Source organism: Danio rerio, chromosome 12 (genome assembly GCF_049306965.1).
Source record: "Danio rerio strain Tuebingen ecotype United States chromosome 12, GRCz12tu, whole genome shotgun sequence".
NCBI classification, from domain to species: Eukaryota; Metazoa; Chordata; class Actinopteri; order Cypriniformes; family Danionidae; genus Danio; species Danio rerio.
Genome location: NC_133187.1, coordinates 21,633,712 through 21,777,890, shown reverse-complemented (window position 1 = coordinate 21,777,890; position 144,179 = coordinate 21,633,712). Strand labels below are relative to the sequence as shown.

General features: G+C 35.4%; 3 protein-coding genes and 1 long non-coding RNA gene across 12 annotated transcripts; 1 reads left to right on the top strand and 3 right to left on the bottom strand.

The window, feature by feature from the left end:
• Nucleotides 1-14,305: 14,305 nt before the first annotated feature.
• LOC103911911 (uncharacterized) lies at nt 14,306-49,907 on the top strand. Of its 2 annotated transcripts, XM_068224761.2 has the most exons (8): nt 14,306-14,420; nt 17,774-17,980; nt 23,699-23,846; nt 29,871-30,002; nt 31,060-31,143; nt 31,257-31,322; nt 32,909-33,050; nt 44,389-49,907. In XM_068224761.2, exons 3-8 carry the CDS (start codon nt 23,711-23,713, stop codon nt 44,495-44,497), a joined length of 669 nt encoding a protein of 222 aa, XP_068080862.2. In that variant the 5' UTR covers nt 14,306-14,420; nt 17,774-17,980; nt 23,699-23,710; the 3' UTR covers nt 44,498-49,907. The 2 variants fall into 2 exon arrangements, with proteins under 2 accessions (XP_068080862.2, XP_068080863.2); XM_068224762.2 differs by lacking the exon at nt 31,257-31,322.
• LOC141376793 (uncharacterized) lies at nt 14,391-24,136 on the bottom strand. Its single transcript, XR_012387973.1, has 3 exons — nt 23,065-24,136; nt 14,796-14,909; nt 14,391-14,503 (listed from the first exon to the last, which is right to left on the bottom strand). It is a non-coding gene; the product is annotated as an uncharacterized lncRNA (long non-coding RNA).
• Nucleotides 49,908-60,590: 10,683 nt separating the features above from the next.
• Nucleotides 60,591-127,614, bottom strand: mrtfba (myocardin related transcription factor Ba). 6 transcript variants are annotated; one of them, XM_009306703.5, is made up of 16 exons: nt 127,472-127,614; nt 108,481-108,695; nt 93,428-93,493; nt 87,200-87,255; nt 86,881-86,956; nt 83,812-83,973; nt 83,547-83,716; nt 77,880-78,017; nt 77,543-77,793; nt 76,922-77,090; nt 73,305-74,093; nt 73,091-73,210; nt 68,763-68,930; nt 67,444-67,560; nt 64,940-65,000; nt 60,591-62,313 (listed from the first exon to the last, which is right to left on the bottom strand). In XM_009306703.5, exons 2-16 carry the CDS (start codon nt 108,614-108,616, stop codon nt 61,832-61,834), a joined length of 2,961 nt encoding a protein of 986 aa, XP_009304978.2. In that variant the 5' UTR covers nt 108,617-108,695; nt 127,472-127,614; the 3' UTR covers nt 60,591-61,831. The 6 variants fall into 6 exon arrangements, with proteins under 6 accessions (XP_009304978.2, XP_009304979.2, XP_073774515.1 ...); XM_009306704.5 differs by having other exon boundaries at nt 77,543-77,790; XM_073918414.1 differs by lacking the exons at nt 108,481-108,695; nt 127,472-127,614 and adding an exon at nt 99,474-99,664.
• A 1,952-nt stretch (nt 127,615-129,566) lies between these two features.
• On the bottom strand, nt 129,567-143,754 carry ercc4 (excision repair cross-complementation group 4). 3 transcript variants are annotated; one of them, XM_068224525.2, is made up of 13 exons: nt 143,619-143,754; nt 143,479-143,521; nt 143,021-143,212; nt 140,246-140,426; nt 139,966-140,161; nt 137,809-138,016; nt 136,711-136,891; nt 136,507-136,626; nt 136,302-136,409; nt 133,379-133,931; nt 132,612-132,704; nt 132,404-132,516; nt 129,567-130,641 (listed from the first exon to the last, which is right to left on the bottom strand). In XM_068224525.2, the coding sequence occupies exons 3-13, from the start codon at nt 143,195-143,197 to the stop codon at nt 129,911-129,913; spliced, it is 2,661 nt and encodes an 886-aa protein (XP_068080626.2). In that variant the 5' UTR covers nt 143,198-143,212; nt 143,479-143,521; nt 143,619-143,754; the 3' UTR covers nt 129,567-129,910.
• Nucleotides 143,755-144,179: the final 425 nt, after the last annotated feature.

Sequence of the window (144,179 nt, the reverse complement as noted above, 5' to 3'; positions counted from 1 at the left end):
TCATCACACACCAGCCATTGGTGGAGTGGAGAGACAGTGATAGAGCCAATTCGGTCAATAAGAATTATTAAGAAGCCATGTAAGGGCGATGAGGGGTGTTTGGCCAAGACACCAGGGTTACACCCCTATTCTTTACGAGCATTGCCATGGGATTTTTTATGACCACAGAGTCAGGACCTTGGTTTAACTTATCATCCGAAAGTTGATTGATAGTATAGTGCAGAGGTGTGGACTCGAGTCATGTGACTTGGACTCGAGTCAGACTCGAGTCATGAATTTGATGACTTTAGACTCGACTTGACAAAATATAAAAAGACTTGCAACTCGACTTGGACTTGAACATAAATGACTTGGACTTTGACTAGGACTTGCCCCTATTGACTTGTAAAGACTTGCTGCTTCCCATGAAAAGCCCAACGATAAAAAAGTATGTTGACATGGACCGCTCTCTCTCTCTCTCCCCGTTTATGTGTGCGTGTGTGTGACAGCATGCGCGCGCGTGTGTGTGAGCATGCGCGCTTTCGGCATGACGTCCAATCGAAGCACGGTAGATTGTTTTGATTCGACACTATCCAACGTGACTACTATGAGGCGCCGGAGTGGACAAAAGTCAAGCGAACGCAGAGAGAATTTGAATTTGAACTTGAGATCGAGCCAATACTCGCTCTCTCTCTCTCTCTCTCTCTCTCACATACAACATACACCTCTCTCTCTCTCTCTCTCTCTCTCTCTCTCTCTCTCTCTCTCTCTCGTGCATTCAGTCTCTTTGCGTTCGCTTGACTTTTGTTTACGATGGCGTCTCATACCTTTAGTGCTTTTGCTCTCACGGGATCCTCCTGTTAAACTGACCCTTCGCTAAGCCACGCCCAAAAACCGCCACCCACCAATCGCGGCTTACCAATCGTAGCTACGGGCAGAGGCTCTGTCAAGCTTTCGAGCGAGGGAAACAAGCCAAATCGTTGCACAATTGGATTGTGAAAATCTGACACCCGCTATCCTAAAAGTTTGGACTGGGTGGTGGGATTTTTTCCCTTTTCAAAACCAAAGCCCAAGAGGAGAAATGCCAGCGTGGATCAAGCTGTGTGAGGGGCGGTAAAGGAGTTAAGCTAAGTTGGTTTTGTTTTTGATATTCACATTCAATGATAGGTGGCAATAACTCACACTCCTCTTATCCTGAACAGATCTAAACTGTGTTTCTTTAAAAAAAAAAAAAAAAAAAAAAACAAAGCAGGTTATGCTTCCCAGCGGTCTTTTTCTTTTTTCCACTCGATATTATGAGCCAGGGTTCGACAATAAGGACTGCCCGATGGCCCGGGGCCAGCATGCGAGACACTCGGGCCAGTGTACAAAATGTTAATGGCTCGATCGGGCCAGCTGCTGCCTTTTTGCCTGCCAGATCGAGCCAGAGCTGCGTGCTGCGACTGTCTGTCAATTGTGTGCAAATACAATCTTACGGTACTTTCACACATAGACGTTTGTTTCGGAATCTGTCTCGTTTCACCCGTTAGCGCGTTTTTTTTAGCATATATCCAGCAGTTGCGCTCGCTTCCGCGCCAAATCAATCAGTCCAAGATCGCCTGAATAAGACGCGGTCTCTGTCCTATTGAGCGTATCGATTGTAGCGAGAAAACAAAACAATGCAACGAACTAACGACATAGGCTATATCACAGTGTATCATGATCGTGTAATAGCCATATATACGGCTATATGAAGAGGGAATGATGAGCAGGGCGAGATGTCATTCTTACCGGTAAATGCGAAAATGAAAGCATGCTGAAATATTACCGAGAGCTGTTTGTCCAGCCTGATCTCGGTTTATCCGTCAGGAAAATTGACCGAAATTACTATCTGTTAATTTTTCCATATTTTATATTTTATATATTTTATCTTATAATAGGCCTATGTTGTATTAGGCCTGTTGTTTTGTTCATTTCCGCACTGACAGCTCGAAAGAAAGATTTACATTGATCTGATGCAGTCTCGGTTCATCTGCTATGTCTCTCTATAATTTAAGCCTAAAATACAGAATTATAGTCAACGTTTCTTTAATAGATTGATTAATTAAATTGATCGATTTCTACAAAACCTGACAATTGCAATGAGGCTTTGTATATATGAGAAAGTCTGACCTCGATTTGTATTTGGTGACGATGTCTGTGGGTTGTTAAAATTAAAGTGCACATTTTCACTTATAAAATATTCTATACACAATGCACAAAAGTTTGGGGTCAGTGTGATGAAATATGTTAAAACAAGCTTCTTCTGCTCACCAGGGCTGCAATTATTTCATCATAAATACAAATTGTGAAATGTTGCACTATAAAATAACTGTTCAAAAGTAGTTTATCATTTAATTTATTCATTTATTCCAGTGATTTTAAAGATGAGATTTCAGCTTCATTACTCCAGTCACATGATCCTTCAGAAATCACTAATATTAATAATTATTATATTTATTAATGGTAATAGTTATAAAATCAATAATGTCTGGAGTAATTATTTTATTTGAAACTAAATACAATAACAAAGCAGTTATTTAAAATTTTAATAAATATTTAACAATTACACCTTTTTTACATTTATAAATATAGCCTTGATGAACTGAATAGTTTTCCTTAAACATTTTAAAAATTACCGTAAATATATATACAGATTTATTAGCCCCCTTTTGTTTTTTGTTTTTTCTTTTTAAAATATTTCCTAAATGATGTTTAACAAAGCAAAGAAATGTTGATATTTTGTCTGATAATATTTTTTCCTCTGAACAAAATCTTATTTGTTTTATTTTGGCTAGAATAAAAACATTTTTTTAACCATTTTAAGGTAAAATTTATTAGCCTCTTAAGCTAATTGTTTTTCAGACTGTCTACAGAACAAACCATCATTATACAATAACTAGCCTAATTACCCTAACCTGCCTAGTTAACCTAATTACCCTAGTTAAGCCTTTAAATGTCACTTTAAGCTGTATAGAAGTGTCTTGAAGAATATCTAGTAAAATATTATTTACAGTCATCATGACAAAGATAAAATAAATCAGTTATTAGAGATGAGTTATTAAAACTATTATGTTTAGAAATGTGCTGAGAAAATCTGTTCTCTGTTAAATAGAAATTGGGGAAAAAAATAAACAGGGGTGCTAATAATTTAGGGGGACTAATAATTCTGAAATCAACTGTGTGTGTGTGTGTGTGTGTGTGTGTATATACACACACACACACACACACGCACATTCAAATAGCGATTAACTTCTTTTTTTTTTTTGGTGGGGCCAGTGAAAATTTGGGCTGGGCAAGTAAAAATCAGAACCACTGGCCCTATCGGGCCAGTAGAAAAAATCCTTAGCGTTGAACCCTGTGAGCACTGCTTAGTTTAAACCCTCGCTATTGTAACGCATATAAATACATACACTAATATTTGCTGGTAGGAAAAATCTATTTGTTCACTTCTGTTATTTATACTTTAATGTGCATTTCAATTTTTTTCTTCCACTTAACTGCAAATTTTAATAAAAACTGGATAAAGAGCACACAAACATGCTGACAGTAATAGGTACTGTACACTGTTATGGGTCAATGATGCTAATATTCGGCACAAATCCATCAGTTTCTTAGGTTATTAGATTATTTTATAATTTCACCTCTCCTGCTGTGCATGAACTATGCTGTTGAATGTTCAGCGTATGAGGTGGCTAGGCTAACCTTGCTTCAATTTTGATAAAATTATTTTCTAATCAGTTGCTATTATGTTGTGAATATACCCCTGTAATGTATACTGCAGTCCTCTTTTGTCTGGCTTTCTCAGATATCTCACCTGTTTGCCAAAAATGACTAATTAAATCCTTGGGAATGTCTGACACCAGCGCATACACACTGTAATAGATGTGCCAGGCATGAAAGCTTGACAGGCGTAGCAACAGTAACTAAGGAGGGCGAGGCTTAGCGAAGGGTTATTCCAAGAATGTTGATATGGTTTCTTTCTTGCTTTACTATTTATTAACAATACACAAAAAACTAAAAGGTTAAGGTAAATTCTTTAATAAATTCTAGTGTTTTTGAGTATTATACTTGTTGTATACTTGTATTATACTTATGTTTTAGGCTAGTATTATTTACGACTTGTTAATGAATGCTTCATAATACAGTAGTATTAACAATAGTGAACAGATAAAATAAAATACAAAGTGTAGTTTTACTACAGTAAAGTGTAGTGATTTGTAGTATAAAATACCCTATATTGTAAAATAATACAGCACTGGGTAATTTGTTTATATTACACTTGTGTTACCATAGCAACTATAGTATTACCACAACTGATCAATTGAAGTTCTTTACTGTAGTAGGCTACTGTTCAAAACACAGTACAGTACATGCCAATATACGTGTTCAGGGGCCCTGTGGCACAGCTTTCCTCAAAATGAAGAGGATGACATGGAAAATGTCCTCCACAATCTCATCAGCAAAGTGGAAGCCAGCAGACACTAGTTTACTTTATTTTAGCTGCCATGATAAAATGAGATTGATAGTGAGATTTATTTAAAGAGTGAATAGTACAGTAGGCTATAATACCTTATCAAGTGTTTCCTTATTTTTATCACAGTTACATTTCCGCTTGCATTAGTTTTTGTTTAAATGCTTTTAAAATAAAATGTATTCTTTACATCCAACATCTATTCCAGAGGTGCCTTATAGTGGTGTAAACCCCTTTACAAGGGGTGTTACCCCTGTGTAAACTCTAGCCACCCCTGTGGCCAACCCGATATGATTTTGCTGTTGACATTATTTATTTAAATCTACTTACATAAATGAAATACAATGAAATATTTCAATAAATACATAGCAGCCACTAAATTATTGTGGATTTATTGTGACGTAGCTGGCCTCTTCTGGCCCCCCTTAAGCAAATTTTCAGGGGGCACCACTGGTCTATTCTCTGTATTTAAGTGTTTGAAACTGAAAATATCTCATCATATAAAACAACCAAAAATGTTATGGTTTATTAGATTAAACATTTAATATGTAAGTCTATTTTAGTATTTTGGTTATTGTTATTAAACAGTGCAGCAATATGAATCATATCAAAAAGCAAGAAAGGAAGAGGGAACACGACACAAATTGTGAGTTTGCATATAATCTCTGAGAGCGTTCAAGAAAATTTGTGTGTGAGCAGTGCATATTTGAGAGCGAGAGAAAATTTGAGAACTCGCAATCAGTTTTGTCCACAAACAGGAAATCCGTGCACGAGCATCACACAAGGTAGAGAGCAAAGGTCTTCAACGTTATGTGAAGAAAACAACTTTATTGTTTGTATGAAGTAGCCTACTTCATTAACAATATGTGCTACCATTTTACATTGCTGCAAGACAGATTTGCAACTCCATCTCTTTAGCACACACAAGATTCAATTGACAAAATTCCAATTTCACTCAATTTAACTTTGCAGCATATACAGGAGTTGGTCTACTGCTACCACATTGAGGTTATGTAATTTTGGTTAATCACAAGTTGATCACCGAAGACATAACATAGCACAACTAAACTTAATGAATTAGACAGCAGTAGACCTGCAATTTCTGTGTGATGTGAGGCAAAATGGAGTCTTTTTTTGGTGGAACTCGTTCTTGTGCATTATGCTGTGGAGACGAGACGCAGCACTGTTCAGTACTTTTTCAGAAAATTGCATTTGTATTTATATATATATATGAGCAATGTTCTTTAATAAAAAAAGGTTTGTTTAATCAATACAGATCTTACAACCATACCTTATCTGTATATATTTTATTTTTCTGTTAAAAAGACTCGAAAAGACTCGAAAATCAAACTGCAGGACTTTGGACTTGACTTGAGACTTGTTGCCTTTGACTCGGGACTTGACTCGGGACTTGCCTGTCTTGACTCGGGACTTGACTCGGGACTTGAGGGCAATGAATTGAGACTTACTTGTGACTTGCCAAACAATGACTTGGTCCCACCTCTGGTATAGTGTCTCCTTCATTTTACTGGGGCATTAGGACTCACAGGTTGAGGACCTCCTTCTGGTCTCAATAACACTACTTCTAACAGCAAACTAGTTTTCCCATGTGGTCTTCCATCCAGGTACTGACCAGACTCAACCCTGCTCAGCTTCAGTGAGTAACTGATCTTGGGCTGCAGGATGATAGGGCTGTAAATATTTAAACACTCAAGTGATTCCAATTCTTTCTTAATAGCACAAATGAAGATGTTTTGAAGAATGTTGGAAGCCAGTATGATAATTCAAGTGTGATAACCAGTAATGAACATTGTTAATTTGTCATCCAAATACTGAGATAGCCTATATACCAAGTAAAACTCAATTTATCATGAACAACTGACTTGATTTATTTGCCATATCTTTGCCCGGTCTTTTTTTAGAGTGTCTGCAGTGTCAGTTGCTAAGCATCTAGCCATAACATTCAAACACCTACATCATTTCACACTGTAAACATTTATCAAACAGGATTAAAAGACATAGTTCTGTCTAAAATAAAAATATATTCACTATCAGTGATGGGGGTAACACATTACAAGTAATGTGAGTTACGTAATAATGTTACTTTTTAGGAATGCTCCGATCTATTGGCCAGAGATTGGTATCGGCCGATAATCACTTTTCATGACACGATCGCTATTGCTAATCTGGCCGATCTTATGAATCAATCACAATTGTTTGTTTACGAATTTACGAGGATAAACAAATACTTGATGTCAATGGTTACCACTTTCTAGAATTTTTCAAAATATCGTCTTGTTTGCTCAATAGAAAAAAAAATTGTGAAATGTGAAGAGTCCCTAAATGAAGAAAGGATTTTCAGTTTTGGGTAAATTATCACTTTAACACTGCAAAAGTGCAAGAGTTTCATAACCCTGGGTACACAAGATGTTTTTTTTTTTAAATCCTGGGTTAAAAACAGTGGTGTAAAATAACAAATACTCAAATTACTGTATTTGAGTAGTTTTTCTCAGGAATTGTAATTTACTAAGTAGTTTTAATTGTAAAATTTAAAAAAGTTGTAAATTGTGTATGTTTACTTTCCCTTGAGTATATTTTTAGTGCTGTATCTCTACTTTTACTCCACTACTTTCCTTCTGCTTGCAGTCACTACTTTATTCATTCCTTTCTATGGGAAATGAAAAAAACAGTCCTGCGATTCCTGTCCAATCAAATCACACATAGAAGGTAAACTGCATCATACTGAACTACCTTAAGACATGCAGCAAACTGTTAGGAAGTATTAAAAGTGCCCAAGAAGATACTTTACTCGCAATGACCCAGAGACTGTTTACACCAGGGGTACCCAAACTTTTTTTTTTATGAAGGGCCAATTTCCAAACTTGATTGAGGTTGGCAGGCCAAAGGTAAATATACTAAACTGAGTTACATTAAAGTTTCTATAGTAAATTCATAATTTATTATTATTTAAAATTAAATAAACTTCTTGCAATAAAAACATTTTTCAAAATCCCATTTAGAACACAATGCCTGTGCTTTGTCAGCTTCAGTCAGCTTTTTTTGTAGCTCAACAATTAAACAAACAAAAAGTAATGTTAAATTAGTATTGACGATCTCTGTTTTGCCCCAACCATCCCAATCATTCTATGTCTCTTGTCAGATGTGGTGGCAAGCTTAATCAAAGGTTACCATGGGCCAACTTTGCTGGTTTAGACTGATGATGAGAAGATGATGGGTGTTTACTTTATAATGACCAAAATGGCTTAAACAATAACTAAATGCACTACAGAATGTTATGTTTACACACACACACACACACACACACAAACAAATTACACGTAAACGCATCAACCTATATTTTACAGTGTTATACTCACTCACTACGCATGAGTACTTTCAAAAGGGCTACTTTTTAACTAATATTTTTTGTAATATTTACAACTTTTGCTTTACTTGTACTATTTTTTTGGGCAAGTAATAGTACTTTTACTCCAGCATGTTTACCATCACTGGTTAAAAATGGTGTTTAGATTTAAGATGAAGCAAGGATCAAACAGCACTTGAATCAGCCTGTCTTGGCCTTTGAAATGGGTTCCTGCTCTCCTCTCTGTTATTTGGCACAGCTCATCGTTCAGGGCACAATGTTCTGCATGGCGGGAGAGAAGGACAGCGCAGATGTCGTCCTGCTAAGTGCGAACACTGTGCTGCAATCGGAACAAGTTTTTTTTTGCAGGCAGGTTTGGGTGAGGAAGAATGAATGAGAACAGGTTTGATATCAGATGAGTCACGCTGGCGCTCCAGGAGCCTGTCAGGAGATGCCTGCAACAGCTTGAGCTGAAGACTGACAATTGTGAGTCAGCAGGATATGATGAGCCAGAGATCTGATCAATGCGATAACACAAATACCATACACCCATTCAGCTCTGAAACGGGATTCCTTCAGGGGTCTTTGCTCTAGGCGGCCACTTCTGGGTAGGCAAGTTACTTTTAAAATGTGAGACACTGACAATTTTTAATTTGGAAATGTAGTTTCATTTTACAACTCACCTGAAGATACAGTTGAGTTTTTACCATTTGAGACTCCATTCAGCTTTAGCTTAGTGTAAATCATTGAATCGGATTAGACCATTAGCACTCATTCATTGTCTTTTCGGCTTAGTCCCTTTATTACTTTGGGGTCACCACAGCAGAATGAACCACCAACTTATCCAGCATATGTTTTATGCAGCGGATGCCATTCCAGCTGCAACCCATCACTGGGAAAACCATTAGCACTTTAGACTTTAAACAGGAAAATTATCAAAAAATGTTTTGTACATTTTTTTGAGTGAGATGCTAATGGTCTAATCTGATTCAATGAATTATGCTAAGCTAAGCTTACCTATTAAGTGCTCCTGGTAGACCCGGAGATCCGCTAAATGGATTCTAAAATGGTAAAACTCAACTGAACCAGTGGAGTGTTCCTTTAAGATTTTTATTTTTTTTTCTGGCTTTTTGACCTCATGAAATTATTTTCCAATCTTATGTTAAGAAAACATTTAAAATGCACTTTTAAATGGTTCTTTTAAAGCATTTGATTAAATTCTTTATATAAATCTTAATTACAATGCATATTTTTAAAGGCTGTATTCCTATATTGGTTCGCTCCCTGTCTTTGCACTTCCCTAAAATGACAAACATTAAAACATCATTACTTTATTCATATCTATATTCTGAATATTCTAGCAGAGTAACATGCTACCTGTCTTCATACAAATTTCAGATTTTTGTGTATTTGGTGCAAAGGAGCACATACATATTGAAATAAATGGCCTAATTTAATAATTAAATGTAAGCTTTTGTATTGTTTTTATTTATGTATTTATTGTTGTTGCATGTTAATGTAATTATTCAAGTGTGGTGATTTTAATATGTTATTTCATTATATCAACATTTTCACCAGCAGTGTCTATAGCAAACTGTGACAGTACTGTTACACTACAAGAATATGATATTACGATGATGACTGACTGGTGGCCAAAAAAAAAAAAAAATAGGAACACTCAAAAGGCTGCAGACAGAAGGAATTCATTGAAATATATTCTATATTCAGCCTTCCCCATTACATTTCACCAGTATAATATATTTTTTTACATTATAAAGTTATTATACACTTATAAATATAAAATTCAAAGAGTAATTTGACTGCAAAGTGTGACTCTGCTCGTTCCCGTAGTCCCAATCACCGCTCTCAATCCCCATCCACCACACACCCCATCTGTGAACCCTCACCTGATTACTAATCACCCACACCTGCAATCACCAGCACACTATATATACTCGCCTCACTCACTCACTAACCGGCTGGAATCAAAGACGGATGGTTATCCTTGCCTAATCTCCTGTATTTTCCATTGCTTTTCCGTGGATGTTCTCCCTCTCCTGTGAATGAATATACACCAGTTTCAGGGAAGTGACTATTCTTTTAATTTATTGTTTACCAAAGAACTGAACTTACCAGCTGAACTGTTTGTGTGTGAGATTGCTTACCCTCTGCAACACCATTCACATGCTTTACCTTCCTACTGTTTTTGCATCGCTTTAAAAAAATACCCTTGGTGTTTATTCTTCTTTGTCTTCCCTGTGTGACCGTGACACAAATTTTAAGCAGCTTTTTTTTTCCGGATGATCCTTCAGGCATCCAATCATGCTGATTAGGTTTTCAAGAAATTTCACTTATTGTTAATGATTAAAAAAGACTTGCTGCTTTGTATTTTTAAAACATCAAAAATGTATATTTGAAATTCATTTAGTTGCAGTTTAAATCCACAATCACACTTTGTTTAGAAAAAATATTTCAAAACATTTATGATTTCCATGCAGCTTTTGGAGAATATACTTTCAAGTACTTTTTTATTATTAGTCAATTTTAACACAACTCCTTCTGTATGCTGTCCAAATTAAACAATATTATCAGTTGACCGTGGTGTAAAGTAATTACAAATACTCCAATTACTGTTATTGCGTAGGTTTTCTCAGGAATTGTAATTTACTAAGTAGTTTTATAAATGTGTACTTTTACTTTCCCTGGAGTACATTTTTGTGCTGTATTGGTACTTTTACTCCACCACTTTCATTCAACGTGCAGTCACTAATTTATTATTTCTTGTCTATGGTGATTGGCTAAAGTAGAAAAATCAGTCCTGCGACCATGTCCAATCAAATTACACAAAGTAAATTGCATCGTAATGAACTATCTCAAGACATATGCACTTTATAAATGCAGCAAAACTTTTGGAAGCATTAAAATGAATGAAGGGAGGAACAAAGGAATGACGGAATGAAGGAACAAACGAACTAACAAACAAAAATACGAATGAACAAATAAGGAACAATAATACGAATGAACGAGCGAATGAGCAAGCAAACGAATGTAGGGAGGAACAAAGGAAAGAACAAATGAATGAAGGTTTCAAGAAAAGACTGAAGAAACTAGGGAAGGAAGGACTAAACAAACTAAAGAAAGTAGAAATGAACAAAAAACATGAATAAAGGAACAAACGAAGGTCGGAACAAAAATATGAATGAACAAATGAATGATGGAAGGAACAAAAATATGAACGAACGAGCAAGTGAACGAATGAAAGGACGAACAAATTAATGTATATTCAAGAAAGGACTGAACAAACCAGGGAAGATAGGAATAAACAAAAATATGAATAAAGGAACAAACTAAGGTTGGAACAAAAATACATATGAACAAATAAATGACGGAAGAAACAACCATAAAAATGAATGAGCGAATGAGCAAGCAAACAAATGAACGAAGGAACGAAGCAAGGAACAAATGAATTAATGAAGGAAGGTTTCAAGAAAGGACTGAACAAACTAAGGGAGGAGGGACTGAACAAACTAAAGTAGAAATGAACAAAAATATGAATAAACAAACGAAGGTTGGCACAAAATATGATTGAACGAACGAATGAACGAACAAACAAAGGCAAGAATGAATGAATGAATGAATAAAGGACCAAATGAACAAATGAATAAATGAATCAAGGAACAAATGAATAAATGAATAAATGAAGGAAGGTAGGAAGGAAGGAACAAACAAACAATGGATGGAAGCTTGGAAGGAAGGAATGAACAAATTTAGCAAGATCACTAAATGCACTACAGAATGTTACGTTTACACATTCCTGCATAAACTGCATGTAATGCATCAACTTTTCACAGTGTAATACTCACTGAGTACTTTTAAAGAGCTACTTTTTACTTAAATTTTGAGTAATATTTACAACAGACACTTTTACTCTACTTGCACTACATTTTTGGGCAAGTACTAGTACTTTACTTGAGTATGATTTTTCAGAATACTCTTACCACTGTCTGTTGATATTTTAACAACAATAATACTGGATGTCACAGCAACACAAACATTAATGCCCAAAAGCTAAAGTCAGTAAAAACTAAGCTATATAATGGTAAATCCAAAAGATTTACCACCTTCCTGCAAATAAACAATGAAAAGGAACACAAAAAGAGATTTATCAGACAGAAAGCAACAACAACAGAAGTATCTGCCTCATCAACATTATGTAAAACAGATTAAAAAGCTAGTGTCACTTTACAGTACTGTTATCCGAAAAAACTTCCATTTCATTCCAGGAATAAACTATTTGGTTTGGTACACATTATTACATTGTCTAAGTGTATGAAAATGATTGCGTTTTTCTTTATTCAAAAAAATCAAATTAAGCTGGACTAAATGTAATTCTGTGTATTCTAATGTATGAGGGAAAACAAAAGCTTTATTACGCATTAATTGCTGTAATAAAAACTCATATTTGACTCTTTCACATATATTTGTAACAATATAAAATATATTTGTTTCCAAAATTGTTCAATTCATACAAAGTCATGCACACTACTGTTTCAATTATAGCAGAACCTCTCATGTTCTTCAAGACACCCTTAAAGTAAAAATAAAGTAAAAGTAGTGAAGTAAAAACACCAGTATTGTTCAATACAATATACAGTACAGTTAAAAGCAGCTATTTCAATATATTTGAAAACAGTGTGTTCCTGTGATGACAAATTTGACTCTTTTTTTCATTGTTCCATTGTTTGTGCTTCAGGAACACAGTTATCGTGTGTGTGTATGTGTGTGTGTATATGTGTGTGTACATGCATGTGTGTTTCTCTCAGTGTGTGTAGATGTAGAGTAATGACTGCAAGTACAAGCAGGTATCTTTAATTGTGTCTGCGCTCAGTAGATGTGATTTGTCTGTTTTCGTCCTCGACTTTATGAGAGTCTGCAGCACCTCTCTTGTTCTCCAAAGATATACCAATCAACGTTTATTATATGGATACGTAAAAGATGCACCAAATTAAATTATAGTGTAATGGATTGCATTATATGATAATACATGGGCTGTTACTTTCCATATATATTTCATTCATTAATTTTCCTTTCCGCTTAGTTCAGGGTTCCGGTAGTTCGAAAGACCCACCCCTCAGTGACAAAGTCCAGAATTTGCATATACAAGCTCATTTGTCCTATGTTGACTGCTATGCCATCACACAATGTGAATATAACTAATCAAAGAAGGCTTTAAGACTAAGTGTAACCTGACATAAGTGAAGTCATCTTTCACTACTGACCTAATGTATTGTTGTTAAATAGAAAAATACAGTTTACAAGTAAATTTTTTTTTATAAATCTTGGACCTTATTCTTTTTTTTCACCTTTAATATGATAGGACAGTAGATATTTCAGACAGGAAAGTACTATAGGAGGAGAGAGGGGGAAATAATCGGCAAAGGACCTCGAGCGAGGAATCGAATTCGGGTCACCGCAAGCACGTCACTGCTATATGTCCATGCACATTACCAGGCGCTGACTTGGACCTTATTCTTGAATGAAAAAATGACAGATAAAATAAGTGAAGCACTAAAATATAAATCTAAAACATATTAAAGTTAATTTTTAATACTAATTAGACTATTGTTGTTATCTATGAATTTTGTTTAAAAAATTTTATTATTCAAATGACCAAATTTACACAGAGGAAAGTTGAATGTGCAAGTGAGTTTGCTATTTGCCTAACAAAAAAAAACAATAGACTACAGTTTTTAATTTAAAACTTTAACAGATAATTTTTTTTAATGTTATGATGTGATAAATTAGTATTTTAAAAATAATAAGTATAGTTAAGTATTTTTTAAACCTATTTCTTTTTTCTAAATAATTAAGAAATGCTTTTGGTACAATACAAATTGTGGTTATAACCAGTCGACAAGCTAATCCTGATAAAACAGAGCTTAAAATGTCACTAAAATGCAGTATTGAAACCTCAAATGAAAATAAAAATTATATATATATATATATATATATATATATATATATATATATATATATATATATATATATATATATATATATATATACATACATACACACACATTTTTTCAGCTCCTTTCACCATGCTGGCTACGGACAAAAAGCAATTACACACTAATGTAGTGCAGTCTTTATCTTCATAGCTGTATGTATATTTTGATATGCATCTGTTCCATGCAGTATATTAAAATAAGCTCTAATTTCCCATTTGGACAATGAAAACATATATATTGCGTTAGATTTTCCATTAAATGTTCTTTAAAAAATAAATCTACAATATCAACACCAACAAGAGAGCAGCACAATGGCTTAATATTCATCTACGTTACTTCCCCAGAGCGATGAAAGACTGCGGCAGCTTCTGCATAATCTTGTTTCCGTTGCTCAGAGTTTAGTCCCATGTGCCACGCCCACTCTATAGTAAGCCCCGCCCCAGATTACATCATCAACCCAGGACACGTTTGGCACATGTGCCTGCAGCAGAGACTGGACGTCCCGTCTGTGACACACTGATGGGTCTATAGATAGAACTGCAATGATGGAGCTGGAGAAACAGAGGAGGAGCAGGTCTGAATGCTCAAGTGGAGGAGCGGGTTCTTGAGGGTTTGCAGCAGAAACGTTGATTAGGGTTGTTGCTAGAAGGGATAGAGCTGCGGGCGGAAGTTTACAATAATTATTTATGCTGTTTATCATTTATATTGTCTATTAAATTAACCATTTTTAACTTCTACCCTCACATTAGTGTAAAAACAGTAATTACATCGATTATTATTCATATTATACTCTGACTCAGTTGTATTTTATTACGCCCACCACCCCCAGCCCTCGTAATGTAAAAACAGTAATTGTTGTACTGTTTGTGGCACAAAAATTATGCTATATTGATCCACAGCTGTATGCTATCTAAACCTTAACGCTTATTATCTATGGCTTATTACTCACCCACTCAGTCCAGCTGCTTCCTCTCAGACATGATTTGGGTCACACAGACACTGTCAATGGACACACGCACACACTTTACAGAAACACGTCGACTGCCTCCCACAGGCTCCAACACTGCGGGAATATGTGTATGTAGATTATGATCATTCAACAGCCATCCATTCAATCATTTTCTTTTCGTCTTAGTCCCTTTATTCATCAGGGGTCGCCACAGCGAAATGAATCGCCAACTTATCTAGCATATGTTTTACACAGCAAATGCCCTTCCAGCTGGAACCCAGTACTGTGAAACATTCATACACACTCATTAACACACATACAATACAATTATTCAATTCACCTATGGCGCATTTCTTTGAACCGTGGGAGAAACCCCACGCAAACACTTATTATTATTATTATTATTATTATTATTAAATTTTACATTAAAAAGGAAATTACAATATAATGCTAAACTTTTTTTTCTTTCATAAATTGGCATCTGCATAAGGGGTTATATTATAATATATCATATTATATTAAATATATTATAGTCATGTTTTTATTACAAAACATCTGGCTGTGTACATGAGGGAACTTTGAAGGGGAACTTATTATATCATTCATTTTCACTGCATTAAAGTAAGTTATATGGTTATAAGTTATATGTGGCATATGATTATAAAACAGTTGTATCTTTTTATTATATTACCTTAATACGCTATAAGAGTATTGCAGTACACCATAGGCGGCATTTCAATATGCACATTTTTGCATTTCAGTCTGCAAAAAAAAAAAAAGACAAATTTAAGACAGTAAAAGACAATAAGGTATATTTGGTATGATTAATAAATTAAAATAAATAATAATAAAATTAACATATACATACACAGAATTGTCAAACAAATTTAATAAATAATAAAACAAAGCAATAAATTTAACAAAAATAATTACACTTACCCACATACAAAAATTATGAGATATTGCTAAAAACCCAGATATGCATATAACCATGGTTTGTTCTGTAGGCTATTAAAAAAATATATAACTTAAAGGGGCTAATAATTTTGAAAATAAAATCCTGTTTAAAAATTAAAAACTGCTTTTATTCTTACTGAAGAAAAACAAATAAGACTTTCTCCAGAAGTAAAAATATCATCAGACATACCATAAAAATTTTCTTGCTCTGTTAAACATCATTTGGGAAATATTTTTAAAAGAAAAACAATTAAAAGTGGAGCTAAAATTATGACTGCAATTGTATATATAATGTAAAATATATATTTATTTTTATATATAAATCTATATATATACAATTTAGAATTTATATGAATATAATATATGGTGAAATATCAATATCAAGGATAGTAAAAACAATAAAGTAAGAGGAGGTTACATTTTATTTTAGGGTGTTTTGTGCTATTCATTTAGTAAATAATATTAATTAACTACATTCATGATTAGGGTTATGAATTTTAGTTAGGTTGCATGCAATTATGTATAATTAATTATAATCACTATACATGGATTATGTGTAACAAAGACACTTTAAAATAACATGTTACTAAAAATGATACTTAAACACTGATTTAGACACTTCTCTCCATGCTTTGGTATTCTACATCTGTCAAAAAACAATCCCTTAAGCAGATTTAGTTTGTGCATTTCCATTATAATAATTCTTAAAGTTTAAATTGAAAGCCAAACTTGCAAGTTCAAATTTGTTAAATCAGCGTCATCAGTGTCCAGACGAATGACTGTATAAAATGGTCCAGACAAACTCTGTCCACTGTGAAAGTCTGACCTCTAGGGGTGACCAACAGAAAAAAACAAATTTCAATACGGTATATTCACAGTTTAAGACAAAATCCTTAGACCTCCTTTAAAACTTAATTTTTTTTCAAATGTTTCGCAAGTGCTTTAATTTTTTTTAAAACACATTATTATACAATATTTTTATAATAATTTCCAATAACTCATTTCTTTTGTCATTTCCATGATGACATATTTACAACATACTAATATTCAGCTTAAAGTGCAATTTAAAGGCTTTACTAGGTAAATTAGGTTAACTAATCTTGTCACTGGACAACTGTGGTACTGTGGCGAAAAAATGCTTCCTAAAGGAGCTAATAATATTGACATTAGCAATTAAAAATAATAATTCCAGCCAAACTTTTAGAAAAAAAAAAACTTAAAATATAAAAAGAATTACAATGTGACAAAATTACATATACAAATATTTTTAGGTTAACAGATACATTTTAGTTTGAGTCTCTTTTTAAAATTTTCATATTTTCTGAATGTTATAATCATTAAGTTCATTAGATTTGAGTGTTTCTTTTTTTGTTGTCTTTTCCCCTCTATTTGTTATTCCTGTTACATATTATTATCAGTCTGCTATTCTCAAGCCTTTTATGGCTTTGTTTTTCTTGTTCTCCTGCGTTTATTGCAAAGCGCCCTTGAACACTGGAAGGGCACTACATAAAACAAGCTTTTTATTATTATTTTATTCTTTACATATATACTTATTTTTGTGCATTTATGAAGTGATGCCATGTACATCTTCTCAAAACAAACAAACAAACCAAAAAAAACTTAAATAATATCTTTAAAATAAAAGGTTACAACCTAAAATTGATATCACGATGCTCATGATTAAAATTTTCCTTGTTCCTCATCAATTAAAAACACAATATTATGTTAAGAAAGTATTATTTATTGCTGAACATCTTCATATTCTAATTGGAAACCAGCAGTATGCATTTACCACAAGCACGCACACACACACACACTCACCAGTTTACAGTCATCCCCTATTGCAAATTTGATTATGAAAATGCATTCAAACCAAGATGGAAATTTTATCTTGCCTTGTTTAGCTCACAAAAACACAAACGGTGAACGAGGTGAATATCATCGGAAGGATTTGCTGTGAATTTTTTCAGCATTTTTAATGATTGTTCACACTGTTTTTTTTGTTTTTTGTTTTTTTTTAGCTTTTTCATGTTGTCTGATGTTATGATTAGATGAGGATGAAGGCATGAGAGATAATGGAGGTTTTACTGTGCAAAACCACAGCATAAGAAAAAGTGCTGAACGCAGACTGCAAGAGGAATAACATAATCTTCAATACCGCGATATATTTCCAGAACCGGAACCGAACTGTGACTCACTGAACAAACGCAGCACCCTTGTGCCTGCAGGTAATGTTGTGTCCTCAACATTTAATCAGAAATATTGTTGAACTTCTTAACAAATCATGTAAATGGGCTTCTTTTTGATAACAGCTGGAGCCTCAAACACTCAAAACTGAATTCAACTTGTGTAATATAAACAAACAAAACTACCAAACTACCAGAGATTTGATGATTCTTATCTAATGAGGATTTTCTGCTCTATTATGATCAATTATTATTGGTAAACAAGCATTACTAATGGTCCTTATTGTTAAAATTGTTGACAGTTTTGCATATTTTTGTAGAAACTCAAGATGCTTTTAACTTTTTTTTTATTCTTTGATGGATAGAAAGTTTTAAACCATTTTACATTTAATGTGTTTTCAATGTATTAATGCATTTTATAGAGGTAAAATTTTTGAAATTTTATTTTTAAAGGGTATTATGTCATGGTTCGACAAGAATAAGAAGCAGCACAACTCTTTTCATCCTTAACTATAGTAATCAATGTTTCTTGATCAATGTTTCAAGCTTATTAAAATAATTTCTGAAGGGTCATGTGACACTGAAGACTGGAGTAAAGATCCTGAGAATTCAGCTTTAAATTGCAGAAATATACTTAATCTTTACATATTTTCACTTAGAAAGCATCTATTTTAAATGTAAATAGACTGTAATGGTATTATATTGAATATATTTAAACATATGCACCAGTGGTGAGCAAAATAAATAAATAAAAAAAGTAATGTTTCAACACTTTTGACACATTCAAAAGCAAATCAGTTGATTCCCATTAAAATATCAAAATAGAATGTTGGTACCTTTTTATATATACTGCAATGTTTTACAATGCCTGATTTCTTTAGATCATGCATTTTCTGAATACATAAAAGAGGTGCTGTCAATTTCACTACAAACTTAATAACTTCTATATAACTTAGACCTTAATTTATTATATAACTGCATTGTAAAAAAAATATGATCAGTTAGTCCTGACAGCACGTTTTAGCTCATTGTAACTCATTAACCTAAGTTAATCATGTTCTAACTTAATTTTATAAGTTGTGCTGTTTCAAGTCAGTTTAACATAATATAAGTTCAATGGAAGGTTAATTTGATTCAGCCTAAAACTTTAATTAATTTACATTTAATTTATACAGTGTGGGAAGATTGTTTAAGATCGAGGGAGCATAGTTTGAAAATGGCAACAAAAGTTTTTATCTACTGTTAAAATCAGAATTATTAAACCCCTTTGAATTTTTTTCACAGAAATTTTCACAGTACGTCTGATATTATTTTTTCTTCTGGAGAAAGTCTTATTTGTTTTATTTTGGCTAGAAAAAAAGCAGTTGTTAATTTTTTAAAAACATGTTAAGGTCAAAATTATTAGCGCCTTTAAGCTATATATTTTTTCGATAGTCTACAGAACAAATCATCGCTATACAATAACTTGCCTAATTACCCTAACCTGCCCAACCTAGTTAAGCTTTTAAATGTCACTTTAAGCTGTATAGAAAGATAAAATAAATCAGTTATTAGAAATGAGTTATGAAAACTGTTATGTTTAGAAATGTGTTGAGAAAATCTTCTCTTCGTTAAACAGAAATTGAGGGAAAAAATAAAAAGGGGGGCTAATAATTCTGACTGCAACTGTATATCAGAATATTGGGTCATTTTCCAGCACTTAACGTGATAATTAACCCAAAAAAAAAAATGTTTTTTTTTCTCCTGTTGAACACAAAGAAGATATAATGAAGAATGTTGAAGAGCAGCAGCCATTTCTTTTTCTTATCCTATACAGAAATCTGATATATGGAAATTTAAGCAAATTTCCTATATGACATACAAGTTGGATTTCACAAGTATATAAGACAGGTCATATATGCAACATATATTTCAGAACGGTCGATAACATTTTCTTTTCTAATATTAATTACAAATACACAAAAATATGTAAAATAAGTTCAAATATATTAGTTATTATTTAAAATATATGTCCATATATTAACATACATATTATCACTTCTAATATATTTGCACAGATTTGTAATTTTAATTGTTCAAAAAAATGTAAACAGACTTTTTTGCAATATTTTGACATGCATGACATTTTATATACCTGAACTCCAAACATGAACTTGTATGTTTACATGTCATTTCAATATATTCCTATATCCTGGATCAGCTTCTATGGATGTCAATGGCTGCTTTTCACCCAACATTTTTCAGAATATGTTGTTTTGTGTTCAACAAAAGAAGAATTCATAAATGTTTAGAATCACTAAATGGTGAGGAAATGTTCATGTTTGAATCAACTGTCTCTTTATTGGTGTTTGTGTATTTGTTTATGTGGACAATGATTAGAAAGCCTGCTTTGGGTGTGTTCTTCAGAAATGAAACATTACCTAACTATCTGCAAAGAGGAGTTCTATGGAAATTGGCACGAAAATGTGCATAGCATATTTGTGTTGCAAAATCACTAAATCAAATTTACCTAAATCACATAATCAAATATAACAAGATCTTCAAAGCCTGGTTTGTTTAATGTGCTAAGTGTTAGTACACCTACAATTCCAGTTAGAGGTTGACACACCTTTTCATTCTATTATTATTGCTATAGTTTTCACATTTTGGAAACCTGTTAAGCAATGAAAACTATTACAAAACAATTATTTATTGTAGGGATGCACCAATATCGATACCAGTATCGTGTCGATATTTGGTTAAAATACTTATACTCGTACTTGTATTGTACATGAAATGCCAATACCACTCAACAGTATTTCACTATGTGGATGTGATTTGTTGTCCTACCAGACTTTAATGTCTTAATGTATTAATTGATGCATTGTATAATAATAGCTTAGTCCTTATAAACAATCTGTTTATAAAGTACATAATCAACCATAGGCTACTAAGGAATAAACCGAATAAGCAATCTGATCCTTGCATAATGATCACAGTGAAACAAGCTAGCGCTCATTTCATATACAAACTATGAATAAAGAAATTTTTAAGTAATGGAACATTATATGTAAAAAATCAAAACTATTATATAGCAGACTACAGGCTAAATAAACGCGTCTCGTCAGAGCTGAACATCGCTGCGGTCACCACCTGCGGTCTGTTTACAGCTTCTGTAAACATTCTATTGGTCCCCAATATGCAATATCAAGAGAGTGACTCCATAAGGTAACGTAAACTGCACACACTTGATTATGAAGACATGGATGCATGCCAACGCAAGGATAGCTAATTCTTTAAATGTCCATGCTTAATCGGTAATCGATAAGGTCTATTGATTTAAAGGGTTATCAACAATGTGTGTATATTTTGACTTGGAATAGCCTTTTGTTAAAGATTTTTGTGTTCATACTTGCTACAGGCAAAAAAAAAAGAAAGAAAAAAAACTCTTTTCAAATGAATTGAACTCAACGGAATCGGTACTCGATATCTGCAAGTACACAAACTAAAATACTCATACTCGTATCGGTTTGTAAAAATAAGTGGTATCGGCTCATCCCTAATTTAATGTATTACCTCAAAAATGTGAAAAACGCTGAACAGGTATAATAAAAAAAATGAGTTTAGCAAATTTTGGTTATTTTTAGTCAAAATTACTTTTTAAAAATGAACAAATGGATAAATTAATAGTTTTGTAAAGAAATGCATTTAAAGGCCCAATTTGTATTTTATGTATTAAAAACACTTAATCTATTAAATCTTTAGATCATAGAATCTGTGTTTCCAAATGTTTAACTGCTACTTTTTCACACAGTAACTAAATGAAGTCAGTATTAGATAGATAAAAAAAATGATGAGCAAAGTGTGGTTAGTGCTTTCACAGGATTTTGAATAACAATACAGAGATGAACAGAGCAGGAAAAGGCCACAGAAGCTTTGCTGAAGAGCTGGGTGTTCATAAACTACAGTGATTAAGAAGATAATGAAAAAAGCAGGATTAGGATTGAGTTTTAGACAAGATTATGTCTGGAGTTAAGCTACTGTAGCATTGCATTTGTGCTGTTAACTCAGCATTCCAGTGCTACGTTAAGTGCAGTGTAAGTTTATGTGTTGTTAGAACTTAAATTATGATAATTTTCCATGGATTTAATATATTCAAAGTATAGTGGCAATGTTTTTTAGTTTTATTTTTGGCAGATAAATTACCATTTGTACAAACACAGTTCTCAAGTCAAATAGAGAAATGTTTCGTTTTACTTCAAAACTATGTTTAAAATAAGCTTATACTGTGGTGAAGCTATTATTCATTTATAATTACAATTGTTTAACTACATAATCAATATAATGTAGGTTTTATGACAATAACTTTGTTTCCATCCAAAGATGCAAATTAAATGTATGCGCAAAGCAGGAATATTGCATAAAAAACATGCAAATAAAGCAGCATTTCCATCCAATCAGTCAAAGAGAACGAAATCACCACTTCCTCATTATCTGGCGCCAAATATCAACAGTAAAAACGCAATTTGCTGTGGTAGGAGAAGCTGCGTGAATCTTTTATTTATTTAATAAATTACTTGCACCTCAGAAGACAAATGTCGACATGCAATGAGCGCATGGTGGCGTTTGAAGTCGTGAGATGCACAGCACAGGTGCTCTTGATTCTGGAGGTCATTAATAACATAATAACACTAACACTGAAATGATTAAGGTGTTTTAGAATGACTAAAACAACATTTTAGATGTGCTCAGCCAGCTGGTTTGTCCATTCGCACACTTTTATCATCACATGATTTCTTATGACAACATCACATGACCTTTTTAATGCGCATACTAGAATTTGTTCATAAAAGTGTTTCCATTGTATTTTATACAAATCTTTTCTTATCGAAAAATAATTTATAGGATAGTTAATCTATACGTTTTTTATGCACATTTTTAAAACTAAAATGCGCATAAAAATAGTTGAATTGAAACAGCTGTAGACCCCAAACATAGACAAGAAAAATCTCAATTGCTTTTAGAAAAAGAAAATAAAGCTGCTAGAATGGCCCAACCAATCACCTGACTTGAATCCAATACAATATAAGATTGAAAGCTGAGACCTACAGAACCTTTAAGATTTGTAGAAGCTGTTGAAGTCATACCTGTGAAATGCATGTGAATCCATACAAGAGGCATCTTGAAGATGTCATTACCAAAAAAAAAAAAAAAAAAAAAAAAAAAAGTCCTGATTTCTGAAAAATAAAAAGATTGGTTTATTTGCATGTTTGAATTTTTTCCAATCCACATGTTCAATACTTATTTACCCGCTGTTTAAGGAGGTTAACTAAAGGTTTAGGAAAGTAGAATTTATCTTTCAGCTTTTAATACCAGGTATATGAACCATTCAATTTGGGAGTTGATTTACTGTTGACCACTGGTAAAGTATGGACAGTGTGGAGTGTGAAGTATCAAAAGTAGCTACATGAAAAGTTGGGTGGATCTAAATGATGTTAATTAATTTTAACGTGAAAAATAGAGTTTTTTTTTTTTTTTTTTTTTTACATAGATTGTGTTCATTTTTTACAGTGGCTTCAATCAAAATAAACCAACAATACAATTTTAGACCACATTTTGTTATGTTTGCAGATAACTGTAAATGGTTCACAAGCCTATTTTTGTTACAGTAAATCCACAGACAACTACACGTGTAGAACAGTAGGACTTTGGAGTCTTTCTCATTTGGTAAAATGTAAATATACAAATTAGATTGTAAAATCAATGTAATTTGACTTGTAGGGCAGCGGTACTATGAACCCAGAGCTGCCGGAGGCCTCTGAACAGGATGAAGACACCAAAAACCTGTGGAACGTCCTCTACAGGCGACAACAGCTCCAAAACCGCCTTCAGTTTCTACAGGAGATCCAAAAGAAGAACAGAATAGAGGGTAATGGAAAGAAAACTCATAAAATCCCAATGGTGAAGTACTGTCAAATCTGTATTATGATTTTCCAAATAAGTGCTATTTTTTGTTGCTACTCAATGTTAGGAGAAATCAAGGATTTTATAATGCAGGTAACACTAAGAATTTAATTTCTTAGATCGAACCAAAACACCTCAAGTAGAGGAAAAAGAACAAATGAATAGTTCAATGTTCAGTGTAAATGAAGCCCGGAGGAGACCGGTGGAACAGTTCCTGAGGTTGGCAGACTTGCAGCGTGGTGAGTGCCTGTGCTTAGTGGGTGGAGCGGCATTCGGCAGACCATGTAAACATTATCTTAGTGGAAGTGAGAGCTGTTAAAGAGTGCAGGAACCGAGTTGAAGTTCCGGACGAAACGCCTATAGAAGTTGGTGACCCCAAGAACCGCTGCAGAGCTTTTCTAGAGTTGGGTGTTGGCCACTCAGCCACGACCTTTACCTTAGTGGGATCAGCTTTGATCCCCTCCGTTGAGACTATCTTCCCAGGAACGAAACTGACTTGGTGTGGAACTTGGTATGTCCGCCTTGACATACAGCTGGTTCACCAGCAGTCACTGCAGCACCTGACGAACATGCTGAGTGTGTACCTGCTTAGACAGGTAAAAGATGAAGATATCATCCAGGTACACAAAGACAAATCTGTTTACCATGTCCCTTAGCACGTGTTGAATGCCGTCTTCCACTCATTCCCCTCACGTATCCGGACCAAATGGTAGGCATTGCGGAGGTCTAGTTTAGCAAAGACCTTGGCTCCCTGCAATAACTCAAAGGCAGAAGACATAAGCGGCAGAAAGTACCTTTTTTAACCGTGATGTCATTGAGGCCTCTGTAGTCAATACAAGGATGCAGAGAGCCATCTTTCTTTTTAACAAAGAAGAACCCTGCCCTGGCTGGAGAGGAAGAGGGGCAGATGAGATCAGCTTTAAATGATTCTTGAATGTACCTGTTCATGGCCTCTCTTTCAGGAAGAGAAAGGGAATACAATCGACCCCTGGACGGAGAAGAGCCTGGGAGAAGCTTGATGGCACAGTCATAGGGTCGGTGGGGAAGCAAGGATGTGGCCCGGGACTTACTGAAGACCCAACGCAGATCGTGGTTTTCCTACGAGACTCCAGAGAGATCCACTGCTTCAGCCTGTAAGACATGAGAGACAGGACCCAGACACGGAGCAGAACCCAAACACAAAGCAAGACAAGACGGATTCCAAGATAACACAGAAATACATAACCAATCGAGATAAGGATTATGTTTGGTTTACCAAGGGTGCCCCAAAGCTATGGGAGAACTTGGGGTGTCAAAAACATACAAACTGATAACCTCACGATGATTGCTCGAAATAACTAGACTTATGGGAGGAGTGGAATGGGTGATGGAGGTGTTGGTAAGACCATTTAGGGAACGAACATAGATGGGTGAGGAAAGGGGACTGGCAGGAATGCCCCAGGCTTTTTTTTTTTTTGTACTGCTGTCAATAAAGTTGCCTTCGGCTCCACAGTAGATGAGGGCAGAACATGAGTGCACGACATCTCCAAAGTGTGGCTGGCAGTGAGGTGCGATGCATGGGGGTGTCAGAACAGGGGAGTGTGCCCACCAGTATCCCCCTCTTTACTGGTAAGCGGGGGCTTTTAAAGGATGCCAGGCTGCCTGATGGCCTGGTCTCCCGCAGTACAGACACAGCCCCTTAGCCAGACGATGCCGCTTCTCCTGGGTGGTCGTTTGCAGGTGTCCTAGCTGCATAATCTCTTGATCTGAAGCCAGTAAAAGTGGATGGGACAAGCTTGAAACTGCCTCTTCCAGCCCCCAGGGAAAAGACGGGTCATGCGCCGATGTTGGCGGCGATGGAGACGCCGCTCCACTCAAAGAGCCAGATCGACCAGTGCATCAAAATTATGGGGAAGATCATGAGTGGCAATCTCATCCTGAATATCATCATTCAGGCCATTCTGAAACCTCGCTCGAAGAGCTGCCTCGTTCCACGCACAAGCAGCAGCCAGAGTCCTGAATTGGATCAAGTAGTCAGTTACGGAGCGTTCGTTTTGACTAAGCTGGGCCAAAAAGGAAGCCGCCTCATCCCCCTGAGCTGATCGATCGAACAGCTTAGTCATCTCCTATCGAAACTCATCGAAAGTGGCACAAAATGGAGCCCGAGCATCCCACACCCCCGTGGCCTAGTCGTGGGCCCTGCCCTTCAGAAGAGTTCTAATGAAAGCCACCCTGGACTCCTCTGTGGCTTAGCGACGTAGCTGGAGCACAAACACCAATGAACACTGTGATAAAAAGGACCGACAGCAACTGGGATCACCGTCGTAGGGAGGTGTATTGTTAGCATGTGGCTCATGTTCTGGGTGGAGGAAAACAGCTGCCTGTCTGCCGACTCCGACATTCAGCTGGAGCTCCTGGACTAACGTGTTCAGTTCGGGTACACATGCAGTCAGGAACTCAACCTCCTGTAAAGTAGCTGTTAACTGGGTGGCATGTTGCCCCAGAAGGATGCCTTGCTGTGTCACTGCGTTCCGAACTTGATCAGCACCCGCTGAATTCATATTTTGTTCAGGCTGATCACTTAGGAGAAATCACGGATTCAGTAATGCAGGTAACACTCAGAATTTATTTTTTTAGATCGATCCAAAAAACACTTTAAGTAGAGGAAAAAGAGCAAATAAAAAGTTCAATGTTTAGTGTAAATGAACCCCGGAGGAGACCAATGGAACAGTTCCTGAGGTTGGCCACACGGTGGCAGACTTGCAGCGTGGTGGGTGCCCCTGCTTAGTGGGCAGAGCTGCATGACGGCGTGTTCGGCAGACGATACGGCAGGAAGACGGAGGTGAGGAGATGCTAGTGGGCGGAAGATCGATATGGGTGGAATCTAAACACCACAAAGGATCGGTGGTTTGATCTGACACTAAAACGGTAGGTCTGAGAGGGCAGAGGAGAGATAAGTTGAAGGGGCAGAACCGAAACTAAAACTAAAGTACTAGGAGTCTAGAAGATTGACAGAACATGACAGGAAAATGATCAAACTATACAGATCTCGAGCAAGTTGCATAGACAACACACAAAGACGGTCTGACAAAAGGTGAAGAGACAAAAGGGATTAAATAGGAGATGAAATCAAGGAACCGCAGGTGACTACCCTGATCGCTAATGAAAATATAATAGGATAACAAGAAGGCGGGGAAGAAACACGCTAAGGATGGAGCACATTGCGAGTACTCATAACAAAAGTCACATGCTCCGGAAGAACATGCAGACAACACGCATGAACAACAAATCACAAGGAAGCAGGTCAGGACACACTCTTAACACTCAAATGTTTACATGCCTCCCATGCCCTTAGATAAGGTGCAATGTCAATTGGTGCGGTGACCCGGATGGGAATGATGTTTAGGCTGTGAGTGAAATGGAGCCAAACTAGTTAACGCTATGCAGGTAAACCTCAACTAGAAGAAGCAAAGTAGTGACTAAAAGGCTACTAAAGGCTGTATCTTTGTTAAAATGCACATGTTGCTGTCATGTTGTCACATGTAATGTTTTATTGATGCCATGACCCAGATGCCGTTTACCCTTGTTTAGGACACTTAACTCTTGCTTTAAGATGTAAAATGTTACATTGGTGCCATGACCCAGATGGAGTTGTTGCACCCTTGTTTAGGACACTTAAATAGATGGTTTATCGAAAAAGTATATTCTGTCATCATTTACTTGTCTCAAAGAAGTTTGAGTAACCAATTTAGTAATAGTTGTGCAGGTACAGTGGGTATGAAAAGTATTCATACCGCCTTAAATTTCTTACTCTTTGTTATATTGCAGCCATTTGCTTAAATCATTTAAGTTCATTTTATTCCTCAATAATAATAATACATACAGCACCCCATGTCGATAGAAAAATAAAGAATTGTTAACATTTTTGCAGATTTATTAAAAAAGAAAAACTGAAATTTCACATGGTCGTAATTGTTCATACCCTTTGTTGTAAAACTCATATATTTAACTCAGGTGCTAACCATTTCTTCTGATCTTCCTCTACACCTTCATTTGAGTCCAGCTTTGTTTGATTATACTGATTGGAGTTGATTAGGAAAGCCACACACCTGTCTATATAATAACTTACAGCTCACAATGCATGTCAGAGCAAATGAGAATCATGAGGTCAAAGGAACTGCCTGAAGAGCTCAGAGACAGAATTGTGGCTAGGCAGGGATCTGGCCATGGTTACAAAAAATAAATAAATAAATAAAAATCTGCTGCACTTATGGTTCCTAAGTGGACAGTGGCCTCCATAATACTTAAATGGGATGACCAAAACCCTTCCTAGAGCTGGCTGTCCGGCTAAACTAAGCTATCCGAAGAGAAGAGCCTTGGTGAGGTAAAGAAGAAACAAAAAGAAGGAACAAAAAGGCAGGATCATGCTGTGGGGGTGTTTTTCAACTGCAGGAACTGGACGACTGGTTGCAATCGAGGGGAAGATGAATGCAGCCAAGTACAGTAAAATTCTAGACAAAAACCTTCCCCAGAGTGTCTATGACCTCGAACTGGGCTGAAGGTTTGCCTTCCAACAAGACAATGACCCTAAGCACATAGCTAAAATAACTAAGTAATTTCTTCAAAACAACTCTGTGATTGTTTTTAAATGGCCCAGCCAGAGCCCTGACTTAAACCCAATTGGGCATCTCTGGAAAGACATAAAAATGGCTCTCCATCAACTTTTACCATCCAACTTGACAGAACTGAAGAGGATCTGCAACGAGTAATGGCAGAGGTTTCCTAAGGTAAGGTGTAACCCCCCCAAAAATCGTGGCTGTATAAGATCCAAAGGGTGCTTCTACTAAATACTGAGCAAAGGGTCTGAATACTTAGGACTATGTGATATTTCAGTTTTTCTTTTATTAACAAATCTTCAAAAATATCAACAATTCTGTGTTTTCTGTCAATATGGTGGCTGTGTGTACATTAATAAAGAAAAAATAACTTGATTAAATAATTAAATGATTAAAATTAAATGATTTTAGCCAATGGCTGCAATATGACAAAGAGTGAAAGTTTTAAGAGGGTCTGAATACATTCTGTACTCACTGTAAATCACAAGAAGTACACAAGTGACTAAAAGGCTGCACTTTTTTACATCCATGTTTGCATTAACATGTCTTTTGCTGACAGATATGAAGTGTAACATTGGTTATGTCACCCAGATGTAGTTTTAGTACCCTTGTTTAGTACACTTAACTCATGCTACATTTAAGATGTAAAATGTTACATTGGTGCCGTGACCCAGGTCTAGTTATAGCACCCTTATTTAGGAAACTTAACTTATGTGGTTAGATGTAAAGAGTTACATTGGTGGTGTGACTCAGATGCAGATTTACCACCCTCATTTGGGACACTTAACTCATGTGGTCAGATGTAAAGTGTCACATTGGTGGTGTGACTCAGATACAGATTTTGCATTCTTGTTGAAGACACAACTGCCGTCAGATAAGAAGCGATACATTGATAATGCGTCCCATATAAGATAAAGGTTTAGTGGGTAGAGAGCAATGGAAGCCAACTTATTAGAGCCTTTTTTAACTTGATTTTAAGAGGCATACAAGCAACTAATGCTAGAAAGTGTGGCCTGTAGAAACCTTATAAGCACTTTACCCTACCATGCCAATACTCTCGGCTGACATTGTGGAAAACTGCTATTTTTAAAGTGTATTGGTAGAGGCATGTTTTTCCAATGACCCAAAGTAATTTAAAACCCACTCAGTCACTATCAACTTCATACTAAGATCAACAACATTTGGTTATTTCACTGCACAATAAAACATGCAAACAATGGCGTGTCATTACTTGTTCTATCTTAATACCAAAGGAGCTGCGCCTGCTTTACCAGGAAATGAGCATTCAAATCGCAATGGCTCTACTCTGAAATCGTCTGCATGCTTACATTTGACTAGTTAGTACAAACAATAATTTGGTTGTTTTACATATTTACATCTCTTTTTGCTTCTAGAATGCCATGCAAATGAAGATGGACCTTCAGAACTGGACAGAATAGAAGAGGAGCTAAAGGAGCTGGAACAAAAGGAGAAGGACCTAATTCAGAAAAGAAGCCAATGCTTAACAACAGTATCCACAGACAAAGGCACGAGACTAGGCTATGCATTCTAAACAAACAAAACAGAAGATCAAAAACCAGTTTTTGCAATATGTTAAATATGATTCGATATTTTAAAAGATACAAATGACTGAAATATTATTGAAATTCTTTTTCTAGGTTGTGAATATTTACTGAATACTTACTGAATATTACAAAAATCTACATACTAGGGTTGGGTCGATAGACGATCCTCCACCCCGTTCCCGCAGCAACAACCTACTCGTGGAAAATACAAGCTTAGGCCCCGTTTCCACTAATACGTCTTAGTTTTAAAATGGCATTTTAGAACAAAAACGGTCCACGTCAACACTGGCATTTCTAGCGTTGACGTTCACCTAGCATTTCTGAAAAGCCCTCCTTCCACAGCGTATGTGCATGTCTAAGCTCAAGCAGTAAGCAGGTGCTTTGAGCACACAACCCCAGGAGCAGTGCATGTCAGACAGTTTATTAAGGATGTTCCACTGGATCATATTTATTTTTTTACCAATCAAGTTTGTTGACGCCATTATAACGACAAAGATCACTCTGCGTATTTATGCCAGAGTCCCTCAGAAATAGTGATTGGCAGGTGGTAATTTGTGTGTAACTTATCTTCATTTATTTATGGTTTGGTTATGGGTAAAAGAAAGACCATGCGGGTCAGGTAGTTAAAATGGTAGGCTACAAATAATTATTCATAAATAGTTAATTCACCGCCGCCTATGAAGACGATGGGATCGTCCATCACAATGTTTCACATTTGACTGCATACGATACCAAATTGGTCTACATCGCCCAACCCTACTACATCCTATGTATAATCTTTACATTTTTAGGAGGAAAAAATCATATGTTAGGCTTTGCAATTTAATTTAGACCACAGAAGCACGTGTATGAACTGTTAATCCATATTTAAGGATAATTATGACACATCATAAATGGCCAATACAAAATCATTATGTTTTGTGATATTGTGGCTTTTATGAAACTTTTTCAGTATCAGTTTTGCAAATGTAACATTATTTATTTTGTGTTAACTTATATAATATACTCTCTGTGACAGATCCAATTCAAGCTCCAATCCAAGGACTTTACGTTCTTCCCATTTCTCCTGCAGAACCTATTAATCCTGCCATCATTCTACCAGGTAATATAATGTACTTATTTTAAATTTGTAAAAGTAAATGTATGATATGTTCTCCATGTCGGATGAAAAAGCTCCAGTCCAAAGACAGTACATTCTCCACATTTCCCCAACAGAACCTATTCTGTTGAAAACTACTACAGAAACTACTCCTATAAATTCTCTGCAAGAGGAAAAAACAGGTAAAATATACATTAAGGTAGGCCAGCTAGTAGGAGCTTTGCAAGTAAATCTCACCTTAGCAACTGCCATCTTTAGCACCCTTGTTTTTGTGCCTGCTTCCTATGCTTTTAGATGAGTGTTACATTGGTGCTATGACCCAGATGGGAGAGAGATTTGGGGGGTGAGTGTAGGTGGTAAGAGCTGTGCTGGTAAACCTCACTCGCCAGGCCTTGAGAGGTACACTAGTAACTGATAATGCTGGCTGCTGTCTTGCAGTGTGTGTCCTTATTAGTGTGCCCCCTACTAATGCCATGAGATAAAGATCCAGCAGACACACAACATCATAAGACATTAATGATAGGTTAGATTTAGGTCGCCAATGTCTAAGGACAATGTTATTTTGATGTCCAATAATGACATAAAATTACGTTGATATTTGGTTGATTTTAGGTTGTGTTGGAAAGTGATCAAAATCCAACGTCAAGCCAACATCTTAAACCACGTTATATTAACATCAAACACTGACATTTATTCGTCAGTTATGGCCACCAAATTCCAATGTCTGATAGACGTCATAGTGGTAAAGTCCACACAATGTCAAGCTCTTACATCATAAGACGTGGATATTTTGTTGTTTTTAGGTTGCGTTAGAAAGTAACCAAATTCCAACGTCTGTCTGACACTGAACATTGTTGCACAAAATCCAATGTCCCACGTTGTTGGGGTACAACATTAATCTGACATCATGTTGATGTCCTGTGCCTGCTGAGGAGTGCTACACTGGTGACATGATCTTGATGAGGTTTTGGTGGGGGATTAATTGAGAACAGTTAGCTAGAGCTGTAAAGCTTAACCTCACTCTTTTGCCCTTATTGGTGCATTAGTGGCTGATGCTAGAAGCTGGGGGGCGACCTTGTTAGTATGTCTTCCTCCCATGCTATCATAGTGCCGTGACTTTAAGATGCCTTAAAAGCTTATTCAAATTCCATAGCAGAAACATTGTTCAAATCCCATGGAGAAGACGTTTGTTTGAATCCCATGGCAGAAATTCTTGTTTAAATCCTATGCCAAGTGTCTCTGTCAGATGCTTCGTTGATTGCCATGCTATTCTCTGTTCCAGATGCTTATTCAGATTCCATGCTAGTATCGCTCCCAGGTGCTTGTTTGAATCTCATTTCCGAGATGCTTGTTCTGATCCCATGCTAGTTAGTTTCAGGTGCTTGTTTAAATCCCATTTCAGAGATGCTTGTTTGGATCCCATGCTAGTATCTCTTCACGGTGCTTGTATGAATCCCATTTCAGAGATGCTTGTTCAGATCCCATGCCTGTATGTTTCAGGTGCTTTTTCGAATCCCATTTCAGAAATGTTTGTTCAGATCCCATGCTAATATGTTTCAGGTGCTTGTTTGAATCCCATGCCAAGGATCCATGTTCAGATTTAATGCCAGATGCTTGTTGAATCCTGGGTGCCCAAAAAGCTTGTTCATATCCTATGTCAGTGATGCTTGTCCGAATACAGTTGTAACTGGAAGGGTTACAGCTGTATTATATGGCACAATATTCGGAACTGACATAAAAATAACTCAAATATTTTTCACCTTTCCAGGTTCTACAGTACCCCTGGATGAAATCACCATGTCCCCTGCCAAAGTAAAATGCCCCTCTTGCCATAAGATTGTCACCACTGAGATTCAGTATAAACTGAGCAGCAATGCCTTCCTCTTTTGCTGTCTCCTGTCTGTGGTGGGGTGAGTAATCTACAAGGAATAATCAATAATCACACAGGCAAGATTGCTGTTGTTATGTACATAGCAAGTACTACTGATTAAAGCTAGAGTTGCTGATTATTCAGACCAACAGCACAGTTGTGAATGTGAAGCTGCTTTTCCAGTGCATGGTACGGTTCGGCTCGCTTCAGTTTTACATTTCCAGTACAGTTTAGTATCGGTTAAAGTGGGTGAGATTGTTGGAATTGTTTAACGTCTATACTGACATGACATCATCATAAACGCAACATAAACATGTGACACAAACCAATCCAAAACACAGAGGCAATAGCCCCTTTCACACATACACACCTTTCCGGAAAATTACCAGCAAGTTTCCGGAAAGATGTGTAAGTGTGAACAAGCTATTTTTGAAAATACCGGTAAATTCATTCTGGCTATTTTCCGGAAAGAGAAGTTGTAACATTACCGGTAATTTGCCGGAATGCTGCGCTGTGTGAACGCAGAAGGAAGATTGCCGGAATAAGTGCGTGCACGTCTAGAACGTGCTGGCGTAGGACATCTGCTTTAGCCAATCAGAACAGTCAGACGCATTCACGTCCGCGCGGTTTATGAGAATAAAAGCCTTTGAATATTTTTCCCAGACACATTTAGCTGCTAGAAATTAGTCAGATAACGTTTATATGTTCATCTTAATGCCAACTGTGTAATTAATTATCGATAAGATGTTTATGATAAGCCATTGTTTGTTTACCTTCAAGCTTTGCCTGTGCCCAAAAACAGTCTATGAGCGTCAGCACACACACATATCATGTACATCTCGACATGCGAAAGTGTTTATATGTTTTCATCGAAGTTGTTCACAATACTGATCCATCCACAGAGTTTGTGATGTAGTCAAATGTTTACAAATACAAGCGCAGCCGTTTAGAGCTCATTTCTGGTTAATGATGTCAGAATTACCGGTATTTTGGAATGGATGTGTGAACGATCTTTTCTGGAAAAATTCCGTAACGTCCTCGCCTGTGTGAACAGCGTTTTTTTTTTTTTTTTTTTTTTTGTCATGGAATTTTTATTCTTGCAAATAGCATTTTACATTTTATAACAATCCACAAAACAAAACAATCCCCAATTAAAACAATCAACATTTACAAATGAATAAATAAATAAAATAAACAAAATAATAATAAATAAAATACAAATACAGAAAAAAAATTATATAAAAAAAATTACAATTACAAACCATATACATACATACACATGTACCTTCACTCAATCCACATCTAAGGTTTTTAAGTGATTAAAGAATGCAATAAATTGTTGCCATTTTTCAAAAAAATGCTCTCCTCTACCTCTGATATTGTATTTAATTTTCTCAAGTTTTAAAAAGAAGACCAAATCTTTGAGCCATAATGAAATAGAGGGGGGTTGTGGGGAGGTCCAAGACAAAAGTATTGTGCGCCTAGCGAGAAGAGAGGCAAAAGCCAGAATGTCAGCATGTCTCCGGTTTAAAAGTTGACACTGAGAGGGAACACCAAAGATCGCGATTAAAGGGCAAACAGCTAACTTGACCCCCAGGATATCTGAAACAATTTTGAAGAAAGTAATCCAGTAATTTTGCAACTTGGGACAAAATACAAACATATGACTAAGGTTACAAGGTGATAGTTTACACTTATCGCACATATCAGAAACATTGGGATACATTTTAGAAAGTTTGGCCTTTGAGAGATGAGCTCTGTGTATCGTTTTAAATTGTATAAAACTAAGTCTAGCGCATGAAGTGGAGGTGCGCACATTGTCCAATACTGCACTCCAGTAGTCAACTTCAAACTCTAAGTCAAGTTCCTCTTCCCAGGCCCTGATAGCTTTAATATTATGAGAATTGTCCTTTGACAAAATAATTGCATATATTTTAGAAATAATCCCACTGGTATGAACATTCAGTTTAAATACCTCTTCCCATGGAGACTTCGTAGGCAGGGAGGGAAACTCAGAGAACAGAGAGGAAGCACAATGTCTAATCTGAAAATAACGAAATAAGTGGGAGGGGAGCAGGTTAAATATTGATGATAATTCCGAAAAATTTACAAACACATTGTTAATATAGAGATCTTCAAAGCATTTCAGACCTTTCTTTTCCCAGAAAGAAAATACAGAATCTAAGAAAGGAGGAAGAAAAAGATGATTATTATGTATAGGGGCCATAGTCGATGCAGAGGTAAATTTAAAGTGACGCCTAAATTGAAAGAATATTTTAAGAGAAGCACACACTATTAGATTATCTGTATAATGCGAAGGGGACACTGGTAGAGAAGAGAATACCATAGCAGGGAGAGATGTTGAAGAACAGGACTTTGCTTCTAAGTAGCACCATGATAAAGAAGAGGCCTGTACCCAAAACACCAGTTTCTGAATATTTGCCGCCCAATAATAATACATAAAGTTAGGCAAGGAGAGCCCTCCACTTATTCGACTTTTTTGTAGAGAACTTTTGGAAACTCTAGGAGATTTACCTGCCCATATAAAAGAAGAAATTAACTGATCTATATTCTTAAAGAAAGATTTTGGGAGAAACAAAGGAATAGCTTGAAAGAGGTAAAGAAACTTTGGAAGAATATTCATTTTTACAGCATTTATCCTGCCTAGTGGTGATAATGGGAGTGATGCCCATCTTGAAAAAGCTGATTTCATGTATGAAATTAAAGGTGTAAAATTTGCTGACTTTAAGGCAGAATAAGAAAGAGTAACATTAACACCAAGATACTTGAATTTAGTTCTCTCCAAATGGAAAGGAATGTCATTCTGTTTTAATTTTTGGCCAGATTGGTTTATAGGTAGACATTCACTCTTCTGTAAGTTCAATTTATACCCAGAAAACTTACCGAAATTATTTAATAAACAAATTATTTGGGGAATAGATGCAATTGGATCAGTGATATAGAGTAATAAGTCATCAGCATATAAGGCTAACTTATGTTCCATTCCTTTACGGATTATACCTTGAAATACAGGAAGTGTTCTAAGCATTATTGAGAGGGGTTCAATAGCTATTGCAAAAAGTAATGGAGATAGAGGGCACCCTTGACGTGTGCCCCGAAATAAGTTGAAATACTCAGAGTTAACATTGTTTGTATAAATTGAAGCTTGCGGGTCAGCATATAGTAAGCGAATCCATGATATCAATCCATTCCCAAAACCAAACTTTTCCAGTACTCTGAAAAGGTAAACCCACTCTATCCTATCAAATGCTTTTTCGGCATCTAATGAAATAATTACCTCTGAGGAGTCGCTGCTTTGTCTTGAGTATATAATATTAAACAGAGTGCGAATATTAGAAAATGAATATCGTCCTTTAATGAATCCAGTTTGTTCCTCTGAGATAATACTAGGAACTATTGGTTCTAATCGAGAGGCCAGAATTTTGGCTAAGATCTTAACATCAACATTGAGTAGGCTAATGGGTCTGTATGAATTACATAATGTTGGATCCTTCCCGTCTTTAGGCAATAGAGTTATAGTTGCTTGTCTCAATGTTGGGGGCAATTTACCTAGATCTAAAGATTCCTTAAAAACAGACAGAAGCAGCGGAGCCAATTTGAAATGAAATTTCTTATAAAATTCTGATGGTAGACCATCAGGGCCGGGGGATTTCTTAGACTGCAATGAGTTAATTGATTTGGTAATCTCCTCTAATGTAATTGGCCCATCAATTTCGGACACTAAAATAGAATCAACCTTAGGAAAGCTAATGCGGCCAAGAAATTGGTTTAATTCTTCTAGATTGTTAGAAGCTTCATTTGTATACAGAGAAGAGTAAAAGTTTTTAAATATGGAATTAATCTTAACTGGATCAGAAGTTAGTGTACCATCAGGTTGTGCAATTTGTGTAATAAATCGTGAAGCGGCTCTCTTACGAAGCTGATGGGCTAAAAGACGACTGGCCTTATCCCCGTATTCGTAATAACTGCCACGTGTCTGTAACAAAAGCCTCTCAGCCTCACCTGTGGATAACAAATTAAATTCTGCCTGCAAATTTAGCCTTTGTTTATTTAGCTCAGGAGTTGGGCTATGAGCATACTGGTCATCTAGTGCTTGAATATCTTCAGATAACTTTTTAATCTTATTCCTACGCTCCTTATTAATATAGGCAGAATAAGAAATTATCTTCCCTCTTAAAAAGGCCTTTAAAGTTTCCCACAGTAAGGAATAGGAGATTGAATCGGTCTGGTTAGTAAAGAGAAAGTCATCTATTGAATTAGAAATATATTCACAAAAAGCTGAATCGGATAGAAGTAAAGAGTTGAACCGCCAGGGTGATCGAGAAGTATGTGGTAAGAATAAATTAATATCGAGACTTAGAGGGGCATGATCTGAAATAACAATTGGTAAATATTCAGAGTCTACCACCTGAGTAATTAGAGAATTATTAATAAAAAAATAATCAATACGAGAGAAAGATTGATGGACATTTGAGAAAAATGAATATTTTCTTGCTGAGGGATTAAAGTGTCTCCATGGGTCAGTATAACCATTTTGAACCATAAACTCAGAAAAAACCTTTGACATACCAGAGGGAACTTTCTTAATAGTACTGGATTTATCCAATTCTGGGTCAATAACGCAGTTTAGGTCTCCCCCGAATATTAAATGATGTGTATTCAGAGCTGGGATCTTTGACAACAAATTTTGAGCAAAAAGAGTATTATCAAAGTTGGGGGCATATACATTTACCAAAACTACTGGTGTTTGTGAAATTTTCCCTTTCACAATTAGGTATCTACCGTTCACATCAGAAATAACATTGTCCATAGAAAAGTGAACAGTCTTATTTATCAATATGGCAACTCCTCTACATCTGGAATCAAAGTTGGAATGAAAAGTGTGTGATGTCCATCGAGTTTGGAGTCTGCCTTGATCCTTAAGTCGCAGATGTGTTTCCTGAAGGAATATAATGTCAGGTTTTTGTAGCTTCAAATGAGTCAAAACTTTGGATCTTTTAATAGGACCATTGAGTCCTTTAACATTCCAACTCAAGAATCTAACTAAATTTCTGGTTTTGTTCATCTAGTTGCTTTAATATACAAGTTGAGAGAAGGCCACAAGCATAGAAGCACAAAAAAAAAAAAAAAAAAAAAAAAAACAAGGAAAGGAAAAAAATAAATAAATAAATTAAAAAATAAAGATAAATAACACCGCCCACCATCCCTCCCCACCCATCTTTACCCGGAACATTACTCAACTTCTTCTCTCCATTCCCAAACAATGGAGGCAGAACTCCAAAACTTGTTAACCTCCGATGCACAAAAACACTATATATCGGCATCAAAATCACGTGAGGTCACTCCCGAACATATAAAGCAAAAGTCATTTCTGGCACCATGAAAAAAAGAAAAACGTTTGTCTGAACCAGCTTGGTTAACAGTCATCAGTTAACGGAGTACTGTACAGCTTTAAATACAATGATGTTTAATACGTATTCATCTCAGTGTGATGTCTAAGAAGTAGAATACCGTTCGTTGAACCACCGCTGGGCTTCTTTAGGGCAGTCGAATTGAAACTTTTCATCGCCAATGCTGATAATTAGGCGAGCCGGGAATCTAAGAGAAAATCTCACGTTCTTCTCACGCAAGCCATTTCTCACAACTGAAAATGCTGCTCTCCTTTTAGCCACACTAGAGTTGTAATCAGGGAAAACGAAGATCTTGTGGCTCTGATAGAAGAGCTGGTTCCAATTCCCTCGCCGGACAACCTTTTCTTTGTCAGTGAAGTAGTGAAACCGCACGATCATCACTCTAGCTCTTTGATTCTCCTTGTCGGCCAAAGATGCGGGGCCAATACGGTGCGCTCTATCCAGCAATGGAGGAGCTGGAAACATCTCCGATCCGAGCACGTCTTGGAAAAAGTGCGACATAAATGTGACTGGATCGCTCCCTTCTACTCCTTCTGGAAGGCCGATAACCCGGAGATTACAACGCCGAGAGCGCGATTCCAAGTCCTCCACTTTCTCGGTGAGTACTTTATTGGCTGAATTCAACTTTAGCACCGTCTGTTCCAGTGCTACAATGCGGTCGCTGTAATCGTTCATATGCTGATCAAGTTCGTCAATGCGTCGACCTTGTGACTCGATGCTTGATTTAAAACTCTCAAAAGATGCAACAACTGGAGCAAGAGCAGTGTCAATTGCTGCTTTCACCTGTTCTGCGATGGTAGAAGTTAGCTCGGTGATCAGCGTGGCGCGGAGATTCTCCAGATCCAGCGGCAGCCTGTCGCCATGACTCTCTGTCGCGGCCGCCGACGTTTTAAGTTTTTTCTGCCTTTCAGATGCCATAAGTCCTTCCAAACTGTAACCGTCTGATGCCCGATGCAAATAGGAAACCACCAAGCGTGTTTGAAGATTTAAGCAGCCAGCTAGATATATTGAAAGATGAAAATGCTCGGGAGCTAACCTCAAGTGCGTCTACCCACTCACATGCTTAACCGGAAGTCCCCCGAACAGCGTTTTTTTTAATTTACCGGTAAAGTCATTCCGGAAATTTTCCAGATATTTACTTGTATCACTGTGTGAAAGGGGCTAATGACTTCTACTGATGGAATGGTGTCCTTGAGCAGTGTCTACTAATGAAAATTTAAATATAGAGAGCTTACTATCTTTTCTCGCAAATCCATTGATGCTGGTAGTTATGATAAGCAGTGTGTATACATCATGTTGGTAATTGTATGGCTCATACCGAATCAAACAATGCCTGACTATGCAGTGTAAAAGCACCTTAATAGTGTTGTAATGCAATTTTAATGAATGTATGTTTTATTTTACAATATAGTCAGTTAATGAATTAATTTTTGTATGGCCACTAAAAACAATTAGACAAAAACCAAAGCAGAATGCATCATAGTGTTTGAACAAAGTAAGCAATTAATTCTACTACTCACTTGCTTTCAGATAGTTTACAAACCAACAAAAACTTACAGGGGTTGGACAATGAAACTGAAAGGCCTGGTTTTAAACCACAAAAATTCATTAGTATAGTGTAGGGCCTCCTTTTATTGTCAATACAGCATCAGTTTGTCTTGGTAATAACAGATACAGGTCCTGTACAGTAAACAGTGGGATTTTGAGCAATTTGTCTTTCAGAATACTGGCCAGGTCACTATGTGATGTTGGTGGAGGAAAATGTTTTCTAACTTCAAAAAATACCCCAAAGTGGCTCAATAATATTTAGATCTAGCATCTGTGCCGGTCATGGGAGATGTTCAACTTCATTTTCATGTTCATTAAACCACTCTGACCAGTCTTGCTATCTGTATTGTGCATTATCATTCTGATACATGTCACCAATTTCAAAATACAATGTTTGAACGATTGAGTGCACATGGTCCTTCAGAATGTTTTGGTACTCCTTGGCAGTGACACACACATCTAGCACAAGTATTGTGCCTACACGCTTATAACACACGGCCGCCATTTTAAAACACGAAAGCGATGTTGCTGTGGGAAGAAACCCGGAAGTATAGGATCAGCACTGTAAACATTGCAAGAACATGCTGTGGACTTCAAAGCTCCAGCTGTTGCCATGATTTAAAAATGTATATATGGTGTAAACGTCACTTTAATATCATTCAGTTAAGTTTAATTTGAACAATTAAAAGCATTAAACAAAACCACAATCTCTTAAAGAGTGTCCTCCTAGGCTTCAGTTCATGACACCAAGTTAACACTGTGGAGGCTTCCCTGCTATATAACCCAGTGAGCGATAAAACAATGCAGTCATCTGTAGCACACCCTCATGTTGTCTGTAAGAGTTGTCCCGGTACTGAAGTTTTAAAAACGTCCATTTCCTGCTAACATTTAAGCGCCGCTGAGCGAGTTCTTAAACATGCGGATTTGCCATAGTATTCACCAGTGTTCAACAGAAATGACTGTGATTGGGCGTGAAGGCCATCAGTTCACCGCTCTTCACCGAGAACAAACACAGATACATGGATAGTGGAGCGTTTAAAGCTGCAAAGATTTGACGATTGCTCGTTTGTGTTTGCACTCAGTAAACAACGGTGAAGTGCGGTGAACTGATGACCTTCACGGCCAATCACAGTCAATTCTGTTGATCAATGGTGAATACTTTGGCAAATTAGCGGTATTGTTTTCAACAGCGCTCAAATGTAAGTGGGGAAATTGCTGTTTTTTTTTATTTCAGTACCGAAATTCAGTATCATGGCAGGTCTAATACAGTGAAAGAAACGGTTCATCAACTTGACTTTGATAAATGCCATCTAAAACGTGTTTATGAAAGATAGTGTTTGCTAACTAGTGCCATTTCCCTTAACTAAGCTGAAAAGGAGGTCTAAAATGCCTATTTATTTTCAATTTTCATTCAGAACAGACCTTTGGTTCACTCAAAAGGCGGTGAAATTTTACATTTGTGTCACTTTCTCTTCAATGATAAGATAAATACCCAGGTATGCAACATTCATGTATGACTCAGGCAATACTTCCATGTTTTTTCCCACCTTAGCCTCAATATTACTTTTTAAATGGCGGCCGCGTGAAATCAGTCTATAGGGAATGCTATGACATTGCAGCCCAAACCATCACAGATCCACCCCCATTCTTCACTTTGGTCATACAATAGTCTGGGTGGGATGCTTCTTTGGCCCTTCTCCACACTGTAACACCATGATGTGGGAAAGACAGTGAAAGTGGACTCAGAGAACAATACATGTTTCACATTGTCCATAACCCAAGCTCCTGGCACCATTGAAATCGATGCTTGGCATTGGCACGAGTGACCAAACGTTTGGCTATAACAGTCCGATCATGTACATAGACCCTGTACAGCTCTCGCTGAACAGTTTTGATGGAAACTGGAGAGTTGAGTTGCACATTTAATTCTGCTGCGGTTTAATTTTTTTTTTGATACAATCCAGGTTAGCTCCTGGACATTCCTTTTGACAGCTTTCTCTTGCGTGCAGTTAGATGTGGTTTTCTTGGTGGTATGCTGATATTACCCTGGATACCGGGCCTCTTGATACATCACAAAGACTTGCTGTCTTGGTCACAATATAATGTTATGTGCCTTGCAATATTTTAAGCAAAACTGTACTATTACTCTGTTAGTTAAACTTTCACATTCTGCCCTTACTGGTGGAATGTGCATTTAATGATTGGCCAACAGGCTGGTCAAATTCAGCCATGAAACCTACAACACTAAAAACTGGCCAGTGTTTCAGTTTCATTAGCCCCTTTCACACATACAGACTAGCTGTGAACAGGCCCTTTTTGAAAATACCGGTAAATTCGTTCCAGCTATTTTCTGTAAAGAGAAGATGTAACATGATCGGTAATTTGTCTGAATGCTGCGCTGTGTGAACACAGAAGGAAAATTGCCAGAAAGAGCGCGTTCACATCTAGAAGACATCTACTTTAGCCAATCAGAACACTTAGATGCATTCGTATCCGCTCGGTTTATGAAAAACAAAGCATTTGAATATTTTTCCAGACACATTGAGCTGCTAGATGTTAGTCAAATAACGTTTCTATGTTCCTTGTTTATGCCAATTGTGTAAATAATTATTGATAAGATGCTTCTGAAAAGCTTTTGTTTGTTTATCTTCAAGCTCTGCATCCTTCAGTTGCTTGACCCATTGCGTGTGCCCTTGAAACACCCAGTGAGCGTCAGCACACACACATATTATGTACATCTCGACATTCAAAAGTGTTTCTTTATGTTTTCATCAAAGTTGTTCACAATACTGATGTATCCTCAGAGTTTGTAATGTAGTCAAATGTTTACAAATACAAGCGCAGCCATTTAGTGGTCATTTTTGGTTAATGATGTCAAAATTTACCGGTATGTTGGAATAGATGTGCGATTGGACTTTTCTGGAAAAGTTCCATAACGTCTTTGCCTGTGTGAACAGGGTTTTTTTTTTAAATTACCAGTGAAGTCTTTCTGGAAATTTTCCGAATATTTACCGGTATCACTGTGTGAAAGGGGCTACTGTCCAACCTCTGTAGTCTTCCAGGTAACTAAATCATTTTTGTGAGTATTGACTTTCATTATATTGGAAAAGAAATCAAATGATTCAATACAATATTCACTCAAATGGTGCACTTGTCGCCATCTACAGGTGTTTTAATTTAAAAGACAGTTTCAGAAAAATGACAATTCACTCACCATTCATTTGTTCAAAAACTATTTGAGTTTCCTCTGTTGAAAATAAAAAATATATTAAGAAACAGGCTGGTAGCTGGCACCCATTGACTGTCATATAATTTTTCACTTATGGAAGTCGATGGGTCCCAGCTGCTAGCATTCTTCAACATATCTTGTGTTCAACAGAGGGAAGAAAGAAAGAAACCCATAAAGGTGTAAAACCAGATGAGGGAGAGTAAATGAAGTAATTTTCATTATTTTTGTGTGTGAATCATCCCTTTAACCTGCAAAAGAGTCATGGAAAATCTCTACTATCACTTTGAAACACTAATCTGATTCAAAAAATTAGCAAAGGTGTTCAAACTTCATAAATGTTGATACATTTAGCTAATACAAGTTTTGTATTTTTAATTTTTATCCTTTGTGTATATGGAATCCAGTTTCTACCACATGGTAAAAAAAAAGTTTAATTATTTTGATTTCACACAAAATTATACATATTTTTTTTATCTGGAAAGTGTAAATATTAAAGCGATTGGTGACCCACATGCTATCATTTACCCACTCTTCAGTTCTAAACAGGATTGAGTTTCTTCTGTTGAACACAAAGGAAGAGGCAGTACATTGAATGCTGAAAACTGTGACCATTGACTTTCATCATGCTTGTTTTTCTTTGCAAGTGAATAGTTACAGGTTTTCAGCTTTCTTCAGAATATCTTCTGTTGTGTTGAACAGAATAAAGAATCTCCAAAATGTAGATGAGTGCGTTTTGATTTTTATTTAATTATTCTTCTGTTTCAATTACACAGAATAAATGTTTGCAAAACTGTTGCAAACATTTTATGTGGGCTGAATTTAAACAAATTAAGTGTAGACATGCTCAACTTAATTTGTTTGTTTAAATACAGCACATCTAAATTGTTTGCAACTTCTTACTTTAATAAATTAAGTAAATTGAGGAAATTAAGGATTTTTTTTCATCCTGTGGTGGAAATGGTTTTGCTTATATTTTCTTAAAAAGTGTATGTAAAAATTGTGATTGTATTTCTGCAACGTTGCAACCTAAATTACTTTCATTCAAAAACATTGATTTTTATTGAATCTGCCAAGCAGGCAATAAAACTACTTAACACTGATGTTTATTTTTATGGTTAATAGATGTATTAAAGAACATGTGCCATGTCATTCTCTTGTTTCTGGGACAGGTGTGTGGCCGGATGTTGCCTTGTCCCCTTCTGTTTGAATCGCTTCAAAGATGTCGCCCACAGTTGTCCGTCCTGCAACAAAGAAATCTGTGCAGTAAACAGGATTTAAAACAGAGTAAAATCTTGACCTGTGAAGTGACTTAAGACAAAATATCCCTGAAGATGTGTCTGGACTGTTGGGGATTTCTCTCTCTCTCTCTCTCTCGTTGTTCTCTTGACAGAATTTTGTAGTTAATACATAGACAGCCAAAAATACATGTACAAACAAATGCAACTATAATCAAGTTAAACAAATAATAACTGATTATTCACATTGCGAAAATTTGATGTGATTTTGTACCACTGGTTACCTGTCATTTGTATTAGCCACTTCTAATGGAATTGCTTTTAGGGTCATATAATCATAGACATCACAAATGGTGGAAGAAAGGTAACACTTTATTTTGATGGTCCATTTGAGTATTAGTAGACTGTCTGCTTAATATCTTTTATTACTGTTGCTAAACAGACATTTAACTGAGTGTGAGAAATTTGTTAGTACGTCAACTTACACTAAAGCCGAGTTCAGACTGCATGACTTTTAAAGTAATCGTGTCACAGATGTTTTCACACTGCATGACTATCTGGGCTAGCGTTTTGTCGCTGCTTTGGTAACACAGCAAGACGGATCAGCGACAGGGGCTTTCACATTGCATGACTTGACAATAGGAAGAGTCGCCGACAACTTCGTCCAAACTACGTCTCACAGCCAAAAACACATAGTATATCTTATGTTATTAAATACATAATGAGAGAGAAAGAAGCCTTTAATGGGGTAGAAAATGTACATATTTGCTCACCTGATTTTAAAGGGAATTAGCCATTTCTCCTCAACTTTCTTTTTTAACTTTCTGTATGAAACAGACACGTGTGCTCATATCAAACCTCCACTAGTTTTTCCTCCATTTCATGGGTTCAAACTGAAAATGAGCGCTTTTAACTTCTCCCTCAACCTTCCGCTGGCCTGCAGGTTCACACACCCACACACAAGTGAATGCTGCTCTCTTAGTGAAGTTTATTCATTAACTAATTTGGAGAGGATCACGTGCTTATGATTTATCACGGCCAGTCTCGCGTTTGCTAATCACTATCTTCCAATCATATGAGCCCTAAGCTACTATAAATAGCCACAGTTTTCAGTTCACTTTATGTTCGTTTGGAAGAAACCCCCCTCTTCCCCTATTCTCCTCCTTTACCTGTGATTGGGCGGCATGGCGGCCTCGTGGTTAGCACTGTGAGCCACACAGCAAGAACACTGCCGGCCCTGGTTCCACAGGACCGGTGGGTGTTTCTGTGAGGAGTTTGTATGTCCTCCCTGTGTCCGCGTGGGTTTTCCCCGGGTTCTCCGGTTTCCTCCCACCATCCAAAGACATTCAACATACATAACAATCAAGCTTGTCTAATCCCTTGCGTTCCCTTAGCTACAGCGGCAGGGGAGTTCTGAGATCCACCGAGCTCATGCTCCCCTCTTGCTCTGCCAACGGGAGGAAGCCCCGGGCTCGAGGAGCCCTTGAGCTCGGGGCTCTCTCCCGGGACAGCATGCCAAACAAGCTTTTGTAAATCATCAGCTAAGTGTGAACTCTTGAATTGGCTGTTGGCGATCGCCGATGTTATTTTCAGTCAGAACTCATTTTATACTGCATGATTTGAATCGCAGACAGCTCCAGATATTTAGCATGCCAAATATCTCACAGGCATCGGCGACTCATCTGTGATTCTCTCAGATTGCGTCTTTGATAGTTCATACTGTGTGATTGTCACTCACATGCATGAGCCCTTAGATTTGACTGTGATTTCAGGCATTTGTCGGCGATTCCTTAAAACCTGTCATTGAGTCAGAGTCAGGGATAAAATCATACAGTCTGAACTCGACATAACCCTAACCCCAATTTTAACTCCAATTTAACAGTCTACTTATAATCTAATGAGAATTAGTTGGCATTTAGATGGAATGTAACTTAAACTCAACAAATGGATCATCAAAATAAAATGTGACCGGAAGAAATTCACAAATCATTCACTTGATCAACTTGGGGGTTTAATAAGCCCCAAAGACTGAATTAACTGATTTCAATAAAACAATGCTTTTGCTATATAGTTACACTACATAGTCGCATACTTCAAGTACTGCTTTGCATATATTCTGAATATGCTGCAGTCATAACTATTGTAGACTGAGAGAGGAATTTGGATAACAATACAAGCCATCTAGACAAAAGATGTTTTGCATTGTGTTTTGTAACAATATTAACTGATATTCAAATGAACATGGTCATGTTTGAGTTGCATTGAGGATTCCTGGAGTTTAATGCTAGTTTGCATTCATGTAATAGTCAGGTAAATGAGCTTGAAGAACAGTTAGTTGAACAACACTATTGAATGTCTCTGAAAACAATGTTTCTTTCTTGTACATATTTCTTTTACATAATGGAAGAGGCTGAAGGGCTTTTCACAACTGAAATGATTAATCCTGGGTTGTTATAAACCTTGGGTAAACAGAATCCTGACTAGGGTTAACAATTAATCCAACGTTTCACACTGTAACCATAAATCATTGGCTTATGATCATTATACGCAGTGTCATTGTGCTCTGTGACCTGTTTACATAAAGGCTTTAAGTTCTGAAGTACATATTGTTGACTTGTACTGCGTCACTGCTGCAGATTAATTAACGCAACTGAAGTATGTTCATGCCTTGTCATAATTACCAATATCATAACATGTAAAAAGGATGTTTTTGTAGAACAAGTTACCATGAAAATCTGGAAACTTTGACCAGCTATATATTCATTAAGGAGCTATAAATGTACTCTTGTCATGTCATAATCATAAGATTTAGGGATGCTCAAAATATCGCCATTGGCAGAAAAACGTTTATTAGAGATTCAAGAATAGCGCCGAAACCCTTTTGTAATTGTTAGAAGAGAACCAAACGTTGCGCAGTCAAGACACTCTGTTGTCTGAATAGTAAAAGTTATCAAAAAAAAGTAGAAATTCCCATTTTGGTTCGACACAGGATGACCAAACGTTCAAAGTGTGCGGGGCCTCTTTTACAAAAACCTCCATAACTGTGGAAAAGAGTGAACTATCATACCCAAACTCATATGAATGAGCTTGATTTGAGGCCACTGTAAAAAAAGATGTAGCAAGGTCTTATCAAATAGTGGCGCTACAATGCAAAAATTAACATCAAAGCAGTTTTAACTGAGGGACCGCTAGTCTGACTGACTCACAATATTTGACCAAGGTGGCATTGGGTCCCCATGGGGTGATATTTTGCTACCTAATTGTATAAACGACTGTAGATAGCACAATGAGTACGTTTACATGGACACCAATAATCTGATTTTAATGTGATTAAGACAATACTCAGATTAAGAGTCTACCATGTAAACAGCGATTCGTTTAATCCGATTAAGTTCATAATAGAACTTAACAGAAATCGGATTAAGGTTTGTGGAGTATGTAGATTTTAGTCGCATTATTGAAGTAGAGACATGTAAACACCGCAATCAAGCTATTACCATCGTGTAGGATTTTGTGTCAGGATAGTCTATATACACACAGCTGTTTAAAACTATTCTCTGCACCTACCGAGTTAGTAAAGAATCATAAACACCTGCATCCTGTACACTTTACCAGCAGTTCATACTTGCATTTAATATCTTGTTTGTAACAGGTGGCATGCATGAAATGTTCCTGCATGAAAATGCCAAACTGCAGTTAAAGTCGACAAATTTAAAAATGAAACACCTGAAATTACATGAAACTCCAGAGGAAATGTAGATAGCAGTGATTCAATGATGTACGCCGTACTGATGTACGCCGATGTACGTCGTACTGATGTTCTTGTAAACGTAATCTAGAGAAATTCTAAACTTTGGTAATCTAAGAAGCACATAACACCGTTCTAAAGAAGCATGACAATGCTTCAACAAATTGGTTGTGCTACAACTGTTAAAAATCATTTCTTTAAATTATTAATTTTAATTATTTTTGTCGCACTTCGAATTAGAAAGCAATTTATTAAATTATAATTTATTACATTTTTACAAAAACACATCAGTTTTTCTTAATCACTTGAACCCCAAATACTGCTGCTTGCAGATAAATATTTTAATGTTATCGTTCTCGGAAAATTACCAGCCTGATAAACTAAAACCGATACAATTTCTTCTGAAAAATTAATTGGGGAAAAAATTGACTTGACACATCGTATATTTTACATGTTTTTGCTAGAGGGAAAACATGTTGCAGTTCACCTTAAAAAACAGTGTACTTCAGAATCGCAATTTATAAATGACATCTGGATGAGATCTAATAACTTTTATTTGCTATTTACATCCAAGCTTATAAATATTAATATCAAGATTTAAATTAATTGTCCTTAAATATAGGATATTGGGTCCAAATATAACGTTTTATCGTTATAAGTTAAAATTGTTTGCATGCTGGATAAAATTACTACATGTAAAAAGCATTCAAGGTGTTGTAATACTAGTAATTACATATTGTAAATGGAGACAATACTGAGAGTTATGATCAAGAGTCATCTACCATCTGACCATTGTACCACATGACTTCCACAGATTCATTTACGCCGTTTGTTTACCCACTAATAATGCATAATTCCAAACAGGAGGATGTAAACAACTCAAATTAGTACTTTTAAATATGTCAAAATTGCGATAATTATGACATGGCATTACCATGGCTATCCAGATATAGTATTGCCACAATATGCATCATTCGGAGAGTGCGACCAGGGGTGCGACGTAACTCCTGGCTTCATATTGATGTATCGTTTTGGGAGTGTTTCCCAAAAGCTGTTCTTTCTCTGTTGCAGACCCGTCATTTAAACAATGTTAGTTAACGTAAAACGCCCATAATTGTGCTCTAAACGGGGTAGTAACAACTTTTTTAGAGAAGAAACCCTTAATTTCTTTGGGCAAATTCTATTGTTTTACACGCACACACACATAAAAAAACAATATTAGTCTTGGTCAAAACATGTACTCCTTTTCCAAATAATTGAAATATATGTAAATGGCACATATTCAAACGTTAGAATGTTTTAAATGAATAGGACACAGGGGATAACTGGGAATAGAACACAGCCAGGAATTATGTTTCTAACTACAGCTCTAGTGATGTAGTAAAAAGTGCACAAGTTTACAACGCAGTTTGCGAATTTTTATTGGAACAACAGATTTGGGAAACGTCAAATCAATGAACTATGTTTGTAATGATGGAACTTGCGACCTTAGTTGGCTAACGATGGTTTTCGGAAACACACCCCTGGCCAGATGTGCGAAACATTCCTTTACTCCGGGTTAAATGTGGCATTTAGAGTTGAGAGCACTGTAAAATGCCCTTAATTGCTATTTGATTGCATTGCTTGCATTTGATGTACAATATCAAACATCTGTATATACTGTTTAAGCATTTCCATTGACACAAATAAACACCAATAGACAGTTTGTTTGCTCATGTCATTCCTCTGGTATATTTAAGAGACTCTAAAACATCCTCTACAACAGTATTTTTCACAATACATCAATTTTCATTGACACGTGTTGGCGTATATATACTCGTATCTTTAAAACTATTCACAAAATAGAGCTCATGGATGCGCCAAACATGTATAAAAATATGTATTACATCCATTAAAATATATACACAATGTGCAAAACATATGGCATACAAATGATGTTTGACTGATTGATTGATCTCCCGCTTTGGAGCATGTTCAAATATCACCCAGTGTCATCACCACTGACACCTAATATACATCAATATTTTTGATAAAGAATATGATATCTAGATGAGTCCAGCAGATGATGTTGAAAATGTGGAGCTAGGAATGCTAAACCCTACATGAAGCTGAATTTGACATCCTAAAAATGGCAAAAAAAAAGGTTTCTAGAGCTCAGCCACAACAGGCGCACATGCAAATACATGAAGTAAAACTGAAGTGCTGCTCTGATATCTGATCTACTGCATATACTGTATACAATACAGCACTGTATATAAAACACAAGTTATTGCTTTACTCTCCGACTGCACTAATAGCAAACAGCAAACGGGACTTTTCCTCTCTAACCTTTGTACAGTCAACTAAATTCAATACAGATGAATACTTTTCTCCAGCAGGGAAATCTTCAACCGCTTAAACTACCACGTAAACATTTGGGGTCAGGAAGATACGATACATTTTTTAAAGATTACTCTCAAAATTATTAAAAATCAGACTTTACTTGAAGTCTGTGTTCATATGACTGTCATAAAACCTTTATAATCATGACATGAGATTTTGTGCTGGCTTATGACAGCTGTCGCTCAGTTGTGTCATTAAATGCAAAATGACATTATTTGAGATGTCTTTTATGAAAATGTGACAACTACAGTACATCACAAGCTGTCTTTCATGACATAACTTGTCATAAATCTGTCATAAACATATTTGTCATTAAGCCATTATAATTGTGTCATGACTTTTATAACAGCCTCATTAACACATTTTTTTGGCCTCAACTGCACTAGTACAAATTGAATTAGACATTAAAATGTCATTAAATATTAGTGATGCCCTTATTATTATTATTTTTTTTATTGAGTATTGACACTTTAATGACAAATTCTATCCAATGTAAAAAAGTGAGCAGAAAAATGAAATGTCAAGATTATAAAGGGGTCATGACAGTCGTATGAACATCCCCTTCAAGTTAATTGTTAACAAATAAAGTAGGAAAAAAGAGGCGATATTGTATAACATTATTACAATAAAAACCCTTTCACTCCAGTCCTGAGTTCCATGATCTTTCATAAATTATTCTAATACGTCAACCAACATGACATGAAAAAAAAAAACACTCTAGTAGTCTATAGGCCAAGATGGTGGATCGTATGTGTCGCGGCTTAAGGAAAGGTAAAGGTAAGGAAACCCATGTGAGCACGGGGAGAATGTGTAAACTGCACAAAATTATTGGCTGGCTTGGTAAGGACTAGAACCATTGAAGTTCTTGCTGTGAGGCAACAGTGCTAACAGCTGGTCCACCATCCCACCCATCTAGAAAAGGAAGAGGAGTAGGGGTGGCATGGGAGATTCCTCATAACGAAGATGGCTGTTATATGTAACGTAGGGTATTTATAGTAGCTTAGGAATCGTCTGATTAGTGAATCATAAATTGAATAATGCGGGGCCGGCTGCAAGCAATCATAAGCACATAATCCTCTCGAAATTAGTTTATAAATGAAGTTCACAACCTGTAAGGGGTTGTTCTGCTACTACTAATATGTATTTTGGTATTTGAAACTTAAAATATGTCTCTTGTGATCATTTGTAATTTCTGACAAGCACGTGTGTGTCTTTCTAACTTTCATCAAGTATAACTGATGATATTGATAACTCATCAAGAGTTAATTAGCTGCCTCAGACTTTAATTTCAAATTCATATAATTTTTGTATCATATAGTCATTCATATTTGCTTCTGTTAGTGTATAAATTATTAAAGTGAGATATAGCTATTTTGTTTAGGCCTATGTGCTTTATTCATTTTATGCAATTTTTAAGGACATACTTTTTATGTTAAATCTAACTAAACTATATATATATATATATATATATATATATATATATATATATATATATATATATATATATATATATATATATATATATTTGTAAAGGTTAATAATTGGTTAACAAGTGCCAGTTTTGCATTCAATTTTCATTTCAAAATGAACAACCAAAGTTTTGTGCTAAAGTATTAGCCCTGTGTGCTATTCTACTACAGGGGCTCCCAAACTTTTCAGCCTGTGACCCCCAAAATATCAATGCCAGTGACTCATGTCCCCCAATATCCTTTGAGGTGGTTATGAATATATTAACCTTGCACACAACAGCGCACACATAGCAATAGGCCCAAATCTATTCATCGTTTAATTTTGGAGAACACTACTTGGAGACCATCTTCCATGTTCAGTTGTGGCCTGTATTTTTTTTTTATGTATTTGAGTGCCGTAAAGGTGTCAGAAAGTTTAACCTGATGCCATAAAATCAATGTGCTGCATCGTCTTTAATTTAACGTTATCACCCCAGGGGTCGCAAAAAACGAAAGATAGGTGCCTTTTTATTTGCATGTGGTTTTTAATGTTTATTATTAAGATGTTAACAATGTTACTATTGTATTGTTCTTCGATAGGTTATGGATAAAATATGGTCATTCTAGTTTAGTCTAGTTTAATAAAACAGATTTTTGGAAATTGACAAGTTATTTTTAACGTTTAACTGTTAAAATGAGGCACGATATGTGACACCAAGTTCAAGTGGGCTGGAGACCATATGCTATGCTTGTCGGATGTGAAAGACTGGTTGTCCCTGAACTTTCTGGATTTTAATGAAAGTAAGAGTGAAATGATTTTGTTCGGCCCGGCAAACTCTTCCAGAGCATCGACAGTTAATCTAGAATAATTAAGTTTTTCTATGAAGCCCTGGGTAAAAAATCTGGGTGTTATTTTGGATGATGACTTGAGCTTTGACAAACAGATAAATGCAGTGGTCAAATCCTGCTTCTTTCAGCTTCGACTTTAAAAACAGTCAAATCTATTTTATCCAGAAAAAAAAAAAAAAAAAATCCCTGCTTTTATTACCACTAGATTGGACTAATGTAACTCATTATACTTTGGGATTAGTCAGAAAACCTAATCCCGGTTACAATTAGTTCAAAATGCTTCTGCAAGGCTTTTAACAGGTAGCAAGAAACATGACTACATTACCCTAATTTTACGCTCACTGCACTGGCTGCCTGTTCACTATCGAGTTACTTTTAAAATGCTTCTCTTGGTTTTTAAATCTCTAAATGGCATGGCACCTTCTTATCTGTCAGAAATGCTAATTGAGCATCAGCCTGGTCGGTCTCTTCGGTTATCTAACTATGCATCCGTAAGTCGAGGCTGAAATGCAGAGGTGACCGTGCCTTCGCAGTAGCCAGTCCTAGGTTGTGGAATGCTCTGCCCCTCTGGATCAGATCTGTTTCATCCTAGACTGTTTTTAAATATAGGTTGAAATCTTACCTCTTTGATTTGGCATTGTATCAGTAAAAACGGTTTGTTTTAGCTATAATTTATACACAATGTGTATATGTATGTATATATATATATATCTATATATATATCTATATATCTATATATATATATATATATATATATATATATAAATATAAATATAATTTTGTTTTTATCTGTTTTGATTTGGACTGTGCAGCACATTGGTCGACCTCTGGTTGTGTTTAATGGTGCTATATAAATAAAATTAACATAGACATTAATGTCTTCAGGTCGTCCCAACAGAAATCGATTCCATGGAACCCAACATTTTTTTTTCAGTGTGCTGGGTTTCACACAATTCGTCTATGTTGTCACAACACAAATCGATTAGGTTATCCTAATCATTTTTACAAAATGAAGAGGATAGAACATGAAACAATTAGGTTGTCCCAAACAAACCTTAAGAATTGTGTTGTTTCAACTCATTTCAATACTTTAAATAAGAAGCAAAAGACATTTTTTGAGTGTGCCACCGGAATAAAGTAAATATGGTGACATTATAAATGTCACTTTTGATACGTTTAAAGCATTGTTTCTTCTTACTGACCCCAAACATTTGTGTTTATAGTATTTATAACTCTACATACATCGGCACAGTTCAACACTTGGCCTCTTTGGTCATGTGAACAAAGTTTTATGCCACACAGAAGCCCTAAAACACAAGATGTGTCAGTGTATCACATTCCTCCTCCACTTGTGTAAATAGTTTGATAGGTGTATATATAAAAAATTGCACCATGCTGCATTACAACAGCAGTCAATAATGCCAAAAACTGCTCTGAACAGTCAGACGCATGGATTATTCCTAATCGGACTCAATTTGTCCCCATAGCTACTTGTAGCAGTGTATATATACTAGCTGACACTAGTATTTGGCATGTTTTTCTTCCCTGGAGAGGCCACAATTCGGACAGTATGCAGAGCGAACAGTACAAAGCCTTAAAAGCAGACCCAAATGAGCCTTGTTAATCGTTTGAGAGGACACACATGTAACACTGAAGCAAAACAAGCTGATAAAACCTGTTTTTTTTTTTTTTTTATAAAAGCTTATCTGTAAAGGTGCTTTGACGCTGTGCGGTTGATTTAAGAGTGACGAGCAGTTCATCACTGCAGCAGAAAAGTGCTGTACATCTTGAATAGGAAACATGGAAACAGCTGAAGCGACGTCCCTTGGGATCAAACATAACTGGATTCACATAATCTTAGATCTGTGAGTGCAAAGCCAGTGGACGCGTATTGCCTTGCTGAATGGAAAGGTTTCATTTGAGAGCAGGATATCGATATTTAAAAATAAACAATTCTCCATGAGGTGACTGACGACAGTTGGGGGAAAAAAAAAAAAGATAAGCAACACGAGGACGTTTCTCAGAAAGATATCACATCAATTTCATTATTCACATGCTGCCGATATATTTGCAAATCTCTATATATACACAAATATAATGTTTATCTACACTTTTTTTTTTCTTCATTTGGATGGTCTTTTGCAACTTCAAACGGTAAAACTTCAACAAAAAGGCGGTGAAACAGACAGAGACACTCAAACGCACAAACATGCACACGCACAAACATACACACATTTTGTACAGACAACTTGACAAAACAGGCCTGGTAGAATTTTTTCTCCGACTCTCTCGACAAACGTATGAAAAGGGTCCTGTTATGCTTTTTACAATGTCTGTGAAGTTTCAGCTCAAAATACAATGTCATTCACTACATTGATTTTCAACATCCTTGGAAGCAAAAAACATTTCTGTGTCCCTTTAAATGCAAATGAGTTGTTGCTTCCCTTTAAGAAGAGGATGTGCAAAAACGAATAAAAAAATGTCTGTTATAATATACAGTTGAAGTCAGAATTACTAGCCCCCCTGAATTATTACAATACAAGAAACAGGTAAAAACTGCCAGGACGTTTTCTTTCATTTGACAGCCTTAATTCTGTCTATAATATTTCTTACACATTATCTTGTTTTAAACAACTAACATGTCAATAAAAGTCGCTTTGTTAAACCGCACAGTTGAATTTTCAACATCAAAAGTGGAAAGAGTACAGAGATGAATCTGGAATTTTGGAACCTTTTCATTTACATATTTGTTAGCAGCATGCGACCGATTTACAATGTCTACTGTATCCAGCCACCAGACGGGAATCAAAAAGTTTTTAGGGCCACTACTCCAAGTGTATCTGTCTGCGGACTGCAAGACAGAGGCGTAACAAGAAGGGGCATAATTTGTAGTAGGTTACAGACATACTGTAACTTGCAGGTATCGAGATCCCAATGAACCCAGAGAACATTTTTCTCCAAATTTATCCACAAACTAATCATTTTATATATTGCGAGATTCATTCATTTAGCAACTCCACCATGCAACTCCCCGACTTCATCCACTTTGTCATGACAGTTAGCTCACTTGGCATCGCTCCATATGGTTGCAAATAACAGTATGGTAAGCGCATAATGTATGAAAGCCTCCGCAACTCACGGCTGTGCGTTAATAGCTATGATAATTGGGTTTAGGACTGGGGAAGGTGTAGATATTAACTATGATGATTGGATTCAGGATTGAGGAGGGTGTAGATGTTAACTATGATGGTTGGATTCAGGATTGAGGAAGGTGTAGATGTTAACTATGATGATTGGACTCAGGATTGAGGAAGGTGTAGATGTTAACTATGATGATTGGATTCAGGATTGAGGAAGGTGTAGATGTTAACTATGATGATTGAACTCAGGATTGAGGAAGGTGTAGATGTTAACTTTGATGATTGGATTCAGGATTGAGGAGGGTGTAGATGTTAACTATGATGGTTGGATTCAGGATTGAGGAAGGTGTAGATGTTAACTATGATGATTGGACTCAGGATTGAGGAAGGTGTAGATGTTAACTATGATGATTGGATTCAGGATTGAGGAAGGTGTAGATGTTAACTTTGATGATTGGATTCAGGATTGAGGAGGGTGTAGATGTTAACTATGATGATTGGATTCAGGATTGAGGAAGGTGTAGATATTAACTATGATGATTGGACTCAGGATTGAGGAAGGTGTAGATGTTAACTATGATGATTGGATTCAGGATTGAGGAGGGTGTAGATGTTAACTATGATGATTGGACTCAGGATTGAGGAAGGTGTAGATGTTAACTATGATGATTGGACTCAGGATTGAGGAAGGTGTAGATGTTAACTATGATGATTGGACTCAGGATTGAGGAAGGTGTAGATGTTAACTATGATGATTGAACTCAGGATTGAGGAAGGTGTAGATGTTAACTATGATGATTGGATTCAGGATTGAGGAGGGTGTAGATGTTAACTATGATGATTGGACTCAGGATTGAGGAAGGTGTAGATGTTAACTATGATGATTGGACTCAGGATTGAGGAAGGTGTAGATGTTAACTATGATGATTGGACTCAGGATTGAGGAAGGTGTAGATGTTAACTATGATGATTGGACTCAGGATTGAGGAAGGTGTAGATGTTAACTATGATGATTGGACTCAGGATTGAGGAAGGTGTAGATGTTAACTATGATGATTGGATTCAGGATTGAGGAGGGTGTAGATGTTAACTATGATGATTGGACTCAGGATTGAGGAAGGTGTAGATATTAACTATGATGATTGGACTCAGGATTGAGGAAGGTGTAGATGTTAACTATGATGATTGGACTCAGGATTGAGGAAGGTGGAGATGTTAACTATGATGATTGGACTCAGGATTGAGGAAGGTGTAGATGTTAACTATGATGATTGGATTCAGGATTGAGGAAGGTGTAGATGTTAACTATGATGATTGGATTCAGGATTGAGGAAGGTGTAGATGTTAACTATGATGATTGGATTCAGGATTGAGGAAGGTGTAGATGTTAACTATGATGATTGGACACAGGATTGAGGAAGGTGTAGATGTTAACTTTGATGATTGGACACAGGATTGAGGAAGGTGTAGATGTTAACTTTGATGGTTGGGTTTAGGACTAGGGAATTGTAGACATTAACTATGATGGTTGGACTTAGAATTGGGGTAGGTACAGACGTTAATAACGATGGTTGGGTTTAGGACTAGAAAAGGTGTAGACGTTAACTATGATGGTTAGGTTTACAATTGGGGTAGATGTAGACGTAAATAACTGTGACGGATGGTTGATGTTAATAACTGATGGGTGCGGTGCCATCTTGTCGACAACAAAATTTTGACGTGGGTCTCTACAACTTCAAGATACGCCCGCCCCTTCATGTTACGGCCCTGTCTTGCAGTCCGCAGAAAGACCCTACTCCACTATTCAGGAAGAATGCATCACATCTGGTTTGATATGAACTCCTCATACACAGTTTAGCACAAACCGCACGTTTTCTTTTATGTTGACTCTCAGAAGAGATGTCAAAAAGTTCAAATAGTGTTGTTTATGCCCGTGAATGTAAAAATCACATGTGTATCATTATATTAGATCTGTGAAGTAGTAGTTGCGTTTAAATTGACTTTCAAAGTGCGCAAACTGAAATAGCAAAGTGAAAAGACAGAAAACGTAAAGATTATTTTCAGGTCACATGTCAAAATCACAAATCTGCCTACAAATTCCTGATCATTTTTGCTTTTAAATATAGAGATGCATTTATTTATAGAAAATGGCTCCTTTGGTCATGGTGCAGTGGAAGCAACATAAGGCATTGCCTTGCAAAAAAAAATCTAAAATCCTGAATCCACAGTTCCTCTTTGAAAGAGTGTTGTATAAGTAGATTTACTTGCTGTTAATGCTTTAGAAAAATGCCTACATCTTATTTGATTAGAAATAAATGGCTAGTGTGGTGCAATATTTCAAAACATCTGACAATTGTCATTATGAATTTTTTACATTCCAAATTTTCAAGATGTTTTTTGCATAAAAAAAATGGTTTAACTCAGACATGTCATGGGTTGAAATGATTTACATTTAAGATGTGTTGACCTGCACTTTCCTGTGAGAAAACTCAGGAAAAAATAAAGGAGTGTCAGTGAGTTCAGAAACAAAGCTTACAGATATAGGGAATAACTCCCTTAGGAATGACTTTGTGCTATTAAACTTCACAGATCTTTTTTCATGCTAAAACAGCAAACTTATGTGGTGAAGGAAGCGTGAAAAGCACAGCAGGAACCCTTTGAGCTGCCAGTGACATTTAACATGCAGTAAAGTCTTTAACTGCCTGGTCCACGTCTTCAATTTTGCATTTTTAAAACTCCACGTACTGAAAGATTAACAGTACAAAGATCCCCTGTGTTCACATATGACACGTAGTGCTGTTAGAGAGATCTAGTATTTATCGTCACTTGTCACTTCTGATGGCTTCGTTTACATAATCGCTTTCTAAAAGTAGAGTCTGTGACGGAGCTTTGCTCCATGGCAACAAAATTAAACAAATTAGCCAGAAATCATACAGAAACCACCGTGTGAACACAACTAAGGAAAAACTTAGGGGGAAAATAAAACGTCCTTACAGTACGGTGCACCAACAAATCAACAGTCAAACACACAACATTCCACTGACGTGATGGACAATCAAACACAGACACTGAATCACAATTCACAGACACACAAATAAAGGGTTGGACATCCAATAGGTCGTTTTATACAAAGATTTCCTCTCGCGGATTATTTACATCGAATTAGATTCATTTAAGAATGCTATAATAGGAGTGATCGCTTGTTAATCAAAATCTGCCTCTTATTGGATTGAATTTGGCCGGAATTTAGAGCTGATCCGAGACAAATCAACCACATTATCAGATCCCATTATCATGTCTAGAACTGAAAAGAATTCATTGATTCAGATCTAGCAAACTGCTCTAATAACTCATCCAGCATTGGCGGTTCATGCATGGAGAAAATCTGAAGTTCAAGCCACTTTATGAAATATAAAGCAATTCCTCTGATATGTTAAATAAATCTTCTCCATCAATCTACTATGCTGTTTAAAAGTTTAGGGAAGTTATCATATTTTTAAGGCTTCATTAATCTGATTAAAATACTGTAAACACTATTTTTTTTTTCATTAAAATGAAATTGACATTTTAAATTGTTATTATGATTAAACTGTGATGTATTCCTCTGATAATAAAGCTGTATTTGCACCATGATTACTCCAGACTTCAGTGTCGCACGATCTTTCAGAAATCATTATTTCTTATATTATTTCTTCGGATTAAAGTCAAATCGTGTTCTATTTTGTTTATATTTCTATGGTCATTTCTTTTTAAAACAGACATACTAGAGTGATATATATATATATTAGACATAAGAGAGTAAACGGGGTATAATGATTTAATAGATAAAAAATAGCTCAGGATTCTGAATAGATCACTTATCAAAAAACATGGAATTTAAGAGGATCTGGTGAAATGTCTATTTCCATATATACTTTGAATAATTTTTTTAATTTTTATAAATGGTTGAACAATTTTATCAACTCCCTCATATAGGCATTTTAAACAAATTTCCCAAATACATTTATTAAAAGTTTCTGTAATTCTGTAAAATAATAATAATTTTATGTTTTAAACACTATCTTTCTCTCTTTATTTTTTTGATTAAGGATTAAAGGCTGATTTATACTTCTGCGTCTTCTGCTCCGGTGCAGCCTTTTCGTGGTTGTATAGCCCTCGCCGTGGCAGATGCCAACGCTGATACACACCTCTCAAAAACGTTTTAACTACATGTCGCAATGACGCATTGCGCAAGCTCTGTGATTGTTCGGCTTGATAGCTGTGTCCAGTGTGGGTGGGACTGATTGGGACTGAACCCATTGGAGCGAGTATTTACTAGTGTCAATCCCGTGAAGCAGCTCTAGATAGAAACTGTTGTTTTGTGTTTGCCTAATGATTAGGGCCAGACAGAATCTGCTGACATTTTTTGCTATTTCTGCACATTTTTTTTTTTTTAAATCTGCGGATTTATGCAGAATCATTCTGGAAGTATCATATCTGAAAACTTAATATTTGGAATAAAAATTAATACGTTTTTAACTTGTATTTAATGTTTACAATGCATATCCAATTAGATCCACTTATTTGGTAAACAAAGCAAGTCTCTCATGTAATATCTCTACTAAAAAAAAGAAAATATTAATTTATTGTAAATAAATTATATGCACATTTTCATATTAGTCAATAATATAACTGAAATTAATGTACAAGCTGAATAAATATAAATGTGCACACTTTTACACAAGTAAATAAATAAACTCAATGATAGGCTAAAAATCTGCAGATTTCTGTGCACACAGATTCCATGTGGGCCTACTTATCAATAATGTTGTTGCACATCTGCCGGTTCCCTCCTCTGAATGAGCGAGTTTTAGCTACTTGTACATTAAGGTAGCATTCAGAAAACCTCACCCCAAAGAAATGCGATACAGAGGAACATAAAAACCCTCTGCCTGCTAGCATTTCGGAATGTTATTGAAGAGCAACACAAACAGTACGCAGAAGTATAAATGCGCTGTGGGTTGGCGATCACTCTGCATGGGTGTTTTAATAGAGTAATCTTTTAACAATAAATGATGCAGCTCTATTAAATGTTCATTATTGAATGATCACTAGGCTGATCTAAGAAGTAGTCTACAACTTTATAAATGTTCTTACTGTCATTTTGAATTACCAATTGAATATATCCTTTCTAAAAATACAGCATTAATATCTTTTTAAAAACCTTACTGCCCCCAAACTTTTGAACAGTATTGTATTGGCCACTAAGACCTGCAGTTACTTCAGTCAGCTCTGAAAACAGGACTTCTGAGAAATGCATCTTCCCAGTCTGACATTATTATCCTCCACACACACTCGTCATTACAGAGCGGAGCGCTAACGGTGCCATTGCTCAAGGCCATGTTCAATTTTGTGCAAACAAAGCAAACTCCACTGTGATGCTGGAAACTTCTGGAACCAACAGCGTTTCCCTTTTTCAAAATTAGCCGTGAGGATATTCATAGACCAACTGCAACCAATGGCACATAAATGGAACCCCCCCGAAATAGCGATACAGCACAAGTCAATCTGCCCAAAAGCAGCTCCCTCTCAGTATGGCACAGCAAAGAGAGAACATTCAGGGCCTAGCCAGCATTACCCACAATGCTCTTGTGTCAATTCAGATCAAACAAGAGCGTTAATGTGAAACGAGAAAGTGAATAGAACCAGCGTGAGAGACATTTACAACCGAATCTAGTCACGTAAAGCTGCCAGATGCGAACCGCCGCCACGCAGACGATCCCTACTTGTTGTGCGAGTGAAAGCGTATTTGTGTTTGAAGCGTCTCCTCCTCAGTCCCAGTGGAGCTGCAGGTCATGAGTGTCCAGGAATTCAGAGGCGATGCCCAGTGGGTTGAGTCCACCAATGGGCCCTGGCATAGTTAGGTCCAGCCACTCCATGTTGTCCAGGCCAGTGTCTTGCAGACTGAATGAGGACTGAGCGGGCGGGTCGCTAAAACCAAGCTCGGACGTGTCCATTGGGGAGTTTGGTTGGTCCAGCATCTGGTTTTGGAGCTCTTCTAGCAGGCACAACGTCCTCTGCTCTGGCTCTGTGTCCCCGACTAATGTGCCCTCCAGCAGAGCCTCTAATTGGTTGTCGGAGTCCAGGGAGGCCAGGCTGGGCAAGGGCTCCACCATGAGGGTTGGAGGGGGTGCCATCTGCACCTGTGCGGGCGGTCGGGACAGGGCTGTGCTAATAGGTAGAGTGGTGATGCTGGCCGTGACTGGCATCATCTTAGGCACAGATGGGTCCTGTTGACTAAAGGGTGTAATCTCTGCAGAAAACAAAACAGGGTAAAAACTGAACAGTTGGTATTTTAACATCACATAAGTACACATAGATACAGTGCCCAAACACTGCCCCCTCTCACCCACACACTGCACTTATTATTGTGCAGATTACACTACCTATTAGAGTATGTTTTACTTTTGAAATGGGGTATAAATTAGTCACATTTGTTGTTTTAAAATTCTTTTCAACATGATTAGGAGCTGCTTGTTAATTAGACAACGCTTCTATGTTTGATCTTACTGTACATTGTGTCATGATAAACCGCTGTTAGTTTAACTGCAGGCGCTGTGTGATGTGTGTGCACAAGAAGAGGAGTCAGATTTTTCCGGGAATCCGATTTTGATACTACTTTTCTTTACCTCCTCTTGGATGGGCCCACGCAGTTTATGCTGTGCCCTGGTCACTACTAACTGAATGGAGAAGGAGCAAACAGTTATGTTTTGTTAAATATGTTGCATTAAAAAAAATTTACGTTTCACAACCACCCATATTTTGTTAACCCACCTATGCCATTTTTTACCCGCACAATCAAATTCAAAACTACCCAAACTGGCAACACTGACAACAAGGGATAATAAAGTACAAAAATTTATAAAATTTTATAATAGTCTCATTAGTTACAGGATTAAAACTGACAGTAGGAAAAAGACTTTTTCTTTTTAACAGTTACCAAGTTAATATTCGTTTAACAATACAACAGAACTGTATTCGTTTTTCACTCAATTTAATAAAACAATTACAATTTTAACATGTTATTATGTTATTCACAAAAAAACTAACATCACCTAAGATTAATAAAAGCTTTCAAAATGTTTTCATTGTGAGTTAATTAAATTAACTTAAATTAAACCACTAGAGCATTATTGCATAGTGTTATAGTACAATAGCCCATCAGTCCTGTTTTTAAACTTTTAAATAAATTAACCAATTAAGTGAGGACTGTGAGGGAGGGGGTGGGTGAAGCAGATGAAAGTGAGGACCGGGGGGTTCGCTCACTATTCTGCTGCTCAAGGCTGCCACCTTAGTTGCCTTTATGGACGAGCCGGCTCTGAACACACGTCGGCCACAACAGAAAAAAAAAAAAAAAACTGTGTTGATTGCGTTATTTTTTTAATGCGTTAAATATTTCAAATTAATTACATGCGTTAACGCGCTAATTTTGACAGCCCTAGTTTAAAGACAATTTATTTATTATTTATAATTTTATTTAGAACTATAATGCACTCCAGAATCTGACAGATTGATTGGCCGTAGGCTAAAGAACAGTCGTCTAAAGCGTCGTCGTACAGTTTTATGCCTGGATTTTATTAATAGCCTTGCATTTACTAACACAGATTATTTTTTAATTATTTGGAAGAAATTAGTGTTTTCCTCCTGCAGCAAAACTTTATAAGGACAATACTTAGTGGCTCAATGTATTAAAAACTAAAGCATGCTTTTTAAATAAATTAACCAATCAGGTATCTGATCATTTGTTACCGTTATAAACACCACTCCAAACAAAATGACCACTGGTGACGTGAGAATGAAGAACAGAATCTTGAAAAGATCTGAACACAAGTAGTTACAAGACATCCATATTAAACAAGCGACATCATCCCACACTCTCTTGTGAAGCCAATACAAAAGTAAGTGAAACTGCAATTCAACAACTGGTCTTTGGGGTCTGGCTCCAGAAACTTTAGATGTTCACTGACTGCCATGTTAGACTGGCCAATTTTACAGCTGATAAAAACATGCTTACATCCTGGTACAAAAAAATATTTTGGTTCATCTAGCTAATATGATCCTTCATGACAACTGAGAGGGGGATTAATTTTTTTTATAACTCATTCGTTTCATTTATATTAGCTCTGCTAGGTTTCACTGGTCACAGTCACATCACCTCAGCTGATTCCGGCTGATTAGCCGATGAATTTGGCATATACATCGTATTTTTATTTTTGTTTTATGTGGCTTTACACAGTCAATTGGCTTTTGGGATTATTTCTTACAATTATCAGATAATATGGCATGCTGTGTGCACTTAATTGTGCTCACAAACCATTAGCGTAGCCCCATTTCCCAGGTGAGTGAAATTCTTATATACTTTTATGTAAAATGTATTAGCTTTAAGAATATTTATTTATTATTTATCATTTTATTTAGAACTATAATGCACTCCAGAATCTGACAGATTGATTGGCCGTACGCCGATGTCGTAAAGTGTTATGCCTGGATTTTATAAATAGCCTTGCATTTACTAACACAGACTATATTTGAAGTATTTAAAAGTAATTAGCATTTTCCTCCTGCAGCAAAACTTCATAACGACAATACTTAGTGACTCAATGTATTTAAAACTGCAGCATGTTTTTGAAATAGAAATAAAAGATTTAGTAAAAAGTATTTTTGAGCAAGTGGATGTATCTTTAACTGAATCAAAATATTAAATTCTTACTGGCCCCAATTTAAAAACAGTATTGTGCCTGCCACTGAACCTCAACATGTGTCTGTCTTCCTTGTCCTTCGCTCTCATGATTGTAAATCTAATTTATAGCGTGAGCTGTGAACAAATGGAAATATTTGTGTTCACACCAATTATAGTCTGCAAACAGTGACAAACTCACCTCCACTTTCTATTAAAATGTCAAAAAGATCATCCATCTGTTGACTCGTCACTGTGGAAAACTGCAGACCAAAACACACAAAAATATATAGATAAAAAATAAATGAATACATACATATACACATAAATATTAATAAGTTACTTTTCTATTGAATAACAACATAGACAAAGTGTATGGCAAACAAAAAGAAGAAATCATTACATAAAAGATAGTAAACAGAAAAAACAGCAAAATTTAGAAAGAAAAGACTAATTCCTTAGACAAACAATAATACTCACATAATTATATAAACACCAGTAAGACATTAAACGACAAAAAAGTTGAACTAAACTAACACAATACAAAAAACATCAAAAGATTGTTAACTTCTTTAGTTTGCTCATTTTTGCACTATATATTCATCTGGTCACCTTAAGCATCTTTCCTCTATTATTTCCTCATGACAACTCATACATGTCATTAAGACTATTATTTCTTTACTTGTAAGTAATTTAAAAAGTCAGCAAGAATCATTATTTGATAACTTCAAAAAAATGTAGATCAGCAATTGTTCTAGTAATTGTTGGAAATAATTTTTAAATATTAGTGAGCACTTTTTTGACTAAAAAAATAATAATGCAAGAAGAGTGTCAATGTCAACTTGCACATGTTTACAGAGTGCCTATAATGCAAAAATTCCTTTTATAAGGAGGTTTAAACAGTCGTTTAGCAGCAGTGTGTGAATATAGCCATCTTCTAATGGTAAATTTTAAATATTAATTCTGTTTTTTTGTAATCACATTTAATAAAAACAGCCTACAGAAAGAAATCAGAAGGGGAAAGCTCCATCTATTGGTGATGATATCTCCCTCATTAGCAAAGACAGCCCTGGGGTGCGTTTCTGAAAACCATCGTTAGCCAAATGAGGTTGCAAGATTCGTCGTCACAAACATGGTTTGTTGATTTTCCGTTTTCCAAATCCATCATTCCAACGAACATTCGCAAACTGCGTCGCAAACTTGTATGCTTGCAACTACACCTCTGGAGCTGTAGATAGAAACAGTTCCAGGCTGTGTTCTATCACCAGTTATCCCCCTATGCCATATTCGTTTAGATTGAACATTCTAACATTTAAACTTGGAATATTAATAATAAAAAAAATTGCATTAAATCCTCTCTTTTAGGTGTAATTTGCTTTCAAAGTATTTTTACTGTTCAGTTTTATCAATCTTCATGTTTACAACTGTGGTTCCTTCGCAGTGCTTTTTGAAAGCATTGATGTCATTTTGAACACAGCCGTGGCTCATGATGAAAGCTATAGGTGACCTATTATTTAAAAGTGGAATTTATGTTACGTGTCCAAAGCTTGTGAAAATAAAAAACTTGAAGTAGGTTATCAAACCTACTTCAAACTCATTTGAAGTAGGTTATTTATTAATTATCTGTACTGTATAAGACATGGGCCTGTTAGTTAGCACATTTCTACAGTGGTTTGCATGTGTCAAATTGTAAAAGTCGATTAAAAAATAAATAAACAATATCCTACTTAATAATAATAATAACAATAAACATCATCATCATTATCCCCATCATTAATGTTATTAATAGTATTATTAAAGAAGGAGTTTTTCATTTGCTAATAAATAATAAATATAGATTTATATATGATATTAGAATACATGCTAACTTTTTTGAGTGATTTTATGTTTTAGAATAGAATATGGAATATCCTCAACAATATTTGTAAAGGAAACTCAGGCTCTATATGTGCCAGTTACATATATTTCAATTAATAAGGAAAACGAACAAGAGCATGTTTTTACCAAAACTAATATTGGATTATTTTTTATGTAAAACAATATAATTTGCACAAAGAAATTATGTTTTTTTTTTTTCCTTTAAAGAAGTTTAGGGCATTGTTATGGGCGTTTTAAGTTATAACTAACATGATTCAAATGATGGATCTGCAACAGAGAAACTAAAAGTTTTGGGAAACACTGGCTACTACATTGTTCTTTTCCCAAACCATGCTTCATACTATGATAGTTCAGCTGCGAACTATCACTGTCATTGTTTGGGAAATGCACCCCTGAGTGAGAAGCAGCCGTTTTGAATCTATTGCTATGCTAACATAAAAGCATTTTTAGCTCTGCCCTCTTTCTAAAATAGTGCTTGGAGCATAATCTCAATTGGATTTGAAGTCAACAAAATGACAAATAGCAAAAAACCTGAAAGAGGCAGTTTTTAAAGAATTATGAAATATTATTTGTGGGGTATTTTGAGCTGCAACTCCACATACGCAATTTTTTTCTTGTAAAAAGAGGGCATAATAGGTCCCCAATTATAGCACTGTTGCAGACTATACATTTTGCACAACCATGCTACATTGCTTATTTTCTGCTTTTGAGCTGGACAGCATACATACCACCTGCCTCCAATACTTATGATGCCTGCTGAAACAACCTTATTTTTATTCCAGTTTGTGTACAAGCATGTTTAGATGAATAGAAAACAGACCACTTCACCTCAGAGATGGTGGGATTCTGGAGGCTGCGGGTCTGTTTGACGGCCTCTTCATAACGGGGTGGCTCTCTGTTCTTGGGCGCCTGGTTGAAAACTGGGCACTGCTGGATAAAAGAGGCCTGGGGGTGGAAAAGTGAATGAACACTCAAGCCCCGTTTACACTAATACGTTTTTGTTTCAACGGCGTTTTAAAATAAAAACGATCTACATCCACACCGGCGTTTCACCTAGCATTTCTGAAAGATCTCCATCCAAACTACACCACTGGAAAAGCACATCAAGTGACCACACACACACTCTGGCATGCGCTGCAGCGTATGTGCACATCTAAGCTCCAGGTAGTCACACCTTTCCAGGAGAGAGCAACGCAGGTCAGACAGTTAATCAATAATCTTCCGCTGGATATCATCTCACTATAGTTGTTAAATGTGATATTTAATTCTTCTTGTTGTCTCTATCCAATGACTCTTTGGTCTTTTGAATCTATTACTTGTTCTCAGGTAACGTGTTTTGAGCACACAGATAAGTTAATATATTTATTTATCTAGCCATGTACACTGATTCTGCTCATGTGACTGATCGCTTGCCATTATTTCCTATATTGTATAAACTTATGTTATTCTTACATTATGGCCATTATTTATTATTAAAACTGATATTCAGCAAAAGAGACATTGTGTGTTTCATATTTTTTTGAAAAAAATGAAAAGGGGCAGTTATGTTATAGGGTTTTGTTATAAATATGCATACAGTGAAGATGACGATCATATAAATATGTAGCAACAAAACACCTTAACATTTTTAGTGTCTGCTAAGTAAATATCAAAATGAAAATAGGCAGTTCCTTATATCAGGTTTTCGTTTTATTGTTAAGAAAGTGAAACAACATAGCCAGGGTAATGCGAATGACGTTATAAACTACACTGTTTTTACCCAACGTGTCCCCAAAAGTTTGTTTTCCAATATTTATTCAGAACTTAAGGAAAAAATTAAAGACTGAAATTTGGGTACTTCATATTGAGGAAAAAGCCCCAATCTGATTGTCGAACATCTGCAGCCACACTTCCGTTTGTCTTTGTCTTCCGATGTCTTTGTTTTCCCCCATGCACACTGACACAGCAGCAGTGTTTAAAAATAAAAGTGGCCTCTTTGCGTTTTCAAAAAGCTCTGTTTTCAGGGCTCGAAAACTCCAGGGTAGTGTGGACGGAAGGTGTAACCGTAGTAAAACTTATGCGTTTTAAAAGTAAAATGTATCAGTGTAAACGGGGCCTCAATGCAGAACAACCATTCCCACAAAGATAATAAAAACAAAAAGTTCTACCTTGTTTAGTTGTCCATTGATAAGGGATGATGGGATGGGGGACGTCTGAGGTGAGGTTCTGTTCTCTGGGGAGCTGCTGAGGAAGCACTGAGGAATCTCCAGGCCTGCCTGGTTCTCACTGGTACTGTGCTGGAAACCTGACCTCTCAGTGGTGCCCACAGACAGGGTCTGTGTTAAGAGAAAACCAAAAGAACTTCAGACTCCAAAATCAGCCACTTCTATCCTAAGCCATCGGTGCAATTTTGTGGAATAATTTCATGACTAGGACAATTAAAAAAATGTTTTAATTAAAATTAAATCGCAAATTGTTGTGGTTATCATGTTCATCTTGTCAGGAAAGCATGGTTCTGTGATCTGTAGTAAATGTTCTCCAAAGGCCAGAGAGCACTCTCACACAAAGAAACGGCAAACTCCCCAGCAGTTGTTGAGTAAACAGAAGATTTAACTGCTTTCATTGATTCAGCATGACTAATAATTAAACGTCTATGGAACCATCTCTTTATTTAAAATGCTGGGCTGAAGTTGTGGAGTTTGGAGTAAAAATGTTTTCTTCTTAATGCCAACTGTGGAAAAAATGATCGATAAATTGCTTATGATAAACCACTGTTTGTTAACCTTCAAGCTCTGCTTCAGTTGCTTGACGCGTGTGCATGTACAAGTCAAGTAGTGCTTCGGTGAGCGCTAGCCAGTACACGCACATATTATGTATATCTCGACATGCATTCCTCCATATATTTTATTGAAGTTGTTCACAATACTCATCTATCTACGGAATTGGTAATGTAGTCAAATGTGTAAATATTTAGTCGCGGTTCGTGCTTCTGCCTTTGGATGTTTCTGGGACAAAGCAGCTGCGTGAACGCTAAAGCTTTAAATAAAAGTGAAAGCATCAACAAAAGCCCGACCCCTTCTGTTTACAGACACAAGCGAGGCTGTTTAGAGCTCAGTTCTGGTTAATTATGTCAGAATTGACCAGTATTTTGGAATGGATGTGTGAACGCTCTTTTCTGGAAAAATTCCAGAGCATCCTTGCCTGTGTGCACAGTACTTTTTTATATTTAACGGAAAAGTCGTTCCGGTAATTTTCCGGATATTAATCGGTGTCACTGTGAGAAGGGAGTTCATGATTTAAAAACATGCTAATGCAGGGGAAACTGAAATGTGTCTTATCCAACCACTCATGATCGAAACACATAAAAAACACATAAGCCTTTGCGTCATTTGAATCAATTAAACATGAACAAAGAATTACAATGAAAATGAAAGTGTGGTGCTCTTCCAAATGGCCCTTTGAAGTTTTGAAAACTTCAGTTGGAATAAACCTTCAATATGGTATCAATGGTGATGCCTGCCTGTGTGGATGGTGAGTGTAAACCAACTCAGGCACAGCATGCACGATGAGACAGAAGAGTCCACCAGGTGGCAATATAAAGAGTTAAACATTATATAAATGCAATAGGAGTTGCTGCAATAGGAGAAATTGAATTAATGTGCTTGGAAGGGTATAAACGGTTGTTCAGGTCAGCACATTAATCTAGATAAAGTAATATGCAACCAGAAAGGATAAAGCATTTTAGCAGAAAGTAATGGAGGAATGTGCAACACAAAGAAGCTAATGGAAGGGAAATGAAAGTGCTCAGTGCTGCCCTCTGACATCTTGTAGACGTATAAAAAAAGCAGTCTATTGCACATACCGAACTCATCCATTTATCTATCTTTTCAAGACACAACAGTGTGAGAAGGAAGAGACTGCTAAGAATAAATGATACCTAAGAGATTTTAAAGAATATATGCTAAAAAGCCATATATTTTTGTGATAATTTCCTGTCTGCTGTTATGGCACTATATGAGACCGGGCTTTTTCAGGTCATCCTGGCATGGGTGCATCATGTGAATGAGTAAATGATAACGTTATCAGCTCATCACTACCAATGAGCTCTAGTTACTCTAGTCATCCAGGACTCAGGCCAGGCTAGTTCACTATGCCAAAGGAATGGCTGTCTAGCTGGGAAACCTTAGCACGGTCCCCTGCTGCCAGGACAGGCCAATTATAGTAGAGTGAAAGCCTAGAAAGAAATGAGAGCGGAGACTCCCATCCATCTCACTGATGAATGACTCTACTGGATAGACAAAACTAGATGATCCCAGAGCTCACAGATAAAGTTTATATGCTCTGATTGCTTCAGCTGGCATTGATTCTGTTCTTACTCGGATTGCATAGTCATTCAATACTTTGTTAGAAAAAGCTGTAGCGTGGATGAATGTAATGATATAGAAGCCTCACCAACAACAGATTTGACATTTTCAAATTAATGCTATTAGCAAAAAATTTTTAACATTATAGTCTGCTTATTTTTATTCATGGCAGTTGGGTGACAGATATTTTGTGTGCTGAACACACTCAATTTGTAGTTCAACTGCTCAACTGACCATATGCATGATCACAGGTATGAAAGCAATTAGGCTTTCCAGTTAAATAAAATGATTATGGAAGAAGTTGTGGTAGGTTATTCTGGATGTTTTTGTCACTACTTGTTTAGCCTGCATTAATGCATTCAGTTTAGGCTACATGAAAGATCTGGATCTCAATACCCACACAACGTAAAATATAAATGATGGTGGTTTGCATATGTTTATTAATCCTTCATTTTTTTGCATTCAAATGTGAAAATGCAAAAATGAAGAAAGAGATAGAGTCTTGGGTCTTTTGAGTTAATTATGAAGTTACAAACAGTCAAATAACAAAAAGTCAGCAACAGTAGTAGTAACAGTGTATTTTTCACAGTACTGAATATTTTACAATTTATTTTTATTCAGTGGTTTATTTCTTAATTTTATTTTTAATAATATAACAAGTTCTAAGTTCTGTTTGTTAAAACCAAAAGTCTTTTGTTGTACTGCTTTTACAATAAATGGAAAGCAAATTAGATTTCTCTCCTTCTTTTTGGCTGATCCAAAAAAATGGTCCAAACAGTGACCAAAAAAAACATTTGTGAGATTTGCGATCCGTTACACCACTAATGGTGGCTGAGGATTTAATTAGCCTGCTGGGTATTTTGTTGAATTGTTGAGTTATTATAAACTCACCCTGTTCAAAATCAATGATCTACACTGCCTGATTGACACAAAATTCAAAGTGAGTCACACATAGAAGAAGAAACTCTGCATGGAATGACATTGTGCTACACCACGTCTGTTAAATAAAAAGACTATCTATAGTATTATGCTTTCAGGTAAGGCAAGGAAAGGCAAGTTTATTTATATAGCACATACTTATTTCATACACAATGGTAATTCAAAGTTTAAGAAAATAAAAAACAATAAAGAATAAAATTATAATTTTTAAAATTATTAAAATGTGTTAAAAACAGGCTTTAAAGGAACGAAAAATAAAAGACATAATAGTTTGATCTGCTGGACATAGCGCAGTGCTCATTCAATAAAGAAAAAGCTAAACAGAGTTATTTTTTTAGTATTCATTTAAACGTGGTAAATATCGGAACACATCTGATCATTTCTGGTAGGTGATTACAGCAGAAGGTGGGGGGTGTGGGGGGTTTGACTGAACTCTTGAAATTTCTAATTTATTTGATCCTAAAGATTTGAGTGATATGTTTGTATGTCGTGAGCATGTCTGCACTGTATTGAGGTCGTAGGCCATTTAGTGATTTTTAGACAAGTAGTAAAACTTTAAAATTTATTCTGAATGTAACTGGAAGCCAGTGTAAAGACCTGAGGATAAGAGTGATGTGCTCTGATTTTCTGGTTCTGGTCAGAATCCTGGTAGCATTATAGATAAGCTGTAACTGTCTGACTGTCTTTTTAGGAAGGCCAGTGAGGAGTCCATTACAGTAATCCATCCTGATGCTGATGAAAGTTTATCTAAGTCCTCACTGGAAACAAAGAATCTAATTCTTGCAATGTTTTAGAGATGATAGTGTGCTGATTTAATTACAGCTTTGACATGACTACTGAAACTCATATCTGAATTCAGAATCACACCAAGACTCTTCACCTTATTTGTTGTTGTTTGACGCTTAGTGCCAAAGTACACATTCCCAAGACAACCTCATCTCAGTTGCCAAATGCAATGACTTCAGTTTTCCCTTAGTTTAACTAAAGAAAGGGAGTCAATTTGATTTGTGGTGCATTCACAAGTAAACATTTGTGCTATTTTAGTGAGTGCTTGTGAAAAAGTGTGCTTTTAAGTTTTATAAAGTGTCTGAGGCATATAGAGAGGAAAGACTGTTTCCTACAGAAGGTTTGTTTGTGGTTTGATATTTATTGCATTACAAAAGTTTAAAGTATCATTCCATTTTGAGACTGACCTGAACTATGTGGTTGTGACTGAGAAGCTGTTGTGAAGTAGGACTTTCTGCTTTGGTAGACTGCAGCTGTGGCGTCTGAATTAGGCCTGTGCCTGGTGTAGAAACAGCTTGCAAGACTGGCTAAAAAAGACATGGAAATCAAAATGAGTGTTAACACAAGTATACTCTTTTTAACACTGACAAAAAAGCAGTTAAAGATTAAATTTTGGGATACCTGTAGTTTGACATTAGCATTAGGCAGCTGGATGGTAGTGGTATTATTCGCCAGGGGCATTGGAAGAAGGATCTGAGTGCCCCCATGTTGAGTGGTTAGAAGTGTTTGGGGCTGCCCGATGACTTGTGGAACCCCCTGATGGCTGATAATGAACTGACGGAGCGGGGCTGTTGTCACCTGGTTGGGATGGGCCTCCTCAAGCTTAACCAGAGTTGTTGTAGTGTGTGAATTCAGTTTGCAGTTGGGAGGGACAGTGTTTTCTGCTTTGACAGATGCCAACATGATGCTTGGGCCAGAAACGTTGTTATTTTCCACAGATGGAACAACTCCACTTCGTTTCTCCACTTCTAGCTGCATCTTTAGTTCTTCCACCAGTTTCTGCTCCTGCTCCAATTTACGCAGCAATTCCTCAATCTGTCGCTCCTTTTCATGCAGTCTCCGATCTTGTTCCTCAGGAACAGCATTTGCTTTAATTAAACAGCGGTTTTGAGTCTCTGCTTGTCCTTCCACGGACATGTCCTCCCTGCTGAGAAGCTCTGAGGAACTGGGAGACACTGGTGGAGTGGAACTCAGCGTAGTAGAGGCCAGTTGGATGGGGGAGATGGTTGTAGTGGTGCTGGAAACTTCCATAGGTGTGCCGCAGGGCTGTGTTTTAGGTCCTGTGGAGGAGTTGTTGGGTGCAGTAGTGATAGGATTTTCTTGGAAAGGCTTAAGCCGTTCAATAAGGTCAGTTTTTGTTCCTGATACTGGAAGACCACGCAACTTTAACTCCATTTTCAGCTCTGCCACCTGCCAAAATAAACACATTATTAGTAAAATTAGCAAATAAAGTAATTTCTGGGTTTATTGCTAAAAATTGATGTCACTCAAACTTAATGAATAGGATGCTTACTTAATTTTAGAGTAAATATTATTTCCTTGTTTATTTAATTTTATACACCACTATTTTTAACATTAAACAACACCTGTTAAACATTTAACATTAACATTTTTTTGTTTCCGAAAAAAAAAAAAAAAAAAAACTTACACACCAAAGATGCATTCTATTAATTAAAAGTGACAGTCAATAGTAGGGATACTCCACTCGATTGGCTGATAATAACATTTTATGACTCGATTGGTAATTGTCAATCTGGCCAATCTCATGAACCGATTGCAAGTGTTTGTTTATGAGTTTACACACAGAGGAAGACGCACTTGAGCTCATCAGCAGATAATTACAACACGTGAAGAGGTAAATGATGCGTGGGGGCATGAGTGATCACTGTGCGCATGTCACAGCAGCTAGTTTTTGTCTCTCTGTTGCAAGTGCAACCATTGTACTTCCAGTGCTTTGAGCTGCTGGACGCGAGCGGAGCGATCAGCGATATCTAGTGTCTCATCTAACCATAAGGCCTCTCCTGGAAGCTCTGCCATTCTCCCGCATACTCATAGTGGCCCATGACGCTGGCCAATTAGATAAAATACCCAGCAAATTATGTTAATGAAAGTGAATGAGAAAAAGAACAGATCGCGAGAGGCACAGTGATGTTCTAACAATTATATTTGTTAGGTTAAATAAACAGGGCAATAAAGAACGTCCCCGCTCTCTCATCAAGCTGCTTTAAGACTGTCCGGAGCTGCGATCATTGAGCTGCTATCAAAAGTTTGAGATGAGCAAAATATTTTCATGGCCTTGCATGTATTTAGGCCTTTTTAATTCAATTCAATTCAATTCAGCTTTATTTTTATAGCGCTTTTACAATGTAGATGTACAATGTAGACAGCTTTACATAAATGGATCAGGGTAGTTCAGTTTTTAGTGTTTAAGTTCAGCTCAGCTCAGTTTAGTTCAGTTCAGTGTGGTTTGAAGTCATTATTGAGAGTCCAAACACTGAAGAGCAAATTCATCTTTTTACATACAAGTACTGAAAGTTCTGTTTTTTTTTTCATGATATTGCAAATGATCAAAACCTTGAGTGTGGTGAGAATGAATGAATGACAGCTTCTGAAGTGTCTGAGAGACATCCCTTTTTTGCACAGTAGCCTGTGTTTTATTTGATAATGTAAGCTCTTTTTAAAGATAAATATAATGCATAAAATCATACATTATTTAAATTACTTTATACTGTATGTCTGGGAAGCTTTAATATAAATTGACATTGCACAGATGTTGATGTTTCTCAATGTTTTGCTGTTCTACTTGCAGCACACCAAAATATTAAAATTTATAATATTTTTTTTTGCATTTTGCACATAGCATATTATGCTTTTAATATGCTTGTATTCACTTTATTTTAATGTTTACACACTTCAAAAAGTATTTTCTTTATCAGAATGTCTTGCACTTAACATTTCACACTACATTGTTTGAATCAAGCTTAGTTTACAATGTTTTACGTACATTAAGTACAAATATCAGAAATGACAACAGATCATTAAGATTTTATTATTATCAGTTTTAATGTTATTGACTTAATGCACCTGGCAGATTTCATTCATTCATTTTACTTCGGCTTAGTGCCTGATTTATCAGGGGTCACTACAGTGAAATGAACCACCACTTTCTTGAGAGATTTATGTATTTTTAATTTTAAGTGGTTTGTGTAATGTGTTTTATGGTTGGTAAAATAATTTATAAATGCATCTTTAATATTTTTTTTAACTAATTACACTGTCTTGTCCCAACAGTTAGATTTAGAGGCTTTTGCAAAAAAAAAAAAAAAAAAAAAAGCACAAGTGGATTTAGCCACTTGAAAGTGTCTAAAGTGTCATAAAAAAAAAAAAGCTAATTAATTTACCATCTAATAACCTTGTCATTAACTATAAAATAAAACTTTTGAACCTAATCAGAGGAGAAAATACCCATTTACATGAAAAGAGGTCTGATGTATTTAGAGGGTTTTGCATCTGAGCTCATATATTCAAATATTTTTAACTTATTTAATAAAAAACTTTTTGTAATATAGTACAGTAGTTTATAGGTCCATTTCATTTAGTAAAGAAGTATGGTAAATTCTTATGCATCAAATACAGCCTACACTCCAAACTTTTTCTTCATTGAGACATGTTGAATTCTTCTTCCATCATTTGCAGTGTTTCTAAAGTGCACTGTTAGTCGTTTCTTTAACATGCTTTATCCAATATTTTTTGTATTTTCTGCATCTGCCTATTACAAGTCCACACTAAACGGTTATAAGAGACGTGTTTAAGAGATTATATGCAACATCCCTAATTTATTCTCTTAGGTAAGGAGATTTATTCTCTTTGGTAAGATCTGGGAAATGTGCTTTAGGCATTATAAAGCTTGAAGCATCAGAATTGATACTCAGTATTGGCTGATCATCATGACAAGGAATCGGTACTTGGTATCGGCTGCAAAAATCCTGATCGGAGCATCCCTAGTAAATGCATGTTTAAACCTACTAAAATCCATATTGTTAAAATGATTTTTAAAATAAAATAAATGTTTTTCTTTTCACTTTCATAATCCTGAAAACAGAGTTTCACATAAATATGCACACTTATCTTCAACACTGATTTTTCTTCAACACTAATCTGCATATAACAATGACTTCTTTCAAAAGAATGATCTATTATTAATTGCACTTTGGTAGAAAATAATAATCTCTCTGTACCTTCATCTCCTCCAGGTTGGCTGGTAATATGCCAGCTTTGCGGTTGGACAGAGTACTATTGGGCCGCACAGGTGTTGTTGTGGGCAGAGAAACTACAATCGAGGCAGGAAGGCTATTGGCATTGTTTATAGCCACTGTGGCACTGCTGTTTTGGCCTTCAATCACAGGCCTGGTGAGGTGGGAAGCAGATGAGAAAACAGGAGTGAAACAATAATCAACATCACAACAGGAACTATTCGTTCGCTCACCCAATCTCAATAAATAAACATGATCAAACAATGCAGAGGCAGAAAACAACAGGCGTCGTAGGAAAATAAATACTGCAGAATAAAAGATGGAAAAGGAAGCGGAGGACTAACCTCATCAACTTCCTGCCATTAAGAAAAATCTCTAAACAAGATTTGTTATTGGAAAATAGGTAATGGTCCTCAGGGCAACAAAAGGGTTTAGACATTTTCCAGCTAATATCATTTATATGCAGTCAACTAAACTCATCCTAATGGGGAGCTTCAAAAGCAAAAGAAGACATTTATCAAATTAAGCAAGACAAATGCCAAATGGTTTGCATCCACCAAACTGACAAAGCAGTTCTAAACACAAGATCCGGATCTTCTTGCTTACTTGAGAGGTGCAGGAAGGATGGTCTGGTAGTTGTAGTGCTGCTGTTGCTGTTGGCTCAGGATCTGTAGCTGCAAAAATAGCTGCTGTTGTTGTAGTAAACGAGCATACGAGGAGTCCATCGGGGCTTGGTCGGGTTCTTGTTTCTGATCTGGGGGAATGTACTGATGATATTTCAACTTTTTCACACGTGGCTTGGACTCCTTGCTCTTCTTGCTGCGGCTCTTGTCTCCAGGTAACTTGGGCTGACTCTGCTGTAGATCAAACACAGGTTTGACATCTAAAGTTATTGAATTTAATACATTTTTGTTGAAGCCACAGAAGGCAGATCTTTACTGACCTTTACAAGGGTGGGCCCCGACTTCACAGGGGCTACTGTGACTAGTTGTGGTATGGGAGCTGGAGGGCTAACGGATTGTTCAACGGTGGAAAAGGGCTTGAGGAAATCTGTCGAAGTAGTGGTGACTGCAGGAAAGTGCTGTAAAAAAATAAACAATGAATTTCAGACTTTCTGCTAAAATTGAAAAACCAAATTCCGCACAGAAATTCAAAGAGTGTCTTCACATTGAGAATTTAATTCAAAACCGGAAAGAATACTGTTTTAAAAACATTATTAGATTTTTCAAAACCCCAGCACTAACAACCAAATATACCAACAAGTCTCCAAAATGTTGGCGTAACTGTGGATGTAATAAAGCAAACCATTATCCTATTTTTTGGGAATGTATGTCTATTCAGGAAAACTAGAAAAAGAAATACAGGAGGTTCTTAAACGTATATTTGAAAGAGATATACCTCTAGAAAGTCAGTTGTTGTATTTTAGTTGTGTAAATCCAGCTAAAGTAACGGCAGACAATAAATACCTGATGCGTGCGCTAATGACTGCCAGTAAAAAAGAAAATCATATGCAAATGACAACAACAAAGAGTGACCAACCTTAAATAATTGAATAGATGCAACTATTGAGATCTATAAAATCACTTCTGTAGTTAATTCAAAGAAGGATATATTTCGGAGAATGAAAAAAATGGAGGAAATGGGTTGAATATATTTCAGTTAGAAGACCTGACTTTGTTGCTATAAACAAATAGAACATGCTGAACTGATAAATATATGCTAATGTGTGTACACCTTTATGGTTATAAACAGTTGAAATCAGAATTATTAGTCCCTCTGTTTATTTTTTCAGCATATTTCTAAACAGAATAGTTTTAATAACTCATCTCTAATAGCAGATTTATTTTATATTCATCATGATGACAGTAAATCATATTGTACTAGATAATTTTCAAGACACTTCTAAACAGCTTAAAGTGACATTTAAAGGCTTAAGTAAGTTAATGAGGTTAACTAGGCAGGTTAGGGTAATTAGTCAAGTCATTGTATAACGATGGTTTGTTCTGTAGGCCAGCTGTTTCCAACAGGGAGGTCCCGGCCCACAAGGGGGCCTCAGCGAGCTCGTTAGAAGAACAATATTGTTGCTTTAGTTAATTTTATCCCCAAGATGACCAAAGAATTTACAAATTGGATATTAATCCTCCACAAAAAAAAAAGACAGTCTCACTGATTGGCCTTCAGCTGCTAAAACTAATGACTAGGGTCAGATAAAATACGCGGACATTTTTGGCTATTTCTGTGCAGAGTTTAGTTAAAAATCTGCAGATTTAAGCGGAATGATTTTGGGAGTATCATAACTAAAATTTTAATATATGATATAAAAAGTAATACCATTTTAACTTGTGTTTCATGTTTACGATGCAAATTCAATTAGATCCACTTCATTTGGTAAACAAAGCAAATCTCTCCACATAATTTATCTACTTAAAGACAGAAAATATTACTTTGCAAACTGTATTGTAAATAAATCATTTAAATATTTTCATATTAGTCAATAATATTACTGAAATTAATTTAAAAACTGAACAAATATGAATTTATATATATATTTACACAAGTAAATAAACAGAATCAATGATGGGCTAAAAATCAGCAGAATTCTGTGGAATTCTGCGTGTGCAGGTTCCGTGTGGACCTTATGACCCAAGCATAATGGACCCAGGTGAGGAAGCTCCAAAAATTTCTGACTTTAACTGTATATTGACATTGTATTCTATGTTATCCTCATGTGTATAATGAAGGTGGTCATTTGAGATAATTCTGGAAGGAGTTATATTATGACATGCGTTTCTACCCTGGATGTAAATAGTGTTTTTATTATTTTCTTTAGTTTATGCAATTTTTCTTTTTATAATGTAACAAAATCTGTGTACTATGTATAGTTTATACACCTGACAATAATAAATGTAAATTGTATGTCACTTAAGCTCACATACTGCACTTCAAATGTACCTTGAAATATTTATATTACATAAAGTAAAAGTCATGTGTCATTACAAAGACAGACACACAACACAATGTACCCACGATATATTCCACTAGGGCTGGGCGATTAATCAAAAAGTGATCCAAATTAACATTCACTTATAATCAATCAAATTTGCCCAGGTCCATTCAAATGACTTTGAAGTAATCGGTTATTATTCGATTACTTTCCACACTGTGTGTGAAGTCATGTGACCACGCTATGTTAAGCCTTTAGTTATACTTATGCAGCCACTTTCCAGCCACATCTGATCTCTGGTCAAGAAGGATGATGGACCCATTTTTGAGCCTTAATTTGCACTACATTGACTATGATTTGAAGCTGCGTCAGAGATGTCTTGTGATGGCAAATTGTCCATTACATTAAAATTGTTATTTACATTAAAATATTTATTTGCACAAGACGCAAGAAATGCACTGTTTAAACTATTATTTACAGGCTTTATTTTATTTAGAAGAGATACTGCTTATTTTCTACTATTAATGTAAAAAATTTTGTTTCCAAAAGAGCAAGTTATTTATTTATTTAACCTTTTTTATAAGAATAGTGACTGTTTGTTTCAGGCAATCTGTGTCTTAATTTCATTGTTCAATGTTGATGTTCAATAAATAACCATAGATAATAGGCAATGAGTGTTTCCTCCAATTATTTGAAAATCAAGTAATGCACCCTTCATTCAGAAATCTCTGACTTGTAATATGTGAGCAGCATATTTACAGTACAAAACTTATCAGTAAACTATGAGGGCATAAAAATAAAACAATTATTCATTTCTCATAATTGAGTTAAAATGTTCAATTATTCAAGATTTAGATTTTAGGCCAGATCGCCCAGCATTATATTCTACCATGTGGAGTGTGTCTTTAAACATTCATGCATTTGCATTTATCTTTAGTTTTAAGTATGAATCCAGACCAACACTAATGTGGCATCGTAAAGCTATCACACTTGGACCATAGTAAACGTGCCCCCTAAAGGTGCTTTGACACTTAGTTTGAGTGTCTGGTCTGAACCAGTGTTCGATTACTCCTTCTGCACTGAAGGGGATTGTGTTCACACTGTTATTGGTTGTAAGCCAGCAGCCGTGTGCCCCTGTTGCTAAGTAACGACTATGAAAAAGAAGGTGCTAAAATGGAAAGAACTGTTTGTATCACATTTGTTAAGTCTTTTTTTAACCTTTGGTTTTATAAGCCCCTTGAGTCTGTCTATTGCAAAGTCTGAAAATGATCAAAAAAGTGAGCTGTTCATCAAGGTTAGTAGAATGTCTCTCTATACATGCATAGGGTCATTCCTGCTTGTTGCATGAGTGTGCATTCTGAGTCAGCATACACAGTCACACAGCACACACACAAGTGGTCACAAGTCATCAATAGCTGTTCATTTTGTAATTTAGTATGACTGATTCACATCAGAGATGAACCACAGCCCAGACCATCATGATAAGGATAAGTTGGGTATGTTGGATTTGCTGAAAAAAAGAGCATTGTCAAACCAACATGTGTGTGTGTGACTGAAGTGCCAAGTCAAAAGCCCAAAGCAAACTTCAGCAGTTAACAGATTTTTTTTTTTTTATGTAAACAGTAAACACACACTCAAATGCAAACCCTTTCAAAGTAGACTACACTTGCAACCACAAATAAATAAATAAATAAACACAGACAAACATAAAAGAAAGATTAATGCTTTTTTAAGTGATTGCCATTTCTCTCTGTTATAATCGATGAGGTTGTTTTTACTAATTTAAAGTATTATTGAAGATTTCTTTTAATACAATAGACATGTTGTCACTCTGATTCAATCTTTTTGTTTCTTTTCTGACAAAGCAAATTGTGCAAGTTGCAGAAACTTTGTAATAGGGATGTCAAAACTAATTGTTTCAGAATCGGCTCAGTAATAGATCATAACCTATTTTAATGTACAACGTATCATCTGTTGCATATTCGCTATGCTGCAGTTGCATAATATGGCGAGGAAGGCGGGACACAAATGCGAGTAACTAATAGACTTCAACTAATTAAAAAGCTCACAACTCTGTATATACACACTTCATTGCTTGTGAGTTTGCTGGGACAGTCTTTCCCAAACACTGATTAATAGAGAGGAAATGGAAGCATATAATGGTTCATCCGAAAAGTATTGAAAGCGCTTTATTTTTTCACATTTTTTATGTTACAGCTTTATTCCAAAATGTATTAAATACATTAATTTCCTCTAAAGCTACACACAATACCCCATAATGGTAATGTAAAAAAAGATTTTTTTGAAATTGTTGCAAATTTACTAAAAATAAAAACCTGAAAAATAACATGTACTTAAGTATTCACAGCCTTTGCTCAATATTTTGTTGATGCACTTTTGGCAGAAATTACAGCCTCAAGTCTTTCTCAATATAATGCCACAAGCTTGGCACACCTATCTTTGGGAATTTTTGCCCATTCCTCTTCGCAGTACCTCTCAAGCTCTATCAGGTTGGATAGGAAGCGACTGTGTACAGCCATTTTCAGATCTCTCCACAGATGTTCAATTGGATTTAGGTCTGGGCTCTGGCTGAACCACTCAAGGACATTGAGTCACTGAGTTGTTGTGAAGCCACTCCATTAATATTTTGGCGGTGTGCTTTGAGTCATTGTCCTGCTGGAAGATGAACCGTTGCTCTAGTTTGAGGTCAAGAGCACTCTGAAGCAGGTCTTCATTCAGGATGTCTCTGTACATTGCTGCGGTCAGCTTTCCCTTTATCCTGACCAGTCTTCCAGTTCCTGCTGCTGAAAAACATCCCCACAGCATGATGCTGCCACCATCATGCTTCACTGTAGGGATGGTATTAGCCAGGTGATGAGCGGTACCAGGTTTTCTCCAAACGTAATGCCTGGCATTCACTCCAAAGAGTACAATTTTAGTCTAATCAGACCAGAGAATTTTGAACTCCAATTAAGCTGCTGAAACATCTCAAGAATGATCAGTGAAAACAGAATGTACCTGAGCTCAATTTAGAGCTTAACGTTAAATGCAGATAATACTTATGTACATGTGACTTTTCAGGTTTTTTTTTTCTAATAAATTTGCAACAATTTCAAAAAAAACTTTTTTTCACATTGTTATTACGAGGTATTGTGTGTAGAATTTTAAGGAAATAAATTAATTTAATCCATTTTGGAAAAAGGCTGTAACATAAAAATGTTAGCTTTTAACCTGCTGGTGAATACATGAGGTGCCGTTATCTTTCATCAGATACATAAGCAATCCACTGAAGCATCATCTGACAGGCATGGCGTTCAATAGATTAAGTGTTTATGTATCTGTGTTTGGCACTAATGATCACCGCTGTTCAAGTGCAATCACAGACGTTTCTGTTGAACGTGTAAACACAATGGCCAATCATAGGTGAACTTGTTTGTGGAAAGCACTGTGGTATTGAATTGAAGACCAGTGTAAGACCAGTGTACAGACCCCTACTTTGTAAATTTGGTTAAAAAAATCAGGCAATGCGTGGACAGTATATGAGTACTTTGCTGGTGCTGAATTTTGCATCATGCATTTATGCAAATTGTCACAAAAGTATGAAACCTAAAGAATACATTGGGCTTAAATGTCCTGTCAAAAGTCAAAGGAAGTAATTAGAACTACCTGTAGCAAGTTATTGGGCAGCGGTGAGGTCTCCTCCATAGTCCTGACCTCTGCAGGTGAGGCTGCAGATCCCTGGGACTCCTGACTGGCTGGCTGCTCTGGTGAAAAAGCATCTCCACTGTCTTCATCAATTAGATCTTCTAGAGTTCTAGGGTACTGCATCTGACCATCTACACAAACAACACAAATTACACAAATGACAATATTTCATAAATGTTTATCCCTTACGCCAATGTAATTAAGCTACAATAGTGTGAATGTTCACCAATTATGGCCTCCTTGAGGCTGGAGTCCACTGGCAGGATGTTCTTTTCCACCAGCTCCATTGGGCCGGGGCGCTGTGCAATCTTCTCATTGAGGTCATCAGCCAGTCGAGCTCTCTTTAGTCTCAACTGGGTGGCCTGCAGTGAAGGCTCTGCCAAGGTCTCTGCCAAACCACCAAAAATTAGTGACAATTTGAACAGCAATCACCCAAACCAACACTTGTTTTTACAACAACAACAACAACAACAACAGCTTTTTAATGCATAAGAATTTAAAATTCATACTTATAAATCCATTACTTCTTTCCTAAAAAGAATTAGGTCCATAAACTACTGCTTATTACAATGCTTATATTACAATTCGTTATATTATTAAATATTCGAGTTAATTTTTTTTTTACTTTTTTATTTTATAAACCTAATATTTCCAGCCAGGATTTAATGAACTTTCAATATTGTTGAAAACACAGAACTTTCAGTTCTGATATATAAAAAGATTTCAGTTCTTATGCGTTCTCTGCTTGTAAACTCGTAAACAACAATTGTGATTGGTTCATGAGATCAGCCAGATTAGCGAGCACCAATCAAGTCATGAAATGTGATTATCGATCAGAGGATTCGGAGCATCCCTATTAAATACCAATTCCCTTTTCCCTAATACTATTAACTACTGGCTTATTACTTGCTAATTATTAAGATATAGGCTGTTTAGTATGTATAAAGTATGATCTTACTCTACATGCCTAATCCTAGCCAATGCTTAAACTAAGTACTACCTTACTAAATATTAATAAGCCGAAATTAGAAGTTTTTTGGGCTAAAAGTGTTAGTTAATGATTTGTTAATAGCAAAAATTTTACCTTAAAATAAATTAAAAAAAATCTTAAGATGGTTAATAATATTAAGCATACCTTAAGAAAAAAAACATTAAAAACGTTGCTTTTATTCCAGCTGAACTAAAAAAAAAATACAAAAGAAAATTCTGAAACAAAAAATATCAGAAATAACTTATCCTTCAACTGTATGCCTTCAAATGTGATTAAACCTAAATTAAATCTGTTATTCAGATAAAGTGCTAGACTGTTCCATACTTTACTTTTTCTAATACTTTTTTAAAGTATGTACATTTCTTTATGAAAAGCTGGAAACATCAAATTTGTGACTCAATATACAATCAACAGAAAAAACAAATCTCTCAGATTATCCAGTTTTCATTTCAAAGGTGAATGAAAGTAACAACTTTCTTTCTTATTTTTTAAATAATCATTTTAAGCTATCAACACTGGCAAACATATGACTACTAATAAGACAAAACATTACTATTGTGTTTTAATTCTTAGACAAAAAAAATAGTTTTCTGTCCATTCTTTTCAGTGAATCAAATGTAGCCAGATTTCTGAAACAAGTGATGATCTGATTCTTTTAATTGGAACAGTTTAATTTATTGTTATTGGTTTAAGACAACGGAAAATATAATTTAAATAATCAGAACTGACTTAAAGGGGTGGTCCAGAATGTAATTTTAAGGCTTGGTTGTGTTTATAAGATGCAAAGCAATGTGTGCTTATGTTTCACTTGACGGAAATCGCGTAATTTTTTCATATATCTCACTTTGATTATACACAGCTACTCAGCTAACATGAAAACGACTGTCATATTTCCTAGTTCCTCTAAAAGGCCCGCCCTTAAGTGACTCTGATTGGTCATCGACATAATGTGCTGCTATTGGCGGATCGGCTCCACGTCACACCCGTAAAAGCACACGCTTTTCTGCTGTGTAAACATGAAGTCAACCTCGCTCCCGCTCTCTAAAATAACATCTGACAAGTGTCTGTAACTAACGAGTGAAAAAGGGGTGCGGCTCCTTTAACAGCGTCTGTGTGTGCGTCTATGTGTGTGTTTGTGTGGTGTGAACTTTCTGTAACAAGCACAAGAGCGCGGGACTTTCTTTTTCTCTGATGCTCGGATTAAGTTATTTTCTGTAATATATCGTGACAGAAGAATAAAGCACAAGATGTGAGATGCTACCTGTTGAGCCTTGATTTATTATTCTGCTGCGACCACTAGTCAGGTAAGCTAATCTGTGTTTTTTTAACTCTATGCGTCATGACGTCTTTCACGAGTATCCGGAATATGCAGGTGTAAGTAATATAAATCATCCACATATCTTTTGCGACTTCATTATCTGAGATGTGAAACACATGAAAAAGCCAAGACAATCAGTGCAGTCGCGCACACACATAAGAGATCGTGCTGGTGGAGTGAGTGTGTGTTTACAGGAGTTTGGCTGATAAATGTGAGTTTGTAGCTAAATCGTTTGCCCGCAAAGCAGCATTTCGCATTGTTTACATCATTGCTACAGCATACAGTTAACGCTAGACACTGTACATGTCATGATCAATTTTAAAAAATAAAAACACTTACTTGTAGATCACAACTTCTGCTTTGAGGAGATTTTAGCCGAATCCAGCACTGAACTTGGAGAGATTCAGGAGCTGTTTTGTCAAATCATGCTTGCTGAGTATTTTATAATTCTCTGGAAGTTAATTAATATTGAACTAAAGGCACTTCTGTCTTTGTGTCGTGTCCTTTGGAAGCCCTAATACAGAAACAGATGAAGCTCTGTGGAAACAGCCGTGTTTAGATGCATTTTTAGCTTCATCTCTGCTATAACGTTACAGCACCTCTGGCCACGGACCTTACCTGCATGCGCAGTGTGGGATGCGCAGTAAACGAACTTGTGATGTCACAGGGGGCGGAAGTATTTTTTTGTAGTCCCCAAAATTCGTTCATTGTAGGCTTTGCTAAGCTAACTCTGTAAAAACCAAGGTCTCCCTTAGCATTGAACTTAGAACTTTTTACATTCAGAGATGCTGTTTCTTTTCACACAGCTACATTACACATCAACTAAAGTTTAAAATATGAGATCGTAGTGGACCACCCCTTTAAATTGACAAAATCAATAGTGTTGGAATGGCAACAGCTTTGTTCAAGAAGGGCAGTAGACTCAACAAAACTTTTCCCAGTATGCAGATTAGCTGTCATTACATGCATTGTAAATGGAGGATTACCTTGTAAGATGTGCATGCGGACCAACTCAGCCCTTTCTGGGCGGCTGCGTATTTTGTGCTTTAGGAAATTTTCAGTCTACAGAGAGAAAGGATACAGAGTTTCAGAAAACTAAATCCCTCAGTAATTCAGGGATCAGAAAGAAACCACCATGACAATCTCCTCTGCGCTTTGTAAATAACAAACACATTTACAGAAGGCTTAAGCTATCAAATCAACTGAGAGGTTCACATGTGTCCTATTACAGAGAGCTGAGGGACCCTGAATAGAATTCAGGAGGGATCAGAGACCCCCAGATGGGGCCGGGTGGATTTCTCTTACCCTGGCTCTCTCAAGGCTGCGGATCTGTTCATGGAAAGCTGCAGGGCTCTTCAGGGCTGTACACACACACAAAAAAGCAAGAAATCAGTCAAGAAAGAGAAAATCAGCCTTGTGCGGACACAAGGCCATCAGCACACACTTCAGCCTCCTTCAGTCTGTCTAAATGCTGTAAAAGTAATTCCAGCTTTATGGATGTGTGACATTAAAAACTTGAAACATAAATGAACAGTATATTGAAACATCCGTTTATATTTTCCAAAAGATAAATAACCACAGAGACATCATAATAATATCCATCTGTAAACGTGTTTTATATTTTAACTAAGGGAATAAACATGCGTGATGGATGTGACCAAAAAAGTTTGCAAATTTACAGTATACACATCATACTTTGTAGAAATTATGTAAATTAAACTGCACAAACCAAAAAGCAGCAGAAAAAGAGTAATAAAGATTAGAGTTGTCTTTCTGTAGAACAAACATGATTTATTTTATTTTTAGTGCTGGGCAAAGATCAATCGCAATTAACTGCATCCAAAATAAAAATTAGTTTTGAAAAATTAGTTTTGACATGATATACGTGTGTGAACTGTGAATTATATATATTTATTATGTATACAGTTAATGTCAGAATTATTAGCCCCCGTTTATTTTTTTCTTCAATTTCTGTTTAACGGAGAGAAGATGTTTTTCAACACATTTCTAAACAGAATAGTTTTAATAACTCATTTCTAATGACTGATTTATTTTATCTTTGCCATGATGACAGTAAATAATATTTTACTAGATATTATTCAAAACACTAGTATTCAGCTTAAAGTGACATTTAAAGGCTTAAAATTAACTAAATTAATTAGGTTAACTTGGCAGGTTAGGGTAATTAGGCAAGTTATTGTATAAAGATAGTTTGGGTTAGGGTTAGGGTCAGGGTTAGACTATCGAAAAAACATATAGCTTAAAGGGGGTAATAATATTGACCTTAAAATGTTTTTTCAAAAATTAAAACTGCTTTTAATCTAGCCGAATTAAACAAATAAGACTTTCTCCCGAAGAAAACATATTATCAGACATACATTTGCCTTGCTCTGTTAAACATTATTTGGGAAATATTTGAAAAATAAAATAAAATTCAAACTTGTGAAAATTGTAGTACACGGAGAAAGCAATTCCATGCAAAAGTCAACCTTGCCATAAAAAAAATAAAAAAATAAAAATGAAGAATGAATGCAATCAACTTTTCACCAAAATAGGTGTTTTGTGTGGGCTTATATTTTACAGTACTGTAAAGCATCTGTCAATGTTTCAAATAATTATATTAAATTTACAAAAGTTACAAAGGTGACAATTTCACATCGGTCACATTCATAACAGAGAGGTGTCACATCCATAATGAAGCTTTTTCCTCATAAATGCAAAAAATGTCCAATAAAATAAAATCAATGATTTTTGTTCTATAGTGAGTCAACTCAACATCTGATTAGCATTATTTCTTTGGGTTGTGAAGCTTCATTCACAAAATTTCAACAAAGTATGTTGTATACTGTAAACTCGCTAACTTTTTTTGGTCACATCCCCAACGCATGCTTACTTTCCTCATTTAAAATCTAAAAAGCTTTACAATTTGATATTTTTTCTGAGCCCATAACTGGTTAGCTGTTTTAGAAAATATAAACAAATGTTTTAATTTAATGTTAACATATACTTTCTCTGTGTATTTGTGTTTTTACTGCAAATATTACATCCATAATGCTGGGATTGCTCCATACATGAAAACAAAACAACACAAAAAGTTTTGTTACTTAGATATTTAAATTTATATGTAATTTGTAGCATACATCTATATTTTATCTGAATATAAATAAACATTTTCTCAAATATTTGCTTGCTTGTTTGTATTTATACATACATAATAAATATGCATAGCACACACATTTATTATGTCAAACAAACTTTTATTTTGGATGCAATTAGTGGCAATTAATCTTTGCCTAGCACTATTGATTTTATTTTTAGATTTTTGCAGTTTTAATAAAAAACTTAACTAGGTTAATTAGGTTAACTGGGCAGGTTAGTGTAATTAGGCAAGTTATTGTGTAATGATGGTTTGTTCTGTAGACTATCAAAAAAAAATATATATATATATATATCTTAAAGGGGCTAATAATTTTATCCCTAAAATGTTTTTTACAAAATTAAAAACTGCTTTTATTCTAGCCAAAATAAAACAAATAAGACTTTCTCCAGGAGAAAAAAATATTATCACACATACTGTGAAAATTTCCTTGCTCTGTTAAACATAATTTGGGAAATATTTAAAAAAGAAAAAAAATCAAAGGGGGCAAATAATTCTGACTTCAACTGTAAATCTCTGGTTATTTTTACAGTAGTGTAAAATACAAGCATGCACAAACATCTCGGAAAGGATTTCACTATTTTGGTGAAATGGTTTTAATAGAAAGGTTGACATTTGCATGGAATTGCTCTGTAGTGTCTGCCCTCATGAGCTGATGGAGTGCCCACACAGAGATTAGCACACAGACTAAACGGTGCCCTTCGGGTCTCTTAATCCCTGCAAAAAAGGTGCCTTATATTACGTAAGTTATGAAAGAGCATGCAGAGTACTCTCATTGATCAGCTTGGAGATGAACAGAGGAAATAAAAGAAAAAAGTTCAGCAGGGGTGTGAGGGTTCTCACATGCTGCTTTGTGACTTAAACGGAAAAAAATGAATATGAGCAATAACAAAATGAAGTGTGGTGAGCATTCAAAAAAACAACATGCATTGGTCAGCCGTGCCAGCCTTTGAACTACAACTATGAGCGAGAGTAAAAACAACTGATTCAAAAGCAGACGTGGTACAGAAACCACAGCATCAACTGATTTCCTTTCTTAAATGCACATAAACAAAAAGGATTGTTCACATGACTTACAGTGAGCTTCATTATAGACACAAGAGACATCGTCAAAGACTGTGAGTTTACACAAAAACATGTAATAACGTGTTTTGGATGCCAGGGGTTTTACATTCCACAATTCCCTTATGGTCTCATTGTGTACAATCTCTTGATTATTTATAATAATAATAATTATTGCAATAAGGCTGTACAAAAACCTTTATCTTTGGTAACTAATTAAGAAATGGTCTTCACTGCGACAAGAAAAAGGCAATACAGAAAACATGGTGGTGATAATTGTAGTATTTTTGAATAATATTGTGACTGTGATTTAAGGTGATTTTTTCAAAGCTCTTTATCTTGTGTATTATTCAGCAAAGACAGGCTGTCAATCAATCCTTTAAAGGTGCAGTATGTAAGTTTGACACCCAGGGGTTAAACTAGGTATTGCACTCTTGGTTCAAAACACATGAAAACACAGGTTGCCAGATTGACGACACCAACAAGAGCATGCCTGACTATTGAGCCTTAAGGCTGATTTAAGGCTAATTTAAGTTGTGTTCTAAATAAAAGCAATAGGCACGCAGTAAAAGGAATTTTACATATTAAAAGGATTTTTTGTCCAATCCAACACCTGAAATTTATATTTTAAAAACAGCTTCTATTTCTTGCAGCTGAACAACAGGTTAAACTAACAATAATTACCTCAGGTACACCTCGTGTGTTTTATTTAGTGTTAAATGCCAATAATGAGAGTCATTTTTACATGGCATTTATTGCCATACTACTGAAAGCAGCAGCAAATAGTTCACCTCAGAAACCGTTTGAAATGGAACAGCATGTACATTTAATAAGGGTAAAGAGGTTTAACATTTATTAATTAGATTAAAAGCTTTACCATTTTGTTAAGGTGCAGTAAGTGCACTATTCTTTGCTTCTGAATGGATTTCAATTTCTGTCATGTTTCGTCTGGTACAAACAGCTAAATAGCTTATCACTGCAAATCTTGCCACGTAGCGTGTTGTTAGGACACAGGGCTACAGTGTAACCTGCTCACCTAATGTTTACGTTTGTAATATTTATATTATTTGCTAATTAATAACCACCTTATGTGGAACTCTGAATCTGTGTCTCGTTTTGGAGTCTGCTACTGTCCACCTGATGTTGCATTTTGGTCACAAGCACATGCTTTGAAAGCCTTCTTGACTGAATGAATCAAATAAGCTGTTTTCCACAAGGGCAACCCGGACTGCTGAAATTTAATTGGTTAAACTGGCATTGGGTGGTTTAAAGGTACCAAAACAAAGACAGACGTTCCGGCATATAACACACATTTTCAGAATATCTAACTTTAGCATTATTCTTCAGATAAACAAGAATGTTCACTTAACATGTTTCTTAAATATCTGCAAATATTTTGTAGTATTTTTATGCTTTAGAAGACTCAAAAACTTACATACAGCACCTTTAATATTATGACCAACAAAATAATAGTGTGTTCTTTTAAAAATGAAATATTGGCCACGCAAAACAAAAACAAAGCCTTTTTTTTTTTTACAAATTGTTTACAAATTTTTGTTTTTACAAAAGTTTACAAATTCTTATAGTAACCCAAGTAATCTTTAATCAAACAGGTTTATCCATGTGTGCAAAGCATTTATTATGCTGATTATTATATGATTAACAAATCACATCACTTCACTACATTACACTAGCAAAAATTCATTTTAGCAATAATTTGTGTGTGTAAAAACTGGAGAAAGGCTTAAGAATACTCCACGCACCACTGCTAGATAGTGCTATTAATTTGCGTTGTTTTTAGTGAAGAATGAATCTGCACGTTTAAAAGCAATTTTATAATCCTGCATTTATAAAGCAGCTCCTGATGCGTGCAATATGCAGTTGAAGTCAGAATTATTAGCCCCCTTTTGATTTTTTCTTTTTTTAAATATTTCCCAATTGATGTTTAGCAAAGCAAAGAAATTTTCACAGTATGTCTGATAATATTTTTCCCTCTGGGGAAAGTCTTATTTGTTTTATTTCAGCTAGAATTAAAGCAGTTTAGAATTTTTTAAAAGCCATTTAAGGTAAAAATTATTAGACCCTTTAAGCTATATGTTTTTTAATTGTCTACAGTATAAACCATCGATATACAATAACTTGCCTAATTACCCTAACCTGCCTAGTTAACCTAATTAACCTAGTTAAGCCTTTAAATGTCACTTTAAGCTGTATAGAAGTGTCTTGAAAAATATCTAGTAAAATATTTACTGTCATTACCAATAATTCAGGGGGGCTAATAATTCCGACTTCAACTGTATCAAAACAATATGGGTATATTGCACATACACAGATAATCCAAACGATTAGTGTTGAGGGTAAAGCATTACAAGAATTGTGAGTTATGTAATAATATTACTTTTTTAAGTAATGAGTAAAAGTAACCTATTACCAAAATTAAAAAGTAATAATATTTATTTTTTAAATTAAAATTAAATTTAAAATTAGAATTAAAATGAACATGGTCGCACTAAATCAAGCACTCAATAAGAAAATTTGCTCCCTGCAGGAACAGGCAGAAACCAAGTTGTCAGAGCCTTACATTTCTGCGATAAAAGTATTCTCAATATCTGTATGGCACAGCTCTGGGGTCAGTATTATTTTTTAATGTGTTTTTTAAAAAGTAAATTAAGGTTAAACGGCGTGTTTTTTATTATTATAATATATAAATTTTTTTTAATCGCAGAGCTCCTCTGTTTAAAAAGGACGAAAAAAAAAAAACTGCAAGTACTGAAAGAGATCCAGCCTCAGCCAGGTAATAAAAAGTACCTCAAAAGTAAGTCAGACGTAATGTAATATATTACTTACCATAAAAAGTAACTAAGTAATGCAACTAGTTACTTTTTGAGCGGAGTACTTCATTATTGTAATGCATTACTTTTAAAATGAACTTTCCCCAACCCGGTCAATGATGGCTGAAAATATAAAAATTCATAACCCAATGCGTGCCCTGCAGTCTACTTTTTTTCTCATGTCACGTGACCACGGGTAATCGCAACATTAGGAGCTTAAACATTTTGTTGTTGTTTTTTTCGTTTAGAGATTTTATTGCAAATACAATAAGTCATTCAACATTACTTTGTAAATCATGTCATGCCATATTTATTTTTTGGATTATAAGAGAAAAATGGTTCAGAGAATGGCTTTTCAGAACTACGACTTGCCATTTTCAGATATTTGTTTTCATAAGCAGTTTTCATGAAAGAGTAAATATGAATCATCTCTCTCCTATGCAGGGGCCTGCAGCAGCTTTAGATGGCAGAAGCAGTACTCACGTGGCATGATGCCCTGTTCAACGAGCTGCTCCCGGGTGCGTCTCTGCTGGAGCCTCAGCTGGAGAACTGGTGGACAGAAGCAAAAGCAGGGTTACGTTCTTGACCCAACCTCTACAATAGCTTTGACAACACTATATTACACACAAAAAAGGGACTTTTCCACTTGATTAACACACCTACACACAGACAACAAACGAATATCTAACCTTTAGCACAACCGAAATTACACACATTTCCTCTCTAGCATTACATAAGAGCCACCATTCATGAGGAGGAAAAAAAACTACACGTTCTTCCTGCTACCAAAACAACAGGCTCCTAAACGACCCTTTTGAAGCATGCTGTTTGGAAGGTTTCCTGGGAAAATTCTCAAGACATTTTTCTTTGCCCTTTTCGGCTGAGTCCTCCGGATTTACTTGGCTGATTATGAAAACAGCTCAAATTGGTCAAGAAAGAAAGACAACATGATAACGCTTGACATTTATCAAGAGTCATGAGCTCAGAGAATTTGTGAGCATATGATGGCAGGTCCTACATGCAACTGGACAGTTTTGTTAATGCAGAGTCCTTGTAGCTCATTGTGGCTTTTAAAAACATTATGCACAGGGGTCAAAGACGAAATGGGGTTTGCAGACATAAATAATAAGATTGCAACGCAGCTCTACAGTTAGCTTTTTTCCCTGTACGAAAGAATGTGTGCTGTTACATTTATTAAAGCAAAATATTGTGACCACTATGCTTTTTTATCAAGTTTTATAGAATATTTACAAAAATATTGCATTTAAGTGTAACAATGGTATATTAATCAAAACAAATACAAACAAATCATCTGATGAAATTTGAAAGGGTAAGTTCACCCAAAAATTAATATTATGTTATTAATTACCATAGCATCATTTCAACCCTTGATGGTAAGCTCACATCAGTCATGGATGAAGCGTCAAGTGTGAGTGATTTACATGTTAATTTAAGGCTGGACGATCAATCGAAAAGTAATCTAAATCGATTTTCAAAACCTATAATCGATGAATTTTTTTTTTCTCAATTACTTTCTCTGTTTGTCACGTGACCCTGCTCTATTAAAGTCTGTGGCTGATTTCCACTTCTGTTGCCACTTTGCAGCCACATCTGATCTCTGCTCAAGTAGGACAATAAACTCATTCTTGAGCCTAAAGCAGGTCGCAAACCAGAAGCGCCGCTCGGCGCCGCGACACGGCGCGCACATGACAGTTTAAAGTATCACACACCAGACGCGCACATTCGAATGATATTTAACATGAAACTAATCAGATGGCGCTCTGTGGCGCGGCTGAAAAATGAACTGTGTCCTGAGCCGTCGCCGGGCGCCGCCGACAGCCACCGTCTTGCGGCGCCGGTGTGTGTATCCTGATAGAAACCTATGTTTAGAATTCTAAAATTCATGGCGCTGCATGGCGCTGCATGGCGCTGCGCGGCGCGCCGCTTCTGGTGTGCGACCTGCTTCACTTTGCACTACATTGACAATGATTGGAGGCTGCGCCAGAGATGCTTTTATATGGCACTTAAACTTGTCAGAAAACTATGAGGGCAAAAAAAAATTATAAATAAAATAATCGTGATCGAGTTAAAATGTTCAATTAATTGAGATTTTGATTTTAGCCCAAATCACCCAGCCCAATGTTAATTCTAAATTAATATATTATATGAATAGATGCGATATTTGCACGATGACGTAATTTGTGTCAATGACATGCCGCAAATTGAGCATTTCAGCCATTTGATGCACTTAATGTGCAATTAGTGCAAATCTCTGAAGCAAAAAAAAAATCTTTTGCAGAACTTTGATGGACATTTGTGCCTTGTTAACCAATCAGGAGCTTGATTATGATGTAGTGCCTAAAGTTGGTGTCCTGAGGGGGAATCCTTCTGTCAACATGTGATGACAGCTCATCAAACTGTGACCGGCTTGTCAGTTGATGAGCTTACATAGCTGGGTACTCCTCAGAAATATCTAATGGGGCCAGGCACGACGCCAAACAAATCTAATCTGTATTTCAGCTTTCCTAAAGCACATAAATTGCAGTTACTTTCTTAATAAAATCCATGTCAGCCATTAGCAACAAAACTAGAGTCACCAGGCAAACAGACACCCCTCTAATGAAATGAATCGAACTCTATTATGAAGTGAATTTCACACGTGAATGAAGCGGGCAAATTCAAAATGCTCATGTGTCTAATTACGCACAAATAGCAAATCTATTTGCGCAAGCCCTGTCTGTTGTAAATGCACCATGAAACATTTGTACATATTAACTACAAATTAAAGTTGCAGTATGAAAATTTGAGACCACTCAGTGGTTGAACTAGGTATTGCACATCTGGTTCAAAACAAACACAAGCGCAGGTTGCCAGATTGATGACACCAACAGTGTGCCTGACTGTTGAGCCTAAAGGCTGATTTAAATCATGTTCTAAATAAAAGCAACGACATGCGATTAAATGAATATTTTCCATATTAAAAGGAATTTCTGTTCTAACCAACACCTGAAATTCATATTTTAGAAACTGCTTCTAATTGCTGAAATATAATTGGCTAATCTGGCATTGGGTGGGTTAAATGACCAAAACAAAGACAGACGTACCTGCAAGTAGCGCACATTTTCAAAGCAGAATATCTGACTTTAGCACCGTTTTTCAGATAAACAAGAATGTTCATTTACCATGTTTCCTAAATATCTGCAAACATGTTATGGTATTTTTAAGCTTTAGAAGAGTCAAAAACTTACATATAGCACCTTAAGATATTTTTGATGCAATCTAAAAGCGCCCTCATCCTCCAAAGACAGCAAGAATCTTATCTTAACAGGCCGTATGCCTTCACTTGGTTCAATCAGAACATTAATAAGCTACAAGAATACTTGTGTGCGCACATAAAACAGAAATAGCATCTTTATTCAATATTTTCTGGTCCTCAGTATGTTTTTTGGTACCTTTTAACCTTGCCATCTATGAATGATCAGGGAGCTCTCAGATTTCAACCAAAATGTCCTAATTTGTGTTGTCTCAGAGCTTCAGAACAACAAGAGGTTAAGTAATTTTTGGATGAACTAACAATTTAGGGATCAAAGCAGAGCCTTAAATAGTAAATCATGGATTTTTAATGATTAAATTATCCTTTTACATTTTTACCAATCTTTGCCATAATCCTTTTTAATTTTTCATTAAGAACTTCATAAATAAAAACTATAGCATTATTATTTATATATTCCAATAAGTATAGGCCAAAATAAATGTTATTTCATTTTTAAACGGATATAATCCTTGAATGAAGATGTTAAAACATCACTTCACTCATTTTATCTTTCACATATGCTATTTGAAACATTGAAGCAGACACTTTACTTGAAATTTTTTTTCAAACTAAATTTCATGTAGAGACCAACACAGGATCTTTTATACAAATACATTATGCATACTGGTGTAACTTGCTGCAAGCCTGTGCCAGTGTCACAAAAATGTTGAATGAAGGAACACGGAGGTTTAGTTCAAATAAAAAAACATTTTTTTGCCCACTATGAGTCAGTTTACAGTTAACAAGGTCAGCTGAGGTTAAGTAAACGAAACTTTAGAGGCTGCTGAGAACACATAGATGGCATTTTATAGTTTTCACTATGAATCGTTGCACTTAAAGCTAAAGTGTGCAAGTTCTGCCCCAATTGTGCCACCAAAGGGATCTGTATAAAAACAGACTGTATTATTAATTTTAAACACTTTGTAATGACTGAGAAAATACTTTACACTGAAAAATGACACTGAGGAGAAGACAGAATGTTCCATGAAGGAGATAATAACGTGGGCCTCTGCATTCCTGGTGCCCAGACTACAAATGATTCAACATTGACCTTGATTCTAATCAGGTTAATTTTTTACTTGCTGCAAAAGGAGAAAAAAAAAATGTTTACGTCTCCTTGATTGCAAAACATAACGTGCAGCTTTTTAGATTGGGTTATTCCCCACAATGAACAAAATGCGTTACATCATCATGGTGAAACCCAAGACAGCATGATGTCAGCATTTTATAAAATTTATTTTTAAGATTTTGGAGTTCTGAATGTTTGCTAAAAAACGGCAAACACATTGACAAGATGGTTTCAAGGCAGATATATGAGGAACTAATTTTGCAGATTAAGATATATTCCAGGATCAATGCTCTTTGTTGATACTTGAGCAAGAATTTAAAAACACAGTCCTAACCATGCCCCTACCGCTAAACCCAACTCTACCCAGAACTTGTCTCGTAATGTTTTATGACCAGAGAAGAAAGCCAAAATCCACAGTTTATAAACTTGAGATTTACTATAAACATTTCCCTCAAATCTGATTGGTTGAGTAAAATGTTCCAGGATCAACCTGGATGTTGAAATCATGTGCACCATAATTGATGTATTTCATATTAATATATAACAGCAGGTACACACATACAATTTTTCATAAGTTGAATTCAGTCATTTATTTAGTATTGATAATTTTAAATAGCTAAAGAGTCTGTAAAAATCTTCATAATCTTACAAAAAGTTACAATTAGTTTAATTAGAATAAGTGCCATTTCTTTTAAACTCGTTGTTTTCATTAAGGGATAAGGAATGCACCTAATTAGAAATTTTGACAGATACTAATATAAACATGTTTAAAAGTCGCTAATCTTGCTATTCTGTTGTCCACTTATTTATGATTAGGAACTTCCACACTGTCAAAAACCTGTCTTCCCTTTAGCATAAGCTCTAATTTATTAACATAAGCACACATGCTGGTTGCGGCATGTCATGTGATCAGTTAGAAGGGACCAACCTAATCATGGCATGCATCTGAAGATCAACTGATGAAATAATCCATCCTTGTTGAGCCAAAAATAAATAAATAAATAAATAAATAAAAACAGCATTAAACAGTCATGTCTGATATCAGCATGGCTGACAATGTATTTTGCATCACTAGCAAAAATAAGTACCTTGAACATATAATAAGCAAAATGTCTTGGTCTCCAAATTAATAAAACTACCAAGTTATATTGAACTTAAAAAAACAACAAAACATGAATAAATCACACTTTTAAATCTAATAAAACAGGAACCCCTAGGCAGTTATTTTGGACACATTTTATTTTGAAGGTCCTTTTGTTGAATTTAAGTTGCATTGCATCTACATGACAACGAATTCTCCTTAGATTATAAGTAGACTGTTAGTTTGGAGTTAGGGTTGGGGTTAGTGTAAGTTGACAAGTACTTGCACAGTCTCTTATAGTCAGTTAAACGTTTGTTGAAGGAGCAGTAACAGATATTAATTAGACAGTCTACTAATACTCAAGTGGACCATCAAAATAAAGTGTTACCAATATTTTAAATCTGATATTAATTTAGTTTTGATCAAGTAAATGTAGCCTTGGTGAGAAGATACAAATCAATTTGAAAACATTAAACTCTTACACATGCCAAACCTGGATGGAAGGGTTAAACAATCAAAACATAATGCTGATAGCTTTAGGCTGCTTAATCAGGTTCTTCATGTTAAACAATATACAAAGTAAAAATGTGCATCCAATCCAGTTTTTTTACTCAAGTGGAGAGAGAGTGTTTTTCATTGGGTCATAAAATTCCTGCATTCAGTTTCATTTAGCAAAACAATTTAGCATCAGAACTGATGAAAACAACCCCTACAAAAAACAACACCACCAAAGCATTTAATCAAGCTCATGTAAACCTCAAACCACAAGACTTCCTCTCAACCTAATAGTGGATTACAGGACTAGTCATTTATTTTTGAAAAATAAGTAGCTTTTTGACATCCCTATCATGCCAATCTATGCCGTGTCTACTGCTGCTGTTATTTGGAACAATAATTGACCTTCCTGTCGAGCACCTGTTAGAAAATCTGCAATAAGCTTACTATGATTATCTGAAGACGAATGCACCCAGCTCTAATAAACAGCCAATCAATTCTAATCCTCCTAACCTTGTCATGCAAATTCCTACTTTTTAAAGTCAATGGATGAAAGCTATTCAAAATCCACCTCTCAAACTCGAGCAGCAAGTCACAGAACCTGATAAGAAGTTTCCTCTGCAGGTTTGGTGAGTCTCCAGACCTAAGCAGGTCATGCCTTTAACCCGTCCTGAATATCTCAAGGTGGGCTCCTGATAGCAAAACTTTGTGAAAAAAGCACAAGGGCCTCGTTCCTCTGGGTTCTCCATTGATAGTGAAACTGAGACTCAGAAGAAAACATCTTTCCTCCAGCAGCAGGCAGAGAGGAGGGAGCTGAAAGACCAGACTGTTTAACTCCTCCCTGCCACTGAAGATCATACACACAGAAGATAATTTAAAGATAGACCCTACTTATGTTTGTGAAGATGATGTGTTTTCATTGATATGATCACAATGGAGTGGAACATTTTGAGCGCGACCTTCATTTTGACTGCTGTTTGTAGTGTCAAACAGCCACAAAAAAAGGAGCCTGCGCACTGCCTACTAACCTCATTTTTAAACATAACATGATTCGTTGTTAAAGCATTCATGCCATACAGATGGCTAACTTCTCTAGAAGTTTGTCCTGGAGGCTAAAATATTTTTAAAAAGCAGAAAGTTCTTTCACCAGTAAAGAATCAAACATAAACATATATAAAAAGGTTCAGTATGTAGTTTCTGTGGCTTTTAGATCAGGAACAAAAGCTGTCATTTCCATTGTCTTCACTATGAATGTTCATACACTCCAAAAATTTATTTAGTACAGCTTTAAAATGATTAAAATGAATAAAATGTTAAGTAAATTTTATCTTCCATGAAGATATTTGAAGAGTTCAGATGCAAAAACCTCTAAATGCAGTCTGAAAGGCGCCTGTGTGTAGGTTCATTAATATCACTTTTATGGCAAACAATAAGTCCTTTTCATGTTCTTTAAAAAGAAAAAACTCAACATAAACCAAGGGGGTTGAGTGAAATGTTTATTTTCAATGGAAATTTCACAGGACACTAAGAGGTTTTTAATTTTGTACACTTCCCTCCAATTAATACTTTTTTCAATGCAATTATCTGAATATTTTGATTTTTTAACCCTTAAACTGAAGATTTCCAGGTAGTTGCATCAAGGTGAATATTATTCTACTGTAATAAACCATATATCAACCAAAAAAAAAAAAAGATTTATTCAGGTTTCAGGTAATGTATAAATATTAATTTCTAAAAAAAAAAATGGACCCATAGCTTTTATAAATGTAGCTGTGTCATTCTTTATAATAAGAGTTCAAATAATTACTTTCAATATTCTAAACTGTAAATTATGTAACAGAAGTTAATCAGAAATGTATAAATTATCTTCTATAAATTTCAATCAGATTTATATTTACATTACTTAATGCATAGAAGCATTCACAATGAACTGAACTGATTTAAAACTTTTATCTGTAAAAATGCTGGCAAAAAAAAATAAATGCTAATTATTATTTTTTGTTCATAGTATTATATTAAGGTTACATTTTCAAAACAATCTGCATTTACACTTTCATGAAAACAGCCAAAAACAGTGAAGAAGCAATGCAAAAAAAGGTGTATGCCAGGCCAGTATTTGGAATGTTCACCTTATTAGTAAACAGTATCTGTAGAGAATTGACGACGCGTTTCAAATGTGTTTTTGGCTGAATATGTTGTTGTGTAAATGGCCCCTGAAAGATCTAGATCAGAATCAGATTGAGTGTTATTTACCAAGTGTGCAAACGCACAAGGGATTTGTTTTGGTTTAAAGGAGCTCTGTACGGTGGCTGAGAGAGCTTAATGTGCTGCAGTTTAGGAAAATGCATGCAATTACAAAAAATGCCAGCAAATTGAGAAAAGACCTTCATTTGCTTGACAGCACACGTGCTGCAAATCCTCACAATGCATACACATAAAAATATTTTTTTCTCAACACAAACAATTTATACAAACGTGCTGCATTTTCTCAAAACACTTGTAATGTAACTTGTAACTTGTAATGAAAACGGAAATGTTTTAAGGGGATCTTAGAACATAATAAGCAGATCCCGCTGCTGGGGATCTGCTTGGGGTTTTTTATACTGCATGTGCTTTCTTAGGCCCTGTTTACACTAATATGCCTTTTGTCCACACTACCCCAGAGTTTTCTAGGCCTGAAAATGGAGCGTTTTGGAAACCCTGAAGAGGTCGTTTTATTCTTTAAAATGCTGCTGCTCCGTGTCAGTTGTGGACAAGGGAAAACGAAGACATCTGAAAACTGAGGCCGTGTTGCAGACATTTGCCGATAGGGAATTTTCTCAATATTAAGTTCAGTCTTGCATCCTTTTCCTTGTAAGTTCAAACTTCACAATTTTTTGATTTAAAGTAGGGTTAAGGAGGCTTAAAAGAGATCATTTTAGATAACACTTTACACTATTTACTACTGGCTTATTAGCTGCCTGTTAGTAAGATATTAACCAACAAAGTATGATTTTATTTTACATCCCTAAACCTAAACCCTTTACTAACTATTAATAAGCAGCTAATTGGTTGTTTATTGAGCTAAAAGTCTTAGTTAATGATTTGTTAATAGTGTGAATTGTACATAAAAGGACACGTCGGGTAAATCTTCAAAGGGAACAGTGTAGGCTACTTTATAACGTCATTTGCATCACCCTGGCCACGTTGCTTCACTATCTTAACAATAAAATTAAAACATTAAGGAACTGCCTATTTTCATTTTGATATTGAAAACAGACACCAAAAATATTGAGGTGTTGTGTAGCTACATATTTACATGGCCGTCATCTTCACTGTATGCATATTTTTTACAAAACGAAGCCAATAACTACCTCCTTTAATTTTCATTGAAAATAAGAAACATACCCTGTCTTTTTTGCTTTAATAATTTTAATAAGTTTTAATAATCAATAATGGCCATTTAAAGAAAAGAATAATTATTTTTAAAAGAATAATGTACAATAAGTTTATACAATATAGGAAATCAATCAGTCTAATGTGCGGAATCTGTAAATGTGGATACATGAATTATTATATTAATTTATCTTTGTGCTCAAAACATGTTACCTGAGAACAAGTAATAGATTCAAATGACCAAAAAGTCCTTAGATAGAGAAAACAAGAAAAATTAAATATCACGTTTAACAATTATAGTGAAATGAGATCCAGTGGTATATCCTTGATGAACTGACATGCGCTGCTCTCACCTAGGGAAGTGTGCTTAAAACACCCACTGACTGCCTGGAGCTTAGATGTCTGAACATGCTGCATCGCATGCCAGAGTGTGTGTGTGTGTGTGTGGTCACGTGATGTGCATTTTCAGCCGGTATAGTGTGGACGGAAATGCTAGGAAGAAATGCTAGGTGAAACGCCAGTGTGGATGCGGTTCATTTTGGTTCTAAAACTAAAATGTAATAGTGTAAATGGGGCCTTAAATTGCAGCAAGTTAAGCTCTCTCGACCACTGTAGCTCTAGGTATATACATGCATGTCAACACAAGAGGACAAAAAGGGCACTCAAATACGTGTAAAATAAAAAGAACCTACACTCACCCACAGACATTCCCTTCTCAAAAAATAGGTGGACAAGAGACACATTTTAATGGCAGGTGTGAGGTGCAGTCTGTCATCCCTGGCTACTTGTGGTCAACTTAGTGCACATTGGGCCCTATCATACACCCGGCGCAGTGTGGCGCATGGGCGGCGCAATAGTCTTTTGGTAGTTTCAGCTTGGCGCAAGAGTCATTTTGAGGCGTTGCGCTACGCTGTTAAAATAGCAAATGCATTAGCGCTCATTTGTGCGCCCATAGGCATTCTGGTCTAAAAAGGTAGGCGTTCTGAGGCGGACCGCTGGCGCGTTGCTATTTTGAGAAACTATAATAGATTTTTCATTAGACCAAAACTAACCCGGTCTAAACTCCGGCGCAGAGTTGCACCTCACTTACGCACTGCTTAATACACACAAGAGAGCAATAGGCAAATATCTTTACATATGAAAAAATGTAATATTAAGGATATATATATAGTATATAATAAGAATAGATATAGGATATAAATATAAAGGATTAAAATATTACAAAACATATTATTTTCTAGCCTATAAATATGAAAAACCACTGCTTTTATGTCTTTTTCATCTCTGGAGGCTTTTTCAGTTCATTCATAACAATTTGCTTTTGTATAATGTTATTATTATTAGCAGTATTATTTAATATATCCATATTTATATTTGATTTATTAAAAACAAGCTTAGATTTGTCCACCTGTCAGGTTTTAGACCATATGGGGCACAGCATGTGTTTTAGGATATAACTTAGGTTTTTGAGCACATTTTGCTATTATTATTCATTTATTCGTTTGCTGGAAATTAGAACTGAATTTAGCAATAGTTTTGAAACGAATATTTGCGCTTAACCAAAAAAATTATTTATTTATAGACTAATTGATGTCTGTGCGTAAAGGTTTCCCTATCCAAGAGCGAAAGTGAAAGTGATCCATTATCTCTTATTCTCACGCAGTAGATGCTCTGTTTAACAGTTTTCTGTTAAAAAACTGTCAACTGTTAACTGTTTGCTTGTGAAATGCTCATTTTTTCTTTGCGTCCTGTAAATAGCGAATGCGCTCTTGACGCGACGCAGCTGACTCTTAAAGGTAATGGGAGATGAGACTCTAATTGGTTTATTCTCAAAACACACCTATAACTCATTAAGAAAATAAACTCAACCCTTTTAGACCATGCGCCACGGCGCAAGGCAGATTTCCCGTCCTTAAATTAGAAAAAACGCGTCCTGACTTACCCTGAAAGCGTTTGCGCCCTGCGTTTTGCACTCTGCGCACGAACCGTCAAAATAGGCCCTTAATATCAGATGTAAACAGGGCCTTAGAAGAACACTGAGCTTTCGGTTTAAGAGCGAGTGGACCACTCATGCTTTATATTTGAGATTTGAGGGCAGCAAAAACAAAGACTAGCTCTCAGCTGAAATAACTTTCCTCACCATCAACATGGTAAACATCTTGTTTGACAGACAGCCAGAGGATGAGTAACTGACACAGGTCTCGCTCTGCCAAAACGTTTACATTTCCACACGCTGTGGCGGTGTGACCTCAGCATAGCGAGAGACCTAGAGGTGCAGAACTCATAGAGCCTTAAGCCACCCAATGCAGACGTCGCTGTCCTGTTGACCTTTCACATGTCAATCAAAACTCTCGAGCCCAAAACTAAGAGGCAAAGAAATGTCAGGATTTTGGATGCAGCTTCTGTGCATGACGGAGTGGAAAGAGTTTTTTCAGCGGGTACAGAAATAAAGCGTTATCTAATCACCTGGAAATAGAGGCAAAAGTAATCAGGATGTGGTGCGATTTGAACTAGGCAGAGAGTCAGAGAGCCAAGATTACGATTTATTGGCTGAATTTATGCAACCATTGGTAAACAAGGGGCAATTTTAAATCTCTCAATAAGCTCACCAAAAATGGGCAACAAATTGGACTGATAGCGAACACTTAGCCAAAAGGGACACATAAATCTGATATCTTCTGTGATTTTGTTAAAAGGACAAATAGCTAAATACCACTCTGTTTTACTTAACAACTAAATCTCCAATAAACCCAATAGTTCCCAGCATCAGATGAGTCAATTATAAACCAGGCTCCAGATAATGACTTTTCTGAGTTGCAACTAACATTTTTACTGCCTGATTTATATTTCTACATTAGTTTAACAAAAGCTTATATTAGAATTCTGTCCCATTTTGCCTAAATAAACACTAAATTAAAGTTAACATTTAATTAAATAAAAGTGGCAGCAAATGACAATTATTATGTTACGAAGTATTTCATTTTATTTAAGTGAAGTTTTGAAACTAATTTCAAGAAGAGCACGTGATATGATTAATCAAAGGTGGTCTCTCATCTGTAATCAGCAATAATACAAACAGACTGATCCAAGCCTACTACAATAAATAGACTGATTTCACCCTACTGCCTTGTCTTCGTTTTGGAAGAATCCCCCCATCCACTTCATCTTCTCATTTTCCTCCTTTACCAGGGAGACCTACCTGCTCTCGGACCCTCTTACATGCTAACTGACCTGGCAGGAGCCAGGCTCAATTATCTCCGAGCTCAGGGTTCTCTCCCAAACCTGCTAAACCTGCTAATAGTGTCAAGCAATATCTAAGTGTCAACTCCTGAAATGCTGTCATTTAAAAATACAAAACATACGAAATATGAAAAAGCACAAAAGCATTTTTTCATTATAAAAACAGAAATAGCATATTAAAATGAATAAGTATTAAAAATATTTCAGAGACAAGTAAAAATAACAAAACTATATTAAAACAAAACCACTTTTAAAGTTGAAATTACTTAAAATTAAATAAAAGTGGCAGCAAAAGACAATTACTATATTGCAAAGTGTTCTATTTAATATAATAATCTCTATTTAAAGATATAAAACATTTGAAACAGCACAACGTTTTCATAATAAAATCACTAACAGAAGTATGAAAAAATAATTCAGAGATAAGCAAAAATAACAAAATTACATTAAACAGCTTTTTAAGTATTAAGATTAACAATATTATTGCTTTTATTGCATTCTGACATGATTAGACTAAAACTTATTAAAAAAAAAAACAACTAAAAAAGGCTTTTTGTTATTAGTTACCCACGTGAGCTGTGTATTGTTAATCTATGCTAAGATGATCTAGTAAAAGAGAACCATAAAGGCTATAACAACAATAACTAAAGTAAAAAGGATCATTTTTAATGCATAAAATTCCCACATTAAAGGAATAGTTCATGTTAAAATGAAAATGTAATCACTATTTACTTACCCTCAAGTTCTTTTATTCTGTTAAACACTAAAGAAATATGAAAACCTGTAACCACTTCCATAGCAGAAAAGAACAAATACTATGGAAGTCATTGGTTACAAGTTTCCAGCTTTCTTCAAAATACACTCTTTTGTGTAAAGGCTTATTTATACTTCTGTGTCAAGCGCACGTGTATGAGTATGCTCCTGCGCAGCCTTCGCATGATCGCATAGCCCTCGTCATAGCTTGGTGGAGCAAAGCTGTGACCAGTATGAGTGGAATCGAGAACCGCGTGAACTTGTTGGAGTGAGTGTTGGTGGCGCAAGGCTTAGTGGGCTGTGACCAGTATGGGCAGGACCGAGAAAGGCGTGAACTCGTTGGAGCGAGTGTTTACTGGTGTCGAGTCTTGTGAAGGAGCTCCAGATGGAGATGTTTGCTTTTTGTTAACCTCATAATTAATGTTGTTGCACGTCCTACCTCTCAATGAGTGAGTTTTAGCTACTTGTACATTAACGTAGCATTCAGGAAAAACAAAGCACCCACGAAGAAATACGTCACAGAGGAACATAGAAACCTACTGCCAGCTAGCAATTCAGAAGTGTGATTGCAGAGCAACACAAACAGCATGCAGAAGTATAAATGCACGACTACGCAGAAGACAGGCACCGTGAGTCACGCCGATCACTCGACGCAGAAGTATAAACCAGCCTTAACAGAAGAAAGACAAACAGGATTAAAACAAGTGAAGGGTGAGTAAATGATGACAGAATTTTCTGTTTTAGGGTAAACTACAGTGAATAGTCCGGACTGATGAACGAATCACTGGCACTACCTTTCCTACACTTCAAGAACTGTACTCTTTCAGATTGAGTAAAAAGGCATTCAAAATCACTCTGGACGAATCGCACCTAGCACACTAGCCCCTTTCACACATACAGACCTTTCCGGAAAATTGCCGGCAATTTTCCGGAAAGCTTGTATGTGTGAACAGGTCCTTTTTGAAAATACCGGTAAATTCGTTCTGGCTATTTTCCGGAAAGAGAAGTTGTAACATTACCGGCAATTTGCCGGAATGCTGCGCTGTGTGAATGCAGAAGGAAGATTACCGTAATAAGCGCGTGCACGTCTAGAACGTGCTGACGTGAGACGTCTGCTTTAGCCAATCACAACAGTCAGACGCATTTACGTCCGCGCAGTTTGTGAGAATAAAAGCCTTTGAATATTTTTTCCAGACACATTTAGCTGCTAGAAGTTAGTCAGATCACGTTTTTTATGTTCTTCTTTATGCCAAATGTGTAAATAATCATCGATGACATGCTTATGATAAGCTGTTGTTTGTTTACCTTTAAGCTTTGCGTGTGCCTTTGAAACAGCCTGTGAGCGCCTGCACACGCTTATATGAACATCTCGACATGAGAAAGTGATCCTGCGAAAGTTGTTCACAATATTGATCATCCACAGAGTTTGTAATTTAGTCAAATGTTTACAAATACAAGCGCAGCCGTTTAAAGCTCATTTGTGGTGAATGATGTCAGAATTTACCGGTATTTTGGAATGGATGTGTGAATGCTCTTTTCCGGAAAATTTCCGTAACGTCCTCGCCTGTGTGAACATCGCTCTTTTGAATATACCGGTAAAGTCGTTCCGGAAATTTTCCAGATATTTACCGGTATCACTGTGTGAAAGGGGCTACTACCTGTTCCAACTGTTACTGTCTGGTCGGCACTTCAGAGCACCAAACACAAAAACAGCCAGACACAGGAAAAGTTTATTTTCCTTTTGCCATCAACCTCATGAACAGTTAAATATCCACCAACTGTGCAATAAATATGTGCAATACTTTCTCATACGCACTTGTACACAGCACACCATATCAATATACAATGCAATACTTTCTACATTCGCATTTGTACACAGCACCTTATAACCTGTTTATTTATAACAAATCTATACAACTCAACATCCAGATTTCTTGACTGACTGCATCTCTGTTTAATGTTTATCGTCTTTTTTCACATTTATTTTGTGTTGTCACTTGATGTACACTAGAAGCTTCTGTAGCCAAAACAAATTCCTTGTGTGTGTGAAGCACATAATAAAACAGATTCTTATTCTGATTCTATCCCTTTTATGAATGCATATTCTTTAGTGGCCAGTAACCAATAATCCAATGATATGTTGTGAATCCCAACTGTCTTTAGAAGACTCAAACCAACAGTTTTGATTAGTTAATCTCAGCAAGACTTACCATTTTTGCGCTCATTGAGAGGAGGAAGCCTCTGGCTGGGGTGCAGGGACAGTTCACCCATCTCATGGGTCACAGCCTCACTCTGTGGGCTGGGTGCCAACAGTCCCCCAATCGCAGCATCCCCCTGTTCCTCCATGTCTCCTCAGTTGAGGAGTCAAGGGTCTCTTGGGGGATCAGCAGGAGAAGCGGACACAGGAAGCTCGTCACTTCAATTTCTGCAAAAGACAATGTTAATATGCATTACAGGTCTGCAAAAAGTTAGCAAAGGAACTTGGTCCAAGGTTTGCAGGCTGTGTATTAGCGATCATAGTTGAAATGGAGAGTTTGGGGATGACGTAATAGGTCAAGGATGTGGTGGAGTCTGTAATTTCACTTTAGCCTTTCAAAACACTGAAGATGTGTTGAATCTACAGCATATACAGTTGCTGCTGTTGCATATATAGATCACAGCACCAACAAATAATAAAAATGAGCCTCTCCACAGATGGTGAATGAATAGACGTTGTGTTTGCTACCCTATCATTACTTCAACTTTACATCATCCCAGTGGTTTAGATGTGAAACCAATAAAAACATAAACACAAGAGCTCACCATGGTGCTGTAAAATGCTAGAATACACTAAGACCACATCAGCGCAAACCACAACCATTCATTCCCATGAAACGCTCACCATTTAAAACCTCTTGTCATGGCAAATGAGGGGATAATTTTTCAGCTGTTAATTTAACAAATATCAGATTGATTCATAAAGCAGAGTATTTCAACTCAAGCAGCAGTGATAAGTTTTAACTAACTAACAAAGTGAGGACTTTAAGCTGTCATTTGTGAAAATTAACAGACCCATATTACCAAAAAAAAACAAGAAGAAATAACTGTCAATAAAGTAACTGTCTCTTTTAGAAGACTGATCCAGCATTTCAAAGAGAATGGCAGATTTTTAAGGAGGAATGGCAGCTGTTTTGACTGGTTTATCAATGACTCAGGCCATTTACACAAAAATGCATTGAGTAAAACATTGTGGGACATGCGGTCACTGGCCAAATAAAGATCCCAAAGCATATTTGGACATAGAAATGGAGAGTACTGAAAAAAAGCAGTATCGCCTGATATGACCTCTGCATAAAGAGAATGTCAGCATTTACTTATTAACCAGTACCTCCTGTGGTCACTGAATACAACACAAAACTGGAAAAACAGATGTATTTTTGCATTTTCGCATTATTTTTTTAAATGATTGTATTCCTGCATAAGTCTTTTAACATACAATGACTGCAATAAACAAAATAAAAAACTAAGCTAGACTGTCACTCTAAAAATGTTATGCTGGGTTCACACCAAGAGCAAATTAAAGTATTTGCATGAACAGAGGCAAATTTTCACTGAGTGGAGCAACTGATTCTCAAATGTGTGGTGTGAACCTGCGGAATATGCCTCCATCGCATCTTAATCGCAAGTTATAATTCAACTTAAGCAAAAAAAAAATTATGAAAGACCTATCCTGCGAATAATCCTGTTAGCATTTGGTGTAAAGCCAGCAATAGACTGATAAAGAAACACATAATAGGGCTGCACTATAAATAAAAAATGTATGACTGTTATTTCACATTTTACTTATACACTGAAGACTATTGGTGTTATTTATGTTCGATAACACTTTTAGATTTCCCAGAAAACCATAAATCATTGTCTATTTAAATTTTCTCTAAGCTCTATTGTATTTGTGTTTGTTTAATTTTTTTATACATGACTCATTCCCATACAGAATTATCCCAATCAATCTAAATGACTGAATTCCTTCTAAATAGACCAATTCCAGTCATCTGGTGAAATAGTTTTCATATCGTAAGCTAAAAATTGCTGGAAAATGAAAATATCGCAATGTCCAATATTGTGCAGCCCTAATACATGCTCTTGTATTCAAGCATAGAATACCAAGATGATAATGTACTGCAAGACCAGCATCGAGATGTGTATCGAATACTTAACATGAGTGTAATTTGTTACACTTCTTATTTGTTTTTTTAATATATATATATATATATATATATATATATATATATATATATATATATATATATATATATATATATATATATAATAAAATACTAAATCTACAGTTGAAATCAGAATTATTAGCCCCCCCCCCCCCCCTTTTTTTTCTTTTTCAAATATTTTCCAAATGATGTTTAACAGAGCAAGGAAATTTTCACAGTATGTCTGATAATATTTTTTTTATTCTGGAGAAAGTCTTATTTGTTTCATTTCAGCTAGAATAAAGGCAGTTTTTAAATAAAAAAAAAAATAAGGCCAAAAGTATTAGCCCCTTTAAGGTATATTTGTTTTCAATAGTCTACAGAACAAACCATCGTCATACAATACATTACCCTAACCTGCCTAGTTAACCTAATTAACCCAGTTAAGCCTTTAAATGTCACTATAAGCTGTATAGAAGTGTCTTGAAAAATATCTAGTTGAATAATATGCACTGTCATCATGGCAAATATAAAATAAATCAGTTATTAGAAATGAGTTATTTAAACTATATTTAAAAATATGTTAAAAAAATTATTTACATTAAACAGAAATTGGGGGGAAAATAAACAGGGGATCTAATAAATCAGGGGGGTTAATAATTCTGACATCAACTGTATAAACAAATGAATCCACATAACCAACGATGTAGGTTACTACCGCACACACATTTAGACAAGTGTGCATCTACCACTATCAGGCCATCCCTCAGTGTACTCTTACATAACACCCCCAGCAAATGCCATCTACTCGCTCTCTGCATTTCCAGATTTCAAACGCTCTATACAGTAACAGCTTAGTCAACACAAAGCACAAATTGTTTATGTTTTGAAAATTCGGCACACTGGAAGTGAAATCAAGTCTGCTATTAGTCCTTGATTGTCACTGTTGCTAGGATACAGCAGCCTCCCACACAAATAAACTCAAGCTGCTGGGGCGCTCAGTCTCTCAGCGCTGCACTGTTTGGTGATCACTCAAACAGGACAGGCTCAGTTAGAAGTTATAGCATTCGTAAAAGAATGAAAAGTTGAGAAATAAACACTACAATTTTCGTCTAATTTTTAAATTAGCCGCTTAATTGTTAACCACTTATAAATATTTCTTGAAAACCAAAACATCCAAAGTAAGGTTATAAAATAGCAGACTTAATCCTGGCACACTGAATGCTTTCCCCTTTTTTAATTTGTAAAGATAAAGTTAATTATAAATAGTTATAATGTACTGTAGGTCTGCATAATTAATCGTATATTTAAACCAAAATCCCGATTTTAAAAAGGTGAAATATTTTCAAAATCGTAAAAGCTGCAATTTTTTTCTATTATTACTATGGCTATAGGGAGGCGAGCACGAGAAGCCTAATTAGAATGTGCCTCCAACTACTTAAAGGTTCAAGACACCCTGGACTAATTTAGTTGATATTTTAACAGATTTGTGTGTGTTGATCATCAGTTAAGACAACGTTAGCACCTGTCAGCTTGTGGGGAAAGCTGGATAATTTGGAGCTTTTGTAAGCTAATTTCATCTTCCGGGTTTAAAATCATTTTTGGAGCAGGATCACTCAGTGAGTTTTCTCCACCGCATCTAACGCAGATCAGCTATATTAGTCGCACATTAATTGCGGCCGTTTATCTGTAATTGCGTCACTCATTGGTAGGGGTGTAACGATATTAAAACCGAACCGAAATATCGCGATACACCAACCACGATACGTATCGCGAAACTCTCGTGGCGTACCGCGGTACTCTCACGCCCCCTGCTGCCCATTGTTGAGGTTGACGTCACTTGTCTTTAACTAATTGAACCAATTTAAACACATCTTTAATATCATATTTGATTAAACTGTTTTAGTAATGATGAGGATTTGTTCTAAATATTATATTCTAAAGTTAGTATTTTAGTGCATGTTATGTCATGTGACTTGAGTAAGATTTGCAGATATTGCAGATCCCCCAGACACATTTAAGTCATCTGTGTGGAAACATTTTGGTTTTCCAGTTGAGTACAGGAATAGAATTCGTGTCGTAGACAAAGCGCCTGCCTGTCTGTCTCAACTGTTTCACGAAACTTACTTGTAAGGAAAAACATTTTAAAAGTGTGGTAATTTCACAATGTGAGGGTGTAAGCAACAGAACTGCCAACAAAAGTGATTTATTGTACAAAAGTAAAACCAGAATAATGGCCAAATATACAAAAAAAGAGAAATATTTACACTAATAAAAATAATATAATAAAGTAACAAATTCAAACAAAAGTATCAAACAAAAATTAGTTATACTCGAGCAAGGGGGTGATAGTGAAGACAAACAAAAGAAATAAATATAATAAAACAATTCTAACTCATGAATAACCCCTCTTACCTCGCTAAAACTGATGAAAAGAAAAAAAGGTCTTCAGCGCCGTGCGCCGCATTCTTCCCTATACTGAATAAAATAAACAAAGATGACCTTCACCTCTTACCTGATATCTTTAACAATACATTTTCTATGTGTTTGCAAAATGGAAATCGTATGACATTTTCCCTATCCACCTTACACTAAGACTGAACTTGAGGAGATACAGCTATATTGTCGGGAAGGAGCGGATATACAAATCAATTGAAATAAATATGTACAAACCTCACAAAATTTCTTAAAGTGGGCAAAAGTAATGCAAAATAATTTTAACCAAACGAAAGTTAAGCAAAAACAACGAAAATAATAATCATGTCAGAAAAATACACAAAAAACGAGATCAAAGGAAAAAGCGCTCTCTCTCCCGCTCTTCCTGACATGCTTTTTACATTCCCGCGTTGCGTCGCCAAATGATGATAGATCGGTCTCCTGACCAATCAGCTGTCAAAGAGGCGGGCCTACAGAAATGACAGGCATCAGCTGTCATGAAGGCGGACCTACATAAATGACCGGCATAGAGGGAGCGTGAGAGAGAGAGAGAGCGGGAGGCAAACATACAGCCGGCAACAACCCTAACATTAGTTTCAGACACAACAGCAATGTATTTTACTGGTAAATATGTCATGAAAAAACACTTTACAAACACATTATATGTATATTTTTCGTTAATTTAAACGGACCCTATCTATCTAAATAAAACCATATAATCAAAAATGAGCGTCTGTGTCTGCACAGACATCAAGCCTCTCATCGGAGAATGTGGATATTATGGTGTTTTTGAAGAAGATCTTTTACTAGTCTACACTGCAGTTATTTATTTAATTTTAGTTTACTTAGTTAAGATGGCTGCACTAAAGAGTTAATAGTAATAGTTTTTTTTCTGACTAGTCTATATTGGAGGTATTTATTTAATTCTAGTTGTTTACTCGGGTATCCTGACTGTACTAAAAATGCGATGACAAAGTTAATAAAGAAAAAGGTAAGATGTTCTTGTTATTAAGTGAATTGTCCCTTAGCATTGCTATTAACATGACATCAACCCTAACCCCACAGCAAACAGAAACCGAACCGTACCGAACCGAACCGTGGCTCCAAAACCGTGAACCGAACCGTGCCTTTTGTGTATCGTTACACCCCTACTCATTGGTGAATAACTCCAAAGCTTACCGTTAGAGCCAATCGCAGACCTTTCTGTTGAGTGCGGGAACACAAAGACCTCTCACAGGTGTTTGAGAACTCGCTTGACAACGCTCAAAAAGCAAGCGGGATAATATTTACAATTCTTTATTTGCTATAAATGCTCATGTTGTTATGTGCATGTACTTTAGTTTTGTATGATAATGAAACAAATTTGAACAAACAAATTAAATTGAATAAAATTCTACTTATTTTTTTTGTTTAAATTCTGCCCAAATAAATTGTTTACAGCCACTTAACGTATATAAAAAAAAATAAAAAAATAAAAAAAAAAGAGTAAATCCAAGGAATCATCTCTAAATATTTTTTTTTTCAGTGTACATTCAAAAAGAGTGTTTTCTTTGAGCAGGTAAAATTAAAGGTACAGTTATCTGACTGCTTGTATTAAATATATAAAATAATTAGGCATGGGCCATTATAAGATGACGGTATGATAACATTGGATAAAAATATCACATTTTCACGGTATCACGGTATTGTGCTCACTGCTCTAAAGTATATATATTTTTAAATTTTACGTAATAAAACTAAAACATTTTTCCTTTTTAAACACAATATATTTTACTTTAAGAAACAATAAAGAAACAATATTTTGGAACAGTAAACACGTCAGGCTAAATTATTTATTGACTTTTGCTGTCTCCATTCATTTCAAAACATTTTTTAAAATTAACATTTTGTAACATCAAACTATTTAAAGTTGCATGCATAGTTTATTATTAATATTTCTATGAAAATTCTTTATTTAATAGAATGACAAATTCTATTAAATTTGTCAGCATATGAAATGTCAAAACACTATTTTTAACTGACTAAAATGGGGATAAAAATGTTGTTTTTACTCGCTGATAGTCAAAACATTTTCAAAAAGTTATATCTTATGTATGAATAAAAAAACAGTAAATTCGGACCACAAGTCAACATTTATTGATACCATTTTTCTCTTAAAGTACATCATATCAAAAGATTATTCTAATAATTTATTCTAATTAGGTTCCAATAAGCGCAAATATAAGAGAAATAAAAAAATACATGTAAAAAACGCCTTGGGCCTTAAGAGGTTAAAGCAACAACATGTGATTGTGGATATTTATGTCTCTCATCACCTCAATGTGACATTTCTACCATCACATGCAATAGTGCAGCAACATGCTAACTATGAAATTAGCACAAATATATAAATATTAATAGTATTAATGAATGATAATTGTGAATTAAATACTCTCTTGAAACTTAAAAAAAGCGTGCAACTTCTTTTCACTTTCTTACGTATTTTAGATTCATTTTGTACAAATTCAAATAGATCTTAGTTTTTTTTTCATCATCCTAAATAGTGTTGGGTGTGTGCAGTTTATATTGTTACTTAAATGTATACATTTAGAAATACATTTTATGGAATGACAGACTTGTGGAGCTTATGATTTAGTGTGACCACATGTGAATATTTATGTGTAATTGGTTCAATGACACATGCAACAGTGACAAAGCATGAAGCAATGAAATTCACTGCTATTATAGAGCATATACATATTCAATCATTTCCCTTCAGCTTTGTCCCTGATTTATCAGGGGTCGCCACTGTGGAATGAACAAACAACTACTGCAACATATTTTACGCTGTGATGTGGATGCCCTTCCAGTCACAACCTAGCACAGGGAAATTTATGTAGATATTACATTATAAAAATATCAGTATACTGTTCAGTAATACTAAAACATGTTGTTTATATCTAAAAAAACAAAGCTGAACACTGCATTTGTCTTACAGAGACTTGCCATCTGATGTGAATCCACTTTGTCAACTTATAACATATTCAAAAAGTCCACATCTGGCTTACACCACATTAAATACACAGTACAGTGAGTGATCTATGAGATATGCATCTGCTCAAAGAAGTTACAGTAACATTGTAGATCTTAGATTACAAAATAGAGGAGTAGTGCTGCTTCTGTGGTCTACTGTTTCTGTTAGAGCTTAAGGCTCAACCATTTTCCATCCAACCTCAAACCACGAACACATCAAACACTGGACGGTAAACTGTAGATCAAAACTGATTAGGTAAACTTATCAAGGCCATCATGAATATTAGTTAAAGCTGCTACACCAGAATTATTGTTGATAACTAAAGCAAAAAATACAAATAATCTTACTTGAAATAAATATCAATTGCAATAAAATAAATAATAAAATGTGAAAACTCTTAAAATTGTATTTCAGTTAGTTACCGACGTTGACAATCTTAAAACTAAACAAAGTAGAATAATTTAACTTAACATTTTCCAATAATTGTTACGCTATTCTATGACATTTCTACAAACTGTATTTAATTTCAGTGTTTGATTTGTTTTATTATTCCTCATTTAAAGTTTAGAAATTGTAATCACTGCTACACTGTAAAACAGGATTAGTTACTTAAAGCGAATAAATCAATTGCCTTAAAAGCAACAAGTTGACTTTACAAAAATAATGTAAGTAAACCTATTGTAACTTTTCAGTTGATATAGGTTTTATAAATATGCTAATTGTACCTACTTTTATAAGTCAAAAATCCATTTTTACTGTGTCAGACTATTTTAGCACATCTATTTTCAAATAATTTCTGTAATTATCACAATATCACATATTTGGTGCTTCATTAAGTCTATAAAATCTACAATTATAGCCTGTATTGAATTTAAAAGACATATTGGAGTCTGGAAGAGCAGATTTATTTTACTGCATGTCATTTTGCTAGATACCAAAAAGCTGGGAAAAAAACAAATATAATAAAGGTGTATTGGAAAAAAAGATTAGGCAACTTTTATTTTAAAAAAGAAAATACAATATGCATAATTATAAAAAAGACAATGCATGGGCATACTTATATTATTTTTGTAAAGTCAACTTGTTGCTTGTCGGTTTACTCACTTTAAGTAACTAATCACTTTTTACAGTGTATCATTATTGGAAGCTGTCAAATTAAATAGAGAAATGCTAGTGAAACAGTCAAAGCAGCTCAAGACATGTTTATGTCTTTGTTTTTGTATTCGAGTGTGGTGTGTGTGCTTTAGTGTGTGTAGAAACAAAACCAAATACAAAAGACACAGACTTCATATTTAAATTCTATTATTCACAGCCACTAAACCTGGTCAGTATTTGATTAGGTGCACGTGATGGTCCGACTTTATATTTACTCATTAAAACATTGGCAAATTCTGCATTATACAGCAGATTCTATTAGAAGTGGATTTTGTAATTCTATCTGCTTTTCCACTTTACTTCTATACTATAGAGTCTTATCAATTTAATTATACCAAAAAAAAAAAATAAAAATAAAATAAAAATTAACGCTCAGTTAATGTGGGCTTTATTCTCCATAGACCCTTTTCACATTTCCGGGTTTATCAGTTGCTGAAGGTGTCATGGTAAACTTAGGGTGCTTTTACAGTAGCACTTCTGGTCTGCACCCGGGTTCGTTTGACGTCGAAGTATGGACTGTTTAGCTGGTGTGAACATTTTTTTTTTGAACTCGAGTGTGCACCCCTGAACCGTACCCGAGTCCGCCTGAAAGAGATGGTCTGGGGTAGAGCTGCACGGTTCTGGCTAAAACGAGAATCGCGATTCTTTTGCTTAAAATAAAGATCATGATTTTCTCACGATTCTGTAGATGTTAAGTAAAAGTTAACTAGTGGGCTATTCTTATTTTTTATTTCTCAAACATATGGTAAAACATCAATAATATTATATTTAGGTTTACTGTTGGTTAAAATGCTCAATTGTGAATAGACTTAATTAGAATTATGATGTTTGAGATATATGATTGCAATCTGGCATTGACAACATTATTAGACCAATTTTTTTCTACTGGTAAAATTAGACAATTGTCATTATCAGAATCCCTATTGCATTATATTTAACATATATAGGCTAGAGTATACTGACACTGTAAACATTCATTCTCATGTACAACACTTTGTGTTTGTTATGAAAGAAAAACATACCAAATGCGTGTCGTCATCATTACTTTAAAATGCGATATGACTATTTAAATGACGTGTGCGCTTTCAGTTTCTCTGCTAAGTGCAGGTCATACTTCTCCTGCGGCTCCCAAACTATCGCTCTGTGCAACAAACTGAATGTTATTTACAACTTTATTACCCGTTATTCACAGCCTATGCAGGTTCTGTTTACTAAAGTAGACTTCATTCTCAGGCGAGCCACCACCCTCTCTGTGTTAACAGTTCACATCACGTGTGATCTTGTGGCTGCGAATACATCATTACATGAAGACAGAAATGACATTTTTGGGTAAATTATACATTATACAGTATGTGAAACTTTGAACACTATTTGGAGGTGTCCACGTTGCTGAGCAATGGAATGTAAATGTATGTAAAACAACTTGAAAACTTGTGCGGCTGCCTTTGCTTCTCTCCTGATCTTAAAAATATGATTGGCAAAATCGTAGAATTGCTGTATTAAAACCGCCTAGAAGGTCGAATTGAGATCGCAATCTTTTTCCGATTAGTCGTACAGCTCTAGTCTGGGGTACGGTTTGTGCGAACCCTGGTGCGATTTTATTTTAATGCAATCTGACCAAATAACGGAAGTGAACAACAAACTTTAATTTTTATAATGTTCATTCGTGTGTGTATGTCTGTGTATCAGCAACCCTGGCGACAACCGGGACTGACCCAGTGCAAACAGTGATGTCTGCTTGACTCCACCAAAAACGACTTCTGCAGACATCACGTGATGTTCTGAAAGTTTTTATAGTTTTTTTGCCGCATGTGGCTCTCTGAATTTTGGCTTTGAAAACAAAACCAAAAGATTCAGTAAAAGCAGAATGACTGTAATAGGCATTTATCTATTTTGGCTTTGCTTTAATGGCCGTCACCTAGCAACAGCTGTAGCTTGATGACGCAAGCATACCGGTGTTCAGAGGGAAAAAAGATGGTGTGAACAAACCAGGCAAGAAGGTGGGGCAATCGAACAATCGAACTTGGGTTCATTCTAGGGAATTGAACCAAATGTGCAAGCACCCTTAGAGCCCAGTGAAACAGGGAGTACAACAAATATTTTTTTTCCAATCCTATTTGCTGAAATATGAAAAGAAAAACTCCATGATGCATTAGAAGCACCTCGCATAAGTGGTAATTAGTTTTTTTTTTGCATAATTTTAATTGTTCTTACATGTTATCAAGCAATTTTTTTTGCATATGTTTCCAAATAAATTGTGAAATTTAGCTAATTGCATTTCTTTAGAAGACTTTTGTTATGGAACACTTTTAAAATATCGATTTAAACTACTTAAATCTTGGAAGTCCTTGAACATTTGAAGTGTGTAAGATTAATAAACTGCCAAATATTAAAAAATAATACTTTTTTGTACGGATAATGAATTAAAATTCCTTATTAGCAAAAGGTAAGCAAACGTTGAATTGAAACATTGAAAAAAAAGCTTTTAAAATCAAGCTAGCATTGCTAGATCTTCTTGACATTTTATTCCAGGGATTACATTTGAGCTTAAAATGGATTATACTTCACAGGATTACCAGTGTAAAAATGTCAAGAACACTGTTCAACACAACAATGAAAAATATCCTACCTGGAAAATTTCTGATTTTTAATCAAACGAAGGGACAGATCAAAGAACAATCATTGCCCAATGGAGTCAAACTAAATACTGTTTCAAAGCTGCTGCAGTAATCTTTGCATTGTTCTGGTGAGGAAGTTATAACACTGTTGTTTCTCCTTCAGTAAGGTGTGCCCAAGTTCTCCATTCAGACTATTAACACAGCAGCTTCTCCTTCACAGTGGCCAACATTTAATCTGTCTCAAATGGCTTTAATGTCAGGGATCTGAACCTGATTCTGCTGAGACAGCAAAGTATGAGCCATGACTAAATACTCTGGAAAATATCAAACTCCAATTAAAAGCAAACCCAGATGCTTGATCCTTTTCATGTGCCGAACTGGAAACACAAGCGATGACTTCCATGTGTTCATCAAAGGAAAGTAAGCAAGGTGGACTGGCACGAGATAAACGTTTCTTTACTTCAACACAGTGCTTGTGTTCGACTTCCTCAAAGAGAGTTAATGCCAAACTTTGGAATTAACTTTTTATGTACAGTCCATTATTAATTCCTGCCGAGCATTAATAAAATGTTTATGCATGTATGCTGACAATCTTGTCAATGAATTCACAGTGCTCAGTGGAAATGCATGTTAAAATCTACATTTCTATTGCTCCCGAAACATAGAGTGACCGGAGATCAATAAACTCACTACAGTTTGACAAACATTGCAGCTGTTGGACAACATAATGTACTTGAGGCATTTTTAGGCCAGAATGTAGTTTAGTTTGCAACTATGCAGTTTATTTATTTAAAATATGTATTATTTCTAAGATACAGCGCTTCAGCATTCATCAGCCTGTACAGATGGTCACAGAGACCTCATAATAACCTTCATAGAGGTGAAAAACTCAGTCCAATTTCAAACTACAGCTGACCAAGTCATTATTAAACAGGTAAGTGACATTCTAAGTTCATCTCTCTTAATTATGTTGTAGTGCTGTACTTATACCATAGTAATTGTTGTGTATTGAATGTGAGATAAGACTCACATATAAGCAATGCATGTATTTTGTGTTGGCCATCTGTTTGTTTCTAATGAGTCTAGTTTTTGTTACTGCAGACTAGTTCAATAAAAAAAAGAAAAAAGAAATCTCCGCATATGTTTAGCGTTTTTCCTTATGACAAACACAACAGTAATCTGGTAGTTTTGGCTTTTTCTAGCTTAAAGAGCCCATATTATACATGAAATAGGGTCATATCTTGGTTGTAAGGGTCTCCAACAACAGTCTAATATGCATGCAAAGTCAAAAAACACTTTCATGGTCTTATAATCTGCATTTATTTTTACCTAATTATCCCAGCGACTCCTGTATGAATCGTCCAGTGATTCATTTGTTCCCAAACCCCTCCTTAGCGCGAAGCTAATCTGCGCTGATTGGACCGATGACAGTCTGTCACGATTGGTCGACTGCCTTCAGTCAGAGAATGAAATGCCCAATAGCTAATCAGCAATATAAAAGTAATCACAGTTCATACGCGCTCCATAGTGTAGGCGTGGATTTTAGCTGCCACACACACACACAAACACACACACACACCTCTGGACGACAACGCTCCCGCTTCCGCCCGCACCCGCCAGGTTTTAGCCTGAACCCGACCGCTCCCGCTTATATTTAGAATTTCTTGTCCCGGTGCCCGAACCGCCCCGTTTTCTACCCGCCGCGCCCGATCCCGCTAAAGAGCGGGGGAGAACATAACCGAAAATCACCCAGCAAAACAGTCCAGAGACAGCCAGACAGAGCTCTCTCTCTCTCTCTCTCTCATACGCGCGCACTAACACATACACACAAGCGCCAAGCAGACACACAGGCAGGCAAAGCTCTGTCTCATTCGCATAGCAATATCCACGATATTGCTAGACAGCCCGCTCCCGTCCCGAATTAAACTTGTTACCGACCGCTCCCGCGATTGATTCGGAAATTTATTCCCGCGCCGCAGAAATCTGGCACGGGGACAGCCGCGGGAATGCAGACCTCTACCACGAAGCTCCGTAAACAAACAGCACGCGTCGCGTTTTTAACGTGACTTTGCACGCGATAAGAGAATATAGCCAGTTAACCTGATACAGTACACTCGGTTACAAGTAACAAATCACAACTAAATACATTTGCAAGCTAGAGTCAACGAGGCAACTTTAATCGCACGTACTTACATTTGAGAAATGGAGGAAGAAACTCATCCTGACGTCCATTAGTAAGTTATTCTTTACTGATCCTTACTTTAACAAACGCTGATGAAGTATTCTTTGTAGCCTGTAGTTTCCAGTAGTTTCCAACTGCTTGGTTATAATGCTGAGGTTTCATCTCTGGGTAGAGAATCGATAATGTCCATCTGCAGTGTGACTTCAATCGACCGGCATGTTTGTGTGCGTGTGTTTGTGGGTGTGTGTGTGTCTGGGTTTCTGCGTCAGAGGGCGGGGCCTCAGGTTTGAAATCTCCCGGGTTTGCGCGTGCACGTGAATAACTTGGTTTCATTCGTACGTCATGGCGAAACACCTAATGAATCGGTATCAAGGCGACTCGTTTGAAGCACTATGAGTCGACTCTTTTAAAGATGAATCAACCGTTTTAAACACTGTATTCTTACAGATTTAAGCCTTAGCTGGATACTTCACTTTACTTAAAGCTGTGTTACACACTACATGGAGGGGAATTTTCAAAAACCCATAATATGGGCTCTTTAAGTATTGTGTTCCTGACTGCAACAGAGAAATACAGGGAAATCTCTGTAGACTAATAGAATTTCATGCCGTTCAGCCTTATAATCCTAAAATGTGAGCACAAATCACTTGTTTTGTCATCACTTTAGATATTATGCTAGAGAATCATTCAAATACTAGCTCTAAAGTGACGTTTGTGAAGTGGCAACAGTTTCTGCTGTTGACGTCAGCTGCAGATGTGAATGAATGGCGGAAGAAAGTAGTTCCTCATACAAAAGGAATTTTATACTCTTCGTGTTTGATTTTCTTTTTATGCGATTATGTAGCAGTGCAATATGGCTGTATAACGTCACTGGTGGGACACCGAGGCACTCAGTCGTCGGCCTCGAGTCAACGCATGATAAACAGTGCCGATACAGCCATATTGCACTGTTACGAGTGTGATATTGCTTGTGTGCTTCAGATACACATTCTTTTTTTGACATGCCCACAAGAAGGCTGGGCTTGTCATACAGATCAGCTAGACCAGGAAATCAAAGACATAAACCCTTCCCTAAATGGTATTAGAAGCAAACCTAAGGGGAAAAACACAAGCTGTGTCTCATTTTTAGAGGCTAAAGGGGTGTCCTTCGAAGTCCACACAAGCTGAAGTGAGCTTTTTGAAATGAGACGATCTAGCCAACAGAGGATAGATCTCATCACCAGGCAACCGTAACAGCTCCTGTTATTAAGCGCTGTCAAATTTGTAATGATTTTTTAAAGTGAATTTAAAACTTATTTTAAGCGATCTCAAGATAAAACAAGGTGTACAGAAGCTGGACATTTCCTTTGATCAATACATGTACACAAAAAATGTAAGATGTTTTTAAAATAACTTTTCAGTAAGATATTTCATACTCTTTTTGTTTTTAACATGGGTTTACTTATCCGAGTAAAATAAACCTAATTCTTTCATTTACACCAAAGTTTTCTTTCAAAATCATCCTTCTGTTATCAGCACGTAATGAATCTTGGGATGTTTGAGGCCGCGAAGGATCCACAGGTTGTGTCCTTCATTCCCGGGAAACGAAGGACGCATTTTGAGGCTGCGTTTGAAGGAGCCTTAGAACTTTTTTGAAATGAGACAGCCTTCATCGCGACGCAATGACAAAGCACACTTCAAATGCATCCTTTGGAGGATGAAGCCTCTGAAATAAGACACAGCTACAGATTTTCTTCTAAACACTATTTTTTTACTGTTTTTCAAATGTAAACGTGCTCGACTGATGTGTGTGACTGTTACGCTGTTGCCAGATAGCTTTAACTTGCTTTGTTTTTTGCTACCGAGCAAACTGACCATGACAGAAAAGTTATAAACAGATAGATAAAATAGTTGTAAATAAATAAATAAACAGGTGAGGTAAAAATATTTGATATTTTGAAATTTTGATATTTTGACAAATCAAAAACACTGTAAAGTTGTTTTGTGGTATTTATTTGATGTTGTGCAAATAATCCTTTATTTCGATAAATATGTCTGTAAATATAATTTTAAAAGTTGTTTGCGTCATACTGCCCTATAGTGTTCATTTTACCTATGAAATGCATTCAAATGTTTTATGCTTTTGCTGCTTGTACAAAAAACATATTTAAAATTAGTTGAAACAACAGAATTCTTAAGATTTTTTTTGGAACAACTTACTTATTTTACGTTCAATCCACTTTAATATGTAAAAAACAATGACGTTGTTTTATCAAAAAACAATAACCTAATCAATTTGTATTGGGACAACATTAAGAAATTGTGTGGAACCCAGCATTTTTTAAGTGTATGTTTTCGCGACTTCATACTATTGTAGGCTAAAGCATGTATTTCTATTTAGCCAATGTTACTTTAATATGCATATACTGAGTAGTATAGGGAGTACATACTTTGTTGCTGTCTTATATTTCAATCTAATATGAAGAAATAGGTAAATACCAAAGTTAAAGTTATAAGTCGAAACTGAAGCAAGTTTACATGACACCAAAACATATGCAGTTACTAAAAACATTAACATCTTAAAGACATGTCAGAGTTGTCTATATAATCCTGTGCTTTATAAAAAGCACTGTTACCCATGCCAGGCCAGTAGTGGTGTTTTGATTTCAGCTTTCCTTTAGGTTGTCATTCAAGTGCTTGTGCATGGTTAAAAAATACATAGTTCAAATGCATATGATATGACCATTGGCTTTCACATTTTACATGACGTATAACAAGTTCAAGTTACTTTACTGGAATGACAATTTGTACAGTATTACCAAAGCATATTAGATATGTATAAGATATGTAATATACTAACCATCAAATTAATAAAATATACAGTAAATAGGAAATAAATGGCAAAAAACAGATAATATATTTGATAATTATAACAATTTCAATGATAATAAAATTCTAAAATATTTAAATAAGATAAATTAATTTATATTAACCATTTCTTATGGTGTGAAGGGTGTATATTTTGCAGCTAGTTTAGGTGTCAATTCATCCTCTCCGAATACATGGTAAAGTCTTTTAGAGTCATTTAAAAAAAATAATGTTTCAAATTGGGGGAAACAAATTCTCTAGATGTGATGTATTTGGGGCAGAACTGAAGGAAATGTGTCTCATTCTCTATTTGATTTTTGTTACACTGTTTCACATATTCTCTGTTCTTTGGGAGTTCAGGAAAGTCTAATAAGAGCATGATTTTCAGGCCCCCAAAACTCTATTTTCATGCAAAGAAGTGTTGCATATAAATGAAAGCATACAATTTTAAAATCTTAGTTGAGGACTATGTTATGTAAATGCACCCTAAATCAGATTTACTTTAAATAGCATGAATATACAAAACAAGTATTGTTCATTATCATTTACAATTAGCTTCAACCTTAAATTTTTGATGTTTAGCGTAAAATACATACTTTTTCATATTTAGCTATTCTACTGTGTGCTTTAATCAGTTTTATTAGTTTTTAAAATGTTTATATTAGTTTTATTTGTTTATTAAACTGTTCTATTTAATTCATAGCATTATTTCAAAGAATGAAAAATATTATTAATAGTTCTATGTTTAAGAACTATTTTCTTTTAACAATAGCTAGATGTTAACTTTCAAACCAAAATATCAACGGCTTTACAACTAGGCATGGGACGATAACCGGTTTTAAGTCAGGGTTTTAAAACCGTTAAAATTTTCTGTTATACCCAAGCGGCAACCCTCGCTCTCTCTCGGGAAGCCCATACGGAAGTAACTGAAACTGCAATTCATCAAAATTCCGCTAGTCCTGGCAACATATAGAGCTAATTTCTATTGAGCCCACTGTTAGAATGGCCAACTTTACAAGAGAAAAAAAGGGTGTTTACAGCCTGGTACAAAGAAAGATTTTGGTTCATATAGCTAATATTACCCTTCATGACAACTGTGAGGGGGGTGAATTTGTTTATACCATTAAACCGTTCCTACACTTTTAGAAATAAAGGTACGCAAGCTGTCACTGGGGATACAAAGATACAAATTTGTACCTAAAAGGTCCATTATAATACCTCAAGGGTACATATTAGCCCCTAAAAATACAGAAAGTGTTATTCTTAAAATATTAAGGTACTAATATATACTTTTGAGGTACCAATGTGGACCCTTTAAAAACAAATGTACACCTTTGAAAAGGTAAAACCCCAGTGACAGCTCGCGTATTTCTGAGAGTGTAAGTCATTTGTAAGTTGTTATTTTAATTAGTTTTTTTAGGGCAACAGTAGAATAAAACCCTCCACATAACAAGCTACTGGTCAGTCCATGACTCAGGAAATATATAAAAAACAATTCTCTTATAACAACATCCAACATGCTGTAGTGATGAATAGTGCAGTGACTTAACTTCATATCCAAAGAAAAGAAAGATATCCAAAGATGCCTTTTCAAGCTTAAAAAAAAATCTGTTTTTGAAACTAATGAAGTCAGCAAAATTCAATGACTAATTTTAATTATTTAGTGTGACATGTTACGGTTTCAAAATATTTTAATTATTGAAACAAATTATGCCATGTTTAATGGGAATGTTGTTTTTTACCCAGAGTTTTAAACAGAACTTATTTCAGAGCAGTAATCACAAAACCGTGATACCGCAAAACCGAGATATTTTTACCCAAGTAAGTTATCATACCGTCAGAATCTTATACTGGCCCATGCCTATTTACAACATAAGTATATTTAAGAAACAAAATAAATTTGTTTTATGCAAGTTTTTATTGGCGGGACAGCATGCAATATTATGTAATAATCTCACCAAGAGGACTTTGGACTGAAAAGTCCAAATCATAAAAAAGTGGAAGTGCAAATTACAAAAAAAAAAAAAAAAAAAACACATTTCAAACTTAGTACACATTCTTGGTTTAAATATGAACTTTCTTAAAATGTTTAGATTGAAATAAGTCAAAGGTATATTTTTACAGGTGAATTTGGTTGCTTTGCTTCTAAGATATTCACTTTAAATCAAAATCACAAGAGAGATAATAAATCTCATAACATAATGATTTCAAACATTCATCATTGAAGACAACAAGGTGAAGATGCCAAGAGTGTATAGTCACAATGTTTCTCCTATAAAGTTCAACCTGAAGTTGTCTGAAGACTGCAGATCTGTAAGGATGTTTACTCATTTACAAGCAGTTTCAGTTTCAGCGAGAGTTAATGAGACAAACAGGAAAAACAATAGTTTATCCTCACACAAATGATTAGATCATTCAAGTGCCTTCCTTAGGGCCTATAGTATATGACAATGAAAAATGTGATATGAAAATCCAAGTCTTACCATAAACATCATGTCAGTATTGATCCACACACATCATAACTCAATGTTTATACAGACTCTGTAAGTTAGCATGCTAGTGTGCAACTGTAAACATCCAATATACCGCAATAAACAAGTCATTTATAGATCAACAGAGAATACTAAATCTATATCTGGTAAATTATTTTTATTTCCGCGTGCGTATCTCGAGTGTAGATAGATGACATTCGTGTTTCACATTCAATCCTCACATCAGCAAACAGGCTAGCAGAAGAACTCCAGCGCTACATGTTAAATCTCTTACTGTCATATAATGGTCGCTTCTTGCCCTGTTCCCCACTGCTGCGTCAGGATCGCTCGTCGTAGCCCCTGGGTTTATTGCTCCATAACTGTCCTTTATGTGGTCACCCATGTATCCTGGGGTTGATTCTGTTTTTCTTTGGGACTGAAGTTTTTTTTTTTTGGAGGAAGTAAGATGGCCGCTGCTGGTGTGTTCGTCTGAACTCAGTGACGCAAACAGAGGTGTTAGAGGTCGATCACCATCAGGGGGCGCCATTGATCTGTCTTTTTTGTTTATAGTTTAGTTATTTATGTACATAAACAGCTCTGGGAATAAATAAATAAATAAATAAATAAATAAATAAATAAATAAATAAATAAATACATTTGAAATGTGAAAAAGATTTGCCATTACCGTTTGAACGTTGTTTTGGTTATTTTAAATTAAACACTTGTGTTTTATTTTAAACTCTTCGTAATGTGTCTGCAGAATTTAAAAAAAACATCATACAGTTTATTTATTTATTAGCTGAAAATGCCAATAAGTATTAAAAAATAATTCTAAACAACATTTGTAGTACATATATATATATACTAGGGTTGTCGTGATACCATTAATAAATTTTACGATACAATACCAGCTTAAGTATCATGATACTAAGTAGTATTGCTATACTGTAATTCATAACTTAAATTATAAAGAAATATGTCAGAATATTTTATGTTATAATAGGCCTACTTGAGTTTAATTAATATATTCCCTAAGGCCAAAAAGTATTATTTGCACCCCACTTCAACCAAATTTTATTCATTCTTTTTGTTTATTTTGTAGACAACTAGCCAACAAAAAGTACATTCAAATAATGTTTTCAGATTATATCGAATAAAACTTGTTACAAAAGAGTGTTTTTTCAACAAATTAGGCTTTATGGTGCAAGTGGTCAAAAATAGTTTTAATGTTTTCTGTTGCTATTTTGGGGTTTTTATCTATTTTTATCAGTCTTATGAAGAAACAATCCAAAGCAATTCAAAACTTCACTTTGCGAGTCGTTCTTTTTAAAAAATTGTTGCAGTTGTTGTAGCTATTAAATAATATTAACAGGAACAGAAATAAACTGATTCAGATGTGTGTTCAAACTGAGGAATCAGAAAACGTGCAATAGGCTACCATAAAAGGTGCGAGTTCTACACAGTTTTGCAACCTTAAAGGGCTCCACAGACTATTCACATAAAATGGTTTATTGTTGCACAAACGTGTAAGCATTTTAGGGACTTTTCCACAACATTGCAACATTATCCATTGTAGATAAACCATTAATGATGATACTTCCGTTTACAAACAGTGGCACCGCCAGTTTTTTGGAATCATAGTATCTTGATACTACCATAGCACCAGTAAACCGTGCAACCCTTATATATATACTGTACATATATATTAGAAACCCATGCAAAGGCAGGGAGAACATGCAAACTCCACACAGAAACGCCAACTGAGCAGAGGTTCGACCCAACGACCTTCTTGCTGTGAGGCGACAGCACTACCTACTGCGCCACTGCCTCATAGTTGTTTCTCCATCAGTTATGCGCATTAAAAATTTATGTTACACCTACCCTTGATAAACAATGTTTATTTCATGACTTTAATTTTATGCGTGTTACCATTCTGGTGTTTAGTAGCTGTGTGATTGACACTGAGCACCTTCTATAAACTAATACACTTTTCTGCTAGAGAGAAAAGTTGTTTGTGATGAGCATTAGTTCATTATGTAACATTCACATCACCACCTGCATATGGATGTGTTAACTGTCTATCTGTGTGTGTAACAAAAGATGTGTAGATGTTGGTAATTCAAAATACAGACAAATTGCCTCTATAAATTAATGAAATGCTGTATTTTACTGTAAAAATGAGAGATTACTTTTACAGTTTGTACCGTATTTTCAAAGGTGAAATACTGTTAACTCCAGCTGCCTTTTTTTACTGTAAATTTTATGGATTTATTTTTTATATTGTATACATGTTTTTTTTTTCTCTAAACATGTTTATGAAACCTATTGCGGCCCCAGATTTACCCCATTAAACACATTTACAAAGACTAATAGACATATTAAACAAAGAATTCATTACAGAAATAGTTTATTTCAATCACGATAAAAATTGCAACATTTTTCTAAAAGAGTGGTGATATGAAACTCACCTTCTAAGCCAATGACTCTACAGTACAGTTAGTCAAGTTATCTACAATGAACATCTATAACTACATGCAAAGTCACACCAAACCTACGAATTCTAACACAACATTTTAAAAATACAAGGCATTTAAATATTCAGAAATACATAAATTCATTTACTGCATCTTAATTTCACAATAAATATGAAAATAAACCCTTTTATCAAGGTACAATTTCCACGACTGGCCCACAATATCACAATAAAAACACTTTTTATTTCTCCTTGCGATATCTACTTATTCTTCTGAATGGGCCGCACATCCATAGGATTGTGTATGAATTCATAAAGCATCCTGGCATTGCTGCTGCTGCCCAAAATCTCACTGAGCGTCTCCTGGCTAAATGTCACAAGATCAGCGAGGCAGGAAACATGTTTTATCAGACTCTTGACGTTCTTCACATTGACTCCAGGCATACGCAGCAGGAAGTCGTAAGGTCCAGGATTGTACAGATCTGCAGATTCGGTCACAGTCTCTGACTCCGCTGTAACTGCCTGAGCTGTGCTGGCGTCCGGTTCGGTACGGCCATGCTTGAGCTCCTGAAACAGCTCTGCCGTCACATACGGCGAAGGGCACCAGAGGAGCCTAAGGCGGGGGAAATGGAGGGTGAGAAGGGTCAGTTTGGAGGTGACATCGTTGGCTGAGATCTCCTGCCGAAAGTCACTGCGGGCCACCAGGGAGAATGGTTTAGCGGGGTCAAACTCGATGAGCAACACAGGACGGCGGTAGAATCGAGTCATGGAGAGGCACTGTGTGTAAAGGCGTCCGCTCTGTAAGGAGCCAATGAGGTCGCTGACGCTTTTGCGCTCTACGCAGATGTCAGACGTCAGTATGTAGTCGCCGACCTCTAAGGTGACGGGTTCGATGTCCAGACCACGTCGATGCAGAAGCGAAGGAAGTTCACTGCGAAACTCTCTCATGTCCACGATGATCCGATGAGGCTCTTTAACCTCTTCAAGTCCCCCTAATTGAAGTCAAAACAGTTTAAAAGTGTGATACAAACAGTTATAAGGTCAAAAGGTGAGAAGTAAGTGAGAACAGAACACTGTGAGTAAAATCAGCCCTTGCATTTTGGGTTCAAGCCGCACACTACTACATGCTAATATCTAGTTACTTTTTTAAGGTTGACACCCTGTGTGAATGGAGAATTAGTTCAAGCCAAGCAGGCTTTTATTGTCATTTCAAGCATTTTCAGCATTTTTGGTTCAAGCGGCGCACTATTACATGCTAATTTCTAGTTACTTATTTAATACAGACGCAGTGTGAATTGAGAATTAGCTTAAGTTAAGTCAATTCAAAGTCAAAGCCAAGCCAAGCAGGCTGTCATTGTCATTCCAAGCATATACAGTTCATACACAGTGAAACTAAACAACATTCTTCCTGGACTAATGTGCTATATACAACATAGATATTGTTTCATCTTTTATATCGCAATGTGCGAATCCGCAATAATCACGCCGCAGGATCTCCAATGAGGAGTTAAGATTTTAATTAACAAGGAAGCACAGAATGTGTGTTTTGTCGAGCATAACCCTGATTGAACAAAGACGAAAACAGTCAGCATTAATCACAAATAGTTGGCTTGTTTTCAAAGCCTTTGTAATTGTAATGTAATTGAGCTGACAAAAATTATGTTTAGGATTCCAATCTAAGTAAAATGTAAAATTCCTTGACATTTCCCTGACTTTCAAGCGTAAATTCAATGACCTATAATAAATAAAAAAAACTAGCAGCTCTTGTGTTGCCCCAGAACTTTGTGATTCTGCAATTAAACGCAATGAAAACAAAAACAGAATCCAAAAATGCAGAGGTGCTTGCATTTTATTTAATTGCTGCATATACAGTTGAAGTCAGAATTATTAGCCCCTGTTTATTTTTTTCCCTGATTTCTGTTTAACAGAGAGAAGATGTTTTTCAGCAAATATGGCGATGCCCATAACAAATCTCCTGTCAAGAACAATAAAGTTTTACTACTACTACTACTACTTCATTTATAAACAAAATAGTTTGAATAACTCATTTCTAATAATTAATTTATTTTAACTTTACTATGATGACAGTAAATAATATTAGACTAGATATTTATCAAGACACATCTATACAGCTTAAAGTGCCATTTAAAAGCTTAATTAGGGTAAATAGGCAAGTTATTATATAACGTTAGTTTGTTCAGTAGGAAATATAAATAGGTTAAAAGGGCTAATAATTTTGAACTTCTAACGAGTTTTAAAAAAATATTTAACTTCTTTTATTCTAGCTGAAATAAATCAAAAAAGACTTTCTCCAGAATAAAAAATATTATCAGATATACTGTGAAAATTTCCTTGATCTGTTAAACATCATTAAGGAAATATAAAAAAAAAAAAAATTAAAAATCAAAGGGGGCTTAATAATTGTGATTTTAACTGTAGATTTTGGTCAGTCAAAATACTTTTCAAATTCCTGCTGCGCCATCTGCATTGTTTTATAATAAATGATATTCTATTTTGATATAGGTAGAGCCCATCTGCACAGGGAAATGCAAAGAAAAAAAACATTTGATAAATGGAAAGCAAAATTTAAAATAACAAACAAAATCGCAGATATCCCATAACTTGGACAACAGAAATATAAAATTCCCTTTCAATGTCTTTAATAGACGGTTTAAAATTCTATGATCCGAAATTCCATCACTCGTAAAAAAAAAACCTTTGTGTTAATATTTAGGCTGATTAGCTGAGGTTCACCTGCTTTGCGGGTGTTTGTGGCGGCACTAGCAGGTTCCTGACTGCGGACAAGATCTAGATTGGTGTCTTCTCTACCTTCTCTTTCTTCTGGCACAACCATGCTGGCCTTTTCCCTATTTAAAAAAGGAAAAACAACAGCTTTTAATAAGATGAACGCCACTGAACATTCCACTGAATTTCTCAGCTAAATGAGATATATTTGACAAACCTTATGAGGTGCTCAAACGCTTGCTTTTCTTTGTTTAATGCTGTAAGATATCTCTGTTCTTCTGTTGAGCCTCCATATATGAGAAAATACACACTAAAGCAGAAAAGAACGTGAGAAACTCAACAACAAAAACAGTATTTCTATAAGTGGTGGATATTGTTTTTTAGTTTTTATTTATATAAATAAGTTAATACTTATGTGAATTTCTAAATCAATACACTTTTTGTAAGAAATTAATACTTGTATTCCACAAAAAAAAAAAAAAAAAAAACTTTTCAAAGATTTTTCAAAGGATCATAAAAAATACATGATGGTGTAAAGGCTTTAATTGCAAATATTTTCATTTGAAATTCTGAAGATTTTAGGATTTGACATTACAAGTAGTTTCTAAAACAAAACTGCACATTTTACTCAAAACACTGATCTACAATTATAAGTGAATCACATCCAAAACAAAATTTTGCATTTATAAAATTTGTAAATAAATAAATTTACTGTGCATATATTTACCTTTATATCAAAATTGTATATAAAAATTTGTAAATCATCTTGTTACACATGCATCTTTGTAATTATTTCTGCAATTAATTGTTCTGAATTGTACTAATTTTAAACTATTTTAACTTTGCTATGTTAAATTGTAAAAATATTTACTTTTTGATTAAATAATTTTAGCATTTATAAGCCTTACTGTCTTCTTTCAACAACATTGTTTCAAAGATATTATTATTTTGCTAAACAACAAATAACAAAGCCAAAATACACACCGGAGTGGTTTTCCAGGCCTGCATGCTTTATAAATCTCCAGCTGCCGCACAAAACTGAGTTCAGCATCGTACAAGACGACAAACATGGGGTCAACCTCATGCAGCACGCGGGTCAGACTGTAGGGGTCACTGCATCCCTTCAGTGGGTGAATGACAGTCAGTGGCTCTTTCAGAATACCATAATAATCATCAGATGATAGATCCAGAACAATCTCCTCTTCTTCCTCCTCTTCAATCAACCCTCCTTCATCTTCACTGTTCTCATTTAGGTCCTTATCAGCACTATCGTCCTGAGAGACTCTTGACAGTTTCTCCATCTTTGCCGGTTTCTTTGAGTTGGCTTTGGTTCTTTTCTGACGGCTGTTTTTTCCTTTGCTCCTAGCAGAGTCTTTCTTTTGCCAGCCTTTGTCAAGCTTCAGTAAATCAGGCTGAGGATCTTCTTTTCCAATAGTGCGTGAATAAAGGCGGTTCAGTAGGTGTTCTGGCCCTTTTTGGATGTATTCCTTCAGCTGAGCACAGGTTCTGTCATCACTGGCGCATATCAACACTCGGCCTTTGAGTACAGACAACAAACTATAAAGATTAGTTTAACCAAAAACAGGGCTTCTGCAGGTTTCACCAAGTTAACTTTAAGACTTTTTAAAGACACTTTTAAGACCATGCTAGGAATTTTTAAAAATGGCCTAATTGGAAAAGATTTTTATTTTCCCCTTCAAAAACATTATTATAATTTAATTAATTTAATAATACAAAAATCAATTAATAATACAAAATTTAAATATTTTAGATATTTCTTAGCAAAATCCTAGCAAAATACTTTTTCCCCAACACAAACCTTTAAAAAAATGAACAAATGTTTTAAAAGTTTAAAAACTATAATAAAAATAGTTTTGATTTTGAGATTGAAGACATTTTATGACCCCACGAAAACCCTAAAAAATAAAAATGACGTTAAAAACTACTCACACTTAAGTCGATCCAAATACAAATGCAGATATTTTAGTTGAAATATTTTAGGTGAAACAACTTTGTTCATTGTTCATTCATGTAAATAAATACATTAACTAACATGAACCAATACAACCTGAACTTATAATTGTGTTACGAAACAATTATCTGTTTTTATTTACATTACTGAATGCATAAAGTAGCTAATTCACAAAAAGCATTTATCTGATTTAGCACTCTTTGTACTCTATTGAAAGCCAAACCACATAGAGATCATTATAACTGGTGTAAACAGGTATAAGTCTGGGGTTATTAGTAACCTCTAATATCTTTGGTTTTGTCCTCTTTTCATGAATTCCGCAGTTTGAACACCTGTTACTTAATGATCAACAAGTCACTAATGACATTAGCTTAAAACCACAGCCATGTCACCCTGCAGCCCAAGACCGGTTACTCACTGAAGCTAAGCAGGGCTGAGCCTGGTCAGTACCTGAATGGGAGACCACTAGGGAACACTAGGTTGCTGTTGGAAGTGGTGTTAGTGAGGCCAGCAGGGGGCGCTCAACCTGTGGTCTGTGTGAGCCCTAATGCCCTAATGTAAAAGTGAAGGGGACACTACACTGTCAGTGGGCGCCGTCTTTCGGATGAGACGTTAAACCGAGGTCCTGACTCTCTGTGGTCATTAAAAATCCCATGGCACTTCTCGTGAAAGAGCAGGGGTGTAACCCCGGTGTCCTGGCCAAAGTCCCTCTATCAGCTTTTACGATCATGGCCTCCCAATCATCCCCTTCCACCAAATTGGCTCTATCACTGTCTCTCCACTCCACCAATAGCTGGTGTGTGGTGCACTGGCGCCGTTGTCCTGTGGCAGCCAAGTGGATGCTGCACACTGGTGGTGGTGTGGAGAGACCCCCCTCATGATTGTGAAGCGCTTTGGGTGTATGGCCATACACAATAAATGCGCTATATAAATACACATTACATTACATTACAAAATAAGTTCTGATGAAGAAGCCATGTCTCTTTTCAAAGAACATTTTTTAATTTAAAAAATCTGAATGAACTGGAAAAACTCTTTACTTTATTAACCAAAAGGCCTCTCTGATATCAGGCTTGTCTGTCTGTTTGTCTGATATTAAGTTATCAGGCTTGCCTTGTCTGTCAGTCTGACAATAAATTGTTTATTTTTAACTGAAATCTGTTTGAAGTTTTTGGACTGATTAATTGTTTTGGCTACATTTTGTTTGCTTATTGTTTTAAGAGTAAAATAAACACTACAAAATAGGAAGAAAAGAGTATTATGAATAGGGAAAAGAGTATTATGTAATCTTTGTAAAATAAATTTTGTAAAATTGGTATCGAAAAAAGGTATCCATCGAAAACCGTTATCGGATTCAAAGTATTTTGATACTTAGTATCAAAGATTTTTGAATGATACCCAGCCCTATACACCCCATAACACCCCATGCTTACATTAAGAAGAAGAAACTGTTCAATAAAGTTATTTATGTTTTAAGTGTGCACAAAAGTATTCTTTTAGTTTCATAATATTCTGATTGAACCACTGAAAAGAGATGGATGTTTTTAAGAAGTATTTTTCTGGACTTTGAACAAGTCAGGACCGTTGCCATCTATGGAGGATACAGGAGCTCTCTGTTTACATACAAAATATTTTAATTTGTCTTCTGAAGATGAATGAAGGTCTCTGGGATTTGGATCGACATAAGAGTGAGTAATTACGAACACAATATACTGTTTATTTACTCATTAAAAGTAATCTTACTTCAGTAGAACAATGAAGAAGATTTTTACTTGAAACTGTTGTCTTGGTGATTCATAAAATAAAAGTCAATGGCTAACGGCACTTTAACAGCACCACAGCATCGGCTAAAAATCTCTTTCAGAAGAAAAAAACCTTGGATGATCTGAGGATGAGTAAATAAACAGTGAATTTTCATTTTTAATACATTTTTACCTGGTTCGTGCTCAGATTTGCTGTTTTCTTTCTCAATCTCCTGTAGGACTTCTGTAAGTGCTTCCCACTTTGGATTCTTCTCAAGCACAAGCTCTCTTTTCGGAGGCGCTAGTTTTATACACAAATAAATATAAGAAAAATACCATGTACATGTTAAAACTTAAAACACATTTGTAAACAGAGAAAAACATGAAACATATTGTACCTAGGTTTTGTTTCTGCTCAGTCTCTCCAACTTTCAGTTTTTTCTTAGACTCCTGAATGCGATACACACGACTGCGAGCATTTACAAACATAGACATGCTTGAGTCCAGGAACAACCAACCTGATTTGAAAATAAAGAAATAAATCGGGTGACATTTTTGCTGTAAAATTATCTCAACTAAAGCAGCAGACGAGCGGACTGTACCTGAATTACTACCAAAACTTTTCTGGCTGGTTCTCAAAGACTCCAGCAGATTGAGGAAGGTGACACAGTCGTACTGAGTGAGGTAGAGAAGAAGGGTTCTTAAGATCTTCAGGTCCTGAACAAGAGATTTGGTCCTGGACCCCAGCTGATGCCACAGTGGGTCAAGGTAATGACGAATTGTCTAAGGATAGAATAATTATTAGTATGAAATTTTTTTGTATTTCGCAATCATCAAATATAAAAAATAAATCCCAATTAAATCAAGTATTTTAACCTTCATGCAATTATTTTATTTGTCTATTTACGGAAATTAATGAATTTTATTTAGATATAATTGTTCTATTCTATTTTTTTCTTTTAAACACAACCTGACCTGATCTAACTATAAAATGAATTAACAAACAAAACCAACAACAGGAATTACTGTGAAAATAAGATCGAATTGTATTATTGATTATCTTTTTATAAAAAAAAGCAAAAATAAATATAATTTTTGGTCACACTTTACAATAAGGTTTATTAGTTGATTTACTAACATGAACTATATATGAACAGTACTTGTACAGCATTTATTAATCATAATTCAACATTAACTAATGCAAACATTCATGCTTGTTAACATTAATGCACCGTGAATTAACATTAACAGTCAACTATCTTCATTAAGGAACGTTAACTAACATCAACAAATACTGTATTAAATGTATTGTTCATTGCATATTTGTAAGTAAAGGCATTAACTAACATTAGCTAATACAACCTCATTGTAAAGTGTTACCAATTTTCCACTCTGTATTATATTATGAACAGAAATATAATTTACATGACTTCTCACTTTCTAAATGGAAGTCCATTTATTTACTGTATTTATAATATGTATTTATAACCCTTACTGCTAAAACAATATTAATGGTCATAATTGAAGTAACGTTATCAACATCTGAATATACTAAAATGAAAAAAGGGAGGAAAATGAAAACACACATACATACATACATACTGTACATATATACATATTTATATGTCTAGTTTAGTGATATTGTGAATTATTCCACATGCAGTATTATCCATAGCATTGTGAATAAAAGGATTTCTCACTTTCTCAAAGGCAGTGCCCAGGCTGTTCTCCAAAGAAAGGTCTTCTGCTTCCAGTGTGGGGTTGTAGCGCTTCAGCTCTTTCAGGCAGGCATTCATGATGTCCAGAATGGAGCTCTGAATGGCTCTCATTGCTGGAGTCAGAGTCACGTGCAGCTCCACCACATCTGGCTTGTGTTTGTCCAGCGTTGCGTTCACTGATGCTTGGAATCTAGCATTTAAAAACACATTTACAACTTGATTTACAATAGGGGGTGCACAAATAGTGAAATATGATCAGCAATAATTAATCAAAAAATAACAATATATAGAACAATATATTCGAATTTTGATAACTGTCACTCAGGGTTTGTACACATTTTTCCTACAAAAATATGTGTACTATTCCATGACTTTTCCAAAACTTTCGGGTAAAATTCATGATGTAATGTTTCATGCAATGTCTTTGTAATCTCACGCAATGTTCAATTTTTTAAAATACATAATCTATGCCATTTATAATACAAAATAAAATGGTAACACTTTACAATAAGGTTCATTAGTTAATGCATTTACTAACATGAACTAATAATGAACAACACATGTACAGCATTTATTAATCATAATTGTACATTTACTAATGATTTATTAACATCCAAGTCCATGCTTGTTAACATTAGTTAATGCACCATGATTTAACATGAACTCACAATGAACAACTGTATTTTCATTAACTAACATTGACTAACATGAACAAATACAGTAGTAAATGTATTGTTCATTGTTTGTTCATGTTAGTAAATGCATTAATTAACATTAACTAATGAACCTTAATGTAAAGTGTGACCAATAAAATGTATGTTTACAAAATGGTTAGTTAAATATTAAGTGAGAGCATTTAATTGGCCACAGACAGAAAAGAAGTAAAGAGGCTGGGACAACTAACTCTACCCTTAGGCATAATTTATACACAAAATAATAGAATAAAGAAAAAAAGTACTGAAAACAAATGATAGAATTAAAGGCCTTGTAGAATTTATACAATTTATATATTTGTATACAATTTATATTCAAACATAAATATTAAACAAATTTACATTACTTTTCCAAACCATTGTAGGTTCACTTGTTTTTCCAGACCTAGAAAATGCCATCTCAAAATTACATGACTTCTTTGTTTTTTGTTTTTATTTGTCAGTATACATCAAAAGTCTGTAAACTTAAACCTGCAAATATAAATATACACACCATGCTTACTGTATATGATAAGCTGCAAAGCAAGGTCTGAAATGATTTTGATTAAAAAAAAAAGTTAAATGTATTATAATTAGATGATCAAAAATAATGGGAAATTATTGTCTGCTATTGATAGCTATTGACAAAAATATATCTTAAAGGGGCTAATAATTTTTACCTTAAAAATGGATTTAAAAAAATTAAAAACTGATTTTATTCTAGCTGAAATAAAACAAACAATGTACTGAAATGTGGCCTTTCAGTCACAAATGCCTCTGCACATCAGGTTTTTTAAGCTTGTTTGACAGCTGTCGGTTTGTTTTAGACAGTTGCAATTCTATAAACAAGAAATTTTGACACCATTATATGCCTACATTCATGCTGCATTACAAACATTTTTGTAAAGAAATCTTTGACAAAAAGTTTGCAACAAATGTTATATGATAATAAATAAATAAATAATAGAATTGCTACAGTTACAACTACTAAAATAATAAAACTAATTCTTATTACTTTAGTGATAAAATTAACATTATAATTTAAAATTTAACAATGCTTTTAAAATGTTAAGAAGTCGTGATTATATTAAAAATTCATTTGCTTTTATATATTTAAGTCATAGTTATAAAAAATAAATTCAAATAAAGTCCTAATCATGACATACTACAGTAAATCCTAATTGAGAGATAAAAGTAGAAATTAAAGATAAAAAGTCAATCATTAAAACATACAGTCAAATAAAGTCAGAATTATGAGGTAAAATTTCAAATTTATGACTTATGTTATTTAAAAAAAAAAAAAGATCAAAAAGCAAACAAAATATATATTTTGAAATCTTTTTCTAGGAAACCTTTGATAACAATCTAGCAACAAATGTTAACAAAACATTTATATATATTTAGTAATATTTGAAGGTGAACATTTTCTCGATTGAAGCCGTCCTACCTTGGCCAGAGAAAAAGTTTCTTCACAAACAAGTTTCTCATGACACGCTCGACTTTACAGAATCCTGAAGAGAAGGACGTGGCTTTATCTGTAAAGGCCTTGATGAAGCCGGTTTTGTTTTTCTGCCGATAAAGTCTCAAAATGAAAGCCTCCTGACAAGACTCAATGATATTATGTGCCCGGTACACCAGGATTCCTGTTCAAGAACACAACAATTCACATTTCATCTCAGCTGTAATAAACACAGATTTATTTTAATATATGTTTTCTTTTCTTTGACCTGTTACTAGGTGAGCAGGGATTCTGTCAGTCAGGAAATCCACCACTAGGATTCGGCTAGTGACAAACAGCACTCCTCCTTTAGTGTACACGTTATATCTGTCAGCACTCTGCACATCACTGGTCACAGTTTGAGGAAGATGAGTGACTCCTTCAGCTCGCAGCCGCTCCGTCAAATACTCCTTCAGCAGAAACACACACAAACACATTCAGTACCCGTACTGATTCACTGCAATCCATTCTGTAGTTTGACTGACCATCCTTTTGTATAATTCTAAAAATATCCATCTTCAAAAACTTGTGTTTTTGTTTATTTTTTTAACTGAGACTGAAAAGTAAATGTATCAGAGTAACATTTATAAAGTTAGATATATTTTATAGAGTGAAGCAACTTGGGATCGTTTTATTATTTAAAAGGCACCTATTTTACCACTTTTACAAGATGTAAGATAAGACTTTGGTGCCTCCAGAATGTGTCTGTAAAGGTTTAGCTCCAAATACCCATCTGATTATTTATTATATAATTAATCATAATTAATTTTATATTATATAAATAATCTGCCCATTTTGGTGTCTTGAGGACAATGTAGCTGTTTTTGTAGCCTGTGGCTTTAAATCCAAATGAGCTGCCCTCCACACCGACATGCGTGTTTGCTTCTCATGTGTTACATCAGATAGGATGAAGCTGAAATAAGAGCGCAAGTCAAAAATACAAAGTAATTTTATTTAATGTATTTGTAGTAAAGTATATTTAAGCCTTTCTAAAAACTATGAGTCACACACAAATGTCGTTGCCAGTACACACACACAGGCACGCACGCACATTTACTTGATTATACTGGTTAAGAAATACATAGTGATTTTACTCTTTTTATTACAACTGATCTACTGACCACAGAAACTTGTAACATGTTTTAATGCCAGTTTCTTTGCAAAAAAGGTTCTTTGGACATGTGTTTACGTGTTATTAGGGAGACATGGCAACTGTCAATTAATTTGGTGGGTAGGTAAAACCTCAAAATCACAGGGATTTGTAACCTATTTTAACGTTAATAAACTAAAAAAAACAAAAAAACAGAGAGACTTATTGGGTTTATATCACAGTTCTGTCCAGACAGCTTACAAAAGTTGATTTTCATCAAAGATGCCCTTTAAAGATCAATTCATAACGTTTTGAGCAATTGTGTCATGCAGCTAATGTGTTGATTTAAGTATCAAAAATGATACATTAGGGTTGATCGAATTTGTATTTATGTGATTGTTGTATTGAAGCTATAAATCATAAAACTTAAGCTTTTGAATATCATTTAACAGAGATTTGTTAATAGAGTTACAACTCTAAATTATACACCTTTAATGTAATACTCTGCTATATGAAACAATCATTGACCTTTTCAGTGTTTTTTGATAGATTTGTAAACATTTTGTTTAAAAGGTATGTTAATATTAATAAAAAATAAAACTAATTATTATTTTAGTGATAATATTAATATTAGTAATTCAACATTCAACAATGCTTGTAAAAAGACTTAAAACAAAAAGTTATAAAAAAATTGTCAAAACAATGACACATACTAAACCTTAATTATAAGATAAAAGTGAAAATTACAAGACAAAATGTCAAGTTAAGTCATAATTAGGAGGTAAAACATCAAATATATGACTTCATATACAGTGGACAAGAAAGCTTAACGTGCCGCAAAAAATGCAATTAATTTTACATAATTACAAAAAAAACAGCAGAAAATGAAGAAAAGATCTTCATCTGTTTGATAGCAAACATGCTGCAAACCCTCAAAATGCATACACATTAATAAAAAAATAAATACATTTTAAAAAATAAATAAATCAGTGACAGACGCTATGACCATTTGTTAGTGAAGTTTTAGGTGATCTTTGAAAGGCGAGTATTTTGTTTGTTTATTTTAACATCCTAATTCCCCTGTCTTTTGTACTGTATTAGCCTAAATAACCGTAACCTAAATAGTGGGTCTGTCATGTTTTAGTGTCCTCTTGAAACATTTACATTGTGTTCTGTATTTGAAAGTATTGTTGGAAAAAGCAGCGCGTTTTATTAACTTGCATTAAGAGAAAATGCAGCACATGGTTAAAAAAGATTTGAGGATTTGTAGCATGTGTGCTGTCAAATGGATGAAGATCTTTTCTCAATTTCCTGGCATTTTGTTCTCATTTTTTTTTTTTTTTTGTAATTGCTTGTGTTTTTTTTAAACTCCAGTGCATTAAGCTCTCTAAGTCACCGTAATTATATGAGGTTACAACAGAAAATATCAAAAGTAAATGTAAAATAATTGTAAAAAAAATAATTAAAATAAATATCAGTGAAGTAAAAATTACTTGATTTTAATTTAATAATTTTATAATCAAATATAAACCCCCTACTAGATATATGATTATATATGATTATATATGATTTGCCACAAAAACCTAATCGTTTACTCTCTGTTTCAAATGTGATAAAAAACATGAAAACCACATGCAAAGTTTTTCGACATATCTGTATAAAGGTTTAATAATAAAAAAATATTAACTAGAACGTTTGCAAATTATTTTATTATTTTATAATTAGGCTCATCCGTATTATAAAATGCAATGCTTATTTTAATGCAATGCTTTTTAAATTGCCTTTTAGCTTCTTTGCAGTTCCAATATGGCCGCATAAACAATAACTTCACTACATCAAAATGTTACACACGTAAGACATATTAAACTGTTTGGTTATGTTACTGTAGTAGCTCATGAAATGTGTCGGTTTCACCTGTTCAGGAGTGCTGGTGTTCAGCAAGAGCACCAAGCTGCCCTCCTCAGAATACACCTTCATGAAGTGCAGCAGAAGGCGGTCAATGCCGAGTCCTTCAGCCGTGATCAGCAGCCCGTCTGTGCTGAACACACTCAGAAACATCTCCGTCTCATACTCCAGCAGAGCACTCGCCATCTTCACCAGCACCGGCTGAAATAAAGTTAGGACATTCGTTCAGTGACAACTTGTGACATAACTTTACTCCCTATATCGTTTACTATTGTACTTTGAATATTCGGTCTGAAATCACATGTATGACTCGAAAACAACATTAACACTGTTTATTTGACTGTGATCTGTTGTACTTTGATATTCATTGGCTGCTAATATGATTTTACTATGCTGAATTAGCAATTTTTTTTCTGATATTTTATTAGGAAGAAAGTCCGACAGTGTGAAAAAAAAATCAACTATACCTCAATTCACCAACGACTGACCCAAATCATCCAAATCAACCTACTGAAATGATACTTCATTGTGTTAGTTTTCTTAATACATTCAGCTCATCATCACCATCTATTGGCTTTTAACAGGACGAGACGAGGAATAAACTTACTGTTTAACTTATATCTAGCAGTTAGAGCACACAAACAGAACTAATGCATTACGAGGTAAAGACACAGTTTGTTACTTTAATTTCATTTTAATGTTACACAAGTTTGACATGTCTCCGGTTTGCAAAAAGAAAAAAATCCTTGTTGTATCACGTGACGTCGACGTGTTTTGTACATTGATTCATGTTAGCGCCATCTGCTGCACTGGAGTTTAAAATAAAAAGGTCAAAGCACCCCCACAATTACAGTTTCCCTAATATGGATAACCAGACAAACAAAAACATGCATGCACGGATGGACGGATGGACGGATAGATAGATAGATAGACAGACAGACAGACAGACAGACAGACAGACAGACAGACAGACAGACAGACAGACAGACAGACAGACAGACAGACAGACAGACAGACAGACAGATAGATAGATAGATAGATAGATAGATAGATAGATAGATAGATAGATAGATAGATAGATAGATAGATAGATAGATAGATAGATAGATAGATAGATAGATAGATAGATAGATAGATAGATAGATAGATAGATAGATAGGCGGTTCAT

What these genes read in the sequence shown, in the direction of transcription:
- LOC103911911 (XM_068224761.2), top strand. Translation starts at nt 23,711, where the DNA reads ATGAACCCAGAGCTGCCGGAGGCCTCTGAACAGGATGAAGACACCAAA. An exon ending in AAAGAAGAACAGAATAGAGG is followed by an intron (nt 23,847 to 29,870) that starts GTAATGGAAAGA and finishes TTTTGCTTCTAG; the next exon opens with AATGCCATGCAAATGAAGAT. An exon ending in TCTGCAAGAGGAAAAAACAG is followed by an intron (nt 31,323 to 32,908) that starts GTAAAATATACA and finishes TCACCTTTCCAG; the next exon opens with GTTCTACAGTACCCCTGGAT.
- mrtfba (XM_073918414.1), bottom strand. Translation starts at nt 99,651, where the DNA reads ATGGAGAACCCAGAGGAACGAGGCCCTTGTGCTTTTTTCACAAAGTTT. An exon ending in TGAACAGGGCATCATGCCAC is followed by an intron (nt 87,256 to 93,427) that starts GTGAGTACTGCT and finishes GTGTGTGTACAG; the next exon opens with CCCTGAAGAGCCCTGCAGCT. An exon ending in GCAGCCTTGAGAGAGCCAGG is followed by an intron (nt 86,957 to 87,199) that starts GTAAGAGAAATC and finishes TTCTCTCTGTAG; the next exon opens with ACTGAAAATTTCCTAAAGCA.
- ercc4 (XM_073917432.1), bottom strand. Translation starts at nt 143,197, where the DNA reads ATGGCGAGTGCTCTGCTGGAGTATGAGACGGAGATGTTTCTGAGTGTG. An exon ending in CAAATCTGAGCACGAACCAG is followed by an intron (nt 133,932 to 136,301) that starts GTAAAAATGTAT and finishes CTGTACTCAAAG; the next exon opens with GCCGAGTGTTGATATGCGCC. An exon ending in GCGTTTGAGCACCTCATAAG is followed by an intron (nt 132,517 to 132,611) that starts GTTTGTCAAATA and finishes TTTTTTAAATAG; the next exon opens with GGAAAAGGCCAGCATGGTTG.